The sequence below is a fragment of the Astatotilapia calliptera genome, chromosome 1, assembly GCF_964374335.1.
Source record: "Astatotilapia calliptera chromosome 1, fAstCal68.1, whole genome shotgun sequence".
NCBI lineage: Eukaryota > Metazoa > Chordata > Actinopteri > Cichliformes > Cichlidae > Astatotilapia > Astatotilapia calliptera.
In genome coordinates, this window is record NC_137422.1 from 2463900 (window position 1) to 2567233 (window position 103334).

At 40.9% G+C, this 103334-nt stretch overlaps 4 protein-coding genes, 3 long non-coding RNA genes and 1 pseudogene across 13 annotated transcripts; 3 read left to right on the top strand and 5 right to left on the bottom strand.

Moving 5' to 3' along the window:
* Window positions 1-2481: 2481 nt before the first annotated feature.
* On the bottom strand, window positions 2482-25740 carry LOC145428700 (ankyrin repeat and death domain-containing protein 1A-like). Its single transcript, XM_080301261.1, has 8 exons — window positions 25589-25740; window positions 25406-25504; window positions 24839-24937; window positions 24641-24739; window positions 22178-22273; window positions 6105-6297; window positions 4344-4475; window positions 2482-4149 (listed from the first exon to the last, which is right to left on the bottom strand). The coding sequence occupies exons 2-8, from the start codon at window positions 25496-25498 to the stop codon at window positions 4088-4090; spliced, it is 774 nt and encodes a 257-aa protein (XP_080157387.1). The 5' UTR covers window positions 25499-25504; window positions 25589-25740; the 3' UTR covers window positions 2482-4087.
* Window positions 25741-29089: 3349 nt separating this feature from the next.
* On the top strand, window positions 29090-41156 carry LOC113032986 (hatching enzyme 1.2-like; annotated as a pseudogene). The gene is made up of 12 exons (XR_013909017.1): window positions 29090-29167; window positions 29414-29444; window positions 29654-29719; window positions 29873-30022; window positions 31211-31328; window positions 31461-31639; window positions 33294-33358; window position 33540; window positions 34000-34015; window positions 34725-34849; window positions 40583-40631; window positions 40943-41156. The product of XR_013909017.1 is annotated as a hatching enzyme 1.2-like (transcript).
* Window positions 41157-41938: 782 nt separating this feature from the next.
* On the bottom strand, window positions 41939-53038 carry LOC145428702 (ankyrin repeat and death domain-containing protein 1A-like). 3 transcript variants are annotated; one of them, XM_080301268.1, is made up of 9 exons: window positions 52887-53038; window positions 52704-52802; window positions 52136-52234; window positions 51938-52036; window positions 48155-48250; window positions 44765-44957; window positions 43006-43137; window positions 42234-42358; window positions 41939-42167 (listed from the first exon to the last, which is right to left on the bottom strand). In XM_080301268.1, exons 2-9 carry the CDS (start codon window positions 52794-52796, stop codon window positions 42096-42098), a joined length of 909 nt encoding a protein of 302 aa, XP_080157394.1. In that variant the 5' UTR covers window positions 52797-52802; window positions 52887-53038; the 3' UTR covers window positions 41939-42095. The 3 variants fall into 3 exon arrangements, with proteins under 3 accessions (XP_080157394.1, XP_080157391.1, XP_080157397.1); XM_080301265.1 differs by having other exon boundaries at window positions 41939-42358; window positions 52887-53037; XM_080301271.1 differs by lacking the exons at window positions 41939-42167; window positions 42234-42358 and adding an exon at window positions 42634-42812 and having other exon boundaries at window positions 52887-53037.
* A 3276-nt stretch (window positions 53039-56314) lies between these two features.
* LOC145428710 (hatching enzyme 1.2-like) lies at window positions 56315-68004 on the top strand. Of its 2 annotated transcripts, none has more exons than XM_080301289.1 (10): window positions 56315-56445; window positions 56692-56722; window positions 56932-56997; window positions 57151-57300; window positions 58489-58606; window positions 58739-58917; window positions 60572-60653; window positions 61363-61487; window positions 67431-67479; window positions 67791-68004. In XM_080301289.1, exons 1-9 carry the CDS (start codon window positions 56383-56385, stop codon window positions 67472-67474), a joined length of 858 nt encoding a protein of 285 aa, XP_080157415.1. In that variant the 5' UTR covers window positions 56315-56382; the 3' UTR covers window positions 67475-67479; window positions 67791-68004. The 2 variants fall into 2 exon arrangements, with proteins under 2 accessions (XP_080157415.1, XP_080157424.1); XM_080301298.1 differs by having other exon boundaries at window positions 56319-56445; window positions 67752-68004.
* On the bottom strand, window positions 67993-82610 carry LOC145428704 (ankyrin repeat and death domain-containing protein 1A-like). 3 transcript variants are annotated; one of them, XM_080301281.1, is made up of 9 exons: window positions 82459-82610; window positions 82276-82374; window positions 81709-81807; window positions 81511-81609; window positions 79062-79157; window positions 71613-71805; window positions 69855-69986; window positions 69082-69206; window positions 68878-69015 (listed from the first exon to the last, which is right to left on the bottom strand). In XM_080301281.1, exons 2-9 carry the CDS (start codon window positions 82366-82368, stop codon window positions 68944-68946), a joined length of 909 nt encoding a protein of 302 aa, XP_080157407.1. In that variant the 5' UTR covers window positions 82369-82374; window positions 82459-82610; the 3' UTR covers window positions 68878-68943. The 3 variants fall into 3 exon arrangements, with proteins under 3 accessions (XP_080157405.1, XP_080157407.1, XP_080157410.1); XM_080301279.1 differs by having other exon boundaries at window positions 67993-69206; XM_080301284.1 differs by lacking the exons at window positions 68878-69015; window positions 69082-69206 and adding an exon at window positions 69482-69660 and having other exon boundaries at window positions 82459-82609.
* Window positions 82611-86294: 3684 nt separating this feature from the next.
* On the top strand, window positions 86295-87283 carry LOC145428711 (uncharacterized). Its single transcript, XR_013909022.1, has 4 exons — window positions 86295-86433; window positions 86680-86710; window positions 86920-86985; window positions 87139-87283. It is a non-coding gene; the product is annotated as an uncharacterized LOC145428711 (long non-coding RNA).
* Window positions 87284-88291: 1008 nt separating this feature from the next.
* On the bottom strand, window positions 88292-90863 carry LOC145429761 (uncharacterized). Its single transcript, XR_013910074.1, has 3 exons — window positions 90471-90863; window positions 88713-88844; window positions 88292-88518 (listed from the first exon to the last, which is right to left on the bottom strand). It is a non-coding gene; the product is annotated as an uncharacterized LOC145429761 (long non-coding RNA).
* Window positions 90864-98158: 7295 nt separating this feature from the next.
* On the bottom strand, window positions 98159-99581 carry LOC145428713 (uncharacterized). Its single transcript, XR_013909026.1, has 2 exons — window positions 99230-99581; window positions 98159-98549 (listed from the first exon to the last, which is right to left on the bottom strand). It is a non-coding gene; the product is annotated as an uncharacterized LOC145428713 (long non-coding RNA).
* Window positions 99582-103334: the final 3753 nt, after the last annotated feature.

The following is a 103334-nucleotide window of genomic DNA, read 5'->3' on the forward strand; positions in this document are numbered from 1 at the left end:
TTTTATACAGTTGTCAGTCAGGCATCTAACTAACAAATTACACTCCAAAAGACCCCATGCTTCTGAAAAAATGACCCGGGCTTAAGCCCAGTAAGCCACCCCCCCGCTCCGCTGATGGTTGACTCCAAATCTCCCGAACACTATGTCGATTTGAGAATGCAAGACCGAAACAGCGAGACCAAGACCGAGACCAAAGTCAGTCGAGACCAAGACCACGTAAAAGTGGTCTCGAGACCAAGACCAGTCTCGAGACATCCAACTCTAGATAATATCTCTTGGGTGGTATGGGAACTCCTTGGTGTTCCCCTGGACAAGCTGGAGGAGGCAGCTAGGGCAGGGGTGGGCATTCTCAGTCCACGAGGGCCGGTGTCCCTGCAGGTTTTAGATCTCACCTTGGGTCAACACACCTGAATCACATGATTAGTTCGTTACCAGGCCTCTGAAGAACTTCAGGACAGGTTGAGGAGCTAATTTAGCCGTTTAAATCAGCTGTGTTGGTTCGAGGACACATCTAAAACCTGCAGGGACACCGGCCCTCGAAGCCTGGAGTTGCCCACCCCTGAGCTAGGGAGAGGGAGGTCTGGGCTTTTCTGCTTAGGTTGCTACCCGGCCCCAGAGAATCTGAAGAAAATGGATGGATGTATAGATGTTCCAGGTGTGTCGCCATGTGGGGAAAAATGCTTCAACACATGGTTGGGTTGGTAGTGTACCGGGGGCTTCTATTTAGGACTACGCTTCCTCCTCACCATCACTCAGCAATCATGTTTTCCCAACTGCTCGGGAAAATCCGATGGAAGAGAACTGACGGGGCCTCCGGAGCTACAAACAAGCTACATTTATAACAAGTATAGTTATTAGTAAAGTAGGCCAAGGGGTAACTAAACATCTGAGCAGGAAAGAGTAGGAGAGACAGGTGAAGAGCTAATGCTAAGCTAGCGAATCCCTAAAGACACAGTGACTGAACACTGTAAATATAATTAGTGGGTGATTCAACAGAGTGTGCTTTGGATAAAGCGCAGGAAGATTACACTATGAAATAAGACGTTATCTATAAGTTTTTAATTAAATTGGCTACACAGATAAGCAATGCAAAAATACCACTGTAAGATAGAACAGGAAGTGATACTCCAGACTGAGACAACACCAAGAAGTATTTTGAAATGACCTTGAGCAAGATACTGAACTCTGAGTCGCTACTGATAAATTTGTGCAAATGTGTGTCTGGTACTTAAGTATAAGAAAGAGCATTTACATGAATGTTTGTGCGACTGGCTAATAAGAATTTTGAGTGCTCAATTAGAGCACAAAAACACTGTATAAGTGCCAGTCTACTTGCCGTTTTTCTGCACCACCTTTAGTTTCCAAACCTACTACTGCACCCATTTGTGCTTAAAGGTTGAGAGGTTTTCAAAATTCAAACAAAATGTAACTGTACTATGAAGCTGTCTCCTCCTCAAATAATAATTATATAAATAGAAAAAGTTGGGACAAGCACAAAAACCTGGAATCCTGTTAACAAACAAGCAGAAAAACCAACGTCACTGGGGTAAAACGTGTTTGAAGATCAAATATGTACACAAAACTGACATTGGGTGATGCAAAATGGAGGGAAGAGGAAGCAATTTCTGTTTGGTATTATTGTCTATAGATAATAATATGCTTCAGAATATCATAACCATGAGAGCATGCTTATTTAATTATCTGCTTTGTGTGCTGAAGACCTTAAATTCTTTCAACCTATCTGCTCAGCCCCCGGCTTACTTTTCTACCTCCACTAGTTTCACAGAACAATCATGGAGACTAGTAAACACCAACATAGATATAGTACATCAAACTGTTCATCAAACTCAGATGTTCATGTGGTGTCTTAAAGAAATGCAGCAGCGTTTAAAGATTTCTCTCTGTTTGTTGTTTGACAGGCTCAAATGTGCCCATACCTGTGCAAAGGAACAAGTTGTTCTAGAAAAAGTAAGTAAATAAGCTCGGATGTTTTCGAATTTTGTTTACTTCATTATAATAGAAAATCATGTTCCTATACATTTATTTTACCAATTAAAGCTTTGTCAGGATAACTTTAGTGGAAACATTTGGTTTAAAACAAAAAACAATGAAATGTCATATATTTTAATTGATCAGGGTCAGAAGCATGTAGCTGGGATGAGTGAAAGGCATATAAACCAGAACACCAGACGAACACATCTCCTCAATTTACAGCCTGTGTTTGTGATTTTTTTGTGCAGATACTACATATGTGTAACATCTTCTTTCTGTTTCCACAGACAACCAAGAGATGGGAGAGATTGATGCAGCTTGAATTTTATGCTTTTCAAATTTGCCTGAAATAGCTTTGTTTAAAATGAGAAATGAAAATGTATCATTGTCTATACTTTTCACCTGTCCATTGACTTAATCCCAATCACGCTTGTGTAATTGCTAGTCAGCTGTATGAAATACTAAAAAATGAACAAAAATAAACATTCATTTTCATTTCTAGTAAGTTTGTTTCTTTATTCCACAAATCCTACAAGTCTACAGGTCAAAAATACACATTTAACAAGTAAAGATATGAACTCAGTCTTGTACTAGTATTTTCCTGACAAAAAGATATAAAACCAAAGGTTAATCTACTTAAGTAACAGTCAAACAGAGTGGAAATGGCTTTCAGTGAGAAAAACAATATTATTTTCCCAGTATTACTCTCCTCAAAGTAAGAGTAAGGCCAGTCAAAAGAGTAAGTGAAATGCACACCGCCTTCGCTCCATGTTGCTTTACTGTTGACTGAACTGCTAACTTGGGGTTTGCTCTCTCTGTTAGTACAAGAATTAATAATTGATCAACAAATTGATTTACTCTGACTTACAGAAACCTGGTTGCAGCAGGATGATTATATTAGTTTAAATAAATCAACCACCAATCATCAATCAAATGTGTTATGTACTGCTGTACTTTATTCACAATGAGTAAATAAGAATTTCATTAAAATGACTTTATTTTGGACTGTCACTTTAATTTTGTTTATACAGTACCAAATCCAAACAACAGTCGCCTCATGGTGCTTTATGTTTAAGATAAAGACCCTACAATAAACCCCAACAGTAAGATGAGCCCCTGTTAACAAGCACCTGGAGTCAGTGTGGAGGAAGAACTCCATTTTAACAGGAAGAAACCTCCAGCAGACCACGGCTTAGGGAGTGACAGCCGGTTTGAGGGGAGGACAAAGGGCAGAGAGGCAAATATTAACTTCATGTGGCCTACAGATTAGCTCGACAACAGTGCATAGAGGGCTTCATGGAATGGGTTTATATGGCCAAGCAGCTGCATCCAAGCCTTACAACATCAAGTGCAACACAAAACATCAGATGCAGTGTTGTAAAGCATCATTGTGAGGGGCGCTTTTTGTTAGGAGCTGGGCTCTGTCTTAGATCCAGTGAACTAGTGTTGGTGTGAGGGTCTTGGGGTTTGGGGTCTGGGATGCAGGGGGCCTGCAAGGAGTATGGAGCACCAGTGCCCGGAGTCGCCAGTTTCATGGTTTGGTCTCTCCATGCGCAGGGGGGGTCCACGCCTCCGCAGGGGGGTCCACGCCTCCTCGGATGCACTATCATGTGGAGCGAGCTGGCCCATGTTGGGAGGTACGATCTGCGCTTTAGGGAATCTCAGGAACCTCAAGGACCTTTGGGGGAAGCAAAATCCCACACCTAAGCAGCAGGCGTGGGGCATTTTGGGTAGGTTAGGGGCAGCTTGTCTTGTCCTTTCTTTGTGTGTGGATAACTGGCATGGGATGCAGCACATGGAAATCTGCAGCAGTGCAAGGCTGTTGTTACAGCCCTTCTAGGTAAACACAGTTCAAGTGCTGCAGTAGAGAAAACCTGACAAAATTGCACGGCAAAAAAAAAAGAAATAAATAGAGAGCAACTTTCCCCTGGCTGCTACACACCTATCTTTCATTAAAAAATGTAAACCATTATGTGACTCACAATTCAAATCATGTAATTTTATTTATAGAAAATAACATTTTTATTTCTTTAAATAAAGAAAGTTTTAACAAAGCTAACACAATAGCTCGATGATAAGCATAAACTTGTTGCCGTCACATTACGCAGCACATTTTAGGAGAGCTGGTCTGGGAGTTTGCCTTCTGTCGGATGAACTCTGGATAACAAACCAGAAGAGGAAAACAGAGAAAAGAAAAAAAAGTAGACACATTCCAGTGAACAAACAGAAAAACAGTCTTACGGCATTATTGGTCTTTCTGTGGAGAAATATTGTTAACTAATATTGTATGACTGTTAAAACTGACAAATAGTCTGACCAGTGAAAGGAAGTGACCTCCCTGATTAGCTCACCTGCCAAATCTGTCCGGGAGATTTCCACCAACCCCTCATAGAGGCTTTTGGTAGGGTTTTCTCCAGCTACGAGCACTCCATGAAGCCAGATTAACAGCATCCGGTGACCATGATCTTTGAAGCTTTTCTTACCTTCAATTTAGATTTATATCAAGCATTATCCATCTGAACTTTTAGTTAAACACAGTCACTGTAGACAGTTCTTATACCATCAGAACATTTATAGAATCACAGTAACTAACTAGTTCATATAGTCCACTGGGTCTGTATTGTAACCACAGACCAGCGTTAAGCAAGCGAGGTACTTGGCCAGTAAGCAAAGCTGAATGACATCCTGATATCTTACATTTTAAGTGCTCCAACAAAATGAAACAATATTTTATTTTATATAATTTAATATTTTATTTAAAGTTCAACTTTAAATTAAAAAAAAGGTTCAACAGGTTAAAAGTCAAATAGAGTTTAAAAGCAAGGTGTCAAAGATCTGGCATTTGGAATTAAAGAAAAAAGCTGTGCCCAGAATGTAACTCTTGCAACAGTGTACAAAAGCTGAAAAACTTATTACAATCCATGTTGCAAACTGCTGTCATCTTGGAGAGACTGCTCTTGGTTGGAGGACCAATCTACCCAAAGAGAAAGATTAGCAATTATATCCAACTATGTCCAACAAGGACAAGTGTGGGTTTGGATGGACGGAGGTACAGTATCTACCATTCAGGAGGAGGGCAATCTGGTGGGCAGTTTAGCCAAGTTATTGGCCAGTAGTTGGATGGGACCGGCCCCTTCTTGGGATCCTTGGGGATCAGGACAGCCTTCGGTTAGACATTCCGGGTGGGTCTCAACCATTAGCACCTGGTTCATTTGTGCTGCAGGATGCTAATGGAGTTAGCTTGTTAGCTTCCCTATCCAGTAGGTGTTAAACATGGCAGGGAATGGTGCTGTCCAATCCCTCTGCTTGACATGTCTGCCACTGTGATGGTTACTGGATCCTTTCAGGGAGGTTGTTGCAGTCTGCTCTTAGATCCACTAGGCACTGAGCATTTCTGTTATGTGTTGCATCCTTCTTACATATACTCTTCAGTATTGCTCTGTCTCCAGCGTTGGCGGGGCTGTTCTCATTTTGTTCTGCTGCCATTCAGACTATACTTTGGGTAGTTCAGTGGAGAACATCTGGTTTATTCTCCTGGCTTTTATCTCTCTGGTTAACCAAGATTCAGGTATCAGGTATAGGCAGTTGTAGTTGTGCTTCAGGTCATCATTATAAGACAAGATATTGTATGATAATAGACGTTTTTCTACAAAAAAAGTGATGTTGTAAAAAAACCAAAAGAAAAACAACACCATCTGCTCTCTGAAATATTAAGGATTAAGCATCCATTTACTCATGTCAGACTATCCATATATTCTAAATAGATCTGTAGTTCATTTGTTGTAGTAGAATTGTAGAAAGAATTCTTGATCTGGGTTAAAATTGACCTAGACCAGAGTTAATCACCTCAGGTACTCAGAATGCTGTAGAGTGAATCAGTCAGTGCCAAATTTGAGAATTTATTTTCAATAAAATCACTGGACCCATGAAACAGTGCTTCTATGGTTCTGGACATTACAGGCCTTATATTACAGTTTTTCAAACTTGTATGATTTCCTGTGTAAAGATTTATATATATATATATATATGAAAAAACCCAACAAGTACAAAAAAGGTAATAAAAATAGCAATAAAACTGTCAATAATTTTTTTAGGAACTCAGCACTGCTCACCTGTCCACTGTTGTTCTATAGCTTGTATATGTGCTTCACTAAAGTCCCAATGCTGAGCGAGAATCTTCCACTCCCCATAACACAGATGCTTTGTGGCGAGGGTCCATAAGACAGAACGGAAGTGCTGTGTCTCTGGCTGATGGTCCTGTTTGAAGCTCAGAGGTCTTCTTACCTGCTCACATCCCCCGTGATCCTGAATTCAACAGGGAGAAAGTTTTGTGAGTCGTTCGAAGTTAAAAGGATGTTATCACGTTTTATGCATATGATGTACAAAGAAAACAAACTCTCAGTACCTCTTACTTTTAAAACTAGCACAAAGAATTTACAAGATACTTAGCTGGTTTGTTAAATACCTTCTCCAGGAACAAAAGGCAGTACACAGCTGTTTTACACCTTAAGCTTCACACTCCCTTGCTACCTCCAAAAGTCATTTCCTTCTGAACCTAATACGTGGTTTTGTCATCTAGCAAGAACTGCAATCAAGCATTTGCAATAACTAATAAAAAAAGCACTTGGGACAATTGTGTTGGTGACAGCTTTTGTTATAATATCAATAATATTCATATGAATATGGGATACTGTTACATGTTTGCACAGACTTTTGTGGAATATGGAGACACTCCTGGCATTATATGAGCAAAGTGAGACTCATTTTTTAGGGTTGGTGGACAATGGCGTGTCCAGCGGGGTGGCCTGGGGGGGCACAGGCCACCCCCCAAACCAGACTGGCCACCCCAGGTGCCACCCCAAAGGCAAAACAATAAAATTCAATCAAATATCAAATGTCCGATTATGTTTTCACGGTGACGCTCAGATATCCGAGTGTAAGTGAAAGCAGCATCGGCTTCTGCGCTATGCGCATCACGTTAGCAAAGGTAGGAGAGCGAAGCACGAAAGATGGCACTGCAGGAAACAATTTTTCGGTGAAAGAAAATGAGGACAGAATAAATGTCCCGGTAAGTAATATTAAGTTTGTTGAGTTTAGTAAACTTCGGTGAAATTAGAATACCAAGGAAAAAAAATAACACTTAAAGAATTATTGCAGCTGTGGAATATTTCAGACAGTATGCTACTGAGTGGAGCTAACATACGAGTTATGAGTTATAAGATATAATCTAAGTCGTAACATTGCTGTATGGAGCTGCAAATTTGGTTGCAGGTTAACATAGCTGGACTGGCCATCGGGCATACCGGGCATATCCCCAGTGACTTATTTTTTATTTTTTTTGTAATGGCATGAACAATGAGAGGTGGTGGATTGGCCAGATGCAGGTCGATGTGTAGCAATAACTCCGTTGTTTGGTGGTGGCTATGACGGGGCTTCCACAGAGGCAACAGGTGGATGAGGGAAGGGGAGGCAGTAGGAGAGACCCGAAGCAGCCACCAGTCCGAGTGTCAGGTGAACTGAACTTCAGGTAAGAAGTTATGACCTGCAGTCTATCTGGGTCAGATATAAACCAAGTTTAGGTGGAGTTTATTTTCATGTTGCTGACTTTTTACTGTCAGTTGCAATAACTCATACTGCGTTCTAGCCAGCTTGGAGTTTTTATACAGCTGGGTGGGTGCTATGATGTTACTGATAGTGAACTTTATTTTATTCATAAGGTTAGTAGAGTTGCCAACGGCTCCTTAAAAAAATGGAATGGTCCCTCATTCAGAGAAAATATTACGCGTTTCGTATTGAGCTGAGAAGAGACGCAGTTTGTCCCGAACTTCAGCTAGAATGGAAAAAGACACAAAGCTGGATTTATTCTGTCGTTACGCTGCACAGCTGCCTCTTCTCTCATTCTCTCCCCCTCCCTCTCCTGTTGCTACTTCAATCATGAAACTGATCAATGATCAGCTGATCGGCTTTTCTCTCTTGTTTGTTTATCGCCCACTTTGTGCCAGAAAGAGGAAACCAGCGGATGTCGCGCTAAACAACAGCAGCACGTTTAAGCTTGATCGGCTGTTGTTAGAATGTATTTAATATTAATTTCTAGTATCAGCTGATGTTTGCTGGAGCCACAGCTGTAAAGCTGCTGGTCATGATGTCTGTTTAGATATGTGGTGAGAGGGAAACATGAAGATGAAACCAGGAGATGTCCTTACTGAATCATCAGAGCTGAACAGGTGATGGAGAAACAGGTTTACCTTTTAGGTGACATGAATGAGTTGAAGGGAAGTTATGAACTGTTTCTGAGAGATAAATAACACCAGGATCCTTTTTTATGTAGCTGACAGCTGGTAACTGTGCAGGGGCGGGTCTAGCAAAGTTTTGCCAGGGGGCCAGGTAGGGCATTAACAGGGAAAGGTGGGCACAAAGAAATACTTTTCTTTCTTATTCTCATTTAAAATACCTAGTTTTTATTAAATAATTATCTAAATCTTACAACCAAAGTTTTTATCTGACGTAAAATGTATAGAAATCATACATATACCAACAAGACTGTACATCACTGTCACAACAGCATTTGTTTTCATTCAAAGTCTTTATGGCTTTACTACCTGGTGGGTCGGTCTGTAGTAAAAATGCCCAATTTTTTTGTCCCAGTCCAGCCCTGCAGGTTAATACTGGCAGTGTCACCATGCCAGCTGACTGTATTTTATCATCAGCCAGTGTTGTTCTTTATCAATATTACCAAAGTTTACCATAAGGCAGCATAGAAAGTATTTACTTGCTTTCAGGTTTTATTCAAATGTTAGTCTTTTCATTTGTTTCCCCACTTTTTTCCTGTTTCAAAATCAAACACCAGTTTGTGAGAAGATTATCTTCTTTTTTTAACAGGCAGATAAAGTTTTGCATTGGCATTGGCTAATTTGTCAATTGTTTGTTACAAATGTTCATATTTTAATATTCAAAAATGTTTTTGCCCAAAACATATGTGCACTACATGTCAGTAAAAATACTATGCAAATATTGATGTCCTTGAATGCTGAGTAAACACTGACAAAGCACTGATTGTATCTCTTGTACTTTATCAACGCAGTATCTAAAAACTTTGCACCGTAGTGGTTAAAATCTCATTCTAATAAAAGTTAAAAGTGCATTTGGTTATTAGGTTTATAGGATTATTGAATTATGGTTAAGGGTTGGTAGAATTTTTTTTTTAAACATTATCTGCCAATTAAATCTGCCACCCTTCTCCAAATCTGTGCCCCTACCTGGCCCCCCCAACAAAAATTTTCTAGACACGCCACTGTTGGTGGAGATGAGTGTGAAGATCCAAACAATCCCTGTCAGTGATGGAGAAGCTTTGATGAAAATATTTGGTAAAAAGTTCACCAGCATGAAGGAAATGAAGTTTCAAACTTTCCTTAGGAGGAGCCCAGCACGCCTGCTTAAAGAAAAGTGAGTGTGGCGATGTGGATGCTTGCAGCGACTGCTGTATAGAGGCCATCCTGCTACACATGAAACACATCAGAGTCATAACTGTTATTTTAGTCACGTGTTTGTTTATTATCCTTATTGTTTTATCTGGGACTGTTTGCAGACATCTCAGAGAGAGGAGACACCAGCATCTGAACAGAGACTCAAACCAGCAACCTGCAGCTCCCTGCTTGGCTGCTCCAGTTTTCTCCTCACTCATGTTGCCCACCAGTGATTTCTAGCTGCCCACCCACACAGCAGGCTAGAATATGCGCTGAGCCTCAGCACCAATACTTGGACATGTTTTCTTTATTAAATAATGAACCAGACCCCAAAAGTAAACAGCTGTTATTGCTAGGCAACGGGAGCAGCCTTTGGCGATGCAGCACCTGACATTCCTGACCATGTGGGCGGAGCATGCATGAAATGGAATGTTCAGTAGAACTGTGCAACACAAGCACTTAGTTCCAGCATGTTTCATTGTATCCAGACACAGCTAGAGACACATCTACAGCAGCATCTCTGTGCAGGACAAACGACAGTTGACGAAGAAACATCGAAAACTTCACTTCACTCCTCTACAAAACGTTGGCTCCTTTGTTTAAAAGGCCAAAATGAATCGAGGGAGAACGAGAAGAGGATCGGCGAGTGCTTCACCTCACAATTCAGTACAGCTGATTAACCTGCAAGAAGAACTTCAAATGATACAGGCTGAAAATATCAAATTAAAAGAAGAGGCAGAAAAATCAAGAGGAGAAGCTAAAGATTCAAAGTTTGAAACTGATGTAGTATTGCAGGAATTACTGCATGTGGGCCTCAAACTTAAAGGAGAGAAAATGGGAAAACAACAGGCAGAAAAGGAGAATGAAAAGATGAAGAAAGAACTGTTGGAAGCTCAAAAAGCATTGGAGGAAGAGAAAAGCACAGCACAAGAAGCCAACAATAAATATCAAACTGCAAAGAAGGAGGCAGGAAATGTGATGCAGGAATTACAGGAGGTGCAGGAAGCTTTTGAAGAGGGAAAAAAGAAAATGCAGTTGGCAACACAAGACGCTGCAAATGTAACGGCTGAAGCTGAAACACTAAGAAAGGAATTACTGCATGTAAAGCAACAACTTGAAGAGGAGAAAAGACGTAAAGATGAGGCAGAAAATGAGATTGAAAATTTGAAGAAAGAATTGTTGGAAGCTCAAAAAGTGTTGGAGGAAGAGAAAATGAAAATACAGGAAGCAAAGAAAGAAATGGAAGATACAAAGAGTCACAATGAAAACATGAAGAAGGAACTGATGAAAGTACAAGAAGAACTTGCAGAAGAGAAAATTGAGGTGAAGGTATTCAAGAAAGAAATGACGGTGACCAAGAAAGACTGCAAAGACGCACTGAAAGAAATGCGAAAGCACAAAAAGGAAGCTAAAGAGCTCCTCAAACACAAAGGGAAACTGGCCAAACAGCAGCTGAAAGAAAAATTTAAAGATGCCGAGGAGCAGCTCAACAAGACCTTAAACGAACTGAAGGCAAAAGAAAAAGAAAAGCAAGCTGAGGACAGGAGGGGATTCTGGAGCAGACTGCTGAGGAAGAACTGACTCAGCAGCATCAATAGTTTCTTCCTCCTAATGTTAAAATCTCCACCTTTCTTTCACCCCATCCTTCTTCTTGGGACGTTTGCTTGTTTTTTAAAAACTGAAACACACAAATAAAATTGCCATAACTTGACCTCATGTTGCCTGCTTCTTTTCTTGTGTGTCTGTGGATGTAAAACAGTAACACACTTTCTGCTCTGTGTCTTTAATTGTAAATAAATGCAATATGTTTTCATTTTAAAATGCAGTGCAAAAAACTTCTGCTCTGAATCTTTTTTTTAGCAAAAAGCTTTTTGTTGGCTGTTGTGGAAGTTTTCCATTTAAATAAAGCCTGCAGACGAGCGGTGAGCGGTAGCTAACATTCTTTAATCAAACACACAAAGAACAGACAACCAAGCTTGATGAAGTCCCTGCATGACCGCGGGACAGACGGTCAGCAGAGTCTGAGCCCAGCATGGCTCTCAGTTAAATACCTTCTCCAGGAACAAAAGGCAGTACACAGCTGTTTCACACTCCCTTGCTGCCTCCCAGAGTCCTCAAAGACACAAAAGACTCTTCCTGTGGAGTCGTCTGCTTCCCCCAACTTCCTTACTACACCCCCACCATTTGTCTTACTGTATGAGTGTGAGACATGTTAAAATCCAGTGGCACCAAGGCATCATACAATAAAATAATGTGATTAATACATAAGTAAAAGAAATTCCTTTACATGCCCCTTCCTGATTTCTTATGTTTTAACATGTTTGTTATGTTACGCCCCAGTCTAGGGGTACAGGAACGCAACACAAGTTTGAAAGAATTGCCCCGCCCTGGTCCCCAAAACCATACACAAAGGGAAACCAATTTCTTAGTGAATCGTGATTTATTTTTCTGCACTGCAAAAATGAAGCTCCGGGGTGAACAAAGGCCAAAATAACAAACAAAACAAGCTAAGTCAGGAGGAGGTGTTATCTACAACCCTATGTGAAATCAAATATCAAACAAAAGACAAGCGCTACACCTAACTCCCTAACTGAAATAAACAGGAGAAAACAGTGCAAGGAAAAACAATAAGGCAGCTCACCCCTTCTGTTGCAGTGCTATTTACAAGGCTATTTACAATGAAAACTAATGTACACACTATATACAAAACTCCAAAAAAGTCGCACAAAGTCACAGGCACAAAAGTCTCAGGTTTTGGAGGCCAGGGTCAGGTCTGCTGCTGCTGTCAGTGGCTGCCCCGGGACAACTGCTGGTGAGGGATTTGAAGAAGATCACATGGCCAGGGGACCAATCAGCAGCCGTCAGCTCATCCACTCCGGGACCTGCAAAGACTTAAAGGAACAGACAACAACAGCCACCAAAACAGATTATGGACAGGGCCATAACACCCCCCTTCCCAAGACCAAACATCTCCCCTAAAGATGTTTGGCGCTTAGGGGTTCCGAAAACCACGTGACAGCGCATCTGCCAGTACATTCTCTGTCCCTTTCTTGTGATGGATCTCCAGATTGAAATCTTGTACTAAGAGGGACCATCTCATGAGCCTTTGGTTAGAATTTTGCATTCGGGTCAAAAACACGAGGGGGTTGTGGTCTGTGTAAACAATGACAGGTGCTGAACTGGAACCGACATAGACCTCGAAATGCTGTAGAGCAAGCAATAGAGAGAGGGCTTCTTTTTCAATGGTGCTGTATTTCTGTTGGTGGGAGTTGAATTTTTTCGAAAAGTAACCAATTGGGTGATCAACACCCTGTCTATCCTCCTGCAACAGTACCGCACCTGCACCGTTGGCGCTGGCATCCACCTCAAGTTTAAACGGATGTGTGAAAACAGGAGCGGCAAGTACTGGTGTGCTGCAGAGGAGAGCTTTGGCAGACTCAAAAGCATTCTGGCATGTGGGGGACCATACAAATGGTTTTGACACACTTGTGAGACTGGTGAGAGGTGCAACTACATCTGCAAAATTCTTACAGAAGCCACGATAATAGCCGGCCATACCAAGGAACCGGCGAAGCTCACGTCTAGTGCGAGGCACAGGGAAATCTAGGATAGCCTGGATTTTAGCCAGCAGGGGGCGCACCTGTCCCTGACCCACCTGCTTCCCTAGATAAGTCACAGTGGCCTTACCAAAGTCACATTTGGCAAGATTTAGGGTAAGGGATGCCTCTTTTAATCTTTCAAAAATCTCCGTGAGTGTTCCAAGGTGATCTGACCAAGTCTCTGAATAGGCTACAATGTCGTCTAAGTACACTTCACAGTTTGTGACACCACCTAAGACAATGTGCATAAGGCGTTGGAATGTGGCAGGGGCATTTCGAAGGCCAAAAGGCATGACGGTGTATTGGAGGAAGTGATCAGGAGTGACAAAAGCAGAAATTTCAGATGCACGCGGAGTGAGGGGAACTTGCCAATAACCCTTTAATAAATCCAGTTTGGTGACAAACTTTGCGGAGCCAACCCTATCCACACAATCTTCCATGCGGGGAAGAGGGTAGGAGTCGGGTTTGGTCACACTGTTCACCTTGCGAAAATCACTACAAAAACGTGGAGTTTTGTCTTCCTTCGGCACAAGAAGGCATGGGGAACTCCAGGCACTCGAACTAGGGACAGCAAGACCATTTTCCAGCAAGTAGGAAACTTCTTGCTGAAAAAGTGCACGTTTGGTAGGGTTCACACGATAAGCGTGTTGTTTGATCGGAGGGTGGTCACCTACATCTATGTCATGTTCGAGGACAGTAGTGCGAGACGGAGTGTCAGCAAACAGAGATGGGTAAGTATTGATCAGAGAACACACATCGGTCTGGGCAGCCTCATCTAAATGTTTTAGGTGGGAATTCAACTTATCCAATACTTCAGAGTTTCTGAGTCGGGAGCAACCCTCAGCACAAACGAAAGCTAAGCCATCACTTTCTGGGCTATACTGAGACGGGGATGCTGGCACAACTACCGACACGGCAGACAGCGCAGCGGGGGATGAGGAGGAGTTTACACCTGCATCACGAACAAAATAAGGCTTCATCAGATTAACATGACACACACGACGCTTTCTCCTACGGTCTGGGGTACCTATAACATAATCTGTGTCACTCAGTTTCTCTTGGACAGTATAGGGCCCACAGAACTTTGCCTGGAGAGAGGATCCAGGAACGGGTAGGAGAGTCAACACTTTGTCACCCACTTCAAATTTTCTCTGCACGGACTTTTTGTCGAATTTCCTTTTCATTTTTTCCTGAGACGCGGAAAGAGCCTCGCGTGCAATTTCGCATGCTTTATGCAGACGCTCCCTAAAACAACTTACGTAATCTAATACGTTCTGCTCGGGGGTAGCTGTGTCGGACAGATATCTCTCTTTAACCAGCCGCAGGGGACCACGCACTGTGTGTCCAAACACCAGCTCTGCGGGACTGAAACCCGTGGACTCCTGCACACTCTCCCTCACCGCTAGAAGGAGAAGTGGCAGACCTTCGTCCCACTCTCTTCCTGACTCGAGACAGAACTTCCTCATCATGGTTTTCAAAGTCTGGTGGAAACGCTCAAGAGCACCCTGTGATTCGGGGTGGTACGCACTGGACTTTTGATGCTTGATGGATAGCGATTTTAAGACTTGAACGAATATCTTGGACATGAAGTTAGACCCTTGGTCTGTTTGAACTGATTTAGGCAAACCGAAAAGGGAGAAAAAGTTTACTAATGCTCTGACAATGGCTTTGACTTTGATAGTGCGTAACGGAATAGCCTCGGGGAAGCGTGTGGCGGCGCACATTAAAGTCAAGAGGTACTGATGTCCTGACTTGGTTTTTGGAAGCGGACCTACACAATCGATGATTATGTGCTCAAATGGTTCGCCTAAGGCTGGGATTGGATGCAATGGAGCAGGAGGAATAACCTGGTTGGGTTTTCCGCTGACCTGGCAAACGTGGCAAGAGCGGCAATATTTGGTCACATCAGTCTTCAAACCTGGCCAGAAAAAGTGACGCAGAATACGAAGGTAGGTCTTCCTAATTCCTAAATGTCCAGAGAAACTGTCATGTGCTAGGCTGAGTACTTGGTGTCGGAAATTTTGCGGTACAACTGCTTGTTGAAATACGTTCCAGCCAAGATCACTAGAGGAGGGAGGATGCCATTTGCGCATTAACACATCATTTTCAATGCTGTAGACACGGGGATTCTGATCGCTTGAATTTGAGGCAAGTAAACATTTGGCCAAAGTCGGGTCATTCTGTTGCGCATGAATAAAATCTGTTTTGTTTACCTCAAAAGACAGGTCAGGTGTAGCGGGTAGCAGTTTATCAGACACACATTTTTCAGCTTTTTCCACAGGCAGTTCGGCTTTCTCAGGAACAGCTTCAGAACATAGAAAAGAGTCAGACAAGTCAACATCACCATATTTACGCTTGTGGGCGCGTGTGACAACACAGGCAGGAAAAACAGAGGGCAGACTGTCAGCAGCAGACTCGGAAACAAAATCAAAATCATCGACGGGGTTTTCAATTACTTCAGGGATCGGGAAAACTTTCCCTTTGGCTAGATCATTCCCCAGAATCATAGTAACCCCCTGCACGGGCAAGCGAGCGCGCACCCCCACTTTATGTTACGCCCCAGTCTAGGGGTACAGGAACGCAACACAAGTTTGAAAGAATTGCCCCGCCCTGGTCCCCAAAACCATACACAAAGGGAAACCAATTTCTTAGTGAATCGTGATTTATTTTTCTGCACTGCAAAAATGAAGCTCCGGGGTGAACAAAGGCCAAAATAACAAACAAAACAAGCTAAGTCAGGAGGAGGTGTTATCTACAACCCTATGTGAAATCAAATATCAAACAAAAGACAAGCGCTACACCTAACTCCCTAACTGAAATAAACAGGAGAAAACAGTGCAAGGAAAAACAATAAGGCAGCTCACCCCTTCTGTTGCAGTGCTATTTACAAGGCTATTTACAATGAAAACTAATGTACACACTATATACAAAACTCCAAAAAAGTCGCACAAAGTCACAGGCACAAAAGTCTCAGGTTTTGGAGGCCAGGGTCAGGTCTGCTGCTGCTGTCAGTGGCTGCCCCGGGACAACTGCTGGTGAGGGATTTGAAGAAGATCACATGGCCAGGGGACCAATCAGCAGCCGTCAGCTCATCCACTCCGGGACCTGCAAAGACTTAAAGGAACAGACAACAACAGCCACCAAAACAGATTATGGACAGGGCCATAACAGTTACACTTACATGTTTCCAATTTCAAATGTTAACACAGATGTTCAGAGTAAATACAGATTGTAGTTTTTCAAATGATGATTTAATTTAGTTTGGGGAAACAGCTCCAACTTTACCTCATGTAGAAAAAGTCATTTCCTTCTAAACCTAATACGTGGTTTTGTCATCTAGCAAGAACTGCAATCAAGCATTTGCAATAACTAATAAAAAAAAGCACTTGTGACAATTGTGTTGGTGACAGCTTTTGTTATAATATCAATAATATTCATATGAATATGGGATACTGTTACATGTTTGCACAGACTTTTGTGGAATATGGAGACACTCCTGGCATTATATGAGCAAAGTGAGACTCATTTTTTAGGGTTGGTGGAGATGAGTGTGAAGATCCAAACAATCCCTGTCAGTGATGGAGAAGCTTTGATGAAAATATTTGGTAAAAAGTTCACCAGCATGAAGGAAATGAAGTTTCAAACTTTCCTTAGGAGGAGCCCAGCACGCCTGCTTAAAGAAAAGTGAGTGTGGCGATGTGGATGCTTGCAGCGACTGCTGTATAGAGGCCATCCTGCTACACATGAAACACATCAGAGTCATAACTGTTATTTTAGTCACGTGTTTGTTTATTATCCTTATTGTTTTATCTGGGACTGTTTGCAGACATCTCAGAGAGAGGAGACACCAGCATCTGAACAGAGACTCAAACCAGCAACCTGCAGCTCCCTGCTTGGCTGCTCCAGTTTTCTCCTCACTCATGTTGCCCACCAGTGATTTCTAGCTGCCCACCCACACAGCAGGCTAGAATATGCGCTGAGCCTCAGCACCCAATACTTGGAGATGTTTTCTTTATTAAATAATGAACCAGACCCCAAAAGTAAACAGCTGTCATTGCTAGGCAACGGGAGCAGCCTTTGGCGATGCAGCACCTGACATTCCTGACCATGTGGGCGGAGCATGCATGAAATGGAATGTTCAGTAGAACTGTGCAACACAAGCACTTAGTTCCAGCATGTTTCATTGTATTCAGACACAGCTAGAGACACATCTACAGCAGCATCTCTGTGCAGGACAAACGACAGTTGACGAAGAAACATCGAAAACTTCACTTCACTCCTCTACAAAACGTTGGCTCCTTTGTTTAAAAGGCCAAAATGAATCGAGGGAGAACGAGAAGAGGATCGGCGAGTGCTTCACCTCACAATTCAGTACAGCTGATTAACCTGCAAGAAGAACTTCAAATGATACAGGCTGAAAATATCAAATTAAAAGAAGAGGCAGAAAAATCAAGAGGAGAAGCTAAAGATTCAAAGTTTGAAACTGATGTAGTATTGCAGGAATTACTGCATGTGGGTCTCAAACTTAAAGGAGAGAAAATGGGAAAACAACAGGCAGAAAAGGAGAATGAAAAGATGAAGAAAGAACTGTTGGAAGCTCAAAAAGCATTGGAGGAAGAGAAAAGCACAGCACAAGAAGCCAACAATAAATATCAAACTGCAAAGAAGGAGGCAGGAAATGTGATGCAGGAATTACAGGAGGTGCAGGAAGCTTTTGAAGAGGGAAAAAAGAAAATGCAGTTGGCAACACAAGACGCTGCAAATGTAACAGCTGAAGCTGAAACACTAAGGAAGGAATTACTGCATGTAAAGCAACAACTTGAAGAGGAGAAAAGACGTAAAGATGAGGCAGAAAATGAGATTGAAAATTTGAAGAAAGAATTGTTGGAAGCTCAAAAAGTGTTGGAGGAAGAGAAAATGAAAATACAGGAAGCAAAGAAAGAAATGGAAGATACAAAGAGTCACACTGAAAACATGAAGAAGGAACTGATGAAAGTGCAAGAAGAACTTGCAGAAGAGAAAATTGAGGTGAAGGTATTCAAGAAAGAAATGACGGTGACCAAGAAAGACTGCAAAGACGCACTGAAAGAAATGCGAAAGCACAAAAAGGAAGCTAAAGAGCTCCTCAAACACAAAGGGAAACTGGCCAAACAGCAGCTGAAAGAAAAATTTAAAGATGCCGAGGAGCAGCTCAACAAGACCTTAAACGAACTGAAGGCAAAAGAAAAAGAAAAGCAAGCTGAGGACAGGAGGGGATTCTGGAGCAGACTGCTGAGAAAGAACTGACTCAGCAGCATCAATAGTTTCTTCCCCCTCTCTCCACCTTTCTTTCACCCCATCCTTCTTTTTGGGACGTTTGCTTGTTTTTTAAAAACTGAAACACACAAATAAAATTGCCATAACTTGACCTCATGTTGCCTGCTTCTTTTCTTGTGTGTCTGTGGATGTAAAACAGTAACACACTTTCTGCTCTGTGTCTTTAATTGTAAATAAATGCAATATGTTTTCATTTTAAAATGCAGTGCAAAAAACTTCTGCTCTGAATCTTTTTTTTAGCAAAAAGCTTTTTGTTGGCTGTTGTGGAAGTTTTCCATTTAAATAAAGCCTGCAGACGAGCGGTGAGCGGTAGCTAACATTCTTTAATCAAACACACAAAGAACAGACAACCGAGCTTGATGAAGTCCCTGCATGACCGCGGGACAGACGGTCAGCAGAGTCTGAGCCCAGCATGGCTCTCAGTTAAATATCTCCAGGAACAAAAGGCAGTACACAGCTGTTTCACACCTTAAGGTTCACACTCCCTTGCTGCCTCCCAGAGTCCTCAAAGAGACAAAAGACTCTTCCTGTGGAGTCGTCTGCTTCCCCCAACTTCCTTACTACACCCCCACCATTTGTCTTACTGTATGAGTGTGAGACATGTTAAAATCCAGTGGCACCAAGGCATCATACAATAAAATAATGTGATTAATACATAAGTAAAAGAAATTCCTATACATGCCCCTTCCTGATTTCTTATGTTTTAACATGTTTGTTACACTTACATGTTTCCAATTTCAAATGTTAACACAGATGTTCAGAGTAAATACAGATTGTAGTTTTTCAAATGATGATTTAATTTAGTTTGGGGAAACAGCTCCAACTTTACCTCATGTAGAAAAAGTCATTTCCTTCTAAACCTAATACGTGGTTTTGTCATCTAGCAAGAACTGCAATCAAGCATTTGCAATAACTAATAAAAAAAAGCACTTGTGACAATTGTGTTGGTGACAGCTTTTGTTATAATATCAATAATATTCATATGAATATGGGATACTGTTACATGTTTGCACAGACTTTTGTGGAATATGGAGACACTCCTGGCATTATATGAGCAAAGTGAGACTCATTTTTTAGGGTTGGTGGAGATGAGTGTGAAGATCCAAACAATCCCTGTCAGTGATGGAGAAGCTTTGATGAAAATATTTGGTAAAAAGTTCACCAGCATGAAGGAAATGAAGTTTCAAACTTTGCTTAGGAGGAGCCCAGCACGCCTGCTTAAAGAAAAGTGAGTGTGGCGATGTGGATGCTTGCAGCGACTGCTGTATAGAGGCCATCCTGCTACACATGAAACACATCAGAGTCATAACTGTTATTTTAGTCACGTGTTTGTTTATTATCCTTATTGTTTTATCTGGGACTGTTTGCAGACATCTCAGAGAGAGGAGACACCAGCATCTGAACAGAGACTCAAACCAGCAACCTGCAGCTCCCTGCTTGGCTGCTCCAGTTTTCTCCTCACTCATGTTGCCCACCAGTGATTTCTAGCTGCCCACCCACACAGCAGGCTAGAATATGCGCTGAGCCTCAGCACCCAATACTTGGACATGTTTTCTTTATTAAATAATGAACCAGACCCCAAAAGTAAACAGCTGTTATTGCTAGGCAACGGGAGCAGCCTTTGGCGATGCAGCACCTGACATTCCTGACCATGTGGGCGGAGCATGCATGAAATGGAATGTTCAGTAGAACTGTGCAACACAAGCACTTAGTTCCAGCATGTTTCATTGTATCCAGACACAGCTAGAGACACATCTACAGCAGCATCTCTGTGCAGGACAAACGACAGTTGACGAAGAAACATCGAAAACTTCACTTCACTCCTCTACAAAACGTTGGCTCCTTTGTTTAAAAGGCCAAAATGAATCGAGGGAGAACGAGAAGAGGATCGGCGAGTGCTTCACCTCACAATTCAGTACAGCTGATTAACCTGCAAGAAGAACTTCAAATGATACAGGCTGAAAATATCAAATTAAAAGAAGAGGCAGAAAAATCAAGAGGAGAAGCTAAAGATTCAAAGTTTGAAACTGATGTAGTATTGCAGGAATTACTGCATGTGAGTCTCAAACTTAAAGGAGAGAAAATGGGAAAACAACAGGCAGAAAAGGAGAATGAAAAGATGAAGAAAGAACTGTTGGAAGCTCAAAAAGCATTGGAGGAAGAGAAAAGCACAGCACAAGAAGCCAACAATAAATATCAAACTGCAAAGAAGGAGGCAGGAAATGTGATGCAGGAATTACAGGAGGTGCAGGAAGCTTTTGAAGAGGGAAAAAAGAAAATGCAGTTGGCAACTCAAGACGCTGCAAATGTAACAGCTGAAGCTGAAACACTAAGGAAGGAATTACTGCATGTAAAGCAACAACTTGAAGAGGAGAAAAGACGTAAAGATGAGGCAGAAAATGAGATTGAAAATTTGAAGAAAGAATTGTTGGAAGCTCAAAAAGTGTTGGAGGAAGAGAAAATGAAAATACAGGAAGCAAAGAAAGAAATGGAAGATACAAAGAGTCACACTGAAAACATGAAGAAGAACTGATGAAAGTACAAGAAGAACTTGCAGAAGAGAAAATTGAGGTGAAGGTATTCAAGAAAGAAATGACGGTGACCAAGAAAGACTGCAAAGACGCACTGAAAGAAATGCGAAAGCACAAAAAGGAAGCTAAAGAGCTCCTCAAACACAAAGGGAAACTGGCCAAACAGCAGCTGAAAGAAAAATTTAAAGATGCCGAGGAGCAGCTCAACAAGACCTTAAACGAACTGAAGGCAAAAGAAAAAGAAAAGCAAGCTGAGGACAGGAGGGGATTCTGGAGCAGACTGCTGAGAAAGAACTGACTCAGCAGCATCAATAGTTTCTTCCTCCTAATGTTAAAATCTCCACCTTTCTTTCACCCCATCCTTCTTCTTGGGACGTTTGCTTGTTTTTTAAAAACTGAAATGCACAAATAAAATTGCCATAACTTGACCTCATGTTGCCTGCTTCTTTTCTTGTGTGTCTGTGGATGTAAAACAGTAACACACTTTCTGCTCTGTGTCTTTAATTGTAAATAAATGCAATATGTTTTCATTTTAAAATGCAGTGCAAAAAACTTCTGCTCTGAATCTTTTTTTTAGCAAAAAGCTTTTTGTTGGCTGTTGTGGAAGTTTTCCATTTAAATAAAGCCTGCAGACGAGCGGTGAGCGGTAGCTAACATTCTTTAATCAAACACACAAAGAACAGACAACCAAGCTTGATGAAGTCCCTGCATGACCGCGGGACAGACGGTCAGCAGAGTCTGAGCCCAGCATGGCTCTCAGTTAAATATCTCCAGGAACAAAAGGCAGTACACAGCTGTTTCACACTCCCTTGCTGCCTCCCAGAGTCCTCAAAGACACAAAAGACTCTTCCTGTGGAGTCGTCTGCTTCCCCCAACTTCCTTACTACACCCCCACCATTTGTCTTACTGTATGAGTGTGAGACATGTTAAAATCCAGTGGCACCAAAGCATCATACAATAAAATAATGTGATTAATACATAAGTAAAAGAAATTCCTTTACATGCCCCTTCCTGATTTCTTATGTTTTAAGCATCTTGGAGACCTAGTCATAGTGTATGCTCTGAGTTGTTCTCGTTCTTTATAACTATGCCTGTATGCCAGGATTTTTTTTTATTACAAAATCCAAAACAATTAATATGTATATAATGTGAAAAACTCAACAGGACATGGGTGCTGATATGCTGGAAAAGAGTGAAAATGTATTTATCGAATATGAGCACAGATTTCATATAAGGAGAGTGTATTTAGTATTAATATAGCGTTAGCAACACTTACCTTCTCCCATTTAGAAAAACGGTCAGCTTTAATTATCATGTCCACCAGGACGACATGGTTTCCTCTTGCTGCCACTTCCAGACATGTTTTTCCCTGCTGTGTACATTAGATGGCCAGAAAAGCATTGCTTTGTTAGAAGACACAGCTATGAGTGTCATAGATCTGAATCTATACTAAAACAGTTATCATGATGCTGTGCTACAAGATTAACTTTGTCCGGACAAAGAAAAAGTGAACTACGCATCAAGGTTTCAAATGGTGTGAAAAAAGATAAATATTCTACTTAAGACTAGCGTAACAAAGATCTTAATTAATATGATATAGAAGGATCAATGCACCAACTGAAAACTGTTTTTATTTGTTAGTGTACAATGTGAAATACACAGCTCAAAAAAGTAAAGGAACACTTGATCATCAACCACAAGTTAAACTTTACGGATATCAAGCTGTCGTCTTCGGAAGTGTAAGTGAATCAATTAATTTCACCTTTTTTTGGTGCAAATCAAACAGGTGTACTGAAGACGTTCCAAGACAAACCTTACTGTGTTATAGCACCACTAGAGGGGGTTGCCCTACTTTACTAAGGAGGTGGCAGATGACATCAACAGGATGTACAGCGTTGGTAGGGAGGCATTACAGTATTCACATGCAGGTAAAGGGGGTGTGAGTGTGTATATGGGTGTGTGTGGTCATACAGGAATGCAAGTAAATACGTTATCCTCCGACACACCTCTCATCTGTGCAGAACTGCGCTGAACACGTTCCCAACCGGAAGTACAGATACCGAGGTGCATCATGGGTAACGTAGTATAAACAGTTACAATGAACAAGCGGACTTTTAACAACTGTAGTAGTTGGGGGAGTCTCGTAGTGGGTGTGTGAGTATAGTGTGGCAGCCATTACATGCTTGTGTGTCTGTTCTGAGAGAAACCATACCTTTGTAACGGGCTGGCGCCGGTGACTACCCATCTCCGCACATGTACGTACGGACAGAGTAGAGCCGTGGAGACTTGGCTTGTATGGTCTTATGTTGCTAACATCAAATAAATGTGTTGTTCGATTTAACTGACTGACTTTGAGTTATCCAGCTAACCTCCACACCACATGCTCGCTGGACCTGCTAGCTGTTCTTCCTCGCCAAACTGCTCTTACAGTTCCAAGACAATCTCCATAAAGTAAATGATTCTGCAGGTGATGGGACAGACCATTATTCTCTCCTAGAATTGCTTTTTGATATCCTCGTCAGTACTGGTTTGATGAGAGAGTACCTGCAGCACATCCAGGTTACACTGTGGCCATGTCCACACTGAGACGCCGTTTTCGGTGAAGGAAAACGCAGCGTTTTGAAAACGCTATCCAAAGCCGTTTTCGTGTTGCAGTGTGGACAGCGAATCCCGAGCCTTTTCAAAAACGATGACACATTTTAGTGATGTGATGCAGTCATGTGACCAATCAAACTAAGATAGCGGAGGGCATTATACAGCGTTTGTTTTGTTTGCTCTCAGTTTTGACAGCGCTATTAAAGATTAATATCAGTCTGTACGTGCTCCAGAGCTTTTCTTCAAATTCTTTAACTCTCACTCGCTTTTGCAACTTTGTACTTTTGTGTTACTCGCAGCAACAACTCCAGCTCATTGTTAGTCCATTTAAAAAACTCGGTGCTTTTCCTCAACATTTGCCGCGACGTTTCAAAGAGCCGGAAAAGTAAATAAATGGCAGACGGAAATGAGGCAGGCCGAATCTTCTTGCGTTTCACGCATGCGCAGGACTGGAACGGAAGCGTTTTCGGCTGTTTCAATGTGGACGCACAACTCTGTGAAAACGACTGAAAACGATAGTGTGGACGAGGAGCGTTTTCAGACAAAAACGCCATTTTCAAATTTTAGTGTGGACGTAGCCTGTGTTTCCCAGCACAGTCTGAAGAGTGAGGAGCAGATAGTAGGAGACAGGCCAGAGCTGAAAGTTCATCGCAGTGTGAATGCTAGATAGAATTGCGTGTATGCAGGTTTGAATTGGTAAATTATGTTGTGTAAAGCTCCTTTATCATTAACCATGCTAGCCAACAGTACCCTTACTGCTGGGATGAAATCCTCAGAGCTTGTCTTAATGCACTCGGTCCTGGGTTTGTGTTGCAGGGCAATACCCAGTGACCTGGCAATTATATAATGATGAAGACACTGATGTCACTGCCTGGCCCTCATGTTTCACACACCTGAATCCCTCATCCAAATCTGGGAGGAGATCCCCCCACCACCATCCACCATCTCATCCAGCCTTCAAAAGGCTGATGATTATGGTTTTCACTGACCTTTGTGACCCCTGACCCCTTCTTGTTTTCAATGAATTTCAAAACGTACGTCAAAGTAACATGAATATTTTTTAAGGTCTGATGTGTGACTTTAGTACTCCATTTATTGTTTTGAGCAGTGTACATAATATTCTGTGTGAAGCTGTGTGTGGTACCTTATCAGTTAGACTGAGACTAACTCTAGAAATCAGCATCATCTCAGCCAGGTCATGCCAGCCATGTTCTGAGGCAATGTGTAGTGCGGTCTGCTGCCTCTGTCGCCCACATGACAGACAACCATTAAGTAAAATTACTGTATTATAGGACATTTTATTATGCATTGTGTTCATGTGGCTGTGGAACTTTGTACTTACAATGTCAGTGGCATTCAGGTTGCTGCCAGCATCGATAAGCAATCGTACAACTTTTGTGTGATTGTTGAAAACAGCCAGGTGGAGTGGTGTGCAGTGTTGCTGTTTCAAAGAGAAACAGGTATTAAAAAGCTGCTCTCTATGATATTAACTTTTAAAACGTTTACAAGTGTTTACTGCCTAATTTTAGATTTCTTCTTCATTTTATGCACCAAAATGCTAACATGCTAACATACCACTGTGTAAGAATACCCATATGGAAAAGATATATATAAATCTTATAAAGCTTTGTGTTATGTGAAACTTGTGTGAAAAGCATACAAGAGTGAAAACAGATATAAGATCCTTTGATAAATTATATAAATGAAACTTGTTTTGGATACTTACTAAAACAATATATGAAAGTAATGAGAAAGTGGCCACTTTCATGAGTAAATCATATAAGCCTTATATGAAGTAAGCCAAATCTTATGCAAGTCTTTTATAAATTTCTTCTATTTCTTTTGCATATGGGTACTTTAAAAGAATTATCATAATTATTTTTTTCCGGAGATAGCTAACAGTGCTTACATTGTTTATAGCATCTACATTGATTCCTGCCTTCAGCAGCAAGCTGGCCTCTCTGTCATGACCATGCTGTGCCACATAATGGAGAGCATTCATTTTTCTCTACAGACAGAAGATAAATATTAATTCATGAAAATAACACTGCCAACCCACTCTTGAATTGCATATTTAAGTAAACAAGCATACATTAGTTTGTGCATTGACATTACAGCCAGAATCCAGCAGAAGTCTAACGCATTCATAGTGACCTCCGTCAGCTGCCGTGTGCAATGGTGTGAGATCATCCTACAACAACACAATACAACAGGTACAATCAAGGTCAAAGGTTTTTACAGTTTAAAGCTTATTATTCACAAGCATGAAGAAATGTGTTTTTTCAGGTTCAAAATGCTTGAGTGATCCCAAGAGTTTGGTGAGTAGGAATCATTTTTGCTTAGAAGGGTCTTGCAAGGCCAACAGGTCCTGGGTCAAAGGGCCAGGCTACTTGAAACTAGAGAAATCGCTGTGATTAGGAGTCAGCTACCTCACCCAGTTTACTGAGGAAACCACATAAACTAACATTACTAATAGTTTTTCCCCATGCTGTGAAAGTTCTTTTATTTTTTGGCAAATTCAAATCTGGTCTTCCTGTTCTTGAGCGTAACCAGTGGTGTACACCTTGTTGTAAACTGTCTGAGCTGGCTAGTATATTCCTTCTGGTTGAAAATGTCCCAAATGTTATTTTGGCTCCTCATAAAACTTTTTAATCTCTCTCTGATATGTTTATTTAGTTTTTCATTTAATGATGGCTTCTGTTGCTTCATCAACATCTCCTTAAAACTCATATTAAGTGTTCCAGTAAACAGCTACCCAATGCCAAGTGTAAATGGTTGTCTGCCTCTCTGTGTTAGCACTGTAACAGATTGGCAGACTGTTCAAGGTATACCCTGCATCTCTCCCCATGGAGGTGAGATAGGCTCCAGCCCATCAATGACCCTGAATGGGTGAGTGGATGGCTAAAAAGAAAACAAGAAAAATGCTTCAGTGGCAGGACCCACTGATTGATAGGATTCACCCTTCTTTAAGGTTCTGGACATCATAAGGCTGCTCTGGTCTGCAACACAACACACAGTTAGGTACACAAGTGTTTTGGCAATTACAATTTCTGTAATTTGTTCAATCTTAGCCTTCGCTTGTGTCAGCATCTCTTTGGACCTCATACAAAGGGTTTCACTGGACATCTACTAAATGTAAGTTCAACACTTATCTCTATATCTCTGCTTAATTACTGATAGAATAATTATGGGAAAAGTCTTAAATGGCCACAAAACTGCTTGGCTGCCATGTATCCAAATGCTTTTGAGCCTCAAAGGTTTAAAAGAGTATAAAAATTTCTATAATTCCTAAACAATTAATGCAACACTTCTGTTAAACCCTTTATAACAACCCTGTTTCCTGCACCCTGTCCAGAGGTGCTGGATCTGGGGGGCATCCGTTCATCTGGGTCTATGGCTTGCAAAGCCTTGCTCCCTGTGGGACGCTGTTCTTGATGGTGGGATTGGTTTGGGATGGCAGAATGGGTGGCTTCAGGGGTGGGCACACGGTTGTCATAGAGATGTATGGGCTCTTTACGCTTTACTAGTCCCTAAGGACCCCAAAGCGCTTTACATATCCTGTCACACACACATTCACACACTGGTAATGGCAGCTACGGTGTAGCCACAGCCACCCTGGGGCGCACTGACAGAGGCGAGGCTGCCGGACACTGGCGCCACCGGGCCCTCTGACCATCACCAGTAGGCAACGGGTGAAGTGTCTTGCCCAAGGACACAACGACCGAGACTGTCCAAGCCGGGGCTCGAACCGGCAACCTTCTGATTACAAGGCGAACTCCCAACTCTTGAGCCACGATCGCCCCAATTGTTCTGATACTCCTGATACATACGGGATCACTAAGGGTTTTTGCTTAGCCGATCCAGGAAAGAAGGATTGCTTAGCCGATCCTTCTTTCCTGGATCGGCTGGAGCTTTTTTAGGTGCCTTGGATGAGTGACAAAACATTTCTTCCACTGAAAACACTACATCCAGATGAACAGAATCAACTTTTTGAAATTTCCTTACCTGGATGCTGGCCTTCCTCATGAGTTTATCCAACCTCTTCCTCTCAGCTGCAGATAAACTGCTGCTCCAACAAACCACACTGTAAAAAATGACAGATGCCACCACAGAGTCATAGAAGGTCTTTAAAAGCGCTCCCTGGACTCCAAATGACCTCAGCCGCCTCAGCAGGTAGCGTCTGCTCTGACCCTTCCTGTAAAGAGCATCAGTGTTGTGACTCCAGTCCAGTTTATTACTCAGGTGAACACCCAGGTACCTATAAGAGTCCACTATCTCAATGTCCACTCCCTGGATGTTCACATACTGTGGACGTCCTGTGAGGTAGTCCAGTATCCACTGGGACATGTGGTGGTCCACTCCCAATAGCTCCAGCCTGTCTCTCAGAAGTCGTGGCTGGATGGTGTTGAAAGCACTGGAGAAATCAAAGAACATGATCCTCACAGAGCTTCCAGGCTTCTCCAGGTGAGTCAGAGCTCGGTGCAGGAGGTAGATGATGGCGTCCTCCACCCCGATGCCAGGCTGGTAAGCAAACTGCAGCGGATCCAATGAAGACCTCACCAGGGAGCGCAGATGGTTTAGAACCAACCTCTCGAGGGTCTTCATCAGATGCGATGTCAGGGCTACCGGCCTGTAGCTGCTGAGGTCCTTGGGACGGGAGGTCTTTGGTAGCGGTACCACAGGAGGTCTTCCACAGCTGTGGTACTTTCCCCAGTGACAGGCTCAGGTTGAACAGATATCCTAGGATGCCACACAGTTCATCTGCACAGCATCTCAGGAGCCTGGAGCTGACGCCATCTGGACCTGCAGCCTTCTGCACCTTGATCTTGCGAAGCTCATTCCTCACTTGAAGTGCTGAGATAGAAAGAGTGGATTTTGGGGGAGGGGTGTGTATGTTGGAGTCCACAGAAGCCTGGGGTGGGTGTGATGGCTGGGAGCTGAGAGGTGTGAAGTCCTGAGATGAAGGACAGGCGGTCCCTGAAGATGAAGGAGATTGCAGCAGGGGGGACGATGCTGTGGTGGGCGTTTGATCAAACCTATTAAAATATTTATTTAGGTCATTCACCCACCCCAAGTCTCCTGCAGCCTGGGAGGTTGGTTTTTGTCCTGAGATTGTCTTCAGGCTGTTCCAATTTCATCTTCAGAAAATGAACAGCATGCTCTGGTTAGTCACTAGGAGAGTTTTGAAGCAGTTGGCTAAATGTTAGCAGAGTATAAGGCTGTAAACTTAAGAATTCACCCTATAACTTCTATCAGCAACCACATCTTCAGTGAACACTGACCCCGTGCCACTAACAGCCGCACATACATGCCTGTGCCATAACACTCCTCCACCATGTTTGACAGATTTAAATACATTGATGGTAACTATAATATTTGGACTGTGACATAATATAAAGACAGCAACAGCCTTTTTGTCTAATTTCATAATATGTTGAAACAGACGTGTTTAAGTAACAACTGTCATTTTCAGTTGAGTAATGAGTACTGGTTGAACAGCATGCCATATTAGGACAGAATTCAGCTGGCCTTTCTAACTATATAAGCCGAACACTTGTGTTTTCAGCAGGTATTTTCTCAGTCGGCTGCTCTTCTTCAGTAACCAGCCATGATCCTCCAGGCGGCTGTGCTCAGCGTGTTCTTGTGCTTCGCCCACACTTTTGTTATAGAGGTAAGCGTTGTAGTTAAGTATGCAGACGTAGATTTCCTCTCTGATTTGACCAAGATGTTTTATTTTGTTAAAATGGAATACAAGCTTTCTTCAAAACAAAACATAAGAACACAAAGAGAATACTTCTGTTTTTCATTTTATTAATTTATTGTATAAATTGGAATTTGCAATTTTAATCTTCAAGCATTTTTGAACTTGCAAACAAATCAAATACTAGTCCTTATAAACCCTTTTATCTTATTACAGGCACCTTTTTAAAAAAGTGTTGAAAACTCCGGTAAGACTTTGCTATTTTTTACATTTAGCACTTGTATGTCATCACACTATGAGATATGCTCTTATTCATGTTGATTTGTATTCATTTATTTATTTATTATAATTGGTCCATATTGGATTTGCCTGACTCCTTGACATGTCTTTGTGATGTTGTAACATGTGACCTTGTCCTTATAGAACAGTCAAACATATGTGCTTCATATTGAACAGGAAACAACACTGAGGGTGATGATTTCAGTATCTCGACACTGCTGGAGAAGGCTAATGCTAATCTTGGTATGTTCAACTTCACTTCAGTTCCTATTCATCAGTAGTAAATATACAGCTTTAGTAACAACATCCAGGGGCTAACCTTAAAAACTGAGTTGATGTGTTAATGAAACCATCGAAAGTACACGGAAAATATGTTTTTCTTTCCATACTTTACAGGAAAGAACTTGGATGAACCTCTGGTCATATTTGGAGACATAGCAGTGCCAACAGGTCTACAGAACGCTGATCCGTGTACGGCTCGAGGCTGTTTGTGGCCTAAAAACAATGGCAGAGTTGTTGTACCTTATCTAATCTCCAACGAGTACTGTAAGTCTAGATACATGGAAACATTCCTTTTTATTGAGCTTTCTGCTAATTTTTCAGGTTTAACTGAAAACTATTAGAATGATTTTCTCCGTCTGTAGGGTTTGTTTTGGGGTTTGTTTTTTTTTCCATTAGTGGGCAAAGCTGCTTCCCAAACCTTTTCCCTCTGAGATTCCACATTTTAGTGTCCTCTAAATACAAAGAGAAATCAACGGGTTCTCATCTCAGGGCTTCAAATACAGCTGTTTGGTCAAAAGACTAAACACTAAACAAGTATTTTAATGACATACAGAAAGGTTTTTGTGTACAGAGAATACAAAGAGTTTAAAAATACTACCAAGGAAACTGAAAAGGACAGTTTATTAAAAAAGGAATTAGTCAGTTACACATAAATTTCCTCCGATATATAAAAAAAAACAACCTAAATATACATCAATCTGTATCAGATAGATGTAATATAAAATTATATATAAAGCTTTGCCAAAGCTTAGCATGGAGACTGATACAAGATATTCAGTCGCAATTTTGAAGACCTTAATGTTGCAGATAAAATTGCTGTTTTCTCGGTTCTAATGCCTTTTTCCTTCCATTGTGCTTTTGGCTCAATCCAACCCAAGAGGCGCTCTTTAATTCAAAAGTGCAGGAACTAGTTAGAGGAAACTACAAATAAAATTTACACCTTCTTCCAGTGTCACAATCAAAAAAAATTTATTTATTTTTTTTGGCAAGTTTGACAAGTTTTCTCCAGGGAATTACCTGACAAAGCATCCAGAGTGCCACAGACATTACACTGGGGGTGTCTTGTTATTGAACCTATGATATATCCCAATATAATAACACTCAAAGTTAGTTATAGTTAAGATATGTAGATAAAATGGGACAGATGTATTTTACCCTGAAAATTTCTGTTAGCTATGCCACATCAAAGATACTGGGGGGGAGCAGTTCAATGTTATGACCAATCTTTACAAGCTTCAAGCCAACATAATGAAGAATATTTTATGCTTTCTATAAATTCATTAAAGTTGTACAAAAACATCAGCTGATTTTGAGGCAGTAACATAGATTTGATTGATTTATAGGCCAGTGTAAGTAGTAAGCAGTTACTCAGGAGTAGCAGCATTGTGCTCAGTCTTAGTTGAATATAATGCCACAACAAACTAGAACCACAATACATGTTTTTCTGTGAAGCCCGCAGGGAACGTAACGTCATCGAGCAAGGTCTGAGGTCATTTGAAGCAGCCACGTGCGTCAGCTTTAGGCCCCAGAGCAGAGAAAGAGACTTTCTGGACATTCAGTCTCGTGATGGGTAAGTCCAACACAAAGTAGGCATTTATACTTGAATTCTACAGGCAAACTTTTCATCTAACGCAGGATGTTCTGAGTGAGGAAGCTGTTTTACTGGTTTGTCATAACATTTTTATTTACCGCTCTTTTTCAGGTGTTACTCTTTTGTTGGGCGTCGTGGGGGTGGCCAGATAGTGTCACTGAGTCGCCAGGGCTGTGTTTTCCACCAGATAGTCCAACACGAGGTGCTCCATGCCCTGGGCTTCGACCATGAACAGACGCGTTCAGACAGAGACCAACATGTACGCATCTTGCTAGAGAACGTCATCCCAGGTGGGTCACATGACAAACAACAGCCAGAAACAACAGTCAGAAAAAATCTTTAAGTGGTCAGGATGACAAAAAAAACTTCTACATAAATGACAGTTCATTTACCAACAGTAGAGCAATAATCATGTTTTTTTAGAATATTTCAAACAACCCAAAGTACAAACAATGTAGGGCAAAATGTGAAACATTCACAATAATCAAATCTGTCTGTGGAATTCTTTTATTTATTTATTAAATTTATTTATAAGTTTGAGACTAATCTATTTGAATTGGAAGAATGTTTTGTTCCTCTGTGCTTTTCAAAAAAAGATGTATGTATATGTGTGTGCAGCACGGTGGCACGATGGTTAGCACTGCTGCCGCACAGCAAGAAGGTCCTGAGTTCAATTCCACCATCAGGCCGGGGTCTTTCTGTGTGGAGTTTGCATGTTCTCCCCGTGTTTGCGTGGGTTCTCTCCGGGTACTCTGGCTTCCTCCCACCGTCCAAAGACATGCAGCTTGTGGGGATAGGTTAATTGGTTAATCCAAATTGCCCATAGGTGTGAATGTGAGTGCGAATGGTTGTCTGTCCCTGTGTGTTGGCCCTGCGACAGACTGGCGACCTGTCCAGGGTGTACCCCGCCTCTCGCCCTATGACAGCTGGGATAGGCTCCAGCGCCCCCCGCGACCCTGAAAAGGATAAGTGGACGCGAATGGATGGATGGATATGTGTTGTATATTAGTCTTTTGACCTGCATTCCTTCACTCACCCCAACCTGTCATGGCGGATGGCGCCCCTCCCTGAGCCACTGTCGCCAGAGTGCTTGCTCAAAGGGGGTCATATGATTGTTGGGTTTTTCTCTGTATGTATTATTGGAGGGTCTACCTTTCAATATAAAGTGCCTTGTTATGCTTTGGTGCTGTATAAATAAAATTGAATTGAATATTAACAAAAAGTATTAAAGTTAACCAAGTAATTTTATTGTCCAAACCTGAGTAGTTTTTGTATATTAACCCTGTCATGCATGAATTATGACAAACTCAATCAGGATTTATTTTCTTAAGTATTTGTATTCATCTTTAGGCATGAAAAGATGAACACAAATAAATCCTGATTGAGTTTGTCATAATTCATGCATGACAGGGTTAAATAATAAAATTACAATGAAACATTTCATACATCTATTGTAACATTAAACGACCAGTGGGTGTGACACATCAGTGTGTAATGGTTTATTTTGCAAGTATACCATCAGCAGTGACACAAATACAAGAACACAGCCTTTAAATAGCTGTAAACTGTAGCAACCACCATGCGTGAAAGGGTTAACATAGGCAAACATTATTCAAAATGGAAGTCAGCAGCAAAAGAAGTCACACCTCTTAAGTGTAAAAGTAGCATCAAAATAAATGCACAAGTCACTATGTGGAAGCGCAAGGTGAAATGACTTACAACTGTCCCAGCCCTCCCATGTCCATATGGAGAGCTCTCTCTTTAAAGCTGGAAAGCTCTTGTGTCCATGGACACAAATCAATAGATTTCTTTGTTTTTGTGCAAAGGAAAAAAGTTACCCAGGTGCTCTCACACAGCTGTAGGGTGAACTGAACTTTTGTGACATTTTAATGCTCAGCCTGGAGTAAGAGACAAACATTGACTGAGTTGTTTGAACCCCCACAGGGATGGAGCATAACTTTAGGAAAATCAACACAAGGAACCTTGATACTCCCTATGACTACAACTCTGTTATTGTCACGGCTGGCGGAGTGAGCCGTGTGGAGTGGAGGAAAAGGAGGACCCAAAATGCAGCAAACTGATGATGCGAGTGAAGTTTATTTACACGGTGGCAGTGGCAAAAGCAGGCAATGAGTAATGACAAATCTAAACTGGGAGAAACTAAAGAGCAAACCTGAAATCTACAAAAAGGGTGCGGGGCGGGGCGGTGCGGGGCGGTGCGGGGCGGTGCGGGGCGGTGCGGGGCAGAGAGACGCAGAGACACACAGAAGAATGCAGACGAGCCGACAACAGGCAGGAGAACACACAGGGCTTAAATACACACCAGTAATCAGGGGATGAGGGACAGGAGGGCAACACAGCTGGGAGAAATCAGAACTGACGGGACAGGGGAAATGTAAACTGAACACACTCACATCAGACAGAGACCTTCACAATAAAACAGGAAACTCAGACACGGGGAACCAAACAAGACACAGATCTAAACAGACAGCTTCACAAACAGATGGGGTGACACCATAGACAGACAGATACAGACGCAGACTCAGAGGCAGACCGAATATAACACAGAACTAAAACAATCATCATCATCATCATCTGGAAAATGATAACAAACTAAAAGCGCTGGGTCACCGACCCAGGACCATGACAGTTATGCACTATGGAAGGTAAGATATCAGTTCACTCCCTGAACATGCTTCAAATGTATATTTATTTAAAAATTATGTCATAATAACACAGTTTTATTTGACACAGTTTTATCTGTTTTCAGTCCTTTCATTTTCAAGATTTTAATTTTCTACATCCTGTGTACATGTGTGTTGTAATCAACTTCTCTTACCACACTGGCCATTGAGAAAACCAGTAATTCAAACCAGTATAAAGCTGTGGTAACCAATGAAACAGTTTACACATTGAGTGCTATAACAATAATAATAATAACAATAATAATGATGATAATTTTATTATCAGTAATAATATTGCAGCTGCCTACAACGCACACATTTATAGACAAAAGCCACATTAGCTCGTCACAGAGTGCTAGCTTGCTGCCTAACGAGCAAATGCTACATGATGGACAATAATGGCGTGCAGGACTTTGCCTTTGGGCTCTTTTTGGGCAGATGATAAACCTTGAAACATTTACATCCCATTCTGTTAAATGTTTGAAATGGCAATAAGGACTCTGTTTGGCAGAGTCAATTAGGTAATAATTAGGTAGATAATCCTCTTGACTGACCTTTCCCTGCTGCATTGCTCAAGCTGAAGCCCATATTATAATTTCATGTTTTTAGCCTTCTCTTTGTAGTTGTTATAATGACACTTGTTTGAGACTACAATCACAATTTGCCTTACTACTGTGTGTTTGCACCCCAGGTTTGCCTTCTCAAGAGACAGGGAGCCAACCATCGTTCCCATACCCGATGAGAATGTAGCCATTGGCAGAGCTACAGAGATGAGTGCCAATGACATCCTTCGAGTGAATCGCCTTTATACCTGCAGTATGTACCTCGTTTCTTTTCGTTTCTTTTTCTTTCCTTTTTTATAAAGAAAAAAGGAAGCTGGATTAACAGTTGGAAGGTCAGTGGTTCAGTTCTTGGCTACTCCACTCTAAATTCAATTAGTTTAATTCAATTTTATTTTTATAGCGTCAAATCACAACAACAGTTGCCTCAAAGCACTTTATATTGTAAGGTAAAGACCTCCCTCCTGTCTTATAAACAAGTAAACAGAGGTCATGGCAGCCATCTGCTTCGACCGGATGGAGGTTGCAGGAAGTGAGTTTTAGTTTCTGCAGCACTTGGACAGTATTGGACAGTATTTACATATAAATAGTTATTGCACAGTGGTGGTTTATAGAGGGAATCCTTGGAATGTGGGTGGGACTGTGTTTATCAGTGCATGTGTGAGTTCTCTAAAAACTTTAGATAATATCTTTAAAATGATAGCGGCACAAACGAAAATTTTTGTAGCACAAACCAGCAGAAATGTAGCACAATTGATTGACACCAATTTTGTTTGATTTTGTTTGGAGTGGTTAGCACCAGAGTGTGAACAGACAGGAAGTCAGAACATCCAAGTCTGAGGCTCTCGATTTACTGGTGGATTTATGTCCCTGCTCTCACCTATGGTCACGAGCTTTGGGTAGTGACCGAAAGAATGAGATTGTGGATACAAGCGTCAGAAATGAGCTTCCTCCAAAGGGTGGCTGCCCTCTACCCTAGAGATAGGGTGAGGATTTCAGCCATCCGGGAGGGGTTCAGAGTAGAGCCGCTGCTCCTCCACATCGGACGAAGCCAGTTGAGGTTGTTCGGGCATCTGACAAGGATGCCTCCTGGGTGAGGTGTTCTGGGCATGTCCCACTGGGACAAGCCCTGGAGTAGACCCACTGGTGAGATAATATTACACTTGTAGTCAAGACCGCCTAATCCGAGACCAAGAAATAACCAAGTTAAGATGAGACAAAGACCGAGACAAAAAAAGTCTTTAAACTGCAGCCAGATGCTGTTTCGTTTACGGGTGTCAGGCATATTTATGTGTTTTTGCTTTCACACAGCCCTCCTCACCGCTGTCCACTATCTTACTCACTGAGAGGACAGACGCACGCTCCACGTGACTGTCGCGTCTCTCACCCTCTCTGTTTTTCACATAATGATATTATCCTATATCCTCGCATGTGATTGGCCGCAGTATGGAGGGATTGGAGCATAGCTGAGCCCCTGTGTGAGAGCCGAGCAGCTCTCACACAGGAATTTAAGGAAATTAGGTGAGGGTAGAAATGACTGAAAGATTATCAGGCTCTATTTTGAGTTTTGTTCAAAAAAGAATGACTTCATATAGGAAAAAAAAATCACATATGCAGGACACCTTAAACTATTTTTTTAATTAAGCAGCAAGGCAGAACAAAGTCGGGGCTGCATCAAACTGTCTGTATTTCTTAATTGCAAATGGCACCAAATTGTATTCAAACTGAGCCACACTTATGGAGCTCCACAATTCTGTTCCTGGTGTTTTGGTTGACATCTCCTGATGTTCCCATGTCACAGAAACAGGCTCTGTGTTTTGCCTTATATGCATCCACAGCTGTGCCACCAGTTTACTCACATGGACTCTACGAACCAATCAGAAGCTTCTTCAGCTCAGAATGGAATCGTCTGCAGTTTTCTTATTAATTAACAATAAACTTAGTGTATATGTACTCCTACATTTGATGAAAGTGATAAAAATAGAAGCTCTGTCTCTCTTTATTCTGACATTTAACTAATTCGAAAGATATTTCAATATTTATTTATCTAAAACAGAAGTTTACTCTAAACTGATGTTTAACAGTAAAAAAAAGTTTTTATGTTTTTTCCATAAAGTGTAAACATCTGGTTTCAACTGTGAATATCCTGCTGTGTATTGAAATCCCTCTTGTTTTGCATAGATATACTGAACAACATCCAAAGCATAATATATAAAATAACATCTACCAGAGTTTTTTCTTTGAAAGAAGCTCCTTATGTCCATTGTTGTGTTCATCAGTACACAACTGAAACCGATTGAGAGGGTTTGTTTAGCCGTGGAGGGAAACAACTGAAAATATGAAATGAAAGCTAAGACTCTAAAAAATCAGCGTTGCTGTTCGGCTTTTTATTTGTCTATTTGTTGATTCACTCGAAGAGCAAGTAACGCAACCAAGTGATCAGTTTGATATCAATCTTTTGTGATACACCGTCATATTTACATTATTAGTTCAGTATGAATGATTTGCTTTGGTACCTGGTCAAACTTAAGCTCTCCTCTGTCTGCAGCAAACTCGCAGGCAGCAGCTTCTCGCTCACATGTGTGCTGTGCTCAGTCGCCTAGTGCCTGAGCTCGGATCATATCAAAATTAGGGGGAATTTACGACGGTGCGCTCTGTGCTTCGTGTAGAGATGGCACGATACCACTTTTTTATGTCCGATACCGATACCGATATCATAAATTTGGATATCTGCCGATACCGATATGAATCCGATATAGTGTTTTTTAATCAACAAAACTGTTTTTTTAAATATCTTGCTGCATTTTGCAAGTCTGCAAGTTCATACTCAAGTTTAAAACAACAACTACACTAAAGCTATTCTGTTATACCTGTATACAAAAAAAATATTTCATAGTTCAGCAATACTGATCAATCTAATAAACTTAGACCTACACCATCCTCCCTATTCTGGTATTTTAAAGAGTACTTAGCGTAAATATTAAGCAACCTAACTAATAGGGTTCCAACTCCCAGCAACAACAAAAATAAATAAATAAAAAATAGGGAACCACCCCTCACGCTCCACCTCATGATGCTTAATCGACGTAATCAACCTTAATTTGATGCAGTGTGAAAAAAAATGCACAGAAATCAATTATTTTTCAAGAAATATTAAATAGATTCAACATCTTTCTTCAACAAAATTGCAGACTGCACAGATGGTACCTTCCCAAAGTAAAAAGTACTATAGCTTACTAGGGTATATATATTAGACTTAATAGTCACTATATACAGTAATTGACTTCTATTCATTTTACATCAAATTAAAACTTTGGGTGTCAGATAATTATTTATTAAAAGCTAGACATTTTAAATGAGAATAAGAAAGAAAAGTATGTCTTTGTGCCCCCTTTTCCCTGTTCATGCCCTATCGGCCCCCCTGGCTAAACTTTGCTAGATCCGCCCCTGCACAGTTACCAGCCGTCAGCTGTAGAAAAAGATCCTCGAGTAGAAAGTAATAATAAATAAATTCTAACAACAGCTTATCAAGCTTAAACGTGCTGCTGTTGTTCAGCCGCTGGTTTCCTCTTTCTGGTGCAAAGTGGGCCAAAAACAAACAAGAGAGACGGACTCGCGACAGAAAAGCCGATCAGCTGATCATTAAGCAGTTTCATGATTGAAGTAGCAGCCGGAGAGCGAGAGGCAGTCGCTTGTTAAGCTTAACGTGGGAATGCTTTACAAACATTCAGAGATGGACTTACACACTTGCTTTACTTCTCTCGGGGATAACTTTGTCGGAGATGAAATGCCAGGTTGCTAGCGAAGCTCCACATGCTATCCAGACCACCGACAGGTCCGGCATGCCACAGCCGCTCTATCACGTGATGCATACTGCTCCAACGTGCTAACGTTCTGAGGTGAGTTACGGCGTGTTGCAAGTTTTGCGAGGTGCTTTCGTGATATTTAATGGATCGGATTACATTTTTTATTTTTCTCTGATATCCGATCCAGTAATTTAGGTCAGTATCGGACCGATACCGATACGTAATATCGGATCGGTCCATCTCTAGCTTCGTGTGTTGTTTTTGTTTTATACAGTTGTCAGTCAGGCATCTAACTAACAAATTACACTCCAAAAGACCCCATGCTTCTGAAAAAATGACCCGGGCTTAAGCCCAGTAAGCCACCCCCCCGCTCCGCTGATGGTTGACTCCAAATCTCCCGAACACTATGTCGATTTGAGAATGCAAGACCGAAACAGCGAGACCAAGACCGAGACCAAAGTCAGTCGAGACCAAGACCACGTAAAAGTGGTCTCGAGACCAAGACCAGTCTCGAGACATCCAACTCTAGATAATATCTCTTGGGTGGTATGGGAACTCCTTGGTGTTCCCCTGGACAAGCTGGAGGAGGCAGCTAGGGCAGGGGTGGGCATTCTCAGTCCACGAGGGCCGGTGTCCCTGCAGGTTTTAGATCTCACCTTGGGTCAACACACCTGAATCACATGATTAGTTCGTTACCAGGCCTCTGAAGAACTTCAGGACAGGTTGAGGAGCTAATTTAGCCGTTTAAATCAGCTGTGTTGGTTCGAGGACACATCTAAAACCTGCAGGGACACCGGCCCTCGAAGCCTGGAGTTGCCCACCCCTGAGCTAGGGAGAGGGAGGTCTGGGCTTTTCTGCTTAGGTTGCTACCCGGCCCCAGAGAATCTGAAGAAAATGGATGGATGTATAGATGTTCCAGGTGTGTCGCCATGTGGGGAAAAATGCTTCAACACATGGTTGGGTTGGTAGTGTACCGGGGGCTTCTATTTAGGACTACGCTTCCTCCTCACCATCACTCAGCAATCATGTTTTCCCAACTGCTCGGGAAAATCCGATGGAAGAGAACTGACGGGGCCTCCGGAGCTACAAACAAGCTACATTTATAACAAGTATAGTTATTAGTAAAGTAGGCCAAGGGGTAACTAAACATCTGAGCAGGAAAGAGTAGGAGAGACAGGTGAAGAGCTAATGCTAAGCTAGCGAATCCCTAAAGACACAGTGACTGAACACTGTAAATATAATTAGTGGGTGATTCAACAGAGTGTGCTTTGGATAAAGCGCAGGAAGATTACACTATGAAATAAGACGTTATCTATAAGTTTTTAATTAAATTGGCTACACAGATAAGCAATGCAAAAATACCACTGTAAGATAGAACAGGAAGTGATACTCCAGACTGAGACAACACCAAGAAGTATTTTGAAATGACCTTGAGCAAGATACTGAACTCTGAGTCGCTATTGATAAATTTGTGCAAATGTGTGTCTGGTACTTAAGTATAAGAAAGAGCATTTACATGAATGTTTGTGCGACTGGCTAATAAGAATTTTGAGTGCTCAATTAGAGCACAAAAACACTGTATAAGTGCCAGTCTACTTGCCGTTTTTCTGCACCACCTTTAGTTTCCAAACCTACTACTGCACCCATTTGTGCTTAAAGGTTGAGAGGTTTTCAAAATTCAAACAAAATGTAACTGTACTATGAAGCTGTCTCCTCCTCAAATAATAATTATATAAATAGAAAAAGTTGGGACAAGCACAAAAACCTGGAATCCTGTTAACAAACAAGCAGAAAAACCAACGTCACTGGGGTAAAACGTGTTTGAAGATCAAATATGTACACAAAACTGACATTGGGTGATGCAAAATGGAGGGAAGAGGAAGCAATTTCTGTTTGGTATTATTGTCTATAGACAATAATATGCTTCAGAATATCATAACCACGAGAGCATGCTTATTTAATTATCTGCTTTGTGTGCTGAAGACCTTAAATTCTTTCAACCTATCTGCTCAGCCCCCGGCTTACTTTTCTACCTCCACTAGTTTCACAGAACAATCATGGAGACTAGTAAACACCAACATAGATATAGTACATCAAACTGTTCATCAAACTCAGATGTTCATGTGGTGTCTTAAAGAAATGCAGCAGCGTTTAAAGATTTCTCTCTGTTTGTTGTTTGACAGGCTCAAATGTGCCCATACCTGTGCAAAGGAACAAGTTGTTCTAGAAAAAGTAAGTAAATAAGCTCGGATGTTTTCGAATTTTGTTTACTTCATTATAATAGAAAATCATGTTCCTATACATTTATTTTACCAATTAAAGCTTTGTCAGGATAACTTTAGTGGAAACATTTGGTTTAAAACAAAAAACAATGAAATGTCATATATTTTAATTGATCAGGGTCAGAAGCATGTAGCTGGGATGAGTGAAAGGCATATAAACCAGAACACCAGACGAACACATCTCCTCAATTTACAGCCTGTGTTTGTGATTTTTTTGTGCAGATACTACATATGTGTAACATCTTCTTTCTGTTTCCACAGACAACCAAGAGATGGGAGAGATTGATGCAGCTTGAATTTTATGCTTTTCAAATTTGCCTGAAATAGCTTTGTTTAAAATGAGAAATGAAAATGTATCATTGTCTATACTTTTCACCTGTCCGTTGACTTAATCCCAATCACGCTTGTGTAATTGCTAGTCAGCTGTATGAAATACTAAAAAATGAACAAAAATAAACGTTCATTTTCATTTCTAGTAAGTTTGTTTCTTTATTCCACAAATCCTACAAGTCTACAGGTCAAAAATACACATTTAACAAGTAAAGATATGAACTCAGTCTTGTACTAGTATTTTCCTGACAAAAAGATATAAAACCAAAGGTTAATCTACTTAAGTAACAGTCAAACAGAGTGGAAATGGCTTTCAGTGAGAAAAACAATATTATTTTCCCAGTATTACTCTCCTCAAAGTAAGAGTAAGGCCAGTCAAAAGAGTAAGTGAAATGCACACCGCCTTCGCTCCATGTTGCTTTACTGTTGACTGAACTGCTAACTTGGGGTTTGCTCTCTCTGTTAGTACAAGAATTAATAATTGATCAACAAATTGATTTACTCTGACTTACAGAAACCTGGTTGCAGCAGGATGATTATATTAGTTTAAATAAATCAACCACCAATCATCAATCAAATGTGTTATGTACTGCTGTACTTTATTCACAATGAGTAAATAAGAATTTCATTAAAATGACTTTATTTTGGACTGTCACTTTAATTTTGTTTATACAGTACCAAATCCAAACAACAGTCGCCTCATGGTGCTTTATGTTTAAGATAAAGACCCTACAATAAACCCCAACAGTAAGATGAGCCCCTGTTAACAAACACCTGGAGTCAGTGTGGAGGAAGAACTCCATTTTAACAGGAAGAAACCTCCAGCAGACCACGGCTTAGGGAGTGACAGCCGGTTTGAGGGGAGGACAAAGGGCAGAGAGGCAAATATTAACTTCATGTGGCCTACAGATTAGCTGGACAACAGTGCATAGAGGGCTTCATGGAATGGGTTTATATGGCCAAGCAGCTGCATCCAAGCCTTACAACATCAAGTGCAACACAAAACATCAGATGCAGTGTTGTAAAGCATCATTGTGAGGGGCGCTTTTTGTTAGGAGCTGGGCTCTGTCTTAGATCCAGTGAACTAGTGTTGGTGTGAGGGTCTTGGGGTTTGGGGTCTGGGATGCAGGGGGCCTGCAAGGAGTATGGAGCACCAGTGCCCGGAGTCGCCAGTTTCATGGTTTGGTCTCTCCATGCGCAGGGGGGGTCCACGCCTCCGCAGGGGGGTCCACGCCTCCTCGGATGCACTATCATGTGGAGCGAGCTGGCCCATGTTGGGAGGTACGATCTGCGCTTTAGGGAATCTCAGGAACCTCAAGGACCTTTGGGGGAAGCAAAATCCCACACCTAAGCAGCAGGCGTGGGGCATTTTGGGTAGGTTAGGGGCAGCTTGTCTTGTCCTTTCTTTGTGTGTGGATAACTGGCATGGGATGCAGCACATGGAAATCTGCAGCAGTGCAAGGCTGTTGTTACAGCCCTTCTAGGTAAACACAGTTCAAGTGCTGCAGTAGAGAAAACCTGACAAAATTGCACGGCAAAAAAAAAAGAAATAAATAGAGAGCAACTTTCCCCTGGCTGCTACACACCTATCTTTCATTAAAAAATGTAAACCATTATGTGACTCACAATTCAAATCATGTAATTTTATTTATAGAAAATAACATTTTTATTTCTTTAAATAAAGAAAGTTTTAACAAAGCTAACACAATAGCTCGATGATAAGCATAAACTTGTTGCCGTCACATTACGCAGCACATTTTAGGAGAGCTGGTCTGGGAGTTTGCCTTCTGTCGGATGAACTCTGGATAACAAACCAGAAGAGGAAAACAGAGAAAAGAAAAAAAGTAGACACATTCCAGTGAACAAACAGAAAAACAGTCTTACGGCATTATTGGTCTTTCTGTGGAGAAATATTGTTAACTAATATTGTATGACTGTTAAAACTGACAAATAGTCTGACCAGTGAAAGGAAGTGACCTCCCTGATTAGCTCACCTGCCAAATCTGTCCGGGAGATTTCCACCAACCCCTCATAGAGGCCTTTGGTAGGGTTTTCTCCAGCTACGAGCACTCCATGAAGCCAGATTAACAGCATCCGGTGACCATGATCTTTGAAGCTTTTCTTACCTTCAATTTAGATTTATATCAAGCATTATCCATCTGAACTTTTAGTTAAACACAGTCACTGTAGACAGTTCTTATACCATCAGAACATTTATAGAATCACAGTAACTAACTAGTTCATATAGTCCACTGGGTCTGTATTGTAACCACAGACCAGCGTTAAGCAAGCGAGGTACTTGGCCAGTAAGCAAAGCTGAATGACATCCTGATATCTTACATTTTAAGTGCTCCAACAAAATGAAACAATATTTTATTTTATATAATTTAATATTTTATTTAAAGTTCAACTTTAAATTAAAAAAAAAGGTTCAACAGGTTAAAAGTCAAATAGAGTTTAAAAGCAAGGTGTCAAAGATCTGGCATTTGGAATTAAAGAAAAAAGCTGTGCCCAGAATGTAACTCTTGCAACAGTGTACAAAAGCTGAAAAACTTATTACAATCCATGTTGCAAACTGCTGTCATCTTGGAGAGACTGCTCTTGGTTGGAGGACCAATCTACCCAAAGAGAAAGATTAGCAATTATATCCAACTATGTCCAACAAGGACAAGTGTGGGTTTGGATGGACGGAGGTACAGTATCTACCATTCAGGAGGAGGGCAATCTGGTGGGCAGTTTAGCCAAGTTATTGGCCAGTAGTTGGATGGGACCGGCCCCTTCTTGGGATCCTTGGGGATCAGGACAGCCTTCGGTTAGACATTCCGGGTGGGTCTCAACCATTAGCACCTGGTTCATTTGTGCTGCAGGATGCTAATGGAGTTAGCTTGTTAGCTTCCCTATCCAGTAGGTGTTAAACATGGCAGGGAATGGTGCTGTCCAATCCCTCTGCTTGACATGTCTGCCACTGTGATGGTTACTGGATCCTTTCAGGGAGGTTGTTGCAGTCTGCTCTTAGATCCACTAGGCACTGAGCATTTCTGTTATGTGTTGCATCCTTCTTACATATACTCTTCAGTATTGCTCTGTCTCCAGCGTTGGCGGGGCTGTTCTCATTTTGTTCTGCTGCCATTCAGACTATACTTTGGGTAGTTCAGTGGAGAACATCTGGTTTATTCTCCTGGCTTTTATCTCTCTGGTTAACCAAGATTCAGGTATCAGGTATAGGCAGTTGTAGTTGTGCTTCAGGTCATCATTATAAGACAAGATATTGTATGATAATAGACGTTTTTCTACAAAAAAGTGATGTTGTAAAAAAACCAAAAGAAAAACAACACCATCTGCTCTCTGAAATATTAAGGATTAAGCATCCATTTACTCATGTCAGACTATCCATATATTCTAAATAGATCTGTAGTTCATTTGTTGTAGTAGAATTGTAGAAAGAATTCTTGATCTGGGTTAAAATTGACCTAGACCAGAGTTAATCACCTCAGGTACTCAGAATGCTGTAGAGTGAATCAGTCAGTGCCAAATTTGAGAATTTATTTTCAATAAAATCACTGGACCCATGAAACAGTGCTTCTATGGTTCTGGACATTACAGGCCTTATATTACAGTTTTTCAAACTTGTATGATTTCCTGTGTAAAGATTTATATATATATATATATGAAAAAACCCAACAAGTACAAAAAAGGTAATAAAAATAGCAATAAAACTGTCAATAATTTTTTTAGGAACTCAGCACTGCTCACCTGTCCACTGTTGTTCTATAGCTTGTATATGTGCTTCACTAAAGTCCCAATGCTGAGCGAGAATCTTCCACTCCCCATAACACAGATGCTTTGTGGCGAGGGTCCATAAGACAGAACGGAAGTGCTGTGTCTCTGGCTGATGGTCCTGTTTGAAGCTCAGAGGTCTTCTTACCTGCTCACATCCCCCGTGATCCTGAATTCAACAGGGAGAAAGTTTTGTGAGTCGTTCGAAGTTAAAAGGATGTTATCACGTTTTATGCATATGATGTACAAAGAAAACAAACTCTCAGTACCTCTTGCTTTTAAAACTAGCACAAAGAATTTACAAGATACTTAGCTGGTTTGTTAAATACCTTCTCCAGGAACAAAAGGCAGTACACAGCTGTTTTACACCTTAAGCTTCACACTCCCTTGCTACCTCCAAAAGTCATTTCCTTCTAAACCTAATACGTGGTTTTGTCATCTAGCAAGAACTGCAATCAAGCATTTGCAATAACTAATAAAAAAGCACTTGTGACAATTGTGTTGGTGACAGCTTTTGTTATAATATCAATAATATTCATATGAATATGGGATAGTGTTACATGTTTGCACAGACTTTTGTGGAATATGGAGACACTCCTGGCATTATATGAGCAAAGTGAGACTCATTTTTTAGGGTTGGTGGAGATGAGTGTGAAGATCCAAACAATCCCTGTCAGTGATGGAGAAGCTTTGATGGAAATATTTGGTAAAAAGTTCACCAGCATGAAGGAAATGAAGTTTCAAACTTTCCTTAGGAGGAGCCCAGCACGCCTGCTTAAAGAAAAGTGAGTGTGGCGATGTGGATGCTTGCAGCGACTGCTGTATAGAGGCCATCCTGCTACACATGAAACACATCAGAGTTATAACTGTTATTTTAGTCACGTGTTTGTTTATTATCCTTATTGTTTTATCTGGGACTGTTTGCAGACATCTCAGAGAGAGGAGACACCAGCATCTGAACAGAGACTCAAACCAGCAACCTGCAGCTCCCTGCTTGGCTGCTCCAGTTTTCTCCTCACTCATGTTGCCCACCAGTGATTTCTAGCTGCCCACCCACACAGCAGGCTAGAATATGCGCTGAGCCTCAGCACCCAATACTTGGACATGTTTTCTTTATTAAATAATGAACCAGACCCCAAAAGTAAACAGCTGTTATTGCTAGGCAACGGGAGCAGCCTTTGGCGATGCAGCACCTGACATTCCTGACCATGTGGGCGGAGCATGCATGAAATGGAATGTTCAGTAGAACTGTGCAACACAAGCACTTAGTTCCAGCATGTTTCATTGTATCCAGACACAGCTAGAGACACATCTACAGCAGCATCTCTGTGCAGGACAAACGACAGTTGACGAAGAAACATCGAAAACTTCACTTCACTCCTCTACAAAACGTTGGCTCCTTTGTTTAAAAGGCCAAAATGAATCAGGGGAGAACGAGAAGAGGATCGGCGAGTGCTTCACCTCACAATTCAGTACAGCTGATTAACCTGCAAGAAGAACTTCAAATGATACAGGCTGAAAATATCAAATTAAAAGAAGAGGCAGAAAAATCAAGAGGAGAAGCTAAAGATTCAAAGTTTGAAACTGATGTAGTATTGCAGGAATTACTGCATGTGGGTCTCAAACTTAAAGGAGAGAAAATGGGAAAACAACAGGCAGAAAAGGAGAATGAAAAGATGAAGAAAGAACTGTTGGAAGCTCAAAAAGCATTGGAGGAAGAGAAAAGCACAGCACAAGAAGCCAACAATAAATATCAAACTGCAAAGAAGGAGGCAGGAAATGTGATGCAGGAATTACAGGAGGTGCAGGAAGCTTTTGAAGAGGGAAAAAAGAAAATGCAGTTGGCAACTCAAGAAGCTGCAAATGTAACAGCTGAAGCTGAAACACTAAGAAAGGAATTACTGCATGTAAAGCAACAACTTGAAGAGGAGAAAAGACGTAAAGATGAGGCAGAAAATGAGATTGAAAATTTGAAGAAAGAATTGTTGGAAGCTCAAAAAGTGTTGGAGGAAGAGAAAATGAAAATACAGGAAGCAAAGAAAGAAATGGAAGATACAAAGAGTCACAATGAAAACATGAAGAAGGAACTGATGAAAGTACAAGAAGAACTTGCAGAAGAGAAAATTGAGGTGAAGGTATTCAAGAAAGAAATGACGGTGACCAAGAAAGACTGCAAAGACGCACTGAAAGAAATGCGAAAGCACAAAAAGGAAGCTAAAGAGCTCCTCAAACACAAAGGGAAACTGGCCAAACAGCAGCTGAAAGAAAAATTTAAAGATGCCGAGGAGCAGCTCAACAAGACCTTAAACGAACTGAAGGCAAAAGAAAAAGAAAAGCAAGCCGAGGACAGGAGGGGATTCTGGAGCAGACTGCTGAGAAAGAACTGACTCAGCAGCATCAATAGTTTCTTCCTCCTAATGTTAAAATCTCCACCTTTCTTTCACCCCATCCTTCTTCTTGGGACGTTTGCTTGTTTTTTAAAAACTGAAATGCACAAATAAAATTGCCATAACTTGACCTCATGTTGCCTGCTTCTTTTCTTGTGTGTCTGTGGATGTAAAACAGTAACACACTTTCTGCTCTGTGTCTTTAATTGTAAATAAATGCAATATGTTTTCATTTTAAAATGCAGTGCAAAAAACTTCTGCTCTGAATCTTTTTTTTAGCAAAAAGCTTTTTGTTGGCTGTTGTGGAAGTTTTCCATTTAAATAAAGCCTGCAGACGAGCGGTGAGCGGTAGCTAACATTCTTTAATCAAACACACAAAGAACAGACAACCAAGCTTGATGAAGTCCCTGCATGACCGCGGGACAGACGGTCAGCAGAGTCTGAGCCCAGCATGGCTCTCAGTTAAATATCTCCAGGAACAAAAGGCAGTACACAGCTGTTTCACACTCCCTTGCTGCCTCCCAGAGTCCTCAAAGACACAAAAGACTCTTCCTGTGGAGTCGTCTGCTTCCCCCAACTTCCTTACTACACCCCCACCATTTGTCTTACTGTATGAGTGTGAGACATGTTAAAATCCAGTGGCACCAAGGCATCATACAATAAAATAATGTGATTAATACATAAGTAAAAGAAATTCCTTTACATGCCCCTTCCTGATTTCTTATGTTTTAAGCATCTTGGAGACCTAGTCATAGTGTATGCTCTGAGTTGTTCTCGTTCTTTATAACTATGCCTGTATGCCAGGATTTTTTTTTTATTACAAAATCCAAAACAATTAATATGTATATAATGTGAAAAACTCAACAGGACATGGGTGCTGATACGCTGGAAAAGAGTGAAAATGTATTTATCGAATATGAGCACAGATTTCATATAAGGAGAGTGTATTTAGTATTAATATAGCGTTAGCAACACTTACCTTCTCCCATTTAGAAAAACGGTCAGCTTTAATTATCATGTCCACCAGGACGACATGGTTTCCTCTTGCTGCCACTTCCAGACATGTTTTTCCCTGCTGTGTACATTAGATGGCCAGAAAAGCATTGCTTTGTTAGAAGACACAGCTATGAGTGTCATAGATCTGAATCTATACTAAAACAGTTATCATGATGCTGTGCTACAAGATTAACTTTGTCCGGACAAAGAAAAAGTGAACTACGCATCAAGGTTTCAAATGGTGTGAAAAAAGATAAATATTCTACTTAAGACTAGCGTAACAAAGATCTTAATTAATATGATATAGAAGGATCAATGCACCAACTGAAAACTGTTTTTATTTGTTAGTGTACAATGTGAAATACACAGCTCAAAAAAGTAAAGGAACACTTGATCATCAACCACAAGTTAAACTTTACGGATATCAAGCTGTCGTCTTCGGAAGTGTAAGTGAATCAATTAATTTCACCTTTTTTTGGTGCAAATCAAACAGGTGTACTGAAGACGTTCCAAGACAAACCTTACTGTGTTATAGCACCACTAGAGGGGGTTGCCCTACTTTACTAAGGAGGTGGCAGATGACATCAACAGGATGTACAGCGTTGGTAGGGAGGCATTACAGTATTCACATGCAGGTAAAGGGGGTGTGAGTGTGTATATGGGTGTGTGTGGTCATACAGGAATGCAAGTAAATACGTTATCCTCCGACACACCTCTCATCTGTGCAGAACTGCGCTGAACACGTTCCCAACCGGAAGTACAGATACCGAGGTGCATCATGGGTAACGTAGTATAAACAGTTACAATGAACAAGCGGACTTTTAACAACTGTAGTAGTTGGGGGAGTCTCGTAGTGGGTGTGTGAGTATAGTGTGGCAGCCATTACATGCTTGTGTGTCTGTTCTGAGAGAAACCATACCTTTGTAACGGGCTGGCGCCGGTGACTACCCATCTCCGCACATGTACGTACGGACAGAGTAGAGCCGTGGAGACTTGGCTTGTATGGTCTTATGTTGCTAACATCAAATAAATGTGTTGTTCGATTTAACTGACTGACTTTGAGTTATCCAGCTAACCTCCACACCACATGCTCGCTGGACCTGCTAGCTGTTCTTCCTCGCCAAACTGCTCTTACAGTTCCAAGACAATCTCCATAAAGTAAATGATTCTGCAGGTGATGGGACAGACCATTATTCTCTCCTAGAATTGCTTTTTGATATCCTCGTCAGTACTGGTTTGATGAGAGAGTACCTGCAGCACATCCAGGTTACACTGTGGCCATGTCCACACTGAGACGCCGTTTTCGGTGAAGGAAAACGCAGCGTTTTGAAAACGCTATCCAAAGCCGTTTTCGTGTTGCAGTGTGGACAGCGAATCCCGAGCCTTTTCAAAAACGATGACACATTTTAGTGATGTGATGCAGTCATGTGACCAATCAAACTAAGATAGCGGAGGGCATTATACAGCGTTTGTTTTGTTTGCTCTCAGTTTTGACAGCGCTATTAAAGATTAATATCAGTCTGTACGTGCTCCAGAGCTTTTCTTCAAATTCTTTAACTCTCACTCGCTTTTGCAACTTTGTACTTTTGTGTTACTCGCAGCAACAACTCCAGCTCATTGTTAGTCCATTTAAAAAACTCGGTGCTTTTCCTCAACATTTGCCGCGACGTTTCAAAGAGCCGGAAAAGTAAATAAATGGCAGACGGAAATGAGGCAGGCCGAATCTTCTTGCGTTTCACGCATGCGCAGGACTGGAACGGAAGCGTTTTCGGCTGTTTCAATGTGGACGCACAACTCTGTGAAAACGACTGAAAACGATAGTGTGGACGCGGAGCGTTTTCAGACAAAAACGCCATTTTCAAATTTTAGTGTGGACGTAGCCTGTGTTTCCCAGCACAGTCTGAAGAGTGAGGAGCAGATAGTAGGAGACAGGCCAGAGCTGAAAGTTCATCGCAGTGTGAATGCTAGATAGAATTGCGTGTATGCAGGTTTGAATTGGTAAATTATGTTGTGTAAAGCTCCTTTATCATTAACCATGCTAGCCAACAGTACCCTGTACTGCTGGGATGAAATCCTCAGAGCTTGTCTTAATGCACTCGGTCCTGGGTTTGTGTTGCAGGGCAATACCCAGTGACCTGGCAATTATATAATGATGAATCAGAATCAGAATCAGAATGGGTTTATTGCCAGATGTTGAGGTTTACAACATTAGGAAATTGCTGCGGTGCTTCAGTGCAGACAATAAGAATTAAAGTGCTATGTAGAAAGAAAGATATGTGCATGAGATATATACATGAGAGTAAGAATTATGAGTGCTACGTAGAAAGATATATACATGAGTGCAGGTGGTGATCAGTGCCAGACATGAAATGATGCAGTGACACAGCGTAGGGTCATGTGTTAGTGGCGGGGACAGTCATGTGGTTATTGTTCATGTGTCCCACAGCAGAGGGGAAGAAACTGTTCTTGTGGCGAGAGGTTCTGGTGCGAATGGACCGGAGCCTCCTGCCTGAGGGGAGCAGGTCAAACAGACTGTGTCCAGGGTGAGAAGGGTCAGCTGAGATCCGAGCTGCACGCCGCAGTGTCCTGGAGATGTACAGGTAATGCAGAGATGGGAGTCTACAGCCAATCACCTTCTCAGCAGAGCGCACAACACGCTGCAGTCTCTGTTTGTCCCTGATAGTGGCTCCAGCGTACCACACGGTGATGGAGGAGGTGAGGATGGACTCGATGATTGCAGTGTAGAATTGCATCATCGTCCGTGTTGGCAGGTTGAATTTCTTCAGCTGCCTCAGGAAGTACATCCTCTGCTGGGCTTTCTTGATGACGGAGGTGATGGTGGGCTCCCACTTCAGGTCCTGGGTGATGGTGGTACCCAGGAAGCGGAATGAGTCCACAGAGGTGATGGGGGTGTCAGTCAGGATGATGGGGGGGAGTGGGGCTGTGTGCTTCCTGAAGCCCACAATAATCTCCACTGTCTTCTGGGCATTCAGCACCAGGTTGTTGTGGCTGCACCAGGTCACCAGACGTTCAACCTCCCTCCTGTAGGCAGACTCATCCCCGTCAGAGATGAGCCCAATGACGGTGGTGTCATCTGCGAACTTTATTAGCTTGACAGACTGTTGGGTGGAGGTGCAGCAGTTGGTGTACAGGGAGAAGAGCAGAGGAGAAAGAACACAGCCCTGAGGGGAGCCGGTGCTGATGGTCCGGGAGTCCGAGACATTCTTTCCCAGCCTCACGTGCTGCTTCCTGTCCGTCAGGAAGTCAGTGATCCACCGGCAGATGGGATCAGGCACATTCATCTGGGAAAGCTTGTCTCGGAGATGGTCTGGAAGGATGGTGTTGAAGGCAGAGCTGAAGTCCACAAACAGGATCCTGGCGTAGGTTCCTGGGGAGTCCAGATGCTGCAGGATGAAGTGTAGGGCCATGTTGATGGCGTCATCCACAGACCTGTTGGCTCTATATGCAAACTGCAAACATGAAGACACTGATGTCACTGCCTGGCCCTCATGTTTCACACACCTGAATCCCTCATCCAAATCTGGGAGGAGATCCCCCCACCACCATCTCATCCAGCCTTCAAAAGGCTGATGATTATGGTTTTCACTGACCTTTGTGACCCCTGACCCCTTCTTGTTTTCAATGAATTTCAAAACGTATGTCAAAGTAACATGAATATTTTTTAAGGTCTGATGTGTGACTTTAGTACTCCATTTATTGTTTTGAGCAGTGTACATAATATTCTGTGTGAAGCTGTGTGTGGTACCTTATCAGTTAGACTGAGACTAACTCTAGAAATCAGCATCATCTCAGCCAGGTCATGCCAGCCATGTTCTGAGGCAATGTGTAGTGCGGTCTGCTGCCTCTGTCGCCCACATGACAGACAACCATTAAGTAAAATTACTGTATTATAGGACATTTTATTATGCATTGTGTTCATGTGGCTGTGGAACTTTGTACTTACAATGTCAGTGGCATTCAGGTTGCTGCCAGCATCGATAAGCAATCGTACAACTTTTGTGTGATTGTTGAAAACAGCCAGGTGGAGTGGTGTGCAGTGTTGCTGTTTCAAAGAGAAACAGGTATTAAAAAGCTGCTCTCTATGATATTAACTTTTAAAACGTTTACAAGTGTTTACTGCCTAATTTTAGATTTCTTCTTCATTTTATGCACCAAAATGCTAACATGCTAACATACCACTGTGTAAGAATACCCATATGGAAAAGATATATATAAATCTTATAAAGCTTTGTGTTATGTGAAACTTGTGTGAAAAGCATACAAGAGTGAAAACAGATATAAGATGCTTTGATAAATTATATAAATGAAACTTGTTTTGGATACTTACTAAAACAATATATGAAAGTAATGAGAAAGTGGCCACTTTCATGAGTAAATCATATAAGCCTTATATGAAGTAAGCCAAATCTTATGCAAGTCTTTTATAAATTTCTTCTATTTCTTTTGCATATGGGTACTTTAAAAGAATTATCATAATAATTTTTTTTCCGGAGATAGCTAACAGTGCTTACATTGTTTATAGCATCTACATTGATTCCTGCCTTCAGCAGCAAGCTGGCCTCTCTGTCATGACCATGCTGTGCCACATAATGGAGAGCATTCATTTTTCTCTACAGACAGAAGATAAATATTAATTCATGAAAATAACACTGCCAACCCACTCTTGAATTGCATATTTAAGTAAACAAGCATACATTAGTTTGTGCATTGACATTACAGCCAGAATCCAGCAGAAGTCTAACGCATTCATAGTGACCTCCGTCAGCTGCCGTGTGCAATGGTGTGAGATCATCCTACAACAACACAATACAACAGGTACAATCAAGGTCAAAGGTTTTTACAGTTTAAAGCTTATTATTCACAAGCATGAAGAAATGTGTTTTTTCAGGTTCAAAATGCTTGAGTGATCCCAAGAGTTTGGTGAGTAGGAATCATTTTTGCTTAGAAGGGTCTTGCAAGGCCAACAGGTCCTGGGTCAAAGGGCCAGGCTACTTGAAACTAGAGAAATCGCTGTGATTAGGAGTCAGCTACCTCACCCAGTTTACTGAGGAAACCACATAAACTAACATTACTAATAGTTTTTCCCCATGCTGTGAAAGTTCTTTTATTTTTTGGCAAATTCAAATCTGCTCTTCCTGTTCTTGAGCGTAACCAGTGGTGTACACCTTGTTGTAAACTGTCTGAGCTGGCTAGTATATTCCTTCTGGTTGAAAATGTCCCAAATGTTATTTTGGCTCCTCATAAAACTTTTTAATCTCTCTCTGATATGTTTATTTAGTTTTTCATTTAATGATGGCTTCTGTTGCTTCATCAACATCTCCTTAAAACTCATATTAAGTGTTCCAGTAAACAGCTACCCAATGCCAAGTGTAAATGGTTGTCTGCCTCTCTGTGTTAGCACTGTAACAGATTGGCAGACTGTTCAAGGTATACCCTGCATCTCTCCCCATGGAGGTGAGATAGGCTCCAGCCCATCAATGACCCTGAATGGGTGAGTGGATGGCTAAAAAGAAAACAAGAAAAATGCTTCAGTGGCAGGACCCACTGATTGATAGGATTCACCCTTCTTTAAGGTTCTGGACATCATAAGGCTGCTCTGGTCTGCAACACAACACACAGTTAGGTACACAAGTGTTTTGGCAATTACAATTTCTGTAATTTGTTCAATCTTAGCCTTCGCTTGTGTCAGCATCTCTTTGGACCTCATACAAAGGGTTTCACTGGACATCTACTAAATGTAAGTTCAACACTTATCTCTATATCTCTGCTTAATTACTGATAGAATAATTATGGGAAAAGTCTTAAATGGCCACAAAACTGCTTGGCAGCCATGTATCCAAATGCTTTTGAGCCTCAAAGGTTTAAAAGAGTATAAAAATTTCTATAATTCCTAAACAATTAATGCAACACTTCTGTTAAACCCTTTATAACAACCCTGTTTCCTGCACCCTGTCCAGAGGTGCTGGATCTGGGGGGCATCCGTTCATCTGGGTCTATGGCTTGCAAAGCCTTGCTCCCTGTGGGACGCTGTTCTTGATGGTGGGATTGGTTTGGGATGGCAGAATGGGTGGCTTCAGGGGTGGGCACACGGTTGTCATAGAGATGTATGGGCTCTTTACGCTTTACTAGTCCCTAAGGACCCCAAAGCGCTTTACATATCCTGTCACACACACATTCACACACTGGTAATGGCAGCTACGGTGTAGCCACAGCCACCCTGGGGCGCACTGACAGAGGCGAGGCTGCCGGACACTGGCGCCACCGGGCCCTCTGACCATCACCAGTAGGCAACGGGTGAAGTGTCTTGCCCAAGGACACAACGACCGAGACTGTCCAAGCCGGGGCTCGAACCGGCAACCTTCTGATTACAAGGCGAACTCCCAACTCTTGAGCCACGATCGCCCCAATTGTTCTGATACTCCTGATACATACGGGATCACTAAGGGTTTTTGCTTAGACGGCAGTTTCACCTTCTTTCCTGGATCGGCTGGAGCTTTTTTAGGTGCCTTGGATGAGTGACAAAACATTTCTTCCACTGAAAACACTACATCCAGATGAACAGAATCAACTTTTTGAAATTTCCTTACCTGGATGCTGGCCTTCCTCATGAGTTTATCCAACCTCTTCCTCTCAGCTGCAGATAAACTGCTGCTCCAACAAACCACACTGTAAAAAATGACAGATGCCACCACAGAGTCATAGAAGGTCTTTAAAAGCGCTCCCTGGACTCCAAATGACCTCAGCCGCCTCAGCAGGTAGCGTCTGCTCTGACCCTTCCTGTAAAGAGCATCAGTGTTGTGACTCCAGTCCAGTTTATTACTCAGGTGAACACCCAGGTACCTATAAGAGTCCACTATCTCAATGTCCACTCCCTGGATGTTCACATACTGTGGACGTCCTGTGAGGTAGTCCAGTATCCACTGGGACATGTGGTGGTCCACTCCCAATAGCTCCAGCCTGTCTCTCAGAAGTCGTGGCTGGATGGTGTTGAAAGCACTGGAGAAATCAAAGAACATGATCCTCACAGAGCTTCCAGGCTTCTCCAGGTGAGTCAGAGCTCGGTGCAGGAGGTAGATGATGGCGTCCTCCACCCCGATGCCAGGCTGGTAAGCAAACTGCAGCGGATCCAATGAAGACCTCACCAGGGAGCGCAGATGGTTTAGAACCAACCTCTCGAGGGTCTTCATCAGATGCGATGTCAGGGCTACCGGCCTGTAGCTGCTGAGGTCCTTGGGACGGGAGGTCTTTGGTAGCGGTACCACAGGAGGTCTTCCACAGCTGTGGTACTTTCCCCAGTGACAGGCTCAGGTTGAACAGATATCCTAGGATGCCACACAGTTCATCTGCACAGCATCTCAGGAGCCTGGAGCTGACGCCATCTGGACCTGCAGCCTTCTGCACCTTGATCTTGCGAAGCTCATTCCTCACTTGAAGTGCTGAGATAGAAAGAGTGGATTTTGGGGGAGGGGTGTGTATGTTGGAGTCCACAGAAGCCTGGGGTGGGTGTGATGGCTGGGAGCTGAGAGGTGTGAAGTCCTGAGATGAAGGACAGGCGGTCCCTGAAGATGAAGGAGATTGCAGCAGGGGGGACGATGCTGTGGTGGGCGTTTGATCAAACCTATTAAAATATTTATTTAGGTCATTCACCCACCCCAAGTCTCCTGCAGCCTGGGAGGTTGGTTTTTGTCCTGAGATTGTCTTCAGGCTGTTCCAATTTCATCTTCAGAAAATGAACAGCATGCTCTGGTTAGTCACTAGGAGAGTTTTGAAGCAGTTGGCTAAATGTTAGCAGAGTATAAGGCTGTAAACTTAAGAATTCACCCTATAACTTCTATCAGCAACCACATCTTCAGTGAACACTGACCCCGTGCCACTAACAGCCGCACATACATGCCTGTGCCATAACACTCCTCCACCATGTTTGACAGATTTAAATACATTGATGGTAACTATAATATTTGGACTGTGACATAATATAAAGACAGCAACAGCCTTTTTGTCTAATTTCATAATATGTTGAAACAGACGTGTTTAAGTAACAACTGTCATTTTCAGTTGAGTAATGAGTACTGGTTGAACAGCATGCCATATTAGGACAGAATTCAGCTGGCCTTTCTAACTATATAAGCCGAACACTTGTGTTTTCAGCAGGTATTTTCTCAGTCGGCTGCTCTTCTTCAGTAACCAGCCATGATCCTCCAGGCGGCTGTGCTCAGCGTGTTCTTGTGCTTCGCCCACACTTTTGTTATAGAGGTAAGCGTTGTAGTTAAGTATGCAGACGTAGATTTCCTCTCTGATTTGACCAAGATGTTTTATTTTGTTAAAATGGAATACAAGCTTTCTTCAAAACAAAACATAAGAACACAAAGAGAATACTTCTGTTTTTCATTTTATTAATTTATTGTATAAATTGGAATTTGCAATTTTAATCTTCAAGCATTTTTGAACTTGCAAACAAATCAAATACTAGTCCTTATAAACCCTTTTATCTTATTACAGGCACCTTTTAAAAAAAGTGTTGAAAACTCCGGTAAGACTTTGCTATTTTTTACATTTAGCACTTGTATGTCATCACACTATGAGATATGCTCTTATTCATGTTGATTTGTATTCATTTATTTATTTATTATAATTGGTCCATATTGGATTTGCCTGACTCCTTGACATGTCTTTGTGATGTTGTAACATGTGACCTTGTCCTTATAGAACAGTCAAACATATGTGCTTCATATTGAACAGGAAACAACACTGAGGGTGATGATTTCAGTATCTCGACACTGCTGGAGAAGGCTAATGCTAATCTTGGTATGTTCAACTTCACTTCAGTTCCTATTCATCAGTAGTAAATATACAGCTTTAGTAACAACATCCAGGGGCTAACCTTAAAAACTGAGTTGATGTGTTAATGAAACCATCGAAAGTACACGGAAAATATGTTTTTCTTTCCATACTTTACAGGAAAGAACTTGGATGAACCTCTGGTCATATTTGGAGACATAGCAGTGCCAACAGGTCTACAGAACGCTGATCCGTGTACGGCTCGAGGCTGTTTGTGGCCTAAAAACAATGGCAGAGTTGTTGTACCTTATCGAATCTCCGACCAGTACTGTAAGTCTAGATACATGGAAACATTCCTTTTTATTGAGCTTTCTGCTAATTTTTCAGGTTTAACTGAAAACTATTAGAATGATTTTCTCCGTCTGTAGGGTTTGTTTTGGGGTTTGTTTGTTTTTCCATTAGTGGGCAAAGCTGCTTCCCAAACCTTTTCCCTCTGAGATTCCACATTTTAGTGTCCTCTAAATACAAAGAGAAATCAACGGGTTCTCATCTCAGGGCTTCAAATACAGCTGTTTGGTCAAAAGACTAAACACTAAACAAGTATTTTAATGACATACAGAAAGGTTTTTGTGTACAGAGAATACAAAGAGTTTAAAAATACTACCAAGGAAACTGAAAAGGACAGTTTATTAAAAAAGGAATTAGTCAGTTACACATAAATTTCCTCCGATATATAAAAAAAAACAACCTAAATATACATCAATCTGTATCAGATAGATGTAATATAAAATTATATATAAAACTTTGCCAAAGCTTAGCATGGAGACTGATACAAGATATTCAGTCGCAATTTTGAAGACCTTAATGTTGCAGATAAAATTGCTGTTTTCTCGGTTCTAATGCCTTTTTCCTTCCATTGTGCTTTTGGCTCAATCCAACCCAAGAGGCGCTCTTTAATTCAAAAGTGCAGGAACTAGTTAGAGGAAACTACAAATAAAATTTACACCTTCTTCCAGTGTCACAATCAAAAAAAATTTATTTATTTTTTTTGGCAAGTTTGACAAGTTTTCTCCAGGGAATTACCTGACAAAGCATCCAGAGTGCCACAGACATTACACTGGGGGTGTCTTGTTATTGAACCTATGATATATCCCAATATAATAACACTCAAAGTTAGTTATAGTTAAGATATGTAGATAAAATGGGACAGATGTATTTTACCCTGAAAATTTCTGTTAGCTATGCCACATCAAAGATACTGGGGGGGAGCAGTTCAATGTTATGACCAATCTTTACAAGCTTCAAGCCAACATAATGAAGAATATTTTATGCTTTCTATAAATTCATTAAAGTTGTACAAAAACATCAGCTGATTTTGAGGCAGTAACATAGATTTGATTGATTTATAGGCCAGTGTAAGTAGTAAGCAGTTACTCAGGAGTAGCAGCATTGTGCTCAGTCTTAGTTGAATATAATGCCACAACAAACTAGAACCACAATACATGTTTTTCTGTGAAGCCCGCAGGGAACGTGACGTCATCGAGCAAGGTCTGAGGTCATTTGAAGCAGCCACGTGCGTCAGCTTTAGGCCCCAGAGCAGAGAAAGAGACTTTCTGGACATTCAGTCTCGTGATGGGTAAGTCCAACACAAAGTAGGCATTTATACTTGAATTCTACAGGCACACTTTTCATCTAACGCAGGATGTTCTGAGTGAGGAAGCTGTTTTACTGGTTTGTCATAAAATTTTTATTTACCGCTCTTTTTCAGGTGTTACTCTTTTGTTGGGCGTCGTGGGGGTGGCCAGATAGTGTCACTGAGTCGCCAGGGCTGTGTTTTCCACCAGATAGTCCAACACGAGGTGCTCCATGCCCTGGGCTTCGACCATGAACAGACGCGTTCAGACAGAGACCAACATGTACGCATCTTGCTAGAGAACGTCATCCCAGGTGGGTCACATGACAAACAACAGCCAGAAACAACAGTCAGAAAAAATCTTTAAGTGGTCAGGATGACAAAAAAAACTTCTACATAAATGACAGTTCATTTACCAACAGTAGAGCAATAATCATGTTTTTTTAGGATATTTCAAACAACCCAAAGTACAAACAATGTAGGGCAAAATGTGAAACATTCACAATAATCAAATCTGTCTGTGGAATTCTTTTATTTATTTATTAAATTTATTTATAAGTTTGAGACTAATCTATTTGAATTGGAAGAATGTTTTGTTCCTCTGTGCTTTTCAAAAAAAGATGTATGTATATGTGTGTGCAGCACGGTGGCACGATGGTTAGCACTGCTGCCGCACAGCAAGAAGGTCCTGAGTTCAATTCCACCATCAGGCCGGGGTCTTTCTGTGTGGAGTTTGCATGTTCTCCCCGTGTTTGCGTGGGTTCTCTCTGGGTACTCCGGCTTCCTCCCACCGTCCAAAGACATGCAGCTTGTGGGGATAGGTTAATTGGATAATCCAAATTGTCACTAGGTGTGAGTGTGAGTGCGAATGGTTGTCTGTCCCTGTGTGTTGGCCCTGCGACAGACTGGCGACCTGTCCAGGGTGTACCCCGCCTCTCGCCCTATGAAAGCTGGGATAGGCTCCAGCGCCCCCCGCGACCCTGAAAAGGATAAGTGGACGCGAATGGATGGATGGATATGTGTTGTATATTAGTCTTTTGACCTGCATTCCTTCACTCACCCCAACCTGTCACGGCGGATGGCGCCCCTCCCTGAGCCACTGTCGCCAGAGTGCTTGCTCAAAGGGGGTCATATGATTGTTGGGTTTTTCTCTGTATGTATTATTGGAGGGTCTACCTTTCAATATAAAGTGCCTTGTTATGCTTTGGTGCTGTATAAATAAAATTGAATTGAATATTAACAAAAAGTATTAAAGTTAACCAAGTAATTTTATTGTCCAAACCTGAGTAGTTTTTGTATATTAACCCTGTCATGCATGAATTATGACAAACTCAATCAGGATTTATTTTCTTAAGTATTTGTATTCATCTTTAGGCATGAAAAGATGAACACAAATAAATCCTGATTGAGTTTGTCATAATTCATGCATGACAGGGTTAAATAATAAAATTACAATGAAACATTTCATACATCTATTGTAACATTAAACGACCAGTGGGTGTGACACATCAGTGTGTAATGGTTTATTTTGCAAGTATACCATCAGCAGTGACACAAATACAAGAACACAGCCTTTAAATAGCTGTAAACTGTAGCAACCACCATGCGTGAAAGGGTTAACATAGGCAAACATTATTCAAAATGGAAGTCAGCAGCAAAAGAAGTCACACCTCTTAAGTGTAAAAGTAGCATCAAAATAAATGCACAAGTCACTATGTGGAAGCGCAAGGTGAAATGACTTACAACTGTCCCAGCCCTCCCATGTCCATATGGAGAGCTCTCTCTTTAAAGCTGGAAAGCTCTTGTGTCCATGGACACAAATCAATAGATTTCTTTGTTTTTGTGCAAAGGAAAAAAGTTACCCAGGTGCTCTCACACAGCTGTAGGGTGAACTGAACTTTTGTGACATTTTAATGCTCAGCCTGGAGTAAGAGACAAACATTGACTGAGTTGTTTGAACCCCCACAGGGATGGAGCATAACTTTAGGAAAATCAACACAAGGAACCTTGATACTCCCTATGACTACAACTCTGTTATGCACTATGGAAGGTAAGATATCAGTTCACTCCCTGAACATGCTTCAAATGTATATTTATTTAAAAATTATGTCATAATAACACAGTTTTATTTGACACAGTTTTATCTGTTTTCAGTCCTTTCATTTTCAAGATTTTAATTTTCTACATCCTGTGTACATGTGTGTTGTAATCAACTTCTCTTACCACACTGGCCATTGAGAAAACCAGTAATTCAAACCAGTATAAAGCTGTGGTAACCAATGAAACAGTTTACACATTGAGTGCTATAACAATAATAATAATAACAATAATAATGATGATAATTTTATTATCAGTAATAATATTGCAGCTGCCTACAACGCACACATTTATAGACAAAAGCCACATTAGCTCGTCACAGAGTGCTAGCTTGCTGCCTAACGAGCAAATGCTACATGATGGACAATAATGGCGTGCAGGACTTTGCCTTTGGGCTCTTTTTGGGCAGATGATAAACCTTGAAACATTTATATCCCATTCTGTTAAATGTCTGAAATGGCAATAAGGACTCTGTTTGGCAGAGTCAATTAGGTAATAATTAGGTAGATAATCCTCTTGACTGACCTTTCCCTGCTGCATTGCTCAAGCTGAAGCCCATATTATAATTTCATGTTTTTAGCCTTCTCTTTGTAGTTGTTATAATGACACTTGTTTGAGACTACAATCACAATTTGCCTTACTACTGTGTGTTTGCACCCCAGGTTTGCCTTCTCAAGAGACAGGGAGCCAACCATCGTTCCCATACCCGATGAGAATGTAGCCATTGGCAGAGCTACAGAGATGAGTGCCAATGACATCCTTCGAGTGAATCGCCTTTATACCTGCAGTATGTACCTCGTTTCTTTTCGTTTCTTTTTCTTTCCTTTTTTATAAAGAAAAAAGGAAGCTGGATTAACAGTTGGAAGGTCAGTGGTTCAGTTCTTGGCTACTCCACTCTAAATTCAATTAGTTTAATTCAATTTTATTTTTATAGCGTCAAATCACAACAACAGTTGCCTCAAAGCACTTTATATTGTAAGGTAAAGACCTCCCTCCTGTCTTATAAACAAGTAAACAGAGGTCATGGCAGCCATCTGCTTCGACCGGATGGAGGTTGCAGGAAGTGAGTTTTAGTTTCTGCAGCACTTGGACAGTATTGGACAGTATTTACATATAAATAGTTATTGCACAGTGGTGGTTTATAGAGGGAATCCTTGGAATGTGGGTGGGACTGTGTTTATCAGTGCATGTGTGAGTTCTCTAAAAACTTTAGATAATATCTTTAAAATGATAGCGGCACAAACGAAAATTTTTGTAGCACAAACCAGCAGAAATGTAGCACAATTGATTGACACCAATTTTGTTTGATTTTGTTTGGAGTGGTTAGCACCAGAGTGTGAACAGACAGGAAGTCAGAACATCCAAGTCTGAGGCTCTCGATTTACTGGTGGATTTATGTCCCTGCTCTCACCTATGGTCACGAGCTTTGGGTAGTGACCGAAAGAATGAGATTGTGGATACAAGCGTCAGAAATGAGCTTCCTCCAAAGGGTGGCTGCCCTCTACCCTAGAGATAGGGTGAGGATTTCAGCCATCCGGGAGGGGTTCAGAGTAGAGCCGCTGCTCCTCCACATCGGACGAAGCCAGTTGAGGTTGTTCGGGCATCTGACAAGGATGCCTCCTGGGTGAGGTGTTCTGGGCATGTCCCACTGGGACAAGCCCTGGAGTAGACCCACTGGTGAGATAATATTACACTTGTAGTCAAGACCGCCTAATCCGAGACCAAGAAATAACCAAGTTAAGATGAGACAAAGACCGAGACAAAAAAAGTCTTTAAACTGCAGCCAGATGCTGTTTCGTTTACGGGTGTCAGGCATATTTATGTGTTTTTGCTTTCACACAGCCCTCCTCACCGCTGTCCACTATCTTACTCACTGAGAGGACAGACGCACGCTCCACGTGACTGTCGCGTCTCTCACCCTCTCTGTTTTTCACATAATGATATTATCCTATATCCTCGCATGTGATTGGCCGCAGTATGGAGGGATTGGAGCATAGCTGAGCCCCTGTGTGAGAGCCGAGCAGCTCTCACACAGGAATTTAAGGAAATTAGGTGAGGGTAGAAATGACTGAAAGATTATCAGGCTCTATTTTGAGTTTTGTTCAAAAAAGAATGACTTCATATAGGAAAAAAAAATCACATATGCAGGACACCTTAAACTATTTTTTTAATTAAGCAGCAAGGCAGAACAAAGTCGGGGCTGCATCAAACTGTCTGTATTTCTTAATTGCAAATGGCACCAAATTGTATTCAAACTGAGCCACACTTATGGAGCTCCACAGTTCTGTTCCTGGTGTTTTGGTTGACATCTCCTGATGTTCCCATGTCACAGAAACAGGCTCTGTGTTTTGCCTTATATGCATCCACAGCTGTGCCACCAGTTTACTCACATGGACTCTACGAACCAATCAGAAGCTTCTTCAGCTCAGAATGGAATCGTCTGGAGTTTCTTATTAATTAACAATAAACTTAGTGTATGTGTACTCCTACATTTGATGAAAGTGATAAAAATAGAAGCTCTGTCTCTCTTTATTCTGACATTTAACTAATTCGAAAGATATTTCAATATTTATTTATCTAAAACAGAAGTTTACTCTAAACTGATGTTTAACAGTAAAAAAAAGTTTTTATGTTTTTTCCATAAAGTGTAAACATCTGGTTTCAACTGTGAATATCCTGCTGTGTATTGAAATCCCTCTTGTTTTGCATAGATATACTGAACAACATCCAAAGCATAATATATAAAATAACATCTACCAGAGTTTTTTCTTTGAAAGAAGCTCCTTATGTCCATTGTTGTGTTCATCAGTACACAACTGAAACCGATTGAGAGGGTTTGTTTAGCCGTGGAGGGAAACAACTGAAAATATGAAATGAAAGCTAAGACTCTAAAAAATCAGCGTTGCTGTTCGGCTTTTTATTTGTCTATTTGTTGATTCACTCGAAGAGCAAGTAACGCAACCAAGTGATCAGTTTGATATCAATCGTTTGTGATACACCGTCATATTTACATTATTAGTTCAGTATGAATGATTTGCTTTGGTACCTGGTCAAACTTAAGCTCTCCTCTGTCTGCAGCAAACTCGCAGGCAGCAGCTTCTCGCTCACATGTGTGCTGTGCTCAGTCGCCTAGTGCCTGAGCTCGGATCATATCAAAATTAGGGGGAATTTACGACGGTGCGCTCTGTGCTTCGTGTAGAGATGGCACGATACCACTTTTTTATGTCCGATACCGATACCGATATCATAAATTTGGATATCTGCCGATACCGATATGAATCCGATATAGTGTTTTTTAATCAACAAAACTGTTTTTTTAAATATCTTGCTGCATTTTGCAAGTCTGCAAGTTCATACTCAAGTTTAAAACAACAACTACACTAAAGCTATTCTGTTATACCTGTATACAAAAAAAATATTTCATAGTTCAGCAATACTGATCAATCTAATAAACTTAGACCTACACCATCCTCCCTATTCTGGTATTTTAAAGAGTACTTAGCGTAAATATTAAGCAACCTAACTAATAGGGTTCCAACTCCCAGCAACAACAAAAATAAATAAATAAAAAATAGGGAACCACCCCTCACGCTCCACCTCATGATGCTTAATCAATGTAATCAACCTTAATTTGATGTAGTGTGAAAAAAAATGCACAGAAATCAATTATTTTTCAAGAAATATTAAATAGATTCAACATCTTTCTTCAACAAAATTGCAGACTGCACAGATGGTACCTTCCCAAAGTAAAAAGTACTATAGCTTACTAGGGTATATATTAGACTTAATAGTTACTATATACAGTAATTGACTTCTATTCATTTTACATCAAATTAAAACTTTGGGTGTCAGATAATTATTTATTAAAAGCTAGACATTTTAAATGAGAATAAGAAAGAAAAGTATGTCTTTGTGCCCCCTTTTCCCTGTTCATGCCCTATCGGCCCCCCTGGCTAAACTTTGCTAGATCCGCCCCTGCACAGTTACATCAGCAGTAGAAAAAGATCCTCGAGTAGAAAGTAATAATAAATAAATTCTAACAACAGCTTATCAGAATCAGAATCAGAATCAGAAACTTTATTGTCATTGTCATGAGAACAACGAAATTAAGAATGGTCCCCGATCATTGCATCATCCCTAGCAATATCAAAATATAAATAAAACAATAAAATTCAATAAATAAAATAGATAGAATACTTAAAATACTAATAAGATATAACAGTAAAACATTCACATACATTCCCACACACATGCTTCAGACCGTGCATATCAAGCTTAAACGTGCTGCTGTTGTTCAGCCGCTGGTTTCCTCTTTCTGGTGCAAAGTGGGCCAAAAACAAACAAGAGAGACGGACTCGCGACAGAAAAGCCGATCAGCTGATCATTAAGCAGTTTCATGATTGAAGTAGCAGCCGGAGAGCGAGAGGCAGTCGCTTGTTAAGCTTAACGTGGGAATGCTTTACAAACATTCAGAGATGGACTTACACACTTGCTTTACTTCTCTCGGGGATAACTTTGTCGGAGATGAAATGCCAGGTTGCTAGCGAAGCTCCACATGCTATCCAGACCACCGACAGGTCCGGCATGCCACAGCTGCTCTATCACGTGATGCATACTGCTCCGAGTGCTAACGTTCTGAGGTGAGTTACGGCGTGTTGCAAGTTTTGCGAGGTGCTTTCGTGATATTTAATGGATCGGATTACATTTTTTATTTTTCTCCGATATCCGATCCAGTAATTTAGGTCAGTATCGGACCGATACCGATACGTAATATCGGATCGGTCCATCTCTAGCTTCGTGTGTTGTTTTTGTTTTATACAGTTGTCAGTCAGGCATCTAACTAACAAATTACACTCCAAAAGACCCCATGCTTCTGAAAAAATGACCCGGGCTTAAGCCCAGTAAGCCACCCCCCCGCTCCGCTGATGGTTGACTCCAAATCTCCCGAACACTATGTCGATTTGAGAATGCAAGACCGAAACAGCGAGACCAAGACCGAGACCAAAGTCAGTCGAGACCAAGACCACGTAAAAGTGGTCTCGAGACCAAGACCAGTCTCGAGACATCCAACTCTAGATAATATCTCTTGGGTGGTATGGGAACTCCTTGGTGTTCCCCTGGACAAGCTGGAGGAGGCAGCTAGGGCAGGGGTGGGCATTCTCAGTCCACGAGGGCCGGTGTCCCTGCAGGTTTTAGATCTCACCTTGGGTCAACACACCTGAATCACATGATTAGTTCGTTACCAGGCCTCTGAAGAACTTCAGGACAGGTTGAGGAGCTAATTTAGCCGTTTAAATCAGCTGTGTTGGTTCGAGGACACATCTAAAACCTGCAGGGACACCGGCCCTCGAAGCCTGGAGTTGCCCACCCCTGAGCTAGGGAGAGGGAGGTCTGGGCTTTTCTGCTTAGGTTGCTACCCGGCCCCAGAGAATCTGAAGAAAATGGATGGATGTATAGATGTTCCAGGTGTGTCGCCATGTGGGGAAAAATGCTTCAACACATGGTTGGGTTGGTAGTGTACCGGGGGCTTCTATTTAGGACTACGCTTCCTCCTCACCATCACTCAGCAATCATGTTTTCCCAACTGCTCGGGAAAATCCGATGGAAGAGAACTGACGGGGCCTCCGGAGCTACAAACAAGCTACATTTATAACAAGTATAGTTATTAGTAAAGTAGGCCAAGGGGTAACTAAACATCTGAGCAGGAAAGAGTAGGAGAGACAGGTGAAGAGCTAATGCTAAGCTAGCGAATCCCTAAAGACACAGTGACTGAACACTGTAAATATAATTAGTGGGTGATTCAACAGAGTGTGCTTTGGATAAAGCGCAGGAAGATTACACTATGAAATAAGACGTTATCTATAAGTTTTTAATTAAATTGGCTACGCAGATAAGCAATGCAAAAATACCACTGTAAGATAGAACAGGAAGTGATACTCCAGACTGAGACAACACCAAGAAGTATTTTGAAATGACCTTGAGCAAGATACTGAACTCTGAGTCGTTATTGATAAATTTGTGCAAATGTGTGTCTGGTACTTAAGTATAAGAAAGAGCATTTACATGAATGTTTGTGCGACTGGCTAATAAGAATTTTGAGTGCTCAATTAGAGCACAAAAACACTGTATAAGTGCCAGTCTACTTGCCGTTTTTCTGCACCACCTTTAGTTTCCAAACCTACTACTGCACCCATTTGTGCTTAAAGGTTGAGAGGTTTTCAAAATTCAAACAAAATGTAACTGTACTATGAAGCTGTCTCCTCCTCAAATAATAATTATATAAATAGAAAAAGTTGGGACAAGCACAAAAACCTGGAATCCTGTTAACAAACAAGCAGAAAAACCAACGTCACTGGGGTAAAACGTGTTTGAAGATCAAATATGTACACAAAACTGACATTGGGTGATGCAAAATGGAGGGAAGAGGAAGCAATTTCTGTTTGGTATTATTGTCTATAGATAATAATATGCTTCAGAATATCATAACCATGAGAGCATGCTTATTTAATTATCTGCTTTGTGTGCTGAAGACCTTAAATTCTTTCAACCTATCTGCTCAGCCCCCGGCTTACTTTTCTACCTCCACTAGTTTCACAGAACAATCATGGAGACTAGTAAACACCAACATAGATATAGTACATCAAACTGTTCATCAAACTCAGATGTTCATGTGGTGTCTTAAAGAAATGCAGCAGCGTTTAAAGATTTCTCTCTGTTTGTTGTTTGACAGGCTCAAATGTGCCCATACCTGTGCAAAGGAACAAGTTGTTCTAGAAAAAGTAAGTAAATAAGCTCGGATGTTTTCGAATTTTGTTTACTTCATTATAATAGAAAATCATGTTCCTATACATTTATTTTACCAATTAAAGCTTTGTCAGGATAACTTTAGTGGAAACATTTGGTTTAAAACAAAAAACAATGAAATGTCATATATTTTAATTGATCAGGGTCAGAAGCATGTAGCTGGGATGAGTGAAAGGCATATAAACCAGAACACCAGACGAACACATCTCCTCAATTTACAGCCTGTGTTTGTGATTTTTTTGTGCAGATACTACATATGTGTAACATCTTCTTTCTGTTTCCACAGACAACCAAGAGATGGGAGAGATTGATGCAGCTTGAATTTTATGCTTTTCAAATTTGCCTGAAATAGCTTTGTTTAAAATGAGAAATGAAAATGTATCATTGTCTATACTTTTCACCTGTCCGTTGACTTAATCCCAATCACGCTTGTGTAATTGCTAGTCAGCTGTATGAAATACTAAAAAATGAACAAAAATAAACATTCATTTTCATTTCTAGTAAGTTTGTTTCTTTATTCCACAAATCCTACAAGTCTACAGGTCAAAAATACACATTTAACAAGTAAAGATATGAACTCAGTCTTGTACTAGTATTTTCCTGACAAAAAGATATAAAACCAAAGGTTAATCTACTTAAGTAACAGTCAAACAGAGTGGAAATGGCTTTCAGTGAGAAAAACAATATTATTTTCCCAGTATTACTCTCCTCAAAGTAAGAGTAAGGCCAGTCAAAAGAGTAAGTGAAATGCACACCGCCTTCGCTCCATGTTGCTTTACTGTTGACTGAACTGCTAACTTGGGGTTTGCTCTCTCTGTTAGTACAAGAATTAATAATTGATCAACAAATTGATTTACTCTGACTTACAGAAACCTGGTTGCAGCAGGATGATTATATTAGTTTAAATAAATCAACCACCAATCATCAATCAAATGTGTTATGTACTGCTGTACTTTATTCACAATGAGTAAATAAGAATTTCATTAAAATGACTTTATTTTGGACTGTCACTTTAATTTTGTTTATACAGTACCAAATCCAAACAACAGTCGCCTCATGGTGCTTTATGTTTAAGATAAAGACCCTACAATAAACCCCAACAGTAAGATGAGCCCCTGTTAACAAGCACCTGGAGTCAGTGTGGAGGAAGAACTCCATTTTAACAGGAAGAAACCTCCAGCAGACCACGGCTTAGGGAGTGACAGCCGGTTTGAGGGGAGGACAAAGGGCAGAGAGGCAAATATTAACTTCATGTGGCCTACAGATTAGCTCAACAACAGTGCATAGAGGGCTTCATGGAATGGGTTTATATGGCCAAGCAGCTGCATCCAAGCCTTACAACATCAAGTGCAACACAAAACATCAGATGCAGTGTTGTAAAGCATCATTGTGAGGGGCGCTTTTTGTTAGGAGCTGGGCTCTGTCTTAGATCCAGTGAACTAGTGTTGGTGTGAGGGTCTTGGGGTTTGGGGTCTGGGATGCAGGGGGCCTGCAAGGAGTATGGAGCACCAGTGCCCGGAGTCGCCAGTTTCATGGTTTGGTCTCTCCATGCGCAGGGGGGGTCCACGCCTCCGCAGGGGGGTCCACGCCTCCTCGGATGCACTATCATGTGGAGCGAGCTGGCCCATGTTGGGAGGTACGATCTGCGCTTTAGGGAATCTCAGGAACCTCAAGGACCTTTGGGGGAAGCAAAATCCCACACCTAAGCAGCAGGCGTGGGGCATTTTGGGTAGGTTAGGGGCAGCTTGTCTTGTCCTTTCTTTGTGTGTGGATAACTGGCATGGGATGCAGCACATGGAAATCTGCAGCAGTGCAAGGCTGTTGTTACAGCCCTTCTAGGTAAACACAGTTCAAGTGCTGCAGTAGAGAAAACCTGACAAAATTGCACGGCAAAAAAAAAAGAAATAAATAGAGAGCAACTTTCCCCTGGCTGCTACACACCTATCTTTCATTAAAAAATGTAAACCATTATGTGACTCACAATTCAAATCATGTAATTTTATTTATAGAAAATAACATTTTTATTTCTTTAAATAAAGAAAGTTTTAACAAAGCTAACACAATAGCTCGATGATAAGCATAAACTTGTTGCCGTCACATTACGCAGCACATTTTAGGAGAGCTGGTCTGGGAGTTTGCCTTCTGTCGGATGAACTCTGGATAACAAACCAGAAGAGGAAAACAGAGAAAAGAAAAAAAAGTAGACACATTCCAGTGAACAAACAGAAAAACAGTCTTACGGCATTATTGGTCTTTCTGTGGAGAAATATTGTTAACTAATATTGTATGACTGTTAAAACTGACAAATAGTCTGACCAGTGAAAGGAAGTGACCTCCCTGATTAGCTCACCTGCCAAATCTGTCCGGGAGATTTCCACCAACCCCTCATAGAGGCCTTTGGTAGGGTTTTCTCCAGCTACGAGCACTCCATGAAGCCAGATTAACAGCATCCGGTGACCATGATCTTTGAAGCTTTTCTTACCTTCAATTTAGATTTATATCAAGCATTATCCATCTGAACTTTTAGTTAAACACAGTCACTGTAGACAGTTCTTATACCATCAGAACATTTATAGAATCACAGTAACTAACTAGTTCATATAGTCCACTGGGTCTGTATTGTAACCACAGACCAGCGTTAAGCAAGCGAGGTACTTGGCCAGTAAGCAAAGCTGAATGACATCCTGATATCTTACATTTTAAGTGCTCCAACAAAATGAAACAATATTTTATTTTATATAATTTAATATTTTATTTAAAGTTCAACTTTAAATTAAAAAAAAGGTTCAACAGGTTAAAAGTCAAATAGAGTTTAAAAGCAAGGTGTCAAAGATCTGGCATTTGGAATTAAAGAAAAAAGCTGTGCCCAGAATGTAACTCTTGCAACAGTGTACAAAAGCTGAAAAACTTATTACAATCCATGTTGCAAACTGCTGTCATCTTGGAGAGACTGCTCTTGGTTGGAGGACCAATCTACCCAAAGAGAAAGATTAGCAATTATATCCAACTATGTCCAACAAGGACAAGTGTGGGTTTGGATGGACGGAGGTACAGTATCTACCATTCAGGAGGAGGGCAATCTGGTGGGCAGTTTAGCCAAGTTATTGGCCAGTAGTTGGATGGGACCGGCCCCTTCTTGGGATCCTTGGGGATCAGGACAGCCTTCGGTTAGACATTCCGGGTGGGTCTCAACCATTAGCACCTGGTTCATTTGTGCTGCAGGATGCTAATGGAGTTAGCTTGTTAGCTTCCCTATCCAGTAGGTGTTAAACATGGCAGGGAATGGTGCTGTCCAATCCCTCTGCTTGACATGTCTGCCACTGTGATGGTTACTGGATCCTTTCAGGGAGGTTGTTGCAGTCTGCTCTTAGATCCACTAGGCACTGAGCATTTCTGTTATGTGTTGCATCCTTCTTACATATACTCTTCAGTATTGCTCTGTCTCCAGCGTTGGCGGGGCTGTTCTCATTTTGTTCTGCTGCCATTCAGACTATACTTTGGGTAGTTCAGTGGAGAACATCTGGTTTATTCTCCTGGCTTTTATCTCTCTGGTTAACCAAGATTCAGGTATCAGGTATAGGCAGTTGTAGTTGTGCTTCAGGTCATCATTATAAGACAAGATATTGTATGATAATAGACGTTTTTCTACAAAAAAGTGATGTTGTAAAAAAACCAAAAGAAAAACAACACCATCTGCTCTCTGAAATATTAAGGATTAAGCATCCATTTACTCATGTCAGACTATCCATATATTCTAAATAGATCTGTAGTTCATTTGTTGTAGTAGAATTGTAGAAAGAATTCTTGATCTGGGTTAAAATTGACCTAGACCAGAGTTAATCACCTCAGGTACTCAGAATGCTGTAGAGTGAATCAGTCAGTGCCAAATTTGAGAATTTATTTTCAATAAAATCACTGGACCCATGAAACAGTGCTTCTATGGTTCTGGACATTACAGGCCTTATATTACAGTTTTTCAAACTTGTATGATTTCCTGTGTAAAGATTTATATATATATATATATGAAAAAACCCAACAAGTACAAAAAAGGTAATAAAAATAGCAATAAAACTGTCAATAATTTTTTTAGGAACTCAGCACTGCTCACCTGTCCACTGTTGTTCTATAGCTTGTATATGTGCTTCACTAAAGTCCCAATGCTGAGCGAGAATCTTCCACTCCCCATAACACAGATGCTTTGTGGCGAGGGTCCATAAGACAGAACGGAAGTGCTGTGTCTCTGGCTGATGGTCCTGTTTGAAGCTCAGAGGTCTTCTTACCTGCTCACATCCCCCGTGATCCTGAATTCAACAGGGAGAAAGTTTTGTGAGTCGTTCGAAGTTAAAAGGATGTTATCACGTTTTATGCATATGATGTACAAAGAAAACAAACTCTCAGTACCTCTTGCTTTTAAAACTAGCACAAAGAATTTACAAGATACTTAGCTGGTTTGTTAAATACCTTCTCCAGGAACAAAAGGCAGTACACAGCTGTTTTACACCTTAAGCTTCACACTCCCTTGCTACCTCCAAAAGTCATTTCCTTCTGAACCTAATACGTGGTTTTGTCATCTAGCAAGAACTGCAATCAAGCATTTGCAATAACTAATAAAAAAAGCACTTGGGACAATTGTGTTGGTGACAGCTTTTGTTATAATATCAATAATATTCATATGAATATGGGATACTGTTACATGTTTGCACAGACTTTTGTGGAATATGGAGACACTCCTGGCATTATATGAGCAAAGTGAGACTCATTTTTTAGGGTTGGTGGACAATGGCGTGTCCAGCGGGGTGGCCTGGGGGGGCACAGGCCACCCCCCAAACCAGACTGGCCACCCCAGGTGCCACCCCAAAGGCAAAACAATAAAATTCAATCAAATATCAAATGTCCGATTATGTTTTCACGGTGACGCTCAGATATCCGAGTGTAAGTGAAAGCAGCATCGGCTTCTGCGCTATGCGCATCACGTTAGCAAAGGTAGGAGAGCGAAGCACGAAAGACGGCACTGCAGGAAACAATTTTTCGGTGAAAGAAAATGAGGACAGAATAAATGTCCCGGTAAGTAATATTAAGTTTGTTGAGTTTAGTAAACTTCGGTGAAATTAGAATACCAAGGAAAAAAAATAACACTTAAAGAATTATTGCAGCTGTGGAATATTTCAGACAGTATGCTACTGAGTGGAGCTAACATACGAGTTATGAGTTATAAGATATAATCTAAGTCGTAACATTGCTGTATGGAGCTGCAAATTTGGTTGCAGGTTAACATAGCTGGACTGGCCATCGGGCATACCGGGCATATCCCCAGTGACTTATTTTTTATTTTTTTTGTAATGGCATGAACAATGAGAGGTGGTGGATTGGCCAGATGCAGGTCGATGTGTAGCAATAACTCCGTTGTTTGGTGGTGGCTATGACGGGGCTTCCACAGAGGCAACAGGTGGATGAGGGAAGGGGAGGCAGTAGGAGAGACCCGAAGCAGCCACCAGTCCGAGTGTCAGGTGAACTGAACTTCAGGTAAGAAGTTATGACCTGCAGTCTATCTGGGTCAGATATAAACCAAGTTTAGGTGGAGTTTATTTTCATGTTGCTGACTTTTTACTGTCAGTTGCAATAACTCATACTGCGTTCTAGCCAGCTTGGAGTTTTTATACAGCTGGGTGGGTGCTATGATGTTACTGATAGTGAACTTTATTTTATTCATAAGGTTAGTAGAGTTGCCAACGGCTCCTTAAAAAAATGGAATGGTCCCTCATTCAGAGAAAATATTACACGTTTCGTATTGAGCTGAGAAGAGACGCAGTTTGTCCCGAACTTCAGCTAGAATGGAAAAAGACACAAAGCTGGATTTATTCTGTCGTTACGCTGCACAGCTGCCTCTTCTCTCATTCTCTCCCCCTCCCTCTCCTGTTGCTACTTCAATCATGAAACTGATCAATGATCAGCTGATCGGCTTTTCTCTCTTGTTTGTTTATCGCCCACTTTGTGCCAGAAAGAGGAAACCAGCGGATGTCGCGCTAAACAACAGCAGCACGTTTAAGCTTGATCGGCTGTTGTTAGAATTTATTTAATATTAATTTCTAGTATCAGCTGATGTTTGCTGGAGCCACAGCTGTAAAGCTGCTGGTCATGATGTCTGTTTAGATATGTGGTGAGAGGGAAACATGAAGATGAAACCAGGAGATGTCCTTACTGAATCATCAGAGCTGAACAGGTGATGGAGAAACAGGTTTACCTTTTAGGTGACATGAATGAGTTGAAGGGAAGTTATGAACTGTTTCTGAGAGATAAATAACACCAGGATCCTTTTTTATGTAGCTGACAGCTGGTAACTGTGCAGGGGCGGGTCTAGCAAAGTTTTGCCAGGGGGCCAGGTAGGGCATTAACAGGGAAAGGTGGGCACAAAGAAATACTTTTCTTTCTTATTCTCATTTAAAATACCTAGTTTTTATTAAATAATTATCTAAATCTTACAACCAAAGTTTTTATCTGACGTAAAATGTATAGAAATCATACATATACCAACAAGACTGTACATCACTGTCACAACAGCATTTGTTTTCATTCAAAGTCTTTATGGCTTTACTACCTGGTGGGTCGGTCTGTAGTAAAAATGCCCAATTTTTTTGTCCCAGTCCAGCCCTGCAGGTTAATACTGGCAGTGTCACCATGCCAGCTGACTGTATTTTATCATCAGCCAGTGTTGTTCTTTATCAATATTACCAAAGTTTACCATAAGGCAGCATAGAAAGTATTTACTTGCTTTCAGGTTTTATTCAAATGTTCGTCTTTTCATTTGTTTCCCCACTTTTTTCCTGTTTCAAAATCAAACACCAGTTTGTGAGAAGATTATCTTCTTTTTTTAACAGGCAGATAAAGTTTTGCATTGGCTAATTTGTCAATTGTTTGTTACAAATGTTCATATTTTAATATTCAAAAATGTTTTTGCCCAAAACATATGTGCACTACATGTCAGTAAAAATACTATGCAAATATTGATGTCCTTGAATGCTGAGTAAACACTGACAAAGCACTGATTGTATCTCTTGTACTTTATCAACGCAGTATCTAAAAACTTTGCACCGTAGTGGTTAAAATCTCATTCTAATAAGAGTTAAAAGTGCATTTGGTTATTAGGTTTATAGGATTATTGAATTATGGTTAAGGGTTGGTAGAATTTTTTTTTTAAACATTATCTGCCAATTAAATCTGCCACCCTTCTCCAAATCTGTGCCCCTACCTGGCCCCCCCAACAAAAATTTTCTAGACACGCCACTGTTGGTGGAGATGAGTGTGAAGATCCAAACAATCCCTGTCAGTGATGGAGAAGCTTTGATGAAAATATTTGGTAAAAAGTTCACCAGCATGAAGGAAATGAAGTTTCAAACTTTGCTTAGGAGGAGTCCAGCACGCCTGCTTAAAGAAAAGTGAGTGTGGCGATGTGGATGCTTGCAGCGACTGCTGTATAGAGGCCATCCTGCTACACATGAAACACATCAGAGTCATAACTGTTATTTTAGTCACGTGTTTGTTTATTATCCTTATTGTTTTATCTGGGACTGTTTGCAGACATCTCAGAGAGAGGAGACACCAGCATCTGAACAGAGACTCAAACCAGCAACCTGCAGCTCCCTGCTTGGCTGCTCCAGTTTTCTCCTCACTCATGTTGCCCACCAGTGATTTCTAGCTGCCCACCCACACAGCAGGCTAGAATATGCGCTGAGCCTCAGCACCCAATACTTGGACATGTTTTCTTTATTAAATAATGAACCAGACCCCAAAAGTAAACAGCTGTTATTGCTAGGCAACGGGAGCAGCCTTTGGCGATGCAGCACCTGACATTCCTGACCATGTGGGCGGAGCATGCATGAAATGGAATGTTCAGTAGAACTGTGCAACACAAGCACTTAGTTCCAGCATGTTTCATTGTATCCAGACACAGCTAGAGACACATCTACAGCAGCATCTCTGTGCAGGACAAACGACAGTTGACGAAGAAACATCGAAAACTTCACTTCACTCCTCTACAAAACGTTGGCTCCTTTGTTTAAAAGGCCAAAATGAATCGAGGGAGAACGAGAAGAGGATCGGCGAGTGCTTCACCTCACAATTCAGTACAGCTGATTAACCTGCAAGAAGAACTTCAAATGATACAGGCTGAAAATATCAAATTAAAAGAAGAGGCAGAAAAATCAAGAGGAGAAGCTAAAGATTCAAAGTTTGAAACTGATGTAGTATTGCAGGAATTACTGCATGTGGGTCTCAAACTTAAAGGAGAGAAAATGGGAAAACAACAGGCAGAAAAGGAGAATGAAAAGATGAAGAAAGAACTGTTGGAAGCTCAAAAAGCATTGGAGGAAGAGAAAAGCACAGCACAAGAAGCCAACAATAAATATCAAACTGCAAAGAAGGAGGCAGGAAATGTGATGCAGGAATTACAGGAGGTGCAGGAAGCTTTTGAAGAGGGAAAAAAGAAAATGCAGTTGGCAACTCAAGAAGCTGCAAATGTAACAGCTGAAGCTGAAACACTAAGGAAGGAATTACTGCATGTAAAGCAACAACTTGAAGAGGAGAAAAGACGTAAAGATGAGGCAGAAAATGAGATTGAAAATTTGAAGAAAGAATTGTTGGAAGCTCAAAAAGTGTTGGAGGAAGAGAAAATGAAAATACAGGAAGCAAAGAAAGAAATGGAAGATACAAAGAGTCACACTGAAAACATGAAGAAGGAACTGATGAAAGTACAAGAAGAACTTGCAGAAGAGAAAATTGAGGTGAAGGTATTCAAGAAAGAAATGACGGTGACCAAGAAAGACTGCAAAGACGCACTGAAAGAAATGCGAAAGCACAAAAAGGAAGCTAAAGAGCTCCTCAAACACAAAGGGAAACTGGCCAAACAGCAGCTGAAAGAAAAATTTAAAGATGCCGAGGAGCAGCTCAACAAGACCTTAAACGAACTGAAGGCAAAAGAAAAAGAAAAGCAAGCTGAGGACAGGAGGGGATTCTGGAGCAGACTGCTGAGAAAGAACTGACTCAGCAGCATCAATAGTTTCTTCCTCCTAATGTTAAAATCTCCACCTTTCTTTCACCCCATCCTTCTTCTTGGGACGTTTGCTTGTTTTTTAAAAACTGAAATGCACAAATAAAATTGCCATAACTTGACCTCATGTTGCCTGCTTCTTTTCTTGTGTGTCTGTGGATGTAAAACAGTAACACACTTTCTGCTCTGTGTCTTTAATTGTAAATAAATGCAATATGTTTTCATTTTAAAATGCAGTGCAAAAAACTTCTGCTCTGAATCTTTTTTTTAGCAAAAAGCTTTTTGTTGGCTGTTGTGGAAGTTTTCCATTTAAATAAAGCCTGCAGACGAGCGGTGAGCGGTAGCTAACATTCTTTAATCAAACACACAAAGAACAGACAACCAAGCTTGATGAAGTCCCTGCATGACCGCGGGACAGACGGTCAGCAGAGTCTGAGCCCAGCATGGCTCTCAGTTAAATATCTCCAGGAACAAAAGGCAGTACACAGCTGTTTCACACTCCCTTGCTGCCTCCCAGAGTCCTCAAAGACACAAAAGACTCTTCCTGTGGAGTCGTCTGCTTCCCCCAACTTCCTTACTACACCCCCACCATTTGTCTTACTGTATGAGTGTGAGACATGTTAAAATCCAGTGGCACCAAAGCATCATACAATAAAATAATGTGATTAATACATAAGTAAAAGAAATTCCTTTACATGCCCCTTCCTGATTTCTTATGTTTTAAGCATCTTGGAGACCTAGTCATAGTGTATGCTCTGAGTTGTTCTCGTTCTTTATAACTATGCCTGTATGCCAGGATTTTTTTTTATTACAAAATCCAAAACAAGATGGTCTGGTATCATTATGCTTTCTCCCTCTCTCAGTTAGTTAAGATACATAATTCCTCTACTGATAAGCCATCATGGGTTGGGATTGAGGAAAGTCTTGTGGCCCCTTCGTCTTTAGAGGCCTTCCTTACTCAGAAGGGAAGGCCAGTACCGTTTAAAGATCCAGTACTGTCTTTCATGCAAGAGACCTGGCTTAGAGCTCACCAATATACCAACAGCAGCCCTTATCTCACCGCTAGAGCCTCTATTTGGTATAATAAGAAAGTATTAATAGGTAAGAAACCGGTCTGGTGGGAGGCCTGGGCTAGGACAGGTATTAATCAGATGGGGGACCTATTTGGGCAGACTGGCATGAAATCGTTTGCAGAAATCAGACGAGAATTCAATTTGGATCCAAGGGAAATTTGGAGGTTTTTTCAAATAAGACATTGTATTAAAGCCATTTTGAAAAATAATCTAGACCCTCCATCTAGTGTTCAGAAGATGTTTGCAACCCCTGACAATAACAGAATCAGGGCATCTAAATTTTATGGGAGCTTCAGAGAGGCACACGCTCCCAGTTTGGGGGGACTGAGGCGGTGTTGGGAGAAAGATCTGGGTATCCAGATCTCAGAGGACAGTTGGAAGATGCTGATCTCATCATGGTATGTTTGCTCACTTGAAACACAGTCTCAACTTATCCAGTACAAGTTGCTTCACAGAAACTATTGGACACCCAGTAAATTAGTCAGGTTGAAGCTCGCAGATAAGGACATTTGTTGGAAATGTCAGCAGGAAGTCGGGACTCTAGTTCATATGTTGTATACATGTCGGAAAAATGATTATTTGTGGGATGGGATCATCAACTTGGTGAATGATATTTTTAAACTTAATCTTTCTAAATCTCCAGCTATATGCGTCCTGGGCCTACTACCTGACGATAACATTCTCTCAAAAAAACAGAGATTGTGGATGCGTCTGGCTTTTATAACTGGTTGCAGGGTAATTCTTAGGCATTGGAAGTCATCCAGCCCCTGTTCTTTCAAGGAATGGACCGAACAAATGTCTAGGATGGCATCATATGAACGGGTTATGTATAGAATGAAGGGAAGAGAAGATATTTTTGAGCAGGTCTGGGGTCCCTTTTTGCGGTACATTGACAATGTCTCTTAGACATTATGATAAATGGTCTCTTAGAGGGATATTTCATGTGTCATTGGTATTTTGGTTGTTGTCTTTTTTTTTTTTTTTTTTTGCACCAGGGGGTTTTACCCTTATTCGTTTTTGTTTTTGCTGATGTTTTCCAGGAGGCGGTGTATTATTTTGTTTCTCCTGGGTTTTATTTATTTTATTTATTTATTTATTTATGTAATTTTTTTTTTTTTTTTTTTTTTTTGTTTGTTAGTGTGTTGTTTGTTTGCTTGTCTTAGTTTGTTTGTTTGTTTAGAAACGGACAGAGAACTGACAGTATGATTATTGCAGTTGTATATTTATTTATTAATGTTTCTGTCCATCCAAAAATATTAATAAAAAAAAAAAAAAAAAAAAAAAAAATCCAAAACAATTAATATGTATATAATGTGAAAAACTCAACAGGACATGGGTGCTGATACGCTGGAAAAGAGTGAAAATGTATTTATCGAATATGAGCACAGATTTCATATAAGGAGAGTGTATTTAGTATTAATATAGCGTTAGCAACACTTACCTTCTCCCATTTAGAAAAACGGTCAGCTTTAATTATCATGTCCACCAGGACGACATGGTTTCCTCTTGCTGCCACTTCCAGACATGTTTTTCCCTGCTGTGTACATTAGATGGCCAGAAAAGCATTGCTTTGTTAGAAGACACAGCTATGAGTGTCATAGATCTGAATCTATACTAAAACAGTTATCATGATGCTGTGCTACAAGATTAACTTTGTCCGGACAAAGAAAAAGTGAACTACGCATCAAGGTTTCAAATGGTGTGAAAAAAGATAAATATTCTACTTAAGACTAGCGTAACAAAGATCTTAATTAATATGATATAGAAGGATCAATGCACCAACTGAAAACTGTTTTTATTTGTTAGTGTACAATGTGAAATACACAGCTCAAAAAAGTAAAGGAACACTTGATCATCAACCACAAGTTAAACTTTACGGATATCAAGCTGTCGTCTTCGGAAGTGTAAGTGAATCAATTAATTTCACCTTTTTTTGGTGCAAATCAAACAGGTGTACTGAAGACGTTCCAAGACAAACCTTACTGTGTTATAGCACCACTAGAGGGGGTTGCCCTACTTTACTAAGGAGGTGGCAGATGACATCAACAGGATGTACAGCGTTGGTAGGGAGGCATTACAGTATTCACATGCAGGTAAAGGGGGTGTGAGTGTGTATATGGGTGTGTGTGGTCATACAGGAATGCAAGTAAATACGTTATCCTCCGACACACCTCTCATCTGTGCAGAACTGCGCTGAACACGTTCCCAACCGGAAGTACAGATACCGAGGTGCATCATGGGTAACGTAGTATAAACAGTTACAATGAACAAGCGGACTTTTAACAACTGTAGTAGTTGGGGGAGTCTCGTAGTGGGTGTGTGAGTATAGTGTGGCAGCCATTACATGCTTGTGTGTCTGTTCTGAGAGAAACCATACCTTTGTAACGGGCTGGCGCCGGTGACTACCCATCTCCGCACATGTACGTACGGACAGAGTAGAGCCGTGGAGACTTGGCTTGTATGGTCTTATGTTGCTAACATCAAATAAATGTGTTGTTCGATTTAACTGACTGACTTTGAGTTATCCAGCTAACCTCCACACCACATGCTCGCTGGACCTGCTAGCTGTTCTTCCTCGCCAAACTGCTCTTACAGTTCCAAGACAATCTCCATAAAGTAAATGATTCTGCAGGTGATGGGACAGACCATTATTCTCTCCTAGAATTGCTTTTTGATATCCTCGTCAGTACTGGTTTGATGAGAGAGTACCTGCAGCACATCCAGGTTACACTGTGGCCATGTCCACACTGAGACGCCGTTTTCGGTGAAGGAAAATGCAGCGTTTTGAAAACGCTATCCAAAGCCGTTTTCGTGTTGCAGTGTGGACAGCGAATCCCGAGCCTTTTCAAAAACGATGACACATTTTAGTGATGTGATGCAGTCATGTGACCAATCAAACTAAGATAGCGGAGGGCATTATACAGCGTTTGTTTTGTTTGCTCTCAGTTTTGACAGCGCTATTAAAGATTAATATCAGTCTGTACGTGCTCCAGAGCTTTTCTTCAAATTCTTTAACTCTCACTCGCTTTTGCAACTTTGTACTTTTGTGTTACTCGCAGCAACAACTCCAGCTCATTGTTAGTCCATTTAAAAAACTCGGTGCTTTTCCTCAACATTTGCCGCGACGTTTCAAAGAGCCGGAAAAGTAAATAAATGGCAGACGGAAATGAGGCAGGCCGAATCTTCTTGCGTTTCACGCATGCGCAGGACTGGAACGGAAGCGTTTTCGGCTGTTTCAATGTGGACGCACAACTCTGTGAAAACGACTGAAAACGATAGTGTGGACGCGGAACGTTTTCAGACAAAAACGCCATTTTCAAATTTTAGTGTGGACGTAGCCTGTGTTTCCCAGCACAGTCTGAAGAGTGAGGAGCAGATAGTAGGAGACAGGCCAGAGCTGAAAGTTCATCGCAGTGTGAATGCTAGATAGAATTGTGTGTATGCAGGTTTGAATTGGTAAATTATGTTGTGTAAAGCTCCTTTATCATTAACCATGCTAGCCAACAGTACCCTGTACTGCTGGGATGAAATCCTCAGAGCTTGTCTTAATGCACTCGGTCCTGGGTTTGTGTTGCAGGGCAATACCCAGTGACCTGGCAATTATATAATGATGAAGACACTGATGTCACTGCCTGGCCCTCATGTTTCACACACCTGTCTGGGAGGAGATCCCCCCACCACCATCCACCATCTCATCCAGCCTTCAAAAGGCTGATGATTATGGTTTTCACTGACCTTTGTGACCCCTGACCCCTTCTTGTTTTCAATGAATTTCAAAACGTACGTCAAAGTAACATGAATATTTTTTAAGGTCTGATGTGTGACTTTAGTACTCCATTTATTGTTTTGAGCAGTGTACATAATATTCTGTGTGAAGCTGTGTGTGGTACCTTATCAGTTAGACTGAGACTAACTCTAGAAATCAGCATCATCTCAGCCAGTTCATGCCAGCCATGTTCTGAGGCAATGTGTAGTGCGGTCTGCTGCCTCTGTCGCCCACATGACAGACAACCATTAAGTAAAATTACTGTATTATAGGACATTTTATTATGCATTGTGTTCATGTGGCTGTGGAACTTTGTACTTACAATGTCAGTGGCATTCAGGTTGCTGCCAGCATCGATAAGCAATCGTACAACTTTTGTGTGATTGTTGAAAACAGCCAGGTGGAGTGGTGTGCAGTGTTGCTGTTTCAAAGAGAAACAGGTATTAAAAAGCTGCTCTCTATGATATTAACTTTTAAAACGTTTACAAGTGTTTACTGCCTAATTTTAGATTTCTTCTTCATTTTATGCACCAAAATGCTAACATGCTAACATACCACTGTGTAAGAATACCCATATGGAAAAGATATATATAAATCTTATAAAGCTTTGTGTTATGTGAAACTTGTGTGAAAAGCATACAAGAGTGAAAACAGATATAAGATGCTTTGATAAATTATATAAATGAAACTTGTTTTGGATACTTACTAAAACAATATATGAAAGTAATGAGAAAGTGGCCACTTTCATGAGTAAATCATATAAGCCTTATATGAAGTAAGCCAAATCTTATGCAAGTCTTTTATAAATTTCTTCTATTTCTTTTGCATATGGGTACTTTAAAAGAATTATCATAATTATTTTTTTCCGGAGATAGCTAACAGTGCTTACATTGTTTATAGCATCTACATTGATTCCTGCCTTCAGCAGCAAGCTGGCCTCTCTGTCATGACCATGCTGTGCCACATAATGGAGAGCATTCATTTTTCTCTACAGACAGAAGATAAATATTAATTCATGAAAATAACACTGCCAACCCACTCTTGAATTGCATATTTAAGTAAACAAGCATACATTAGTTTGTGCATTGACATTACAGCCAGAATCCAGCAGAAGTCTAACGCATTCATAGTGACCTCCGTCAGCTGCCGTGTGCAATGGTGTGAGATCATCCTACAACAACACAATACAACAGGTACAATCAAGGTCAAAGGTTTTTACAGTTTAAAGCTTATTATTCACAAGCATGAAGAAATGTGTTTTTTCAGGTTCAAAATGCTTGAGTGATCCCAAGAGTTTGGTGAGTAGGAATCATTTTTGCTTAGAAGGGTCTTGCAAGGCCAACAGGTCCTGGGTCAAAGGGCCAGGCTACTTGAAACTAGAGAAATCGCTGTGATTAGGAGTCAGCTACCTCACCCAGTTTACTGAGGAAACCACATAAACTAACATTACTAATAGTTTTTCCCCATGCTGTGAAAGTTCTTTTATTTTTTGGCAAATTCAAATCTGCTCTTCCTGTTCTTGAGCGTAACCAGTGGTGTACACCTTGTTGTAAACTGTCTGAGCTGGCTAGTATATTCCTTCTGGTTGAAAATGTCCCAAATGTTATTTTGGCTCCTCATAAAACTTTTTAATCTCTCTCTGATATGTTTATTTAGTTTTTCATTTAATGATGGCTTCTGTTGCTTCATCAACATCTCCTTAAAACTCATATTAAGTGTTCCAGTAAACAGCTACCCAATGCCAAGTGTAAATGGTTGTCTGCCTCTCTGTGTTAGCACTGTAACAGATTGGCAGACTGTTCAAGGTATACCCTGCATCTCTCCCCATGGAGGTGAGATAGGCTCCAGCCCATCAATGACCCTGAATGGGTGAGTGGATGGCTAAAAAGAAAACAAGAAAAATGCTTCAGTGGCAGGACCCACTGATTGATAGGATTCACCCTTCTTTAAGGTTCTGGACATAAGGCTGCTCTGGTCTGCAACACAACACACAGTTAGGTACACAAGTGTTTTGGCAATTACAATTTCTGTAATTTGTTCAATCTTAGCCTTCGCTTGTGTCAGCATCTCTTTGGACCTCATACAAAGGGTTTCACTGGACATCTACTAAATGTAAGTTCAACACTTATCTCTATATCTCTGCTTAATTACTGATAGAATAATTATGGGAAAAGTCTTAAATGGCCACAAAACTGCTTGGCAGCCATGTATCCAAATGCTTTTGAGCCTCAAAGGTTTAAAAGAGTATAAAAATTTCTATAATTCCTAAACAATTAATGCAACACTTCTGTTAAACCCTTTATAACAACCCTGTTTCCTGCACCCTGTCCAGAGGTGCTGGATCTGGGGGGCATCCGTTCATCTGGGTCTATGGCTTGCAAAGCCTTGCTCCCTGTGGGACGCTGTTCTTGATGGTGGGATTGGTTTGGGATGGCAGAATGGGTGGCTTCAGGGGTGGGCACACGGTTGTCATAGAGATGTATGGGCTCTTTCTTCGGTACTCTTAGGGGTGCATAACAAGTAAACTATCATGGTAACGGTAAATGGTAAATGCACTCACACCCATTCGCACATGCTCTTTGGTAAATGGTAAATGGCCTGTATTTGTATAGCGCTTTCTATGTAAGTCCTTTTTATCTAATGTTCACACACATTCTTCGCGCGCTGGATGCATCTGAGAGAAACTTGGGGTTACTATCTTGCCCCAAGATAATTGCCATGCAACCTTGTTTGGTTTCCCAGATGTACAAATCATGGCAAACCTCCTGGCACTTAACAGCGAACACTATATTATTCTATTTGTGTTGGTGGAACCAATTTTTGGCACAGTGTGTTTTGGGGTTTAAAAGCCATAGTAACTCTGTGTTTAGAAAAAAAATGTGTCTCAATTATGGCCTGGCCTGTATTTATAGCGCTTTACTAGTCCCTAAGGACCCCAAAGCGCTTTACATATCCTGTCACACACACATTCACACACTGGTGATGGCAGCTACGGTGTAGCCACAGCCACCCTGGGGCGCACTGACAGAGGCGAGGCTGCCGGACACTGGCGCCACCGGGCCCTCTGACCATCACCAGTAGGCAACGGGTGAAGTGTCTTGCCCAAGGACACAATGACCGAGACTGTCCAAGCCGGGGCTCGAACCGGCAACCTTCTGATTACAAGGCGAACTCCCAACTCTTGAGCCACGATCGCCCCAATTGTTCTGATACTCCTGATACATACGGGATCACTAAGGGTTTTTGCTTAGACGACAGTTTCACCTTCTTTCCTGGATCGGCTGGAGCTTTTTTAGGTGCCTTGGATGAGTGACAAAACATTTCTTCCACTGAAAACACTACATCCAGATGAACAGAATCAACTTTTTGAAATTTCCTTACCTGGATGCTGGCCTTCCTCGTGAGTTTATCCAACCTCTTCCTCTCAGCTGCAGATAAACTGCTGCTCCAACAAACCACACTGTAAAAAATGACAGATGCCACCACAGAGTCATAGAAGGTCTTTAAAAGCGCTCCCTGGACTCCAAATGACCTCAGCCGCCTCAGCAGGTAGCGTCTGCTCTGACCCTTCCTGTAAAGAGCATCACTGTTGTGACTCCAGTCCAGTTTATTACTCAGGTGAACACCCAGGTACCTATAAGAGTCCACTATCTCAATGTCCACTCCCTGGATGTTCACATACTGTGGACGTCCTGTGAGGTAGTCCAGTATCCACTGGGACATGTGGTGGTCCACTCCCAATAGCTCCAGCCTGTCTCTCAGAAGTCGTGGCTGGATGATGTTGAAAGCACTGGAGAAATCAAAGAACATGATCCTCACAGAGCTTCCAGGCTTCTCCAGGTGAGTCAGAGCTCGGTGCAGGAGGTAGATGATGGCGTCCTCCACCCCGATGCCAGGCTGGTAAGCAAACTGCAGCGGATCCAATGAAGACCTCACCAGGGAGCGCAGATGGTTTAGAACCAACCTCTCGAGGGTCTTCATCAGATGCGATGTCAGGGCTACCGGCCTGTAGCTGCTGAGGTCCTTGGGACGGGAGGTCTTTGGTAGCGGTACCACAGGAGGTCTTCCACAGCTGTGGTACTTTCCCCAGTGACAGGCTCAGGTTGAACAGATATCCTAGGATGCCACACAGTTCATCTGCACAGCATCTCAGGAGCCTGGAGCTGACGCCATCTGGACCTGCAGCCTTCTGCACCTTGATCTTGCGAAGCTCATTCCTCACTTGAAGTGCTGAGATAGAAAGAGTGGATTTTGGGGGAGGGGTGTGTATGTTGGAGTCCACAGAAGCCTGGGGTGGGTGTGATGGCTGGGAGCTGAGAGGTGTGAAGTCCTGAGATGAAGGACAGGCGGTCCCTGAAGATGAAGGAGATTGCAGCAGGGGGGACGATGCTGTGGTGGGCGTTTGATCAAACCTATTAAAATATTTATTTAGGTCATTCACCCACCCCAAGTCTCCTGCAGCCTGGGAGGTTGGTTTTTGTCCTGAGATTGTCTTCAGGCTGTTCCAATTTCATCTTCAGAAAATGAACAGCATGCTCTGGTTAGTCACTAGGAGAGTTTTGAAGCAGTTGGCTAAATGTTAGCAGAGTATAAGGCTGTAAACTTAAGAATTCACCCTATAACTTCTATCAGCAACCACATCTTCAGTGAACACTGACCCCGTGCCACTAACAGCCGCACATACATGCCTGTGCCATAACACTCCTCCACCATGTTTGACAGATTTAAATACATTGATGGTAACTATAATATTTGGACTGTGACATAATATAAAGACAGCAACAGCCTTTTTGTCTAATTTCATAATATGTTGAAACAGACGTGTTTAAGTAACAACTGTCATTTTCAGTTGAGTAATGAGTACTGGTTGAACAGCATGCCATATTAGGACAGAATTCAGCTGGCCTTTCTAACTATATAAGCCGAACACTTGTGTTTTCAGCAGGTATTTTCTCAGTCGGCTGCTCTTCTTCAGTAACCAGCCATGATCCTCCAGGCGGCTGTGCTCAGCGTGTTCTTGTGCTTCGCCCACACTTTTGTTATAGAGGTAAGCGTTGTAGTTAAGTATGCAGACGTAGATTTCCTCTCTGATTTGACCAAGATGTTTTATTTTGTTAAAATGGAATACAAGCTTTCTTCAAAAAAAAACATAAGAACACAAAGAGAATACTTCTGTTTTTCATTTTATTAATTTATTGTATAAATTGGAATTTGCAATTTTAATCTTCAAGCATTTTTGAACTTGCAAACAAATCAAATACTAGTCCTTATAAACCCTTTTATCTTATTACAGGCACCTTTTAAAAAAAGTGTTGAAAACTCCGGTAAGACTTTGCTATTTTTTACATTTAGCACTTGTATGTCATCACACTATGAGATATGCTCTTATTCATGTTGATTTGTATTCATTTATTTATTTATTATAATTGGTCCATATTGGATTTGCCTGACTCCTTGACATGTCTTTGTGATGTTGTAACATGTGACCTTGTCCTTATAGAACAGTCAAACATATGTGCTTCATATTGAACAGGAAACAACACTGAGGGTGATGATTTCAGTATCTCGACACTGCTGGAGAAGGCTAATGCTAATCTTGGTATGTTCAACTTCACTTCAGTTCCTATTCATCAGTAGTAAATATACAGCTTTAGTAACAACATCCAGGGGCTAACCTTAAAAACTGAGTTGATGTGTTAATGAAACCATCGAAAGTACACGGAAAATATGTTTTTCTTTCCATACTTTACAGGAAAGAACTTGGATGAACCTCTGGTCATATTTGGAGACATAGCAGTGCCAACAGGTCTACAGAACGTTGATCCGTGTACGGCTCGACGCTGTTTGTGGCCTAAAAACAATGGCAGAGTTGTTGTACCTTATCGAATCTCCGACCAGTACTGTAAGTCTAGATACATGGAAACATTCCTTTTTATTGAGCTTTCTGCTAATTTTTCAGGTTTAACTGAAAACTATTAGAATGATTTTCTCCGTCTGTAGGGTTTGTTTTGGGGTTTGTTTGTTTTTCCATTAGTGGGCAAAGCTGCTTCCCAAACCTTTTCCCTCTGAGATTCCACATTTTAGTGTCCTCTAAATACAAAGAGAAATCAACGGGTTCTCATCTCAGGGCTTCAAATACAGCTGTTTGGTCAAAAGACTAAACACTAAACAAGTATTTTAATGACATACAGAAAGGTTTTTGTGTACAGAGAATACAAAGAGTTTAAAAATACTACCAAGGAAACTGAAAAGGACAGTTTATTAAAAAAGGAATTAGTCAGTTACACATAAATTTCCTCCGATATATAAAAAAAAACAACCTAAATATACATCAATCTGTATCAGATAGATGTAATATAAAATTATATATAAAGCTTTGCCAAAGCTTAGCATGGAGACTGATACAAGATATTCAGTCGCAATTTTGAAGACCTTAATGTTGCAGATAAAATTGCTGTTTTCTCGGTTCTAATGCCTTTTTCCTTCCATTGTGCTTTTGGCTCAATCCAACCCAAGAGGCGCTCTTTAATTCAAAAGTGCAGGAACTAGTTAGAGGAAACTACAAATAAAATTTACACCTTCTTCCAGTGTCACAATCAAAAAAAATTTATTTATTTTTTTTGGCAAGTTTGACAAGTTTTCTCCAGGGAATTACCTGACAAAGCATCCAGAGTGCCACAGACATTACACTGGGGGTGTCTTGTTATTGAACCTATGATATATCCCAATATAATAACACTCAAAGTTAGTTATAGTTAAGATATGTAGATAAAATGGGACAGACTGGCGACCTGTCCAGGGTGTACCCCGCCTCTCGCCCTATGACAGCTGGGATAGGCTCCAGCGCCCCCCGCGACCCTGAAAAGGATAAGTGGACGCGAATGGATTAGAGCAACTTTCCCCTGGCTGCTACACACCTATCTTTCATTAAAAAATGTAAACCATTATGTGACTCACAATTCAAATCATGTAATTTTATTTATAGAAAATAACATTTTTATTTCTTTAAATAAAGAAAGTTTTAACAAAGCTAACACAATAGCTCGATGATAAGCATAAAGTTGTTGCCGTCACATTACGCAGCACATTTTAGGAGAGCTGGTCTGGGAGTTTGCCTTCTGTCGGATGAACTCTGGATAACAAACCAGAAGAGGAAAACAGAGAAAAGAAAAAAAAGTAGACACATTCCAGTGAACAAACAGAAAAACAGTCTTACGGCATTATTGGTCTTTCTGTGGAGAAATATTGTTAACTAATATTGTATGACTGTTAAAACTGACAAATAGTCTGACCAGTGAAAGGAAGTGACCTCCCTGATTAGCTCACCTGCCAAATCTGTCCGGGAGATTTCCACCAACCCCTCATAGAGGCCTTTGGTAGGGTTTTCTCCAGCTACGAGCACTCCATGAAGCCAGATTAACAGCATCCGGTGACCATGATCTTTGAAGCTTTTCTTACCTTCAATTTAGATTTATATCAAGCATTATCCATCTGAACTTTTAGTTAAACACAGTCACTGTAGACAGTTCTTATACCATCAGAACATTTATAGAATCACAGTAACTAACTAGTTCATATAGTCCACTGGGTCTGTATTGTAACCACAGACCAGCGTTAAGCAAGCGAGGTACTTGGCCAGTAAGCAAAGCTGAATGACATCCTGATATCTTACATTTTAAGTGCTCCAACAAAATGAAACAATATTTTATTTTATATAATTTAATATTTTATTTAAAGTTCAACTTTAAATTAAAAAAAAGGTTCAACAGGTTAAAAGTCAAATAGAGTTTAAAAGCAAGGTGTCAAAGATCTGGCATTTGGAATTAAAGAAAAAAGCTGTGCCCAGAATGTAACTCTTGCAACAGTGTACAAAAGCTGAAAAACTTATTACAATCCATGTTGCAAACTGCTGTCATCTTGGAGAGACTGCTCTTGGTTGGAGGACCAATCTACCCAAAGAGAAAGATTAGCAATTATATCCAACTATGTCCAACAAGGACAAGTGTGGGTTTGGATGGACGGAGGTACAGTATCTACCATTCAGGAGGAGGGCAATCTGGTGGGCAGTTTAGCCAAGTTATTGGCCAGTAGTTGGATGGGACCGGCCCCTTCTTGGGATCCTTGGGGATCAGGACAGCCTTCGGTTAGACATTCCGGGTGGGTCTCAACCATTAGCACCTGGTTCATTTGTGCTGCAGGATGCTAATGGAGTTAGCTTGTTAGCTTCCCTATCCAGTAGGTGTTAAACATGGCAGGGAATGGTGCTGTCCAATCCCTCTGCTTGACATGTCTGCCACTGTGATGGTTACTGGATCCTTTCAGGGAGGTTGTTGCAGTCTGCTCTTAGATCCACTAGGCACTGAGCATTTCTGTTATGTGTTGCATCCTTCTTACATATACTCTTCAGTATTGCTCTGTCTCCAGCGTTGGCGGGGCTGTTCTCATTTTGTTCTGCTGCCATTCAGACTATACTTTGGGTAGTTCAGTGGAGAACATCTGGTTTATTCTCCTGGCTTTTATCTCTCTGGTTAACCAAGATTCAGGTATCAGGTATAGGCAGTTGTAGTTGTGCTTCAGGTCATCATTATAAGACAAGATATTGTATGATAATAGACGTTTTTCTACAAAAAAGTGATGTTGTAAAAAAACCAAAAGAAAAACAACACCATCTGCTCTCTGAAATATTAAGGATTAAGCATCCATTTACTCATGTCAGACTATCCATATATTCTAAATAGATCTGTAGTTCATTTGTTGTAGTAGAATTGTAGAAAGAATTCTTGATCTGGGTTAAAATTGACCTAGACCAGAGTTAATCACCTCAGGTACTCAGAATGCTGTAGAGTGAATCAGTCAGTGCCAAATTTGAGAATTTATTTTCAATAAAATCACTGGACCCATGAAACAGTGCTTCTATGGTTCTGGACATTACAGGCCTTATATTACAGTTTTTCAAACTTGTATGATTTCCTGTGTAAAGATTTATATATATATATATATGAAAAAACCCAACAAGTACAAAAAAGGTAATAAAAATAGCAATAAAACTGTCAATAATTTTTTTAGGAACTCAGCACTGCTCACCTGTCCACTGTTGTTCTATAGCTTGTATATGTGCTTCACTAAAGTCCCAATGCTGAGCGAGAATCTTCCACTCCCCATAACACAGATGCTTTGTGGCGAGGGTCCATAAGACAGAACGGAAGTGCTGTGTCTCTGGCTGATGGTCCTGTTTGAAGCTCAGAGGTCTTCTTACCTGCTCACATCCCCCGTGATCCTGAATTCAACAGGGAGAAAGTTTTGTGAGTCGTTCGAAGTTAAAAGGATGTTATCACGTTTTATGCATATGATGTACAAAGAAAACAAACTCTCAGTACCTCTTGCTTTTAAAACTAGCACAAAGAATTTACAAGATACTTAGCTGGTTTGTTAAATACCTTCTCCAGGAACAAAAGGCAGTACACAGCTGTTTTACACCTTAAGCTTCACACTCCCTTGCTACCTCCAAAAGTCATTTCCTTCTGAACCTAATACGTGGTTTTGTCATCTAGCAAGAACTGCAATCAAGCATTTGCAATAACTAATAAAAAAAGCACTTGGGACAATTGTGTTGGTGACAGCTTTTGTTATAATATCAATAATATTCATATGAATATGGGATAGTGTTACATGTTTGCACAGACTTTTGTGGAATATGGAGACACTCCTGGCATTATATGAGCAAAGTGAGACTCATTTTTTAGGGTTGGTGGAGATGAGTGTGAAGATCCAAACAATCCCTGTCAGTGATGGAGAAGCTTTGATGAAAATATTTGGTAAAAAGTTCACCAGCATGAAGGAAATGAAGTTTCAAACTTTGCTTAGGAGGAGCCCAGCACGCCTGCTTAAAGAAAAGTGAGTGTGGCGATGTGGATGCTTGCAGCGACTGCTGTATAGAGGCCATCCTGCTACACATGAAACACATCAGAGTCATAACTGTTATTTTAGTCACGTGTTTGTTTATTATCCTTATTGTTTTATCTGGGACTGTTTGCAGACATCTCAGAGAGAGGAGACACCAGCATCTGAACAGAGATTCAAACCAGCAACCTGCAGCTCCCTGCTTGGCTGCTCCAGTTTTCTCCTCACTCATGTTGCCCACCAGTGATTTCTAGCTGCCCACCCACACAGCAGGCTAGAATATGCGCTGAGCCTCAGCACCCAATACTTGGACATGTTTTCTTTATTAAATAATGAACCAGACCCCAAAAGTAAACAGCTGTTATTGCTAGGCAACGGGAGCAGCCTTTGGCGATGCAGCACCTGACATTCCTGACCATGTGGGCGGAGCATGCATGAAATGGAATGTTCAGTAGAACTGTGCAACACAAGCACTTAGTTCCAGCATGTTTCATTGTATCCAGACACAGCTAGAGACACATCTACAGCAGCATCTCTGTGCAGGACAAACGACAGTTGACGAAGAAACATCGAAAACTTCACTTCACTCCTCTACAAAACGTTGGCTCCTTTGTTTAAAAGGCCAAAATGAATCGAGGGAGAACGAGAAGAGGATCGGCGAGTGCTTCACCTCACAATTCAGTACAGCTGATTAACCTGCAAGAAGAACTTCAAATGATACAGGCTGAAAATATCAAATTAAAAGAAGAGGCAGAAAAATCAAGAGGAGAAGCTAAAGATTCAAAGTTTGAAACTGATGTAGTATTGCAGGAATTACTGCATGTGGGTCTCAAACTTAAAGGAGAGAAAATGGGAAAACAACAGGCAGAAAAGGAGAATGAAAAGATGAAGAAAGAACTGTTGGAAGCTCAAAAAGCATTGGAGGAAGAGAAAAGCACAGCACAAGAAGCCAACAATAAATATCAAACTGCAAAGAAGGAGGCAGGAAATGTGATGCAGGAATTACAGGAGGTGCAGGAAGCTTTTGAAGAGGGAAAAAAGAAAATGCAGTTGGCAACACAAGACGCTGCAAATGTAACAGCTGAAGCTGAAACACTAAGGAAGGAATTACTGCATGTAAAGCAACAACTTGAAGAGGAGAAAAGACGTAAAGATGAGGCAGAAAATGAGATTGAAAATTTGAAGAAAGAATTGTTGGAAGCTCAAAAAGTGTTGGAGGAAGAGAAAATGAAAATACAGGAAGCAAAGAAAGAAATGGAAGATACAAAGAGTCACACTGAAAACATGAAGAAGGAACTGATGAAAGTACAAGAAGAACTTGCAGAAGAGAAAATTGAGGTGAAGGTATTCAAGAAAGAAATGACGGTGACCAAGAAAGACTGCAAAGACGCACTGAAAGAAATGCGAAAGCACAAAAAGGAAGCTAAAGAGCTCCTCAAACACAAAGGGAAACTGGCCAAACAGCAGCTGAAAGAAAAATTTAAAGATGCCGAGGAGCAGCTCAACAAGACCTTAAACGAACTGAAGGCAAAAGAAAAAGAAAAGCAAGCCGAGGACAGGAGGGGATTCTGGAGCAGACTGCTGAGAAAGAACTGACTCAGCAGCATCAATAGTTTCTTCCCCCTCTCTCCACCTTTCTTTCACCCCATCCTTCTTCTTGGGACGTTTGCTTGTTTTTTAAAAACTGAAATGCACAAATAAAATTGCCATAACTTGACCTCATGTTGCCTGCTTCTTTTCTTGTGTGTCTGTGGATGTAAAACAGTAACACACTTTCTGCTCTGTGTCTTTAATTGTAAATAAATGCAATATGTTTTCATTTTAAAATGCAGTGCAAAAAACTTCTGCTCTGAATCTTTTTTTTAGCAAAAAGCTTTTTTTTGCCTGTTGTGGAAGTTTTCCATTTAAATAAAGCCTGCAGACAAGCGGTGAGCGGTAGCTAACATTCTTTAATCAAACACACAAAGAACAGACAACCAAGCTTGATGAAGTCCCTGCATGACCGCGGGACAGACGGTCAGCAGAGTCTGAGCCCAGCATGGCTCTCAGTTAAATATCTCCAGGAACAAAAGGCAGTACACAGCTGTTTCACACTCCCTTGCTGCCTCCCAGAGTCCTCAAAGAGACAAAAGACTCTTCCTGTGGAGTTTTCTGCTTCCCCCAACTTCCTTACTACACCCCCACCATTTGTCTTACTGTATGAGTGTGAGACATGTTAAAATCCAGTGGCACCAAGGTATCATACAATAAAATAATGTGATTAATACATAAGTAAAAGAAATTCCTATACATGCCCCTTCCTGATTTCTTATGTTTTAACATGTTTGTTACACTTACATGTTTCCAATTTCAAATGTTAACACAGATGTTCAGAGTAAATACAGATTGTAGTTTTTCAAATGATGATTTAATTTAGTTTGGGGAAACAGCTCCAACTTTACCTCATGTAGAAAAAGTCATTTCCTTCTAAACCTAATACGTGGTTTTGTCATCTAGCAAGAACTGCAATCAAGCATTTGCAATAACTAATAAAAAAAAGCACTTGGGACAATTGTGTTGGTGACAGCTTTTGTTATAATATCAATAATATTCATATGAATATGGGATACTGTTACATGTTTGCATAGACTTTTGTGGAATATGGAGACACTCCTGGCATTATATGAGCAAAGTGAGACTCATTTTTTAGGGTTGGTGGAGATGAGTGTGAAGATCCAAACAATCCCTGTCAGTGATGGAGAAGCTTTGATGAAAATATTTGGTAAAAAGTTCACCAGCATGAAGGAAATGAAGTTTCAAACTTTCCTTAGGAGGAGCCCAGCACGCCTGCTTAAAGAAAAGTGAGTGTGGCGATGTGGATGCTTGCAGCGACTGCTGCATAGAGGCCATCCTGCTACACATGAAACACATCAGAGTCATAACTGTTATTTTAGTCACGTGTTTGTTTATTATCCTTATTGTTTTATCTGGGACTGTTTGCAGACATCTCAGAGAGAGGAGACACCAGCATCTGAACAGAGACTCAAACCAGCAACCTGCAGCTCCCTGCTTGGCTGCTCCAGTTTTCTCCTCACTCATGTTGCCCACCAGTGATTTCTAGCTGCCCACCCACACAGCAGGCTAGAATATGCGCTGAGCCTCAGCACCCAATACTTGGACATGTTTTCTTTATTAAATAATGAACCAGACCCCAAAAGTAAACAGCTGTTATTGCTAGGCAACGGGAGCAGCCTTTGGCGATGCAGCACCTGACATTCCTGACCATGTGGGCGGAGCATGCATGAAATGGAATGTTCAGTAGAACTGTGCAACACAAGCACTTAGTTCCAGCATGTTTCATTGTATCCAGACACAGCTAGAGACACATCTACAGCAGCATCTCTGTGCAGGACAAACGACAGTTGACGAAGAAACATCGAAAACTTCACTTCACTCCTCTACAAAACGTTGGCTCCTTTGTTTAAAAGGCCAAAATGAATCGAGGGAGAACGAGAAGAGGATCGGCGAGTGCTTCACCTCACAATTCAGTACAGCTGATTAACCTGCAAGAAGAACTTCAAATGATACAGGCTGAAAATATCAAATTAAAAGAAGAGGCAGAAAAATCAAGAGGAGAAGCTAAAGATTCAAAGTTTGAAACTGATGTAGTATTGCAGGAATTACTGCATGTGGGTCTCAAACTTAAAGGAGAGAAAATGGGAAAACAACAGGCAGAAAAGGAGAATGAAAAGATGAAGAAAGAACTGTTGGAAGCTCAAAAAGCATTGGAGGAAGAGAAAAGCACAGCACAAGAAGCCAACAATAAATATCAAACTGCAAAGAAGGAGGCAGGAAATGTGATGCAGGAATTACAGGAGGTGCAGGAAGCTTTTGAAGAGGGAAAAAAGAAAATGCAGTTGGCAACACAAGACGCTGCAAATGTAACAGCTGAAGCTGAAACACTAAGGAAGGAATTACTGCATGTAAAGCAACAACTTGAAGAGGAGAAAAGACGTAAAGATGAGGCAGAAAATGAGATTGAAAATTTGAAGAAAGAATTGTTGGAAGCTCAAAAAGTGTTGGAGGAAGAGAAAATGAAAATAGAGGAAAGAAAGAAAGAAATGGAAGATACAAAGAGTCACACTGAAAGCATGAAGAAGGTACGGTGGCCCCTAGAGACAAAGCACGTACAAACTCCAAAACACTTACAAAATCCAAAACACGTGCAAAATCCAAAACAGATGCAAACTCCAAAGCACTTACAAAATCCAAAACACGTGCAAACTCCTAAACACTTACAAAATAAAAAACACATGCAAAAGACAAAACACGTACAAAATATAAAAAACATGCAAAATCCAAAACACGTACAAAATACAAAACACGTGCAAACTCCAAAGCACTTACAAAATCCAAAACACGTGCAAACTCCAAAACACTTACAAAATAAAAAACACATGCAAAAGACAAAACACGTACAAAATACAAAACACATGCAAAATACAAAACACGTACAAAATACAAAACACATGCAAAATACAAAACACGTACAAAATACAAAACACTTACAAAATACAAAACACATGCAAAATACAAAACACGTACAAAATACAAAACACGTACAAAATAGTGATGGGATTTCCGGCTCTTCGGTTCGGCTCACTAAAAAGAGCCGGCTCTTTCGGCTCCGAACCGGCTCTTCAGGTTGTTTTGTTGCTTTAATTAATTTATTATTAACAATAATATAAAATTATGCACAAAAAGAATTACTAACGTAAAACAAAGTGGTTTTATTTATATACCGGTATGTTTATATATAAATATATGCGGTGGCCCCTAGAGACAAAACACGTACAAACTCCGAAAAACATTTCTAGCATGAACTGAACTTCCAAAGCAGAGCTACTAGATCACTTAAATTACACAATTGAAAGCATGTGTGTATTGTTTGTGTATTTATACACAGGCACTCATATATATTCAAATAATTTAAAAAAAAGTTCATTTACCTGTTACTACCACACACCAAATCCGGTTGTTGGTACTTGCTGGCTTGTGTAGCCACAAGATACCAAAAGCTCCACACTGCGCCCAGCATCCTGGAGCACTTCTGTTGTCTTTTGTACGTGTTTTGAGTTTTTATGTGCTTCTGAGTTTTTACATGCTTCGGAGTTTGTACGTGTTTTGGAGTTTGCACATGCATCAGAGTTCGTACGTGATTTGAAGTTTGTATGTGCTTTGTCTGTAGGGGCCACCGTAAATATACTTTTATTTATTCACTCCACATAAAATGTAATAAATAAATCATATAATACAAAAATCAACTATTCACATTTCAACTTTTAACTATTTAAATTTTCAGCTTTTTCCTTTTACAAATTTAAAGTGAAAACAACACAAAACACTGCAAACCACAACCCAATTAAATATAAATTAAAATATCAAAACAAAAAGAACATGCATATTCTCTGTCATATGGGCCTGGATGAATAAACTTTCTCAATCCTTTATCATCTGCAACCGAAAATAGTTGTGGATGATTACTATACCTTTCTAATGTCACGTTTTTGTCCCTGGCTCTCTTTGTCTCTCTCTCCATCTGGCTCTGTTCCTGCTACTGAGTGTAACTACCGCCCCTCCCCCCTCTGCCCAGCGTAAAGCACAAGGCTCACGTGCAGGCGAGAGAGAGGGTGAGAGAAAGAAAAAGAAAAAAAAACCCACGTGACGGCTCGCGATAAGGAGCCGGCTCGCGTCGTTCACGTCAAAGAGTCGGCTCTAAGAGCCATTTCGTTCGCGAACGACCCATCACTAGTACAAAATACAAAACACGTACAAAATACAAAACACGTACAAAATACAAAACACGTGCAAACTCCAAAACACATGCAAAATACAAAACACATGCAAAATACAAAACACGTGCAAAATACAAAACACATGCAAAATACAAAACACGTACAAAATACAAAACACGTGCAAAATCCAAAACACGTGCAAAATCCAAAACACGTGCAAACCCCAAAACACGCGCAAACCCCAAAACACGCGCAAACTCCAAAACACGCGCAAACTCCAAAACACAACGGAAGTGCTCCAGGACGCTAGGGGCAGTGTTGAGCTTTTGTTACCTAGTAACTACACAAGCCAGGAAGTACCAATGACCGGATTTGGGGTCTGCAGCCTTAAAGGCCGCATTTTAAGGCTGATTATGTCACAGCGACACGACAAAGACTGTCCCAATTCAAAGGCTGCTCGAAATGCGGCCCTCAAATGTGTCCTTAATTTCCCTGAATTTTAAGGATGGGTCTGTGTAGCCTTCATGGCCCAACATATCCCAGACTTCATAGCGCGGCGGTGGTTTGGATAATTTTGCCGAAAAAAAACGGCGGAAGCGGAGCGGACGAAGAGTAAACTTCCAGAAGTAAGTACTGAATATTATGTCACTTATTTATGCGCAAATGTTTTTATAATGAAGAACATTAAAACATTACTGTTGGCAACATGTCGGGAAAGTTATGTGACATTAGCGACGTTTGTACTAACTTGGTTTTAAAGCCTTCACTTCAAAATATTCGCCGTTCAATAGCTGACTTTAATCTTACAGAGAATGTGATGATTTTATGCGTAATTAAAGTCAGTCATGTCAGTCAGCTGACGGTTCACTCCTTAAGCTGAAAGAAAGATGCTTTAATCACAGGAGTCACACATGTGTCCACTGTACCATCTGGGAACTCTTCTTGTTTAGCACTCGTAATGACACAAACACTAAATCCTCCTTCTCTGGTGCTGTTTTGTAGCAGTGTGTACACCTGAGACTGTCACCTGTCTGCAGGCCCGGCCCTAACCAATCTGGCGCCCTAGGCAAGATTTTAGGTGGCGCCCCCCTACATCGGCAGTGTAGTGTATGTACTCACAAGAAACCGAATAGCTTTGTCTTTGACCTTTTTTTTTTTACTTAAAGAAAGCAAATTCACAATCAGAATAATTAACAAGATAAAAAAAGATATGAATAAATAAATGAATACAAAAAATAAAAAATGAATATATGAAATACAATACATTTTACATACGTAAACACAATAAAACGTGTCAACAAGTTGGATAAAATAAATTAAAAATACAATATAAATAAGGCAACAGGAAGACCGCTTGATGCTGCTGCATCATGGCTGGGTTGTGCTGCTGATGCTGCATCACTGGTGGGTTGTGCTGCTGAAGTGGAGGCAGCAGCGGTAGATGTGGTAGATGGCCCAGGGGTGGGATTTAGAAACTTCAACAGTGCATCTGAAGAGAGGAGTATGTGACACCACTGAGTATTAAAGTCTAATAATAAAAACATATGATTCCAGGAATAAAATGAAATGATATAATATAAATGAAAAACCAAAGAGATATATGTATGATGTTAACTCTTATGCAAATTAGATTAGATTCAATTTATTGTCATCATTACAGTGAAATGCTGAATAGCAGAATGCAAAGTAACAGTATAATATCATATGAGAATGTTATGTTATGATTATCTTTGACCGAATCACAGCAGTGCTCATATTAAAAAACAGCATTCCCTCTCATGTGATATTGCTTAATTAACATTAATGATGTGCACTTTAACAACTAGGCTTACAACTATAATATATACAGGGGTGGAAAAGTGACTATTACCTGCAGGGTAAACGTTAGCTAACCAGAAGGCAATAACAATGTAAACAAAAAACACCTGCTTAAAAGATGAATACAAATGAGGAATGGTGGGAAAGGTGGGAGTACTGTAATTACCTAACGTTACATTATTATTTTCCATAACAATTTAGCCCCCTCCACAATATTAACTGACGTTAAAACAGTTAACTAGCTATTTATTGATTAGCAATTAGCGAATCATGTAACATTAGCTTAATCCTAAAAATTTAGGTTACTATCACATTCAGACAAATAATTTCATGTAGGCTAACGTTACCTACCTCTGTCTTTTTCTCGTTTCTCCTCCTCTTCTTCTCTCTTTTTTCTTCCCTGGGCACCTGACAGTTTTGGCCTTTTTGACATCTTGTGTTGATTTTTTGATGTGGTGACGTCCAAAAGGAACCATGATACGGGAAGGGAGGGGGCGCACCGTGCGGGGAGGGGGGGCATAATGTTGTAACAAATAATGTTTCTATTAAATAAGCTTTACTTTGCATTTTAATTAACGTGGGATTATTTTTTGTATTTAGAAATAATAGTACCAACTTTTTTTTTTTTTTCAACATTTATGGCACTGGCGTGGCGCCCCCTGATGGACGGCGCCCTTAGCATTTGCCTATACGGCCTATGCCACGGGCCAGCCCTGCCTGTCTGTCCTGCACTCTCTCTCTGTTTCTTTCTCTCTGATTGTGGAATAAAAGTATGAACATGTATTTATAAGTCACACTTGTGTTTGAATCCTGCAGCTTATCACACATTTGATTTCTATGTGTGACACCTGCAAGTGTCCAGAGTGAGGACAGACTGAGGGACCCACTGCATTACATCATCTGTGAGGCTTTGCACCCCTGATGATCCACCAGGACAATCTCAGCAGTATGTGAGGAAGAGGAGGAGGAAGAGCCAGCAGCAGCTGACAGATGGAGAGAATAGACAGACTGTTCCCTGTTTGTGAAGGACTGCTAGAAAAGTTTAAAATAACTAATTGTCTGTCCTGAATCAGTCTTATTAGGTAATGTTCAAATAATTTTATCATTCCAGTGTTTCCAGTGTGGGAGAAAGTACTCAGGGCCTTCAGGTTACACACTATGAAAGGCAGCAACAAGTTTAATGTTCAGAAACCTAAAGTCTGTATCAGCAGCAGAATGGAGCTAAAAATAAATGTTTGTTTCAGTTCTATGAAGCTTTGAGTATTTTGGATCAGTAGCACTGCTGTGTTTGTTGCATCATATTGCTGTAATTGTTTATATGCTTTATATATTCTGAGCTAAGTTGATCTATAGTGTTACATCATATTCTATAAGGATGTTATGTGTTTGTAGACTTTCTGCCCAGTTTGACCCATTTAGCAGACGTCAGCCTGTTTAAAGCTCTGATATCTATTCTGTGTGACTTAAAGCAGTTATGACATGGTCTGATTTTCTCACCCAATAAAGGAATATTTCATGTATCAGTCTACTCTTCATTTTATCAGAAACATATATATACTATTATATATTGTACATATATTTATTAGTTTCAGATGTAGCCATTCTTGTATTTTGCTTGTTTACATTATTGTATTTTGCACAACTCTGTTGCTTGTGAAGCTCGCACACAAGAATTTCACTCACATGTGCTGTACCAATGTACCTGCACATGTGATGTGACAATAAAAGTGATTTGATTTGAAACAGCTCACAGCTTGTACATTTTCTTTTTACACATGTATGTAAGCATTTGAGCCAAATTTAGTAATGCCAACATACTGAAGGAACAACATTTGTCTCTTATATATGATACACCTATGCACTGTCAATATACATTTTGAACCAGCTGCAGATGTCAGAGTAACAACTGACTGACCCCCACATAAAGTGCGTTACAGTTAGGGTTGCCAACTCCCTGAAAAATAAATAAGGGACACCTCGTGGCCAGGGCCGGGCGACCCAATTGTCTTCACCCTTCCCAGTGTGGTGAATTTTCTAGCTCTTTTTTTGTGTGTGAAATTATTTTTTTAACCATTTGACTTGAATTTGATTTAAGTAGATGTGTATTCTTTGTGATATGAACACATGTGAAATAGTGATGGGTCGTTCGCGAACGAAATGGCTCTTAGAGCCGGCTCTTTGACGTGAACGACGCGAGCCGGCTCCTTATCGCGAGCCGTCACGTGGTTTTTGTTTTTTTTTTCCTTTCTCTCAGCCTCTCTCTCGCACTTTTTTTCCGCTTCACTCTGCACGCGAGCCTTGTGCTTTACGCTGGGCAGAGGGGGGAGGGGCGGTAGTTACACTCAGTAGCACAGGAACAGAGCCAGAGAGAGAGAAAGAGAGGCAGGGACAACAACATTAGAAAGGTATAGTAATCATCCACAACTATTTTCGGTTGCAGATGATAAAGGATTGAGAAAGTTTATTCATGCAGGTCCACATGACAGAGAATATGCATGTTCTTTTAGTTTTCATATTATAATTTATATTTAATTGTGTTGTGGTTTGCAGTGTTTTGTGTTGTTTTCACTTTAAATTTGTGAAAGGAAAAAGCTGAAAATTTAAATAGTTAAAACTTGAAATGTGAATAGTTGATTTTTGTATTATATGATTTATTTATTACATTTTATGTGGAGTGAATAAATAAAAGTATATTTACGGTGGCCCCTAGAGACAAAGCACATACAAACTTCAAATCACGTACGAACTCTGAAGCATGTACAAACTCCAAAACACGTAAAAACACGTACAAACTCCAAAACACGTAAAAACTCCAAAAACACGTAAAAACACGTACAAACTCCGAAGCACGTAAAAACTCAGAAGCATATAAAAACTCAGAAGCACATAAAACCTCAAAACACGTACAAAAGACAACAGAAGTGCTCCAGGATGCTGGGCGCAGTGTTGAGCCTTTGTTATCTTGTGGCTACACAAGCCAGCAAGTACCAACGACCGGATTTGGTGTGTGGTAATAACAGGTAAATGAACTTTTTTTTAAATTATTTGAATATATATATGAGTGCCTGTGTATAAATACACAAACAATACACACATGCTTTCAATTGTGTCATTTAAGTGATCTAGTAGCTCTGCTTTGGAAGTTCAGTTCATGCTAGAAATGTGTTTTGGAGTTTGTACGTGTTTTGTCTCTAGGGGCCACCGCATATATTTATATATAAACATATATAAATAAAACCACTTGTTTTTACGTTAGTAATTCCTTTTGTGCATAATTTTATATTATTGTTAATAATAAATTAATTAAAGCAACAAAACAACCTGAAGAGCCGGTTCGGAGCCGAAAGAGCCGGCTCTTTTTAGTGAGCCGAACCGAAAGAGCCGGATCTCTAAAAAGAGCCGGAAATCCCATCACTAGAGAGCAGGAAAAAGCAAAAAGGAAACGCCAGTGCACGTCTCCCCGCCCCCCAAGCGAGGCACTGAAACAGCCGGCCAGAGAGGGCTTGAAAAAAAAGGACATTTATCATTTCTTCTTCAGACACCTTTTTTCCCCCATTGTTTTTACAAAGTACACATTAAGCTTCTTCTGCAATGACACACTAATTACACATGCAAACCTACCTATTTCTTTCTTCATTGGAAACAATTCTGTAAAGTGGTTTCAATAAAACAGAAAAGAAAAGTATGTTTTGTTTTCAGGTTTTTTTATTCAAGATCTGTTCACATGTACTTAGCAAGCGTGAGTACACAGCGTGAGGAAGGCGAAAAGCAAGGCAAGCGTATGAAGGTAATATTGAAGTAGGCTTAGTTTTGAAGTGGTGAAAGGCAAAGGCATGAGTGTAAGGTAATAAAGGGTAATAAGAGAGATGTAGAGCGGGCGGAGGACTTGGCTGGAGCAGGAAAAGGCAAAAAGGAAACGCGAGTGCGCTTCCCCGCCCCCCGCGCAGGGCCGTGGCGGTGAGTTCGTGGGGGGTTCGAACTGGCGGAGTTCTATAGCAGGGTGCTCCGCCACATGTCATGCGCCAAACGGCCGGCCGAGTGAATGCTTAAAAAAAAGCACATTTATCATTTCTTCTTCAGACACCTTTTTTTCCCCATTGTTTTTACAAACTACACATTAAGCTTCTTCTGCAATGACACACTAATTAAACATGCAAACCTACCTATTTCTTTCTTCATTGGAAACAATTACACTTTATGGAAAGTGCTTTCAATAAAACACAAAACAAAAGTACCTTTTCTTTTACTTTTTTTATTCAACATCTCTTCACATGTACTTAGCAAGAGTGAGTACATACAGCCCTGGTTTGACAACCACACTGGGGCACATATTCACCAAAAAAACACACCTTGACAATCTTATCAAGCAGTGCTGTCTTCATCCTCACATGATATGAGTAATCGGATTGGCATTGTAGAAAAATGACACGCGAAGCTGTCAAACACTCTATTTAAA

What these genes read in the sequence shown, in the direction of transcription:
- LOC145428700 (XM_080301261.1), bottom strand. Translation starts at nt 25,498, where the DNA reads ATGAATGCTCTCCATTATGTGGCACAGCATGGTCATGACAGAGAGGCC. An exon ending in ATGTAGATGCTATAAACAAT is followed by an intron (nt 24,938 to 25,405) that starts GTAAGCACTGTT and finishes TCTTTGAAACAG; the next exon opens with CAACACTGCACACCACTCCA. An exon ending in ACCTGAATGCCACTGACATT is followed by an intron (nt 24,740 to 24,838) that starts GTAAGTACAAAG and finishes TGTGGGCGACAG; the next exon opens with AGGCAGCAGACCGCACTACA.
- LOC145428702 (XM_080301265.1), bottom strand. Translation starts at nt 52,796, where the DNA reads ATGAATGCTCTCCATTATGTGGCACAGCATGGTCATGACAGAGAGGCC. An exon ending in GTTTTTCTAAATGGGAGAAG is followed by an intron (nt 44,958 to 48,154) that starts GTAAGTGTTGCT and finishes TGTTGAATTCAG; the next exon opens with GATCACGGGGGATGTGAGCA. An exon ending in CTCCCGGACAGATTTGGCAG is followed by an intron (nt 42,359 to 43,005) that starts GTGAGCTAATCA and finishes CCTGCTGCTTAG; the next exon opens with GTGTGGGATTTTGCTTCCCC.
- LOC145428710 (XM_080301289.1), top strand. Translation starts at nt 56,383, where the DNA reads ATGATCCTCCAGGCGGCTGTGCTCAGCGTGTTCTTGTGCTTCGCCCAC. An exon ending in GAAGGCTAATGCTAATCTTG is followed by an intron (nt 56,998 to 57,150) that starts GTATGTTCAACT and finishes CATACTTTACAG; the next exon opens with GAAAGAACTTGGATGAACCT. An exon ending in GAATCGCCTTTATACCTGCA is followed by an intron (nt 61,488 to 67,430) that starts GTATGTACCTCG and finishes GTTGTTTGACAG; the next exon opens with GCTCAAATGTGCCCATACCT.
- LOC145428704 (XM_080301279.1), bottom strand. Translation starts at nt 82,368, where the DNA reads ATGAATGCTCTCCATTATGTGGCACAGCATGGTCATGACAGAGAGGCC. An exon ending in ATGTAGATGCTATAAACAAT is followed by an intron (nt 81,808 to 82,275) that starts GTAAGCACTGTT and finishes TCTTTGAAACAG; the next exon opens with CAACACTGCACACCACTCCA. An exon ending in ACCTGAATGCCACTGACATT is followed by an intron (nt 81,610 to 81,708) that starts GTAAGTACAAAG and finishes TGTGGGCGACAG; the next exon opens with AGGCAGCAGACCGCACTACA.